Source organism: Humulus lupulus, chromosome 9 (genome assembly GCF_963169125.1).
Source record: "Humulus lupulus chromosome 9, drHumLupu1.1, whole genome shotgun sequence".
Taxonomy (NCBI): Eukaryota; Viridiplantae; Streptophyta; class Magnoliopsida; order Rosales; family Cannabaceae; genus Humulus; species Humulus lupulus.
In genome coordinates, this window is record NC_084801.1 from 24,929,445 (window position 1) to 25,032,771 (window position 103,327).

Genomic DNA, 103,327 nt, shown 5'->3' on the forward strand with positions numbered 1-103,327 from the left:
ACTTGAACATAACCAAGTTTGATAAAATCCATCTTGATCTAAAAGTCGATTCCTGGAATCTCAAATGTATAAGAATCTAAGGATTCATAAGCATGAGAAGTTAATAAAGGAAAGACGAATGGATCAAAAGGTAGATATATATACATTGATATAAGACAAACAAATATATTATCACGTCGAGAAAAAAAAAACCTCGAACTAAGCCTGAAGGTAATTGTTTAATATCAAAAACTTGTTAGACAATTACAAAGAAAACTAAAAAGAGAACATTGGGCTCCATCAGCTCGCCCCATAGAAGTGACCTCTTTGCTGTCTCCCTCTGCCACTCTGGACACCTCACTAGTCTTTGACGGTTCTTGCAAGAGCCGAGCCTTGAATTTAGCAGGGTACGGATCCCATAACTCGGGCTCCATAAAAGAGAAGTTCCCATCCTGGTTGAAGGCGCAACAATGGTATAACATCTCCTCCATGGTTGATGAAGACGCCACCTTTCCTCCTTGGCTTTAGCTTCGGCCTAGAGTAATTTTTCCTTGAGCTCACCAATCTTGACCTGAAGACGTTCAATGAGATGATTCGCCTCAGCAGTTTGAGCTTGGGAGGCAGATAACACGGTCTTCACGGCCTGCTCACTTTCCTGGGAAAAGGTGAGAGTAGCCTGGGCAGCCTGCTCATTCTTCTGAGCATTTGTCAGGGCAGCTTTGGCGGCCTACTCACCTTCCTTGGCATCATCTAGCTCAGCCCGGAGCTCTTCATTTCTGGCCCTAGCACGAGCTATGTTGCGATATTGGGCCAGGACAGACTACAAAACAACTGAACAAGTAAAAAATATAAGGTGAGCACAGTAAAAAAAAACAAACAATTTCACCACCAAGTATGGGAAAGGAAATCACGGTGAGATTCATCCCCATGGCAAACTCAAGGACATTCTCGGAACTGTGCTCTTCAATGGTCCTCAGGTCCCTCGTGCTGGCTTTATAAGTGTGACCCACCATATGAGTCGCGGTCTCATATATGATACCCCGAAAAAGCTTCAGGGATCTTTTCCAGGTTCTGAGGATTGACTGGTATTCTGAGGGTGGGGGCCTCGGTTTGTATTACTTGAGGAGGCATGAATCAAGGTGGGGGAGGGGGAACCTACCCTACAGTTACAAAAGTCACCGGAGCTGAGCCCGTGTCCTTACCCTTGGTGGGGGATTTTGAGGTATTCCCCTTTGAAGGGGTGGCCTTCTTCGCCACCCGAGGCCTCTTCACAATGGGGATCGTGCCAGTTTTCTTGGCTTGAAAGGCAGTCCGCAGGTCGGGAGCTCCTGGTTGTTCCATCTCTTCACCTATAAAGAACAAAGGGAGTTAGTTCACAAAAAATTTGTGTCAAAAACATTTATAAAGAAAGAGAAAACAAAGATCCTACCCTCCGGGCTGGGGGAGGAGTCTATTATCACCAGCTCGGGTGTTTTGATCGGGATAGGCACGACCCCTAGCCCTTGATTTAATGGAGGAGAAAGGGAGTCTAAAGTTAATATTTCTTGGATCCTAGGGGGTTTGGGTCCTTCCTCGGGGCTGGATTCGTCTACGTATTGTCTGAACCCAGGGGCAAATGCACCCTGGAGCAAAGATGGCCAGGTCCTACGGTTTGTCCCATATTCCTAAAAAATGGTGGATCTAAAGTATAAGGTGTTATCAACTACTATTGTGCCCATATGGTAGCTATTATCGTAGCGTACCACTAGGTGGTCTACACACTGGAGAAGGGTTACATTTAGATTCGGGTTGGAAGGATGTCGGCTAACGAGCTGATTCGGGTTATAATGAATTAACCTAAAGTTGGCAACAACCCGATCTAATTCCCTAAAATATGGGATACCTTGGCCGGAAGGGTCGGCTGCTGCCCCAGAAGCAGCTTGGTCAGGATCAGGTCTTTGGTCTGCTTCGGGGGCCTGACTTTTTCGCACGAGAGACACCTCGTCCTCTTCCTCCTCCTCACCCTCAGTGGCTGGCAAGGCCTCATGAGAGGAGGGGAGCCCGAGGATCATCGGAAGAAGGAGCCCGGGTCCTCAAGGCTAGTGTTTGACCCTCGCCGATCAACTTACAGACCAGCATCGTGATGTCATTCACGACCTAACGATAGTCATTTTCACTGGGGGAAGTTTGGACTTCTTCTCATATTGACCCCCGAGGGTCACAGACTTTTCTGTCCTTGCAAATATGGTTGCACGAGAAACAAATTCAATTAAGACATGTACAAAAAAAAAGAAATATTTTAAAGGAACAAAAATTCACGAGCTGGATTTACAGGGATGGACGACTTACGAGGACGGTTGAAGTACCGATGTTCCCAATTCTTGAAGCCATTCGACATAAATAATAGATCTTTATAGTCATTTGGATGATTAGGAAGCTCAATGACGGGGGCGGAGTTGGGAAACCGTATGAGGTAATCAAATTTGTCACCTCGTCCTCTCTGATCAAGGCTAGCCTTGAGGCAGAAGTAGTATGTTTGCCGGGGTGGGGACCTCCTACTCGTGTTTCAAAAACAGATACTTTAGCCCCGCCATAAGCCTATAAGAGTTTGGGGGGAGCTAGAATGGAGCCAGTTTCACGTAGTTCAAGAAGTCCGCGAAGTACTAGTCCAAAGGAAGGAAGGTGCTGACCTTCATATGCTCGTTGCTCCAGGGCGCATAATCATCTTGGAAGGGGGCACAACTCCGTTCCCCCTCAAACGCAGGTCGGGCGAGAAGATTGTTGGATCCTATTTCTATGTTGTGACTCAACAGGATTTTGTTGACCTTCCCTTGAGTCGTGATTTTTGAGACTATACGCTCAGCCTCGAAATAAGCATTGGGGTCAATAACGAGCTCCTTCTCCACCACCGGACCAAAGTGCGGGATGGGAGAATCGGAGGCGACGTGCTTCCCCTTGTTCTTGTGTTGAGAGGATGAGCTTGAGGCATTTTTCTTCAGAGCGTTCTTCTTCGGAGGAGCCATCGGATCACCTCATGACAAAGCGGCCTAGTTAGTAGGCGACCAAAGATGATCTATAACTATGACGTGAGAGTGTGGAGGATGAAACGAGTTTATTTTGGTTAAACGAACTAAAATTAGCCTCAGCCCCATCGTGTGATGCAACGCAATATCCTAAGCTATGCGCCTTGGTTTCCCAATAGTCCCCCGATATTTAGGGATCTGTGTGTCAGAAATGTCAGACCCCTACTTTCCTTGGGAAGTGGTTTAGTGCAAAACAACCCAAGAAAACGTAACCCTTAAGCTATCTGGTTTTAAACCTAAAGACCCTTCAGTTTCTTTACCCCGAATGGGTATTCTTTAAATCAATTCACCATTAGGGTTACCCAGATTTACCAAGAAATTTCCCCAGTTTTATGGGTATTATTTCTAAAACATATTTGGACTCACCCATTGAACCTAAATCGAAACCTATTCTCTATGAACATTTAGAAATAGCCTAATAGTAACTACAATGTGTGTTGTGGATGAACATAGTTAAGAATAGAAACTCCATTGAAAAAAAAGGAAAAACTTTTCAAACCAAGGGATGAGATACTTATAGGAAAATACGTTCGCTGATTAGAGGTAGTAGACTCGGCAATGGGAATCTTTTAGAAAACTTCTGAATGTCTGGGCACGATGAACAGTTTTGGGGATTCTAGGAAATAAGGGAAGCTTGGAAGTTCATAAAAGGGAAATTTTTAAATGCAAAGGTGGTGAGGTTTGAAATTTGGCCATCCCATTTATACGTAAATTATGGAAATTAATTTGGGCCATCCAATTGGGTTATTTAAAAATCCAAGGGCCAAGATTAAATAGACCAAATGGCGGCAAAAAGTTGACAAGATAATTATTGCAGTCCTCGAAACCCGAACAGACGCTAATTGCGGTACACCACGTGTCCAATACTCGAGTAGTATCCAGGCATGCTTTTATGTAACAAAAGTCTAAAAGCCCCTAATGTGTAGGTCAGAAAGTGTCGACATCGTCCACAAGCAGGAGCTTGGGGGGCAAATGTTGTACCCTGATTTTAGCATGAGTTCATTCACTCAGCTCAAGTACAACTGGCAGATAAATACACGGAGAAATAACCAAGGGGAATAATATCTGCTTATTATCCATGTGAGCAACTCGAGATTCATAGTGGTCATACGTGGTGTTAGGCGTCCTGAGTTTATCTCGAACTACGGATACGATGGTTGTGAAGCGTGAGCTCGGAATATTAAATAGCTATCGAAGCACGAGCTTGGAGGAGATATCCAGCTCATGGTAATTCTAGTATATTGCATACTCAGGGATCCCCTTTATACGTTTATTTATGACCAGACTATCGTATTTATTATCAGAGATAACGATCACCTGTTATCTTATTATCAAATCATATCCTAATATAAATGGGAATTATTTGTATTAAATGTAGACATTATGTAAATGTGTGATTGACTCACGCGGTTACCCAAACCTGTCCATGGAATTCCCCTATAAATACTAGGAATATTGGACAGGAAAGGGGACTATTATTCTGTAATACCAAAACTTTGCCAAAATAGAGAGAAAAGCAACAATAATATTGATTCATGGACTAGGTGGATTTTAACCACTGAACCACATAAAAGTTTTGTGTTCTTGAGTGAATTCTGTTTATTTTTCATTACGGTTTACCATTAAGCACTAATCTGCCTTATTATTTCTTAATACACTGTTGGCGAAAAACCGCGTCAACACAACTTAACATGAATGTCACAAGCACAAGAACTCACACCTTTTTATACACTTGGTTATGTAAATTCAACGTAACACGAATGTCATGAGAACAAGAACTCAAAATGTTGTAACCAGTTGGTTCTATAAATTCAACGTAACACAAATGTCATGAGAACAAGAACTCAAATGTTTTAACCAGTTGGTTTTGTAAATTCAACGCAACACAAATGTTACGAGAACAAGAACTCAAATCATTTTACACTTGGTCCCTTGTAGGCTCATAGTCCTAGAAGTAACTTTGACGCAAAATTTACCATTGGTCCATACTCGGCGTCCTATCCCCCTGCAATCCAAAGATTCGGGCTTTTAGGGGTAGTTGCACGTGAAGCTGCCTGCCCCCCGAGTATGTACTACTCGGGAGGTCGGCCAAGGGTTTCAACATCGCTCTCTGAGTGCATATCTCATCACTTTCAAATCATCTCACATTTCCTCAAGAGGTGATGTTAACGAGGTGCCCAAGCATAAATGGCTTGGACATCTGCCCCTATCTCGTAGATTAGGATTTGGTTATTACTCTGCGGGCACGCACTGTCCTCAGGAGCTAACCCGAATTCTTAAGTCTGCGTTATACTGGGTTTTCTAGCTATGAGATATAGTGACATTAGGGGCGCTTCGCTTGTCGACTAACCATGCTCCTCATTGCACAGATTTGCCGATGCCAAGTATGGGGTACTCGGCCTTCCGTTCGCATCTTGAGACCAAGAGACTTGGTCAGAGCTCCTCGGGCTCGATATCTACGAAAGGTGATAATAGTCTATTCTCACGCAACTTGGATTATCTAGCCCCTAGGTGCTAAGCTTAGTTCTGCCTAGAACAAGCTACCTTCTAGGTTAGACCTAACTAGTTTCCTAGGATTTTCTATTCTCGGGATGACGACGCTAGGCTTACTCTTGACAATTGACAAGTTTAGTTTCCTAGGTTGTTCCCTGTGACGTGTAGTGCTGCTCTAACTCCATTCCCCCAAGTGATCGGAGACTAGTCTGCGGTCACTTGTCCAGGCGAGCGGGTGCTCTTACACAACATTAATAGAATATAAAGGAAACCAAAGAATATAAGCGAACAATAAATTTCTTACCGTGTTTTATATACACAGTTTCCATTACATGTGCCCGAAGGCTACAGAGGGTATTACAAAAATAGACAATGTTTGCTGCTCATATTACTGGTAATACCGGTGAAGATGCTCGGCATTCCAGGCTTGAGGAATCAACTCCCCACTAAGTCGGGCTAATTTGTATGTTCCCAGACATACAACACTCTCGACTTGGTATAGGCCCTCCCAGTTGGGTTCCATCACTCCTGCACCGGGGTCTTAGGTGGCTAAGAAGACTCTTCGCAACACCAGATCTCCGACCCCAAATTTTCTATCTTTCACTTTGGAGTTAAAATATCTAGTCACCTTCTGTTGGTAGGACACTACTCGAAGTTGAGAAGCTTCGCGTAGCTACTCCACGAGGTCCATGGACTCCCGAAGCAAAGCATGGTTCGTGGTCGGATCATACGTATCCCACCGGTGTGTGGAGATTGCTGCTTCAACTAGGAGCATAGCCTCATACTCATAGGCCATCGAGAAGGGAGAATGGCCGGTGGAGGTCTGGGCAGTGGTGCAGTAGCTCCACAATGCCTTAGGCAGCTCCTCGGGCCAAGCTCATTTTGCCTGCTCCAGCCTTTTCTTCAAAGTGGACTTGAGTGTTTTGTTAACTGCTTCCACTTGGCCATTGCCCTGCGAATGGGCCATGAAAGAGAAGCTCTTGAGAACACCATGCCGTTGACAGAAGTCCGTGAACACTTCACTGTCGAACTGCAATCTGTTGTCGAAGACTATCTTCCTCAGAAGCCCATACCAGAAAATGATGTTTTTGATGACGAAATCTAAAACCTTTTTAGAGGTGATTGTAGTGAGTGACTTGGCCTCAACCCACTTCATGAAGTAGTCGATGACCACTATGGCATATTTCACCCCCCCCCCCTTTCCCTGTAGGTAGGGACTCGATAAGGTCGATGCCCCAGACAGCAAAAGGCCATGGGCTGGTCATCTACGTAAGCTCATTTGGAGATGCTCGAGGGATATTGGCAAAGCGTTGGCACTTGTTTCATTTCTTGACGTAATCCATCGCGTCTCCATTCACGGTGGGCCAAAAATACCCTTGCCTTAAGATCTTCTTGGAGAGGCTCTGCCCCCCAGCGTGATCTCTGTAGAAACCTTCGTGTACCTCTCGTAATATTAAACCGACTTCTTGCTTGGACATGCACCAAAACAAGGGAAAAGAATAACCTCCCCTGTAAAGCCTATTATCCATGATTATGTACCTCGGTACTTGATACAACAACTTCCGAGCTGCCTTCTTATCTTGGGGCAACTCCTCGGAGACGAGGTATTTAACTATTGGCTCCATCCACCCATCTTGGGGTTGTATAGATTCCACCTCGTCTGGAGCCAAGATGCTTGGAGACTCCAAGTAATCAATGGGGACCACATTGATTAACTCAGCATCTTTGGTCGTGGCCAGCTTGGCCAGGGCATCAACATTGGAATTTTGCTCTCACGGTACCTGCCTAATAGTGAATCCTCAAAAGTTATGCATCATTTCTTGGACCTTTGCCAAGTATGATGCCATCTTTGTTCCTCGGGCCTGATACTCCTTGAGGATTTGGTTCACCATGAGTTGGGAGTTGCAAAAGATCTCGAGTCCTTCGGCCTTGAGCTCCAGTGCCACTCGAAGCCCAGCGATTAAGGCTTCATATTCTGCTTCATTGTTAGAGGCACTAAACCCAAAGTGGAGGGCACTATGCACCCTATGCCCCTCGAGGGAAACCAAAATAAAGGACACCCCGGCACCATTTTCGTTCGAATACCTCTCCACGAACAACTTCCAAGCTAGTCTGTCCACTGGGTTACACTCAGTCCTCTCCTGATTCCCGGTGCACTCGGTAGTGAAATCGGCGAGTGCCTGACCTTTTATGGCAGTCCTCGAATGATAGGTGATGTCAAACTCACTCAGCTCCACTGACCACTTCAAGAGCCTTCCCAACGACTCAGGCTTCTGAAGGACTTGTCTGAGGGGATGGTGTGTGAGGACCTTAATCGGATGCTCCTGGAAGTAGGGTCTTAGCTTTCGAGAGGCAACCATTAAGCAAAATGTTAACTTTTCTATCAGCGGGTACCTAGACTCTGCCCTGATGAGTCTTTTGCTAACATAATAGATGGGGTGTTGAACACGACTTTCTTCCCTTACCAACGCGACACTGATGGCGTTTTCTGAAACAACCATGTAGAGCGGGAGAGTGTAACACCCTAAACTCCAGGGACCGTTACGATGCGCATTATAAATAGTGCTAAACTCGCTAATTGAGTCATTTGGCCATAATCGTGTAACTAAGTGTGATTAGCGATTTAGGGATTAAATTTTTTGGTTAAGATATAACGTTTTACTAAAACATTTACTATATACATTAGGATCCCAAAAATATAATTTAAAGGTCTATTACAAGAAAATATTACAACCAGCCGATCTAAGCGGCAAAACAAGGTTTAACCCTAGTTCCTCTTTCAACCCTCGACCGTGGCGGTCGAGCAGCCACATATGTACACATCGTCACCTAAGCTCTCCAACTCAAGGATGGTCCAGCTTTCTTTTACCTTTACCTGCACCACATAGGACCCGTGAGCCGAAGCCCAGCAAGAAAACTCAATATGCTCATGATAAAAAATAACATGTCATCAAATCATAAGGCGCATGCCTAGCAAATATAGCCCTATTCAAGCAAGCAAATAAGTTCAAACAATGAACGAGTGACTGATCAACAAGTCACTATCATGGGGTTTGTACCTCTAAACGAGTGACTAATTACCAAGTCACTAACAGGGGGTCTGTACCTTTAAATGAGTGACTAGTTATCAAGTCACTAACAGGGGGTCTGTACCTTTAAACGAGTGACTAATTATCAAGTCACTAACAGGGGGTCTGTACCTTTAAACGAGTGACTAATTATCAAGTCACTAACATGGGGATTCTGCTCCCTCAGCCATGTGACAAAACAGTCACCTAGGCCTTTGGCCCTGACTGTTATATTATTTTATAATATAATGTAAAATTATATTATATTATAATATAATGTTTTAGATTAAATAAATGTGACAAAGTGTGTCACATATTGTAACATATAATAGAGAGTTACAATATTTAGATATATGAGATATATCCAAATAATGTAACATATTTGGTGTTACAAATTAGTAACCTCCAAATATTACCCTTTATTGTGTAAATTGTTGTTACACAATATTGAGATGAATTTCATAAAAGCCATATGTGATATGGCTGTTAGAGATATGATTTTAACCCCAATAATGTGTTTTGGGAGTTACAAAATCATTTGAGGGCTTGGAACCGTTTGGAAAAACAGCACAATTTTTGTGCTGAATTTGGTCAGTGGCTGCGGCCTGTGGGTTAGAGACCAGTGGCCGCGGCCACAGGCCAAAAACTGACCAAATTTTCAATTTTTTCAATATTTGTTAAACGGCTCAAAAATCTCAAATAACTCCCAAATCTCTTTTTTAATTCCATATTAATCAAATTAAACATTGGTAACAGCCATGGGGGTTGGTGGAATTTGAAATTCAAAGGGTGTCTCTAAACTCTATAAATAGGAGCCTATAGCTCACTTGTAAGACACAACTTTTCTATCCACTAGAGCACTTGGCTAGAAACACCTTGAGGCTTGATAATTCCAGAAAGCTTTTCCAATATTTGAGAGAGATCCCTTAGTGCTTGAGTTAGGGGGAAATAAGCTTTTGGACAAAGGTTTTATACCTTGTTCAAGTTGGTGATCCCCAATCCTCTTCACTTAGGTTGTGTAAGTGAGAGTTTGCTTTTGTTTCTGTTCTTCTTTCTATTGCATTGTTTTCTACTTATTCCCTTGTTCCTATTACTTGTATTTCTTGTTCAAAGGTTGTAGTCTTCTTTTCTTTATTTCAAACATTTTAGTTTACTTGTAACATTTTGCTTTGAGTTGTATTTCCACCATTCTCTTCTTCATCATCATCTTTTCCTTTTCTTTGGTTTATTTGTATTTTCAGTTATAGAGTTATAACCTTATTTAATCAATCTATATTTACTTGTAATATTATTGCATAGAGTTGTAATATTATAATCATTTCCATTGAGGCAAAACAATATTTTCCTAACACTGACTCTGAGTAACTAGTCATAGACTAGACAAGCGCTTATAATTTTCATCGACCTTCGGGTCAGTCCAGCATTAATGCTCTTTGAGTCATTCAACGCTGATATCGATTAGATCTAATCTTTTATCGGCTTTGCGTTCATGATGCTTATGCCATTTCTGACTCTTAGGTCAGTAATACGTGACCAGTGTCGATCCTGAATAGTCAGTGCCACACACAAGTACGCAATGCTACCAAACATATATCATATGTCAAATATTCGAATACAGGGCATTCAACATGCTTATTTAACAATTGCTAGCATAATTAGGATCATGCATACACACAGAGACTCAAGCTCCGATCAAGCTTATATTCAATATTCATGGCATGCCCTAATCACATGTTTCTCGTGCATCACATTTAAACATCCAACATGCATCAAGAATAACCATGCATGTCATATACACAGGGTGCAGTTTTCTTACCTTTGGTTCGAGCGAGAATTAGAACAAGAACGACCCTTGAGAATGATCGACCTTTTAATCCTTTAGCGGTCACCTAGTCATAACCAAATATAACCTCCATCAATGAAAATCAACAAAAATAGGATCTTGACCCAAACCCCACTCTCGGGACCCCGAAATGTACCCACACAGTGAGTAGATTCGATCTCGGGCCTTAAGGATTGAAACCCCAAGCCAAAAACCACTTAAAAACACACAAAACAGGATTTTGATGAAACAGGGTAGTGCCCCAGCACTACCCACTAGCGCCCCAGTGCTTTTTCCAGAACCAAAACACCCAAAACCACCCTGAGTAGCGCTGTAGCGCCCCCTAGTGGGCACTATAGCGCTACACTCAGCCAGAAAGTGCCTTGAAACTTTCTCCTTTGACTCCTCCATTCCAAACTTGATTATAATGCTTCCAAACATTAAATTAAATGCCAAATGAACCCAAAAACCATCCCCACATGTCCTAGGCATCACAACCCCAAGAACCCTAGCCAAAAACATCCATTGAAATTCAACTTTCCAACTCATAAACCAGCTGAAACTCAAATGGAAAAACATAGCAAACCAGAGATTCTATGGCTAAAAACTCACCTCAATCCCAGCTTAGCCTCCTCTTAAATGGTAGAGCATAACCCAAAACCCTCACAGCTTGGTTCCTTGGCTTGGTTCCTCAACAGGGTGCACAGATGGCACGCCAGTAGGGTGCCCAGCAGGTGTGTTGCCATTAGAGTCCACTCGCAGCCCCTGAGCTGCTAGAGTGGCCTTCATGGCAAGCACCTTCTCCTGTAGGGCAGCAATATTACCCTCTTGAGCATCAATCTTTTGTTGCTGGGTAGCCAACTGCTCACGGAGCACCACCACCTCCGGTGTCTCTTCTGCGTCCATGGGCTGAGGGTATTCTTCCTCATAATACCCCTGGTCGACACCATTATCTTCGCCGTCATACTCGGCGTATTCGTCGTAGTCCTCCATATCTCAGGCACGTCCTGAGGTGGTTGCCGACTAGGTTCTCCTCCTTCAACTCCGATAGGAGGGAGCACATCATCTGTAACATTTCTTCATGTAGTTACAATGGATGTGAGTGTTTCAAATGCTTTCTTCAAGCTCTCAATGAAAGCACAAAAATGTTGACTATCTTTTTCGCAATCAACCTTAAGAATAGAGATTAAAGAAATAAGCGAATATAACACAATGATTTATACGTGGTTTAGGTTATAAAAGAACCCTAGTCCACAAGTCTCTGGTATTAAGAGGATTGGAAGCTTGTGAGGGCAGGCTTCAATGGAGTATTCTCAAGCAGTGTTTAGATTGCTCTGAGTACAAGGTGTTTTCTCCATAAAAAATCGAACCCTTTACAATGAGACTCCCAACCCTATTTATAGAGGCTCGGGTCATTCATACTAATCATAAGTAATTAATACACATTCTTCCCATTATTGGGGGATTAATACCACTTCAATGCATTGGGTTGCAAAGAATAGAGACCAGGACCCAAGCGAGATTTGCGGGGCCCACTACAAAAAGATACCTACTTTATAGGGAACATGCCCCATGTATTGTCAGGGCGTGCTACAAGTACCTCCATGTCAGACGACGTAGTGAGTGTGCGAATTGTCGAGTCGTACACTCGACAACACTATTGATGGATCACCTATAAATGTTTGTCAGGTCTTCCTCTGATGCTGCTAGTCTGCATTAGTTGACACATGGCTTATCCTCTAGATCCCAAGGACAAGGTCCTCGCCCTGGAATATAAATGTTGGCAAGAAACAACCCATGGACTGCCAAGCACCCTCATGACATAGCCCTAAAGAGATGTCGAAGTCCTCTCTCTATCCGAGGGGAATGATCTCCGATTGTAGAGCCAATCTCTTGAGGATTTATCCTCGGGAGGCAACCTCGTCGAAAGAAGCACATGTCTTACTCGGACGATCACGTGTCCCTGAGTGAAAATACAAACAACACATATTTATTAAAATCTCTTATTATAAATTTTTTTTTTGATTTAATTTTATGGGTTCGGGTCTACTGACCCAAGCCCATTAACCTCTTCTGACTCCGTAATGTGTTCATCGGAAGTCCATCCATTCTGACTAAACTTGACTTCTCGCTAAGGCAGTACACAAACCCTGATCCGGGTCGGGTCAACCCGAAAGAAGGATACCATCTGGTAGGGTTTATCACTCTCCTCTCATTGTGTAACGACTGTGAGAACTACAACTGGTTTGTTTGTTTGTTTGTTTTTTTTTAAATACGTACATAAAAGGCGGTTCCAGGTTCGACCCACTACCAGCTCCTTCGTCGTCCATACATATGTCGTGAACCATGGAAGTGCCTTCAATATGAAGCTTTTCTCTTGCTCATAGAAAAGCCCTGGCGATTATGGCACGTGCTGAATCATTCTATATGCATGTTTGGTTTCCGAGAAATTGACTCGGAGATTATTTGTTTTGAACTTCTTTTCTTATTGAGCTATCGTTTTAATAGGATTTGTTTCTTTGTTCTCTGGTGGAACTTTAGCAATGGCGGCCGATGTGCAAGTGAAGCTCGAAACTCCCAATTCTTGCTGTGCATCGGTAAAATATCGATTTGATTTCAATATATATATTTTTAGAATTTATTTTGCGTTTACTTGAGCTGCATTTTCAATCTCATTTTTGTTGTTATTTACAGTTGAAGAACAAGTACTCCAAGCTAGAGGAGAAGCGGAATGCTCTTCGTCAAGCTGTGAAGCTCTTAGAGCAGCAAATTGACAAGATTCAAGCGGAGAGTAGGAAAGGTAATTATCTGTTTGCTGTTTGAGATTTTCTAATTTAAATTTCTGTCAAATTAGGGCTTTCGATGTTAACAGTTGAGAAATGGTTAGCAAGGTGTGAAACTTACAGTTTTGATTTTGATGTTTTTAATGGATTTGTACTTGTAGCATGTGAGAAAGAGCGGGCTAGGGCAGATCTTGAAAAAGAGGGGAAGGAGAAAGAGTCTACTGCTAGGTTGGTTCTGGAGAATGAAGTGGCGACATTGAAGTCTGAGATTGTTTCTCTGAAGCAGGAAGGGGGTAAAGAAATCGGTAATGAGAATGGCGAGGTGAAGCTTCTTCGAGCTCGTGTTTCTGAAGGGGAAAAGGAAATCAATAGACTAAAGGAGGTGGTTGAGAAAGAAAGGAAAGAGGCAGATTCAGTAAGGAAAAATGCTGAAGTGGAGAAGAAAAAAACTTCTGAAGCACAGAAAATTGTGGAAGGTGAAAGAAGGAAGGCTGAAAAGGAAAGGAACATTGCAAAGTTGGAAAAAGAGAAAGCTGAGAAGTATAGGCTTCAGATGGAGGCAATGAGGAAGGAAGCTGATGAAGTGAAGTCGAAGTTGGTTTCGGAGACAGTAAGATTGGAAGTGGTAAACAAAAAGCTTGAAGGAGAAAAACAAAAGGTGACCAAGGAGAGAAAACGGGCTGATTCAGAGAAGGCTAAGGCAGAGGAGCAAAGAAATCTTGTGGAAGCTAGTCAAAACAAGATTTTGGATGGAAAGATTCAAGCTGAAGGTTTGTCTCGACAATTGGAAGAGAGTAAAAGAAAGATTGATGAATTGCAGAAAGAGATACATGAAGTTAAGTCTTCCAGTAATTTATGTAAGGCTTCTGGGGGTCAGCTAGATGCTACTGTATATACTGAAGATAAGGATTTAATGGAAGGATCCCATGAATCAAAGTTTGTGTTGGAGCTTTCTTCAAAGATTGAGGAGGCAAACAAAAGGTTTCAGTTGGAGAAACAGAAGGCATTTAGGGAGAAAGAACGGGCTGATAGGGAGAAGCTGAATTCAGAACAACATAAAAAGCTTGCAGAAATGAATCGCATGAAAGCACTGGAAGAAAAGTCTCGTGCTGATCAGTTATGCAAGCAGGTACAAGAAGAAAAACAAAAGGTCCTTGAATTACAAAAACAGATGCACAAGCTTCGTTCCAGTAGGAAATCAAATGATCCATCTGCTGTTTCAATGGCTGAAAGTAAGGAACTGAAATTTTTGAAGAAGCAACTCAAGTTTCAGAAAATGAAGAAAAAACATGCTAAGCAAGTAGTGGAACTGGAAAGAAGCCGTAATTGTATCCTGCAACAAGAACTAAGGCACATAAAGCTGGATTTTGATCAGTTCTCATGTCGCCTAGACATGCTTCATAAATCTTTCTCAGGTAGAAAAGGTGTACACAGCCTAGAGAAGGTTGGTTTCCTCTCTTTAAATTTTGAGTAATTTCACTTGTTTCCCTCTGTAATTGGATTATTCTTGCTTGTTTTGGTCATTACGTACCTCAACTTGTCCTTGAAACAGAACTATGAGTTATGGGTTTGTTTCTTTGTTTCTGCTTGAAAATTCATAGTTGTCGATGATAAACCTAATTCCTATTATCTGATGGTAAAATAATAATAGCACAATTTTACTTGGAATAATCAATAAGGTTTCATGTTACATTGTTACCAGATGACTGGATTTGTTGATATGTTGTCTAAGGTATCCTGTCTCTCACTGTTTTTATTTTTTATTTTTTATTTTTTTTCTTCCAGAAAATTAAAAGAACAGCAAAACATTTAGAGAAAAGCTTTTTTGCTTCAATCTAATAATTAACTTGTTAATCTTTCAAGTTAGACTACTGGACCATTAATGCAAACAATATAGTATTTCACTCACATTTATATTGTGGAAGCAGTTACTACTCATAATTATCTTTTTCGCAGAAAATTTTCACTTGTTTACTCACCTTTTGCATATTTTGTCTCTAGCAATATATTTTCATCAGTTTTGTTAACATTCACACAACATTTTGATCCTGTTTATTGATTTGATACTTCATTGCACCGTGCAGACTGGAAACATCACAAAGCCACTGAAGTCAGGCTCAGAATCTTTTCAAATGTACCTACAAAATCAAAACGAGCCTCTTAAGACTAGCTTCCCAGCAATGGATCCCTCTGGTACTGTCCAGCAAACCTTACCACTCTGTGCACACTTGTCTACTGTGCCTGGGGCAAATTTTGTTGAACCTATTGCAGGTATTGATTCTAAATTGGAGTCTCTGCTTGGAGGCTCTACAAGAACAATGTTAAAGAGTTCTGCTATAAATTCCAATACAACATCTTTTTCTGATGGACAATTGGTCGGCTCACAGGATAAGAGTGCCTTCTCTGTTACGACGTCAGCAAAATTGGTTGAAGGGCATTCACAACCAATCCTTTCTGACTTGTCAGGTGAAGTTACTAAAATTAAGTCCGGTGAGAATCTTGCTGTTGTGGCTGAAAATAGTGTTAAAAGCTCTGTTAGCAATGGTGATGTTGGAGGAGTTCCTGTGCACGGCAAGAAAAGGAAGAGGATGCTTGAAACGGTTGAAACTATTGAAAACTTATACTTCGAGGAGAAGAAGCTGCATTTACAGTTAGAAGAGAAGTTATCTGTTTTGCATGGTATGATAAAGAAGAAAATGGACAATCCTTCCAGAGGAGGAAAATCACTACTTCCTAGTTTCAATGGCAATTCATATGCTAGGCATGATAAGCAAAACAAGAAGAGAAAAACATCTTTTCAAGATGAAGTGGTAATGCAGCATGCTTGTGATATTGACGAGCGAAAGAAGAGAGATGTTGAAACTGAAGTCCATGGAAATGCAAGTTTTGGCAAACAAACCTCACTAATTGGTATTGATCAGGTGGCAACCTTTGGAACAAAGGGGGAAGGCAAAAGTGATTCTGTTAAACGTGATTTTGAAGCTGTGGTAGGTTTTGAGGACCTAGTTGATGGTAATTACATAAATATACTAAACTTGGACTGTGCTGCTGATGAGGAATGTTATAGATTAGCTATGGAGATGCCTCTATCCCCTACACTTCATGAGATTGATGTAGAGTTTGCTGACACACGTAATTTGGATAACACAATAACGTTAGCTAATGAAACCTTATGTGAAGAATTCTCAAATGAAGAAAAAAAGATGTTACCATCACGTAGACTTGATACTATTGATATGGAAATTGGTTTCAATAAGACAAGTTCTGATGGCTCTACTACTTCAACTAGTTCCTCAGGGCATAACAATGAAAATCATGTTAATACTATTGGCATGGTTAGGAATGATTGGCATGCTAGTGAAGTTGGAAAAGCTTCAGGTTGCTTCAGTAGTGACATTGGTCTGGAGGTGGAAAGTACTAATCCTACTATTTTAGAAGATGAGAAGTCCAAGTCTCAGTTCGGTGGTGAATCGTGGTGTACTAGCAAAAATATTTTAGAACAATGTGCTGTTTTTTCTAAGATAGAGGATCGAAGCAGCTTCTCTAGGATAAAATATGCGATAAAAACTTGTATAGGACAATGCTCTTTGGCTACTCAAACGGAGTGGATGATGGGTGAGATTCTGCTGGCTCTTAAAATTGAAGAAAAACTTTCATCCAAGTAAGTTGATTTTTTATTTTATTTTTGTTGTATACATTTATTTTAACTCTCCCTTTCTCTTTTTCTAATTCACTAGTTAGCTTTTCAAATTCTTTTGTTTCTATCACTGAATAACGTCTCTTCTGTTCTTATGTGTGGAAAATTAGTCTGATTAATTAATTTATTTGTAATGATGGAATCTTGAGTAACTTTTTTTTTCCTGACTTGGTTTAGGGAGAAGGTTTGCGCTCTCTTTTCTCTGTTGATGATTAATTTTTCTGTGACTGCTTCCGGTAAATTTGGAAACTTCTTAAATTGGGCATCAATCTCCTGCTTGGATTCTTTTGCTGGGCATGTACTTTCAGGTTTGATCTTATGCTATATACGTTTTCTTTTTTTTTGTCATTCGTGATTTTTTGCACAACAGTTCTGTCTTCTAACTTTCCACTCTGTTTTTGCAGTGATGTCTGATATGGAAGTTAGAAGGTTGTTTGCAGAACTAGGTTGTTTAGATGAACTGTTTAGTCTGATTGAGAACTTTCTCATGGATGAGTGTGCTAAGGAGGTGTACAAAGATCTCTCATTTGGATTCCCCGTTGAGTGTGATTCAAGAGTTAACATTGGTCTTGATGGCTCAGATAGATCTTTGTTCCTTGTACCAGCATCAGCAGAACTGTTGGTAGCAGGGAGCATTATATTGGCATCCATTTGTGCAGCACTTGATCGCATTGGTTTTATCTGTGAAACATCTTACAGCATTTTACGGGCTCACAGACTCAACAATTCATTGAAACTAAATATTCTTCATATATTTGCATATTTGGGTGGAAACCAGTTTTTCAATTTGAGTGATTACAGCTTGATGATGACTGTATTGAAATCTATAGTTAGGGATCTTGAGGGCCTAAGTTCATCAGATGCTTCTGATTCTTGTAATTCACTCGTGAATGATACTCGATTTGCATTCTGTCCATGTGTCAAATGTCCGTTTTCAGGAGATGCTATGTCTCTGGATTCTGTAACATCTTTCCTTTTAGAAAAGCTCAAGGCTGATGACATGTTGGAAAGTAAGTATAATACATCTAACCTCCAATCAGATCCATTCAGCACTGTGGCTTTATCTAGTCTCAACGATCTTCTAGCATTGGTGGAGCTAGTAGCATACCACACGGTACAGTTTGCTCCTTTTCAACTTTAATGCTGGCAGTATATGATTAAATTCTTTATATAGTATGCTAATTGATATTGGCCATTTTTTGGTGGAATTTGTCAAATGTAGTTAAATTGTTAATCTGTATGTTGTTGTTGCTTTTCTTATTTTGTTTTTTTTTTCCTGAGAATTATTAGTGTTCACATTTCATTTCAACATCGACCTTAATTTATTTTTGTGAATTAGCATTGATATATTGTTTTAACTTTGAGAATATGTTTACTTTCATAAAATTTTATGTAGCATAGTTTTTAATATTGATAAGTTGGTTTTGTGAAGGTATTAATTTTTGGAAAATTTATTGAAAATAACTGATTGAATGGTTCACACATCCTTTGTTCAAGATTAGTAACTAATCCCTCGAGTGGTAGTTTTGATGAGCTTTTAATCTTTACGAGTTATCTTGACAGTAACTTGTAGTAGCAACAACCTCCTTATTCAAGATTAGTATTATAAGAATGTACATTATTATGAACAGGAGTTTGGACCATTTTTTTTATTAATTAATTATTGGAAATTCTGACTTTCAGTGCGTCTCTCTTATTCTGTAGGGCTGGGAGTGGACTTGTCTTAAAATAGTGCCTCAGCTGGTAAAATTGTTGGAATCACGTGCCCATAAGAAATCAACTTCAGTGGTAGTTGTTCTCCTTGGTCAACTTGGGAGGTATATTTGCATTATGTTTTTATTTTACATTGATAAATAATCTCGTCAATATCTGCTATGCTATAGCCTCTACCCTTCAATCTTAGAAAGCTTTTTGTCGTAAACTTCATTACCTATTCAAGTGTTGCATAGTTTTTTTTTTATATATATAACAGGAGCCTTCATCATTATTTCTTTGCTCATCTCACTGGGCTCAATTTATTTTTTTACAAAATACTTTTCAGTTATTTTTCTCAACATCAACTGCCTTATATTTCCATAAGATGATTTGGCTTTTTATATGCTGGGTTCAGCTTTTTAAATTTCTGTCCTTTATTCTTTTCTGTTTTTGCTATTTCTAATTGTTGCTACATGTATATGACTTTAAATATTTTTTTACCCTTTATCAATTATAGAAATAATCATCCTAGACTGAAAGTATTGAAAATATGATTGTGGTCGTACAGTACTACTGCATATTAAGTGTTGCTTTGATTCGTTTTACTCTGAATGTGCATTAAGTTTGTATCAGAAGAAGTATTTTTGTAATTGATAGGCTTTGTTTACGGGCACATTCATTCTCACATGGTAATTTAATGCAAAATTGTTTTTAGTTATTTATTTTATTTTACATCTTTGGTAAATACTAAAACATTTGTCTAATGCAGGCTTGGTGTGGAGGCTTCTGGATATGAAGATAAAGGAGTTGATCAATTAAGGTGTGATTTGTCCTCATTCTTCCGCCATGGCATCAGCATTATGGCAGGTCTACCCATTCAAGTTGCAACAGTTACTGCCTCATTAGGCATTCTCTCGGTAGATTTTAAGACAATCATCGAAACCAAAGAAAAGCTTTCAGGCACTGCAAGTGAGTCTGTCCTGGTTGATATGATCAGGGAATGGTTCTCTTTACTAAGCAGGAGGCAACAAGATTTATCTTTCAGTATTTTACAGACTAGTGGTGTAAATAATTAGTGGTATACATTGTGTTGTGAAAAAGCCATACCTGCTAACACATCGGTCAGAATGATTTGAGTTAATCATGGGAACTTCAGTCAATTTTCACCATTTGGTAGCTCATAGATATTGAAGAACTTGAGAAAATTTTAGACAGCTCTGGGGATTTAATCTTTTTTTTTTAATTTCCCATTTCTCTAGGGATTTGTAAATGTTAGACTCTTAATTACTGAGGATTGCATAAAGTGCAGGCGCAACTTGTTTCCCAATTTTGTAAGTTAGTTCCAGACAGTTTTAATATCAGGGGAACAATTGGTAGATTGTGGATCTCACTGCTTAGTATAGACTAATTCAGTATCTGAATGGTGTGGACATTGTTTGGAACAGAATTTCAATAATTGGATTCTGTTTTGGTTTGTGGCAACCATGAACTCGTCTTTAAAAGAACTCGATTATTGTTGATTCTAGTTTTGTCTTAAACCAGAGTACGGCGCAAGGCAATGAACAGATCGACATCATCAACTCTCGAAAGATGCTTAAATAGATTTCAAAATGATAAGCGCAGATGGGCAATGTTGTATTTACCCTTATCAACAATGGACTGTTAATCTAACCATGAGGACCGTTTTATATCTAGATCTTGTATAGTTTTCCTTTTCGTTTTTATTGCATTTTGAGAATGTTGAAAAGCCGAAAGTAATGCAGATTTGAAGTTCATGGTATAAAAAGTTAAGACTTGTATAAGTGTGTATATACATATATATATATCCCCTTTAATGCACTAGCAAGTAATTCATACATGAAGTTGTGAATCTATAAGCAAACACCACCCCTTGGGATATTGTAATGTCCTGGAATCATTTGCAATTACAGTAACAAAGGTCCAGTACATGACTAAAAGATAATGCTTCTTTCTTTTCTTAGCAAATCATATGAACGCAAGATAGTTCTCCATGAAATTCATACATAAACCTTTTTTCCTTTTCCGGTCAAAGTTTTCTGCGGGTATCACTTCATATTAAATTTGAAAGAGGTGGAATACTCTGTTCATTTTTGAAGAAGTTATTAGGATCGACCTTGTTTTTCACTTGAACCAGTCTCTTGAAGTTGCCCTTGAAGTACTTTGTACCCCAAACACTTGCTTCTTCAAAGCTTGTCTTTTCCAGACTATTTGTCCCCAAATCAAGGTCTCTATAGTTCACATAAGCAGCCCTAGGTGGGTTTGAAACATATGGCCTCATGTACCCATAGAGCACTCTAATCCATCTTACATGTTTGTTTGACACCTTAGTTCCATCCTCATTCCACTTCACTAAGTACTGTATATTGTACATATTCCCCTTCCTGTGAGGGAATGGAGTTTCTGATTCCGGAATCTCATTCATTTTCCCCCCAAGAGGGTCCATTATCATGCATACAAACTGATCTTCTTCTAAAAACCTTTCCCAAATCCCTCTCAATCCAGATTCAGGTATAGGTTGTGTCACAAAGTCGGATTTTCCTTTGAAAGCACTCTTGTAAAGAGTCTTCCTATCAAGTAAAAGCTCTAGTGGTTGATCTTTTTGGTACCCAGCAAAGTACATGACTGACTGAATCCAGTCCATCTCAATACAATCTTGTGCCTGCAAGCCCAATTCTGGAAATCTCTCATTCATCAAATGAATCAATCTATCCATTCTTCCAAGAAACAGTGAGTTGAAAGAAGCTTGGATCGTTTTCTGACTCCCATTCCCTACATTTTGGATAATGATTCTGATGAAAAGATCATCAGGCAATTGATCCACAATGGACTGCCACCTATAGACAAGCCAGGTGGCACCCTGTGAGAGAGTTTTGGAAACTGTAAAGCCAGTCACTACAGGTGGTATTTTAACTAGTTTGATTTTCCAAGAAATAACAATCCCAAAACTCCCTCCCCCACCTCCTCTAATGGCCCAAAAAAAGTCCTCTCCCATGCTTTTCCTATCAAGAAGTTTCCCATTTGAATCAACTAAATAAGCATCCAAGACATTATCAGCTGCCAAACCAAATTTTCTAAGCAATGTACCTAAACCACCTCCACTAAGGTGCCCCCCAATACCTACACTTGGACATAACCCAGCTGGGAATCCATGGATTTTACTTTCCCTGGCAATAGCATAGTAAAGCTCTCCCAAAAGAAGCTCCTGACTGAACCCAAGCTGTCTCATCTTCAAGATTCACATCAATGGATCATAGGTTGATAAGATCAATGATTATGAATGGGGTTTTGGATAGATATGACAATCCTTCATAGTCATGACCACCACTTCTAACTCTGACTTGTAAACCATTTTTTTGGCTGCATACTACAGCTGCTTGAATTTCAGACTCGTGGAAAGGAGTGATAATGAGAAGAGGCTTAAGGGCTGAGGAGTTCAACCATCTTGGGTTTTGTTGAGAAAAATCTAAGAGTGATTGGTATAGAGGAGAGTCTTTAGTGTAGATGATTTGGAAACTTTTGGTAAAAGATCTGAATTGGGTTGACATGCAAAGTACGAAATTTTCATCAACATGATTAGAATATGCCTCTGAGAAAAAGATTATTGATAGAAAAAGCAAAGAAGTCAGTGGAGTGAGACTCATCTTTGCCTGTATATATTTCCGAATGTATGAGAAGGTTATATATCAACTTTGATTAGTAGTATATAGACTAGTTTGTACAAGTTGACAAAATGGAATATTTAACAGGAGATTCTTTAGTCGGCTTGGTTACTTCTATAGTTTTAAGCATTTATGTATATAAACAATTTTATGAAGCGATAATTCCCATGGACAGGAAGATCAAGAGTATCTATCAAGAGAACTTTTTGTCATTTTTATATTTCAGTTGTTTAACTAAGACTTAATCTTTCTTGTTGGGAGCTAGTAATATAGCAATACATATGTCAAGTTCATATCTATTACATAAAGCTCAAATTTTGCTTAAAGTGTCCGTACAGGGAAGCAATTTTTTGAAAGGATAATGGAACACTTTAAGAAAAACCAAAAAGAAAATTAAAATAAATAAAAAATCACAAAACTTCTTCGGTTTGCCTGCCTTTCTGGTTACATTCTTCCTCTCTCACAGCTATTCTTCGTCTTGGTCTGATTGATTGTTTTGTGCTCATCTCCCTGACTCACACCAATATCCACTCCTGATGCCTCATCTTCTTCCTTGGCCCTCATTATAATGCCTTCTTTAATCTCCAATTTTTACCCATTTCATTTCCTCTTTTAAAAGATGTATGGTTATTTGCAATTTTGTTGTTGTTGTGGCTTCCCTGATTGATGCCGATTCACCATTGTTGATCTTGTTTTCTATAATTTTATTCTTAAAGAACTAGCAATGACATCCAAATCCTTTTGATTTTTATCCTATCAGAAAATGGACCTATGACAGTAAATAAGTTGGGAGGATATTGGAATTTATGTGATGCAATTTTAAATCTACCAGGATACATGCTTGAATTTTGAAATTTAAGCGATGTCATTGCTTCTTTGAATTTATGTATATCTGGTCAATGAGATAATCTTTTAGTTTGCTTTGAACATAATTTCATGTGTTTGGGTTATGAGGCAAACCCCTTTAAATTTACATTATTAAAAAAAATAAACACAAATTCTAAATCTCAAATTATCTTTAATGAGATTTTAAAGAAAATAACCCAAAAGTTTAACCAAAAAAATTAAACTAAATTAAAAACTATTGAAGAGTTGCCACGTTTTTATACAGTGGCTGCGACTTGGATCATGTCTGGCCGCGACCTCCTAGTCAGAGAGTAGTGGCTGCGGCCAGGATTGTTAGTGGCCGTTGCCTGTGCCCATGTCTCAACATGCGTTTTGGATGTCTCAACATTTATGGGTTTTATATCAGAAAATTAGTTTTGACGGGATTTGCTGATGTGGCTTGTTCTCTTATTAGAGATATATTTACCCATTTTGTTAAGAAGGTTCAAGATCGAATCAAAGAGCGCTTCTTGTAATAGAGAGAGATTTCTAGATCTCTGTAAATTATATTGGTAGTTGTAATCTCTTCTATTTTTCGTAGTGAATTTCGTCTAGGGTTTTGCCTTGCCTTGGATGTAGGTAGCAAAAACATCTTGCTTTTGTCTACTGAACCAAGTAATCTTGGTGTTGTGTGTTTATGCTTTTATTCTGGTGTATTGTGTTAATCTTTCATCTATTGTCTTTAGGTTTAATCTTAACATACTAGTATCAGATGCAGGTTGGTGTAATCGGCTGGAAGATTGAAGTTCTTGGTTCAAAGGAGACAAGTTCTTGGTGTCAAAAAGTGGGTTCTACTAGAAGAAATTTTTGTTGAAGAATTCCTGGCCAGAAGCTCCTTCAATCATGTCAACCTCTAAATTTGAAGTAGAAAAATTTGATGGCAAGAACAATTTCAATCTATGGCGACAAAAGATTATGGCGCATTTAGGAAATCTCGGGTTGGATGATGCTCTTGATGGTGACTCCAAGATGAGGGATTCAATTAAGAACAAGGCTGAGATTCTCAAGAAGGCAAGGAACACAATTATTCTAAGTTTGAGCGATTCAATTCTAAGAAATGTAATCAAAGAAACTTCTGCTTGTGAAATGTGGGATAAGTTAGAACAATTGTATATGACAAATGCTTTACCAAACAAGATTTATTTGAAGTAAAAGTTTTATGGCTTCAAGATGGATGAGAATAAATCCATTGATGAAAATATAGATGAATTCACTAAGTTAGTTTCAGATTTGGAAAATCTGGAAGTTAAAATAGATGAGGAAGACCAAGCTATTTTTCTTTTGAATTCTCTCCGTCGGCAATATGACCAACTTGAGGACACTATCAAGTACAACAAGGACACTTTGACTTTATAGGAAGTGATAGGAGCTGCTTACTCCAAATAACTAGATTTGAAGGCTAATGGAAAGCAATCCAAACATAATGGAGAAGGTTTGAGTGTTAGAGGAAGGTTGGAGAATAGGAGAAATCATAAGAAAGGAAAAGGAAGGTCTAGGTCACAGTCAAGAAATGGTGCTCAAGGATCAAATGTTTGTTGGATTTGTAAAAATGAGGGTCATTACAAGAAGCAATGTCCTCAGTGGAAGTCTAACAAGGATCAAAAGTCAGGAAAAGAGACTTTTGGAATCACAGTAGCTGTCTCAGATGAATTCGGTACACTTGATGTTTGACAGCCATTTAAGATGTTTTAACAGTCAGTAATGCAGATTCAAAGGACAAGTGGATCTTAGATTCTCGGTGTATTTTCAGGGAAACAAGGTACTCATTTGTGCTGAAAATGGAATAGCTAGACATCGTTCATGTCCTAAAATGCCACAAAAAAATGGCGTGGCTGAGCATATGAATATGACTATAATGGACAAGGTTAGGTGCATGTTGAATGATTCAGGGATGCCAAAATGTTTTAGGGCTGAAGTAGCAGCTAAAACTTGTTATTTAATAAATAGATCACCATCTACAACCATTGATTTCAAAGTTCTTGAAGAACTTTGGTCGGGTTCACCTCCTAGTTACGATCATTTAAAGATATTTGGTTGTTTAGCATATGTGCATGTAAGTCAAGGTAAACTCAATCCTATGGCGAAGAAAGGTTATTTTTTAGGCTATCCTAGTAGGGTTAAGGGTTATAGAATTTGGCTAGCTGAAGATAAAAAGTGCAATATTAGTAGAGATGTAATATTTGATGAAAATGCATATTGTAAGACTAACTTGTAGGTACAAGTTCAGCAAACCACTGAACAAACCGAGGCTCTAAACAAGTGTCAAGTTGAATTAAAAAATCAAAATGCAGGTATGGATGCTAATCAAGGTGGAGCAAGTGATCAAGTTGAAAGTGAACAAGATGGCGATGAAGAAGAAGCTGAAAAAAAAAAGTCGAAGAAGAAATCACGAGTCCTAAAGACCATTTTGAAGATTATGCATTATCAAGAGACAGAGTGAGAATGCAAGTTCATATTCCTATAAGATATGCTCAAGCAGATCTAATAGAATTTGCTCTATATGTAGCGTATATTTTGGAAATGGGAGAGCCAACATCATTTCAAGAAGCCAAAAGTAGATCCGATTGGCCGAATTGGAAACAAGCAATGCAAGGAAAAATAAACTCTTTGGCTAAGAATAAGACTTGGGTGTTAGTTCCTAAGCAAAAGGGACAAAGAGTGATTGGTTCTAAGTGGGTCTTCAAGAAAAAGGCTGGGATACCCAGTGTAGAAGAAGAAAGGTACAAGGCAAGGCTTGTGGTGAAGGGATTTTCTCAAATTGAAGGGATAGATTTTCATGAAGTTTTTTTGCCAGTGGTCAAACATACTTCTATAAGGTTGATCTTAGCCATTTCAACTATTCAAAATCTAGAGTTAGAGCAATTAGATGTCAAGACGGCCTTTCTACATGGTAATTTGGAGGAAAGGATCTTAATGACACAACCAGAAGGTTTTGAGCATAAAGGTGATGAAGAAAAAGTTTGTCTTTTACAAAGATCTTTATATGGCTTGAAGCAATCTCCAAGACAATGGTATAGGAGATTTGATGAGTTTATGGCAAGGAAAGGTTTCGTTTGCAGTAAGTATGACAACTGCATTTATTTTACCAAACTCATTGATGGTTCATTCATTTATCTCCTAATATATGTGGATGACATGCTTATTGTATGTAAGCATAAGCAAGAGGTTCAAAAGCTTAAGGAGATTTTAAATACTGAGTTTGATATGAAAGACCAAGGGCCAGCAAGAAGGATTTTGGGTATGAAGATCTTTAGAGATAAAGACAAGGGCATTCTTACGGTTTCGTAAGTGGGATACATTGAGAAGTTAGTTCAAGTGTTCGGACAACAACAAGCAATACCTATAAGCACTCCAATAGGTGCTCATTTCAAGTTGAGCGCTGTCAAGGATGATGAAGAAGAAGTGACAACAACTGAAATGAAGGATGTCCCATATTCAAATGCAGTGGGTAGTATGATGTATACTATGATAAGTTTTACACCCAGATTTCGAAAATGGGAATCTTGATCTCGAAACTCAGGCGTGTAAGGTGTAAGCTCGAGACTAGCATAGTTTCCATGTGATCAGCAAATCAGAGACAGTCTCGCTAAGCAGTAAGTGACAACGTCGGATTGGTGAGCTCAGGAACTACGTAGCCTCGGAGGTGTTACGAGGCTATAAGTTAGTCTCGTACGCTCAATGGAAATGGTTCAACACTTGTATAAATTTCTTGATTTATTTCCTGTCTTCAGACAAGACGATTCAAGCTTGAGTATTGTAAGCTCGAAAAGGATGGTCTCGTCAACATCATTTGTTGGGAACATAGGAGAACCGAGGTGATGAGCTCGTGATATGTAAACGATCTCGAAGGCGTGTGAATCTATCGTCCAAGCTCGTCAGCTGTGTGTATGTACGTGTTTATTATTGTAAAATCCCTATGTTTAAGGGATTGTTTGTAATTTTTTATTAAATCCCAAATATCATGGGATATTATCGCGTACGAAGTAACTAATGCATTTAATGACATTATTTTAATTGATTTGTAGAATAACTTCTCGAAATCCATGGGAAGAGATTCAGTAAAACACTCTATAAATAGAGTGGGATAATTCATTTGTATGGACCGAGAGATTGATATTTGGAAAACTCTGTACAATTGCTTCCAGAAAGCTATCAGAGAATTCCAAGAAGTTAATAACACAGACTCGTGGACTAGGCAGATTTTAACTGCTGAACCACGTAAAAAATCGTGTCTATACTTTCTGTTTCCTCTGGTATATTTTGTTTATTTGCTCTTCTTCTCTAAGTTGAGGAAAAACAACGTCAACAGTTTGGTGCTTTCATTGAGAGCTATTAAACAAGACGTGAGTCTGTTTAGTCAGAGAGCCTCTCAAATCATCAATGGCCGCTGCAAGTAACCCCTCTACGGGTGAGCGACCAATGCCCAATATACCTGAGGAGTAGATTCCTCATGCTGAAGATTACCCATGACAGCCTGGATAGCAACCTATGGTGGATCCAGATCCTGAAGAAAGGAGCGATTCATCCAACTCTCGAGGGCTGCCCGCCCCCAGGTCTGACGAGGATATGTATTACAATCCTGAAAGGTATGTTCCAATTGTTGAACTCGAAAATCACCAACTGCGCAAACAGTTGGCGGAAGCAACAAAGCGCAACGAAGAGTTAGCCAGACAGGCTGCTGGTGCCCAAGCACCTCCCCGGAGGCCTAGGGGACGTCCTCGTGGGAGCACGACCTCCAGGAGGGCGGAACAGGTGCTGCCACCAGCATCCCAGCCAGTTCATCCAAGGCCCCAGAGGAGTAACCGGGCTGAGGGTACTACCAACCCGACTGCAAAAGCACAAACAGGAGCGGGAAATAACCGAGCCCCCTCAGTGGCTCAGAACCCAAATCCTGATGTTGCGCAAAACAACCCGGAGCCTGACCGGGCGAATTCAGAACCATCTAGGCCACCATCTCCCATAAGACACCCACCATCGCCAATAAGGTACCCCTCGCCAGTCTAGGAAGTTCCACAACCTACACATCGAGATGGAAATCGAAGGGATAGGCATGGATAGGGGAATGAAAGAGAAGCTACTCGATATCGTAGAGCTCCTAAGCCTACGGGAAGCCAAATGTTAAGATCACAAACTGCTGGGACAAGGAGGCTAGCAGGGGACCCACCTCGTAATAACCGAGCTACGAGCTATGTGAGTGAAAGTTTGGATTACACTAGGTCTGTGAGCATTTACAACACAGAACCACGACATGTGGGGAATCAAGGGAATCACCCTGATCTATGGGAAAACTTAAACCACAATCAGGGTCGAGACAATCCCCGAAACCTAGATTTGCGAGACCATCTGAATGGTCGTAAATAGCCAGTGTATAACCCTATACCGAGACAAGGAGCTGGAGTTTTTATTAACGATAACCAGCCCCCTCAGGTCCAGGCTAGACCTCCAGTGGATTTAGTTCAAGAAAGGATTGAACAACTGGAGAGAGCATTCAGGCTCTTACAGAATGAGTGTAGCAGGGACAAGGATGAAGAGTTCGATGAAGAGCTCGAGCATTTTGCCCCACATATCTCCGAAACCTCATTCTCTCAGGGATTCATAATACTTCGTGTCCCACCATTTGACGGAAACTCATATCCATATCGCCATCTGAGCACGTTCAACACTATTATGCGAGCCAGCAATGTGAGTTACGACCTCAAGTGTATGCTGTTCCCAGCCACACTTACAGGACCAGCAAAAAAATGGTTTGAGAAATTCAAAAGGCATTCGATTGCATCTTGAGATCAATTGTCTAAGGAATTTAAAAAACAATTTAAGGCTATGGTTGGCATTAGGCCCGAGGCCTCAGCCTTAACCAACATTCGACAACAACAAAACGAGTCGCTAAAAAGTTACCTCACGAGGTTTAACTTAGAAATGGCCCGAGCTCGAGATGTCGATCATAGTGGTCACCTGATGGCGGTTAGATCAGGTGTAATGCTAGGAAGTCCCCTCTAGGAAGACTTACAACGGAAACTCGTCAGGTCTTTAACCGAGTTCAATTGAATGGCCCAAAGGTTTGTCAATGTAGAAGAGGCGAGGTCAACGCTGAGCATGACCTCTCAGCCCGTAACTACAATGACAAACATGAACTCTGCCTCGACCTCGGCAGACCCCTCAACTTCGAAACCCCCTGGGGATAACTCTTCTAAAAGGAAGAAAAATAAAGGGAATAACCCCGAGGCAGATGGCGGGAAAAAGAAGAAAGGGGACAAATATTTCTCCATATACAAGGTGTATACCGAGCTCAACGAGTCTCAAGAGAATATCTACCTGGCTAATGAGAACCAGGTCCCATTCAGACGACCTGACCCCATGAGGAACCAAAAAGCAAAGAGAGATTCAAATTAATACTGTAGATTTCACTGAGATATCAGACATACAACCGATGAGTGTCGACAGTTAAAAGACGAGATCGAAGGTTTGATCTCGAGGGGTTATTTTGGACAGTTTGTCAGAAACTGAAATCCCAATCAGGCTTCCACAAGCCAAAGGGCAGCGGTTGCACCACCTGCCCAAAACAGTAACTCTTGAGCTCAGGAGGATGAGCGAACCCCTCCGATTGATGGAGAAGATGTAATAACCATCTCAGGGGGACCTCATATCGCAGGATCGGGCAGGAATGCCCAAAAGAGATATGTAAATGAGCTCAAGACAGGCGACGATTCTCCCTACGAACCCGAACCATGAGCTTCGAAACAACAAAGGGTTGAGACTCAAACCATAACCTTTACTAAAGAGGACGCATCACACGTCCAGTTTCCCCATAATGAACCCCTGGTCATAACCCTCCAGCTCGCAAACAAGAGGGTACACCGAGTCCTGATTAATAATGGGAGCTCGGTGAATATCCTCTATAAAGCCACTCTAGAAAAGATGGGACTTGTGCTTCACGACCTAAAAGCATGTGCAACCACACTGTACGGTTTTTCAGGAGAAGGGTGTAATGCCCCAAATTTCCTAATAAGGTTTAGGACCTTGATTAGGAGGCCGGGAGGGCCATAATTGATTTATTACGATATTTAATGATTATAAGCATGTTTATGTGAATTATATTATTATATGATGGTAAATGCATGCATATGGGTTCATTTTTAATTATAAGGGCATTTTGGTAATTTGGCCTATTGAGGGCGTGATTGTGTATTTTTGTGCATGTGGGTGAATTATAAATAATACCACATTATATGTGGATCGGTTCGAGCCATTCGACATGAGACAATCATGGAGTGCAAGTTTTCGGTCTAGTCATAACGGGATTAAGTTCGGGGCTCGGAGTGAGTCTCGGGGTAATTTGGTGATTAGAACGTTGCCGGGAATTAAAGGGTAACAGGATGCGAATTATTGGTATTTGAGAATATTTAGAATAATGGGAATTGGAGGGTGTTAATTATAATTAACGAGATAGGCGGGAAATGACGATTTTACCCTTGGGAGTCTTTAGAAGCCTTTATTTGACCTAGGGGCAAAATAGTCTTTTCACCCCTAAGATATATATCAGCCCTTTGAGTTTAGAAGGCTGTGGAAGTGTAAAAAATAGAGCATCATCACCCTTCTTTCTCTCCCTCACCCGTACACCATTTCTCCTCTTCCATCCTTTGGAATTTTTGAAGCCATCTTGAAGAACCAAGCTAGGAGATCCAAGGTGGGAGCTTAGGAACTTAGTTCAATCATTGAAGGGGGTCTTAATCCAGCTTGAGGTAAGGAAATTCAGTCATGAAAATCTTATACCCTGTTTTTCTATTAAGTTTTCAGTTGGGGATTTTGATGTGTTAGTTGGGAATTAATGAGAGTTTTTGAGTAAGATTGATTGGCTTTTGAAGATGTTGTGACATGTATGAGGTTTAGGGGTTGAGTTAGATGTTAGGGTGATGTTTGAGATTGGTTTGAAGGGTTAGTTTTAAGGAGAAACGCAGAGGAAGAAATCTGGTTCCTTGCTGTTTTGCGTAATGTGCCGCGGCATGGCTATGGTGAGCCGCGGCCCACGCTGGTTGGCAGGGAAGAGCCGCCTCTGTCTAAGGGGCGAGCCGCGGCGCGGCTAGGGAGGGCCACGACCCATAGAGGCATTTTTGGCCATAAATGAGATTTTGGCTTGGGGATTCAAGCCTTAGGCCTCGGGATCGATCCTACTACCCCGTTTAGTAGGACTTGATGTCTCGGAGGCTAGGTTTTGGTTTGGGAACCTTTGTTTTAACTTTCATTGATGAATCCTATATTTTGGTTATGACTAGGTGACCGCTAAAGGATCAAAGAATTGATTGTTCTCAGGAGTTGTTCTTTTACTAATTCTTGCTCGAACCAGAGGTAAGAAAACTGCACCCCATGTGTGACATGCATGGCCATTTATGATGCATGTTGGATGTTTAAATGTAAACATTTATAGTATAATGAATGCTTAGCAATCTTGCTCATTTTCATATGATTATTATTGAGGCATGCTGGATAATTAAGTGTGATGCATGTGATGCACGAGAAACATGTGATTAGGGTATGCCATGAATGATGAATATGAGATTGATCAGAGCTTGAGTCTCTACGTTTGTGCATGATCATTATTATGCTAGCAACTGTTAAGTAAGCATGCTGAATGCCCCATCTTTGGATGTTTGACATATGATATATGTTTGGAAGCAATGCTTACTTGTGCATGGTACTGAATCATTAGTCAGAATTGGCAAATGTGTTAGTATCAACTGTGAAGCTGTGACTCGTTAGTCAGGTTCGGCAGTGGTAATGGGCACTGGTCACACGGTGCTGACTCATAAGTCAGGACGGCCTTAGCGTGTTCAACGCAAGCCAATAAAGATTAGATCTAATAGACAATCTGCATTGGATGACTCAAAGAGCATTAATGCCGGACCGACCTCAAGTTCGATGAATATTATAAGCGCTTGTGTGACTTACCCATCAGTCACTCATCTGTTAAGTTAGAGACTTACTCATCAGTCTCTCATCTGTTTAAGGCTAGTGGCTTACCCAGCAGCCACTCTTTTGTTTAAGCTAGTGACTACCCATCAATCACTCATTTGGTTAGAGCCATTGCAGGAAAGCCCAGGTAACGGTGTCGTTACACGGCTATGGGCACTGAGCCCCCTAGTGACTTGTTTGGCAGTCACTCATTATGGTTTAATAGGACCTCAAAGTGATATTCACTCATCTGATCAGAGCTATGAGCTCTGTATGATCATTTTGATCATCATATGCATGGCTTTGGGTGCTGAGCCCCGTAGTGACTTGCTTGTTGGTCACTCAGTATGGTTTATCAGAACCTCAAGTGTCGAAACACTCATCTGATTAGGTTTTACTTGATAGTCCTCCAATCAGAAGGGCAGGATTTCTTATCCTGGATACCCCAACATTGTTTGAATTCATTTGCATGCTTGAATATAGCTATGTTTGCTAGGCATGCCAGATATGATTTGATATCATGATATGATTGTTTATGAGCATATGAGTTTTTTTGCTGGGCTTCGGCTCATGGGTGCTTTGTGGTGCAGGTAAAGGCAAAAGGAAGCTGGACCATCCTTGAGTTGAAGGGCTTAGGTGATGACGTGTACATATGCAGTTGCTCGACCAATACTTGGAGGAGGTTTGAAAGAGGAACTAGGGTTAAACCCTGTTTTGCCGCTTAGAATGGCTTGTTGTAAATATTTTCTTGTAATAGACTGTGAAATTATATTTTTGGGATCCCAACGTATATAGTAAACGTTCTAATGAAACGTTATATCTTAACCAAAATTTTTAATCCCTAAACCGCTAATCATACTTAGTAACACGTTTATGGCCAAACGACTCAATTAGCGAGTTTAGCATTGTTTGCAAAGTGCACTGTAGCGGTCCCTGGAGTTGGGGCGTTACAAAGGGATTGCCTGTATGGGATCCATTGAACTCCCTGCGACCTTGGGAGACTATCCAGTCTCTATAACCAAGATGATGGAATTTGTCGTGGTGGACCTCCCATTGGTCTACAATGTACTGCTCGAGAGACCCGTTCTAGTTGGGCTAGGGGCAGTGTCATCTGTTAGGCACCTGGCCATCAAGTTCCCGACTTCTAGTGGCATCGAGAGGGTGAAAGGGGACCAGCTGGCGGGGAGGGAATGCTATAGCATCTCCATTAGGGGAAAGAAGCAAACAAGTGCATAGACACTTGTAATTATTCAGAACAAGGATGGGACGGTCTTCGAGATAGATGAAGAGATCGACCCCAGAATAAAAGAAAGGGCTGACCTCGAACCTCTAGAAGAGCTCGAGGAGGTCAAACTCAAAGACCCCACAAAGATAGTAAAGGTGGGTAAGAATCTTTCTAAAGAAGCGAAATAGCAATTAATCTGCTTCTTAAAAGAAAACTAGGATGTATTTGCATGGTCACATTCGGACATGGTGGGAATCAGTCCAAATGTCATGAGTCATGCACTTAACATTGACAAAAGCTTCCCCCTGAAGCAGCAAAAGCGAAGACTCCTGGATGACGATAGAAAGAAGGCCCTCAAAGAAGAAGTCGACAGGTTAAAGGCAAATTGATTCATACGAGATGCCTTCTATCCTGATTGGATTTCCAATCCAGTGTTGGTTCCGAAGCCCAATGGTACGTGGCGAACCTGTATCGACTATTCCGACCTTAACAAGGCATGCCCTAAAGATTGTTTCCCCTTACCTCGGCTTGATCAGCTCGTAGATGCCACACCAGGTCATGGCCTCATGTCGTTCATGGATGCCTATTCTAGATATAACCAGATCACCATGCACGCATCGGACCAAGAGCATACAAGCTTTGTAACCGATAAAGGGCTATACTACTACAATGTCATGCCTTTCGGGCTCAAAAACGCTGGAGCAATGTACCAAAGATTAGTGAACAGAATATTCTCCGAGCAGATAGGTAATAACATGGAAGTTTATGTTGACGACATGCTAGTCAAGTCCAAACATAACGATAACCATGTGGATGATCTCGCAGAATGCTTCACCGTATTACGGAAATATAACATGAAACTCAACCCACAAAAATGCTCTTTTGGAGTATCTTCGGGAAAGTTTATGGGGTTCATAGTGAATGCACAAGGAATAAAGATTAATCCTGACAAGATCAAGGCATTGATTGATATGCCCTCACCTCAAAAGCATAAGGATGTCCAGAGTATAACTGGACGAATGGCGACACTAAGTAGATTTGTTTCAAAATCTACAGACCGCTGTCTTCCTTTCTTCAACCTTTTGAGAGGGGGCAAAAAGTTCGAGTGGTCAGAGCAATACGAGCTTGCATTCCAGGACTTAAAGAAGATCTCGCCGAACCATCGATCTTGTCGAAGCCTATCACAGGAGAGGTATTATACTTGTACCTCGCTACCACCGAGCACGCCATTAGTGCTGTGCTCGTCCGAGAAGACAAGAAGGTACAAAAACCAGTGTACTATGTCAGCAAAAGGTTACTGGGGGCAGAATTGAGATACCCTTTAATGGAAAAACTGGCTCTCAACCTGATCCACTCATCTCGAAAGCTTTGACCTTATTTCCAAGCACACCCTATTCATGTGTTAACTGATCAACCACTGCGACAAGTTCTATCTAAACCAGAAGCCTCTGGAAGATTGTTAAAGTGGGTGGTCGAACTCGGACAATTCAAGATCACATATCACTTGCGAATGACCATAAAGGGACAAGCCTGGAGGATTTCATCGTAGAATGTACTAGAGTGTCTAATGAAGAAGTTATAACCCCAGCCCGCGAGCTATGGAAACTTTATGTCGATGGATCCTCCAACGAAAATGGATCGGGGGCAGGTATCATACTGATCACTCCAGCAGGAAGTTGATTTCATTCCGCTTTAAGGTTCAACTTCGAAGCATCAAATAACAAAGCTGAATACGAAGCATTATTGGCAGGACTTCGAATAGCCATGGAACTCAAAGCAAAGGCTATACACTGCTATAGTGATTCACAGCTGGTGGTCAACCAAATTTTAGGGGAATATCAAGCTCGTGGCATAAAGATGGCTGCATATTTAGAAAAGGCCAAGGCTGCGCTTGGACAATTTGAGTTCTACGCTATAGAGCAAGTTCCCCGAGAACAAAATTCAAATGCAGATGCATTGGCCAAGCTCGCTACGAATAGCGAGGCCAATACATTGAACGTGGTCCCAATAGAGTTTCTATCGACCCCGAGTATCAGCGAGCCTGATGAAAAAGACGTATGCATGATCGACTCTCAACCTACCTGGATGACCCCAATAGTTGATTACCTTGAAACCGACATTCTCCCAGCAGAATGGAACGAGGCTCAGAAATTGATGTATCAGATCTCGAGATACACTATTGTGGAAGGAAGGTTGTATCGAAGAGGGTATTCTATGCCATTACTCTGATGTGTAACCCCACCCGAGGCTAAGAAAATCCTGGAAGAAATTCATGAAGGATTTTGTGGAGATCACACTGGGGGGCATAGTCTGTCCAAAAAGGTGATAAGACAAGGATGTTTCTGGCCCACAGTCAAGGCAGACGCATTCGAATATGTCAAAATATGTGATAAGTGCCAGCGATTTGCTTCAATTCCATGAGCTCCACCTACCGAGCTAACCATGCTACCTCCCCGTGGCCATTTGCGGTGTGGGGAATCGATCTTATAGGCTCACTACCAACATGAAAAGGTGGAGTGAAGTATGCTGTGGTCGCGGTCGATTATTTCACAAAATGGACCGAGGCCGAATCCCTACAATTACCTCGAATTTTTTTTTTATACTTTGTGGTAAAAAAACATCATCTGCTGATATGGAATGCCCAGAAAGATAGTGTCGGACAATGGTACCCAGTTCGATAGTGATTTGTGTACCCATTTCTGTGAAAAAAATGAGATAATAAAAAGCGCCCATCCCCAATCAAATGGCCAGGTCAAAGCAGTCAACAAAACCCTTAAAAGCTCCATAAAGAAAAGGTTGGAGGAGGCTAAAGGAAGGTGGCCCGAGGAGTTACCCCAAGTTTTGTGGGTTTATCGAACCACAACTCGAACTTCAACAGGACACACTCCCTTCTCCCTAGCATATGGATGCGAGGCCATGTTGCCAATTGAAGTCAAAATACCCATAATTCGGAGCCATGCCTACAATCAGGCCTCGAACCAATCCCAGCTCAAAGAAAGTCTAGACCTTATTGAAGAGAGACGAGATGAAGCTCAACTGAAAAATGCCGCATATTAGCAATGAGCTGCCCGATCCTTCAATAAAAAGGATCGAGATAGGAAATTCGGATTGGGAGACTTGATATTAAGACGTATATTCCTGGCTACAAAAGAATCTTCTGCTGGAGTACTCGGACCTAACTGGGAAGGACCTTACCAGATCGAGTCTATTATTCGACCTGGGGTGTATAAATTGGCAAGATTGAACGGAGAATTGGCACTGTGAGCTTAGAATGACGAACATCTACGACCTTACTATCAATAGTGTAGGAATGATGTTTTATTGTAACCAAGCTTGTTTATTTTTTAGACTTTTTGTTAATAAAGTATTCAAATTTGATCAAAAGGTATTTTCTTTACTAAATGTTGTATTTTTTGCAAACTCTTTTAATTTAATAACCTATGGTCACACTCATAGGATATTAAGGGGGCATCAGTTGTATACAACAATACCATAAGTTTGAAAAAATAAATAACATAGAATAAAATTGTCTGGATCGTTAACCCGACATAAAAATGTCAAGTATACACGTAAACTAACAAAAATGTTTGGATTATTAACCCGACATAGAAGTTATAAGTGTATACGCGAGCTAAAGCTGTCTGGATTTGACCAGATACGCGAGCTAAGATGATCTGAACATAACCAGATTATAAAAATTATAAGTGTCTGGATATGACCAGATACGCGAGCTAATATAATATGGACATAACCAGATTACCAAAGTTACAAGTGTATGGATTACAAACTAGACACGAGCTAAATAAGTTTGGAACAAACCAGCTAAAACTAATCGACAAAAAGTTGGAATATAAATAAACCTACTTTGAGTTAAGCCAAGTTTGAGGCTGGAATATTTTGCAAAAAAGATAGTTTCGACCTCACAACCTTGGGGAGCTACTCGAGGAAGAGCAAAAGTGACTAGAAAAGCAAGATATAACTAGACTACCTATCTTACATGCCATATAAGTACTTTCGAGTGCATGGTAAAAGTAAGGTCCGACCTTGACAAATAACAAGATCGGACATGGATACATCGAGTAAACTGTTCATGAATGCATTGAAACTCAAGCTTAAATCCAAATGATGTGTTTGTACGAATAAACAAACATAAAATCAAACCTTTAATATAAGATGCTTGAAATATTTCGACCTAGGAATGAAAAGCAAAAATTATTAAAGTAAAAGCTGAATGTAAAATTAAGGGTACGAAGGTTTTCGAGGAAAGAAAATCATACATTAAAGTTACTATTTGAACAAATATAAAATAGCCATTAAGAAAGCTATCAATTGTCTTTGCCCCCAAGGGCTTAAATAAAAAAAAATTATTACAAAAATATTAATGGGACGCAGCCCATGACGTCGCTTCTATGAAGCGGGTGCATCCCCCTCGGCAGCATCAGGCTTCTTCACCACCTTTTCTGCCTCCTCCTCAACGTCCTCCTCATCAAGTCGAGCTTGCCACCTCGCTAGGAATTCATCTTTGAGAGTGTCTAAGAAGCTTGTGTCGAGGTCAGCGTTGTTGGCCCATATTCGATACATGGCCATATCAACCGCATAATCCTTCTTTTTCTTGATCTCCTCGAGAAGGCGAGCCTTTTCACCCTTGATTATGTCAAAGGTGGCTTTCTTCTCCTCCTCGAGCTTGGCATTCAGCTTTTCAAGCTCCTTGATTCTCGAGTCCCTCTCCTTAATCTCAGAATCTTTAGCCTCCAGCTTTGCCTCGAGCTCAGACTTGGTGGCCTTAAGCTCGTCTGCAAGCTTAATATGGAGGTTCTTCGAATCCTGAGCATAGGACATGCTTGAATGGACTTCATTGTTTAGCTTGTAGTTAACCTGAGAAAACCCAGCAAGGGCCTGTACATAAACAAAAGGGATTAGAACACATACAGAATAAACTCTAACAAGCAGCAAGACAGAGTAAAAAGAATTACCAAAGAGATGAGCTTGCTAACCTTGTCATAAAGGGTGTTGGTGTCTCGGCAGGAGGTTAGGAATTGCCATTGAGGGGCGCCAAGATTGATGAAACTCTGGCCAAATCGGGACAGGACATCCGAGCCCAGAGTGGCTCCGTGTGTCCCCGCGGTGTTGTCAATCACATACTCATGGGAATGAGTCGAAACTGACAACAAGCGTTCTCGAGTGGGAACCAGCTTTTTTGGGACCAGAACAGTCTTTTGAGACGTCTGAACGGTAGGAGGAGGCGGGGGGAGTGTGACCTCGGTAGATACCCTGACCTCGGGGTCTGCAGCAACAACTTGGCTTGGGTCTTGGGAGTCTGGGGCTAGAGGAGTCGCCTCGGTTCTTTTTGGGATTTCAGAAAGGTGTCCCGCCCTCTGCGACACCCTCAAACGTTTTCTTTGCTCTAGAACGGCGATTGAGTACATTGTCGAGTTCAGACTCCATATCATCTTCATACACACAAGTTACACATTAGTTAACAAGCTTAAACTATAAAAAGAAACAAATGTTAAAGTAAAAAGAAACCTAACTGGAACTCTCCCCCGAGCTTGTGCTCGGTGACCATGTAATCCCCCTATCTTTAGAGGAGGCTGGGGGAGTCCCTTCCCTATACGAGGATGACAGCCTCGAAAGGTCTCTATAGTCATTGGTACCGTACTGAACGACGAACCCATCCCAGACTTTATTTAAACTATACATAGTCTGGAATTTTCCTAACCAACTATCGAACCTATGAACCCTTTCATCTACCCAAGACCATACATGGAAGTTATCCCTGGAATTCGGGAATAGGATCAGGGTTTCGAACTTATGCTTTAGCAGAGAGGGGGACCACATAGCTGAGCTAAGAATGATTTTACCTCCACTTCTTGAGCTCGAAGCCTTGTCTTGTGCTTCATTTCCCGAGCACAGGCGTTCAGGACGGCGAGCCACTGGGGAGCGGGCCCGTGAGCTCAATGGCCTCTGTCTTGGAGAAAGCTTCTCAGTGGGAAGAGGCACATGCTCCCAATTCAGGTACTTACGATAAGTGACATTGTCTGTCGACTGGTCTTGCTCCAGGAGGTCGCAGCCTCGAAGCTTTTCTTCATGGAGAAGATAGGTCAGGGAGTGCCTGCCATACAACAGCTGAAATAGAGCCTTCTTATGCTCCACCATTGAGTTCGAGGGTGTGGCACGGTGATAATTGGCTGAAGAAATGGATACATGTCATTAGTTGAGCCTAATCATTAATCGAGCAAGAAAGAAATAAGTATGTATACTTACGAATTCATTGGAACGAATAGAATTTTGAGGGAGCAAGGCCGTCCATCCAGAAGAAGGCCAGCTTGAAGTTTGGAGGATGGTTCGGCATGTCCTCAAACATCTTCTTCTCCTTTGGGTAGCTTGATAGATAGTAGAAGTCATCTTCTCCTCGAGCTCAAGAGGGGTTGCTTTTCAAATAAAAGAGATAAAGAATCTCTTTTGGTGAGGGACTTTCCCACTTTAGCTCATGGTATAGCGACCTTAGGGTAGACAAAACCATGTATGAATTGGTCTGAAGTTGGAAGGGCGTGAGCCCGACAAAGTCCAGAAAATCCTTAAAAAAGGATTTCAAGGGAAGAAGAGCCCCTGCCTTCATATGCTCGCGACTCCAGGTCGCGAGCTTAATCTTATTATCGAGTCGGCCGTCACCTGGGGCATAGCAGCTCTGCTCGTTTGGAGTTACAGCTCGACACATCAGTGTGCCAGATAGTCTCAAGCCATGGCAAGCTAGGATATCGGAAATTTGGCCCGTCGGAGTAACCGAGCTCCAATAATGCTTGGCCTCGAAGAATTCCTCCCTGGAGGTAGGAATGGTAGCAGCTTGCGAGTTAAAATGGCAGTTTGAAGAGTCTTCCATCAAAGAAAAGGATAGTGCACCAGGCTCATAAGCAATGGTGACTTTGAGTTTGGGATCGAGAGGGATAGGTCTGAGCTTGGGGTCTGGATCTGGATAAATTGCGACCCAAAGTTTCTTCCTTTTTCTTTCCTCGACCTCGTCAATCTGACATTGGAAATGGGCTCGTATATCCTCTTGTTCACACCTCGCGTGGTGCTTGCGTATCACTCACTGGTTCCAAGTGAAGGGAGATTCTAGACTGGGAGTTGAGAGAGAATAAGGGATTGCGAGCACTGACTTCCACCGATTCTCAGAATTCTGCAACATCTAGCAAGAAAGAAAAGGGTGAGGGTCGGGCATACAAGAAATCAGAGTATAGTTTTTGTGCTTCGAGCTCGAAGGCTCGAGATCATGGAGTAAGCTCGATCGAGACCGAGGTCTCGAAATGATAGGTTGAATTCGAGGAAGAACCTCGAACTATTGTAAAGTTCGGGCTTCGAGCGTATATTTGACGCGAGAGTGGGAAAGTGTGGGTTCATTTTAAGAATCCTGGATTTTCAGGGGAAAAGTTGATGGTTACCCAAAAAGGTGATAATTTTGGGATTTGTGCAATTAAAAACCCTAATTCAGAACCCCATTTCTTGGCTTACACGATACATTACTCGTAATCTGAAACACCCTATTTTTGCATTTTTTGCACTAAATATGGGTTTTAAATCTATGATTTCGAAAATTTTGAATAAAAAGTTTGTGTAATATCAAATGAACAACTTTGCAAAAGCTAGAAGTAGAAACTAGTAAACACATTCATACAACAGAAAAAACACGTAAATAACAGAGCAAGGGTGAAGAACGGGAACTTACACACAAATTTCTGCGGGTACAGTGAGATCGACGACTAAAGGAGTGGTGTCAAGGACGCTCTCACGGAGTCGAAAAAGCCAGGGGTGTTTTGCCTCTTCGGCTTGGAAAACATGCAAAGATGAAACAAACTTTTTAAGTTCTGGTTTTTTCTCTCTAAAACTCAAAACATGAAGGTAAAAGTAAAATGAGGAAGACGAAGTGGGCATATTTATAGACCCCAAGGAATGTCAAGGGTCGAATTAATCTGGACCATTGGCTGGATTCGGTATCTGATCGAACGGTCGGGTGCAAACATGGCGATGGCGGCAAAAAGTTGGCAGGCGATGGTGAAAAAGTAAGTGAGTAGTCTGATTGAGCAACTCGTGATTGACGCGTGTCCACACTCGAGTGTATTAAGTGGCTCAGTTTTCGAAAGAGGCAGTTCAACAGTTTCCTTCTCATGGGAGTCGAACTAGTACTTTTGAGGAGGCAAAATGTTACACCCAGATTTTGAGAATGGGAATCTTGATCTTGAAACTCAGGCTCGTAAGGTGTAAGCTCGAGACTAGCATAGTTGCCATGTGATCAGCAAATCAGAGACAGTCTCGCTAAGCAGTAAGTGACAACGTCGGATTGGTGAGCTCGGAACTATGTAGCCTTGGAGGTGTTCCGAGGCTATAATTTAGGCTCGCACGCGCAATGGCAATGGTTCAACACGTGTATAAATTTCTTGATTTATTTCCTGTCTTCAGACAAGATGATTCGAGCTCGAGCATTGTAAGCTCGAAAAGGATGGTTTCGTCAACATCATTTTTTGGGAACATAGGCAAACCAAGGTGACGAGCTCGTGATGTGTAAACAATCTCGAAGGCGTGTGAATCTAGCGTCCAAGCTCGTCAGCTGTGTGTGTATGTGTTTATTGTTGTAAAATCCCTAAGTTTAAGGGATTGTATGTAATTTGTTATTAAATCCCAAATATCATGGGATATTACCGCGTATGAAGTAACTAATGCATTTAATGGAATTATTTTAATTGATTTGTAGAAAAACTTCCCGAAATATGTGGGAAGAGATTTGGTAAACCACTCTATAAATAGAGCGGGATAATTCATTTGTATGGATCGAGAGATTGATATTGGGAAAACTCTGTGCAATTGCTTCCAAAAAGCTATCAGAGAATTCCAAGAAGTTAATAACACAGACTCATGGACTAGGCAGATTTTAACTACTGAACCATGTAAAGAATCGTGTCTATACTTTCTGTTTCCTCTGGTATATTTTGTTTAATTTCTTTTCTCTCTAAGTTGAAGAAAAATGGTGTCAACAATAAGCACTAGACAGGATATAGCCTATGGTATTGGGCTAGTAAGTAAGTTCATGAGCAAACCAAGCCCAGAACATTGGAAGGCTACAAAATGGTTGTTGAGGTATTTAAAAACCTCATCACAGCTGAAGATAAAGTATTGCAGAGATGAGACAACAAGTACAGGGGTTGTAGGCTACTGTGATTCAAAATTTTCAGGTGATTTGGACAAGAGAAGGTCCATTTCAGGTTATGCTTTTACATTGGGAGGAAATACCATCAGTTGGAAGTCAAGTCTGCAACATGTGGTGGCTTTGTCAAGCACGGAAGCATGATACATTGCCTTAACTAAAGCTGTAAATGAAGGAATTTGGCTCAAAGGGTTGACTAGTGAACTCAGATTTGAGCAAGGTAAGATTGTTGTATTTTGTGACTCCCAAAGTGCTATTCATTTGTCTAAGAATAGTAGGTTTCATGAGAGGACGAAAAATGTGGATGTCAGACTTCATTTTATAAGAGATATCATCTCCAAGAAGTTGATTGAAGTTGAGAAGATTGATACTGAAATAAAATCCAACAGATATATCTACTAAAGGCATTCCAGTTAGCAAGTTCCAAGAGGCTTAAGACTTGCTAAAACTTAAACCGGATTAGTTTCAGGTGGTAAAAGGGTGCCTTAGTCGGATTCACTGATAAATAGAGGCAAAGGTGGAGAATATTGAATAGCTGCCTCATTTTTATACAGTGGTCGCGCCCTGGATCATGTCTGGCCGCGGTCTCCCAATCAGAGAGTAGTGACTGCAGCCAGGATTGTTAGTGGCAGTGACCTGTGCCCATATCTCAACATGCATTTTGGATGTCTTGACATTTCTGGGTTTTATATCAGAAAATCAGTTTTGACGAGATTTGTTGATGTGGCTGGTTCTCTTATTAGAGATATATTTACCCATTTTGTTTAGAAGGTTCAAGATCGAATCAGAGAGTGCATTTTGTAATAGAGAGAGATTTCTAGAGAGATAGAGATTAGTTCCCCAAGAACTAATCTCCATGGTTTGTAACTTTCTTCTAATTGTTCTTGATACACAATTGGGGTTTGAGAGTGATTCTTTAGATATCTGTAAATTACATTGGTGGCTGTAATCTCTTCTATTTTTCGTAGTGAATTTCGTCTAGGGATTTTCCATGCCTTGGATGTAGGTAACAAAAGCATCTTGCTTTTGTCTATTGAACCAAGTAATCTTGATGTTGTGTGTTTATGCTTTTGTTCTGGTTTATTATGTTCATCTTTCATCTATTGTCTTTAGGTTTAATCCTAACAATTTTTTTTTGTTCCTTCATATTCTTACTCTCCCAATACCTCATCATCATCATCATCATCATCAACATTGATGTTCTTGAAATAATAATGAAGAACACAAACAAAAGCACAAAAACTCAATAAATTCAAATTTGTCAACAATTTAATTCATTGTTCTCAATCCTCAACTAACATCAATGAACATACACACATAAATTTTGTTTTGGGAGAATTTTTTTTTCAAAAAATCAAAATTGACCTGGTCTTGCCACCCGAGCTACGTGCCTCTGCACAGCCCAACCGCTCCTTTACCTGCCATCGACCCTTCAAGCCCATTCCTTGATGCCGTCAACTCCCTCAGATCTAGTCCATCACCTACGAGGAAGAAGAAAAAAAGGAGAATAAAAGAGGGAGCTTGCATCGACGTCCATGGGGTCGGCGACCATGGCAGGCCAAGAGATAGAGATCGAGGAGAAAGATAGTGGGTGAGAGAAGAATAGAGGGAGGAGAGAGAGAGATAGATAGTTTTGATTTTTTTAATAAATTAGATTTTTATTATTTCAAATTTATTTTAATTAATTTTTATAATTTAAAATAAATTAATAAGTTTTTTTAATAAAAATATAACATAGACCAATGAGAACGTGACGCATGGAAACTTAGTTAGCTGAAATGACACTTAACAACCTTGGTTGTAATGGTTGCAATAAAATGGTAACATTTAATATTTTTGCCGCAAAAAAAAAAATTGAGTATACAAGTGTATAAAATCGAAAACATTAAGTATTTATGCTGCAAATACCCATAATGTAAATAAAAAAGTATATGGTCATTATAATGAGGGATAGCGGGTGAGCTAGAATATGATAGTATAATGAGAGTTATATTTACACCCCACAATATTATAATAATAATGTATTTTTATAATATATTTATTCTTAAGTAAAATAAAATTTAAAGTTTTATGAGCACATCCTAATTCTAATTAAGTTAAAATTCTAAATAAAAATTTCCAAAGTTCTTTCCCAATAAATAGAGTGATTCTAATATTTCAAAAAAATTATTTTCTATAAAAAAAAATTTATTATATATTTTTAATTACATTTTCATATATTTATATTTGAAATTGTATTAAAAATTTATATTTTTAATTAGTATATATTTTATTAAAAAATATTCAAATTTGTCGTTTAAAAAAATTTAATAAATGATATAGTTACTTTTTATTATTATTATTTTTATTTTTTTGTAAAATGATGTATAAATCAAGACTTAAAATTAGAAACATATAGGGTGTAGATACCATTTATGGGGGTACATATACCTCCTATTGCATAAATAAGAGATATGATTGGTTCAGATTAATGAAAAGATAATAATAGAAATGAAAATGGTAATGAAATGGAATAGAATAAATTTAATATGAGTAAAGTATTTTTTTGATTATGTTAACTGGAGCTAAATATCTAAACTTTATGTTTTGTTGTACTTAAATACTTAATTTTTTTTTACGGTAAAACAACCCAACACAATCAAAACAATGTGTCATTACTACCCACCCCTAACGTTGTTAAGTTTTCGCTTGGGTTAATTGCGGCCAAACTACTTAAACTTCATGATTTGTTATACTTAAATACCTAATTTTTTTTTACAGAAAAACTACCCAAACAGTTACAAATTTAATATAAATTGATTTTAAATTATGAAAAATAACTCAAAAATATAAAAATAATATATCTAAAACTAAAAAATAATTTTATCTAATAAAAAACATTTTAATAAAAAGTTAATGCAAAAATACTAGCTAAAAAACTTTTAACTAGAAAAAATAATTAAAAAATATTTTTTTAATTTTCAAAAGACTTAAAATAACTATAAAAAAATTACTGGGAAAGAAACGAAAAAAAAATTGTAACAAAAAAACATAAATAAAATTGGTTAGGTTTCATTAATATTATACAAAATTGTAACATGACATTTTCATAAATTGATTATTTTATTTTTTACTGAATATTTATCCTTTGATTTTTGCTTCATGAACTAAAATGAGTGGAAATTAGATTCATATCCATTTTTTGGTGTATAGCTCTCCAAAAAAATTACAAGAAAGCCAATTTTTAGCTTATAACATTCCTATTATATCCTGAACTTGATTTATAGTTTCTTTTTGGTAATGTTTCTAAGTAAAATTTCTTTCTTTTATTTTATTAACCTTCAAATTTTATTTACCCTTATTTTTTAGAAGATGGTGAATTATGAAGAATGTAAAAAGGATAATTTGATAAGTTTATTATATTAAAAAATGGATAAAAGCTTAATTAAAAATATGTATGGTTGAGATTTAATACACATCATGTGTAAATTAAAAGTGTGTGTAGCAATACTCTTATTTAAATTAGATTAATGGATAAATATGATTAATTTGTGTATTTATTAAGTTTTCCTTTACAATTATGTTGCCCTGTTTTCTTTTTAATTTTTCTAAGATGAGAATAATAAAAATAAATATTTCTTTAAGATTATATTAAATGAATAACAAAAATAAATAAATGTCGCGTTTTTTTAAACCCTCATTAAAGTGTTATATATACATATACTCGGTAATAATAATGAGCAATGTATGTTTGCATAGTTTTATATGTGTAAATAAGATATTACGTGTTTTTAGTTAGTAATTTTTAAGTCTAAAACTAAGCATCTAAACAAAATTTAAAATAAATAATTTATTTCATAGCATTAATATTTATGAACTTATTTGTATGTGTGTTTTTTCTATTGTAAATTATATATATTTTAGGTTATTTATGTTTGCTTGAAAAGTAAATTATTTTTCGTTATTTATTAGTTTAAAATTTAGTATTCATAATAATTTAAATATCAATATTTTTTATGTTTTGATTTATATATATTATATATGATGCATTTTAACTTTTAAATTTAATAATTTTTTTCTTCTAATTTTCTTTTAGTAAAATACGTATGAATTTTAATATAATAAAATACTAATTTTTTTAAAATTAAAACTGTTACACCCAGATTTCGAGATGAGAAGTTATGACCCCGAAATCTAGGCTCATTAGGTGTGAGCTCGAAATATACACGGTCATCATATGATCCTTCAGTCGAACTGCTTTGTTGTAAGTATCACTACAAGAAAAAAATACTTTCAATAAGACCGAAAAAGTATTATCAAATATATACAATAACACTTTTTGATGTGTTAAGGAAAGCAGTGTTATAGTAGGTCGGAGCACTTTGCATAACACTTTTCCATAGTTATAGACATGTGTTATGGTATAGCCTACGATAATACTTTTGTTGTGTTATTTTAATAATTAGATAAGTATTTCATTATGCTATTTATAAATAGATTATATAACACTTTTTTGTACTTATAAAGTAGTGTTATGATACACTTTATAATAATAAACTTTCTGCATTATAGAAAATAGTTTGCATAACATAATTTTATGCTTATAAACCATTGTTATTGTAAAAGATACAATAAAACATTTTTTGTATTATTCTAATATTTGGATAAGCTTGAATTATTATTATATAAACCTGTACATTATAATCATTTCTTATTTCAAACCCACTTCATTTAATATACTTAAGACACCCTTAACATTGTACAAATATATTTTTGAGTACCAATTATATGGTTCATAACACAGATAACCAAATAATTGTGTCAAAATACATTCAAGATTATCTTAAAAACAAACCAAGAGTCTTAAGATATTCAACACTGTCTAATTAACATAAACAAAATATTCTCACAATAGTCAACAAAATAGTCTTAAACAGTTGCATATTCAAAAGTAAAGGTGGGAATTCATGATTTTCCAAATGTCAGCACACGAAAGCCTTCCAAATCATATTTTCTTTTGCACTTCACTTGTTGAATCTGGTAAATAAAACATAAAAGAAAAACTAATGAGGTCATGAAATATCATATCATTCATCTAAAATAGTCAATAATATCATGACACATAACCAAATTTACAATAATTGAGTTTGAATAATAAACAAGTTATTATATTACACACATTACTACAACTATCTATACTCAAGTAAACTTAGAACTTTAATTAAATGGTGCATAATATTATTGATTCTAGAACTATTGATGATGTTTCGATTATGATATTATTGAAGTAAGTTTTGTTGTCTGATTAAATGTAAAATATTTTCTATTTTCAATTAAGTTGATAAATTTTGGGTTTGAAAAAGTTAATTTTCTAGTGTTTCTTGAGTGATTAAATGTCAATTATATATGCACTTAATTTGATATTTTTGATCTGCTGACTACATGATAAAACACATAATATATACTGAGTAAATGACATATTTTGGGTATTCAAGCTGATTTTTTTTTCTTCAGTTCAGGTCTACAATAATTTTCCGAATGGGGTATCTCTAGAAGAACTTGAATATGATATATTTTGGGTTTGAAGAAGTTAATTTTTAAGTGTTTTAGTCAGAACCTCTTGTTGTTATAAAACAGGGGAAGAGAATAGATTTTTGGCCTTTGAAGTTAAATGTTGGGAATTCGAATGATGCATATGATAATGCTTTCTTGGTTGCACATAATATGTTTGTTGAATTGAATATTATATTAGATTTGAATTAGTAAATGTTCAATGTTATAATTTTCATAGTTTGCCAAGTATGATTAATTTTACATTTGTTGATTAATTTATATAAAGGTTACCTAACCATCTATCAATACCAAGTAAAAAAATTCAAACAACACACAATAAGTTTTCTTCCTTATATCATTTTCCAGAACCTACTTATCTAAGACACAAGTTTTCAACCTTCCGTTATCACCGCAGCATACAGTTTTAATCTCAAAACCTACTTCTCTACGAATGAATATTTAAGATATTCAAACTCCTCTAACATTTGTATGATATTAATAAAAGAGTTGAGAGAACATATTTTTGTACCTCTTGCAATTAATAATCAAGTTAATTAACTTTGCAATCCTCCTTGCCAATTCGATCCACAACCTAAAGAATATAGTCAATACCTAAAAGATTAATACAAAATTAAAATTAAATGATACAATAAGTAAAAAATTATTTATATATTAAATTTTGGGTATATATGGTCAAGATTGAAGGTGGCAAAATAGGTCAAAAATTCATTTAATTAATTAAGTAAAAATAAATATCATGTTAGTAGTATAGTGTTTGTTTCAATTTTAACTAGAGTTTATTTTGTATGAGAATATAATTATTTTTTATCATGTGTCTTAAAAAAATATAACTCTAATATTTATGTTCCCGATAATAATTCTAGATGCCAATCAAATTATATTTTCCATCAATTTTATACGTACATTAGTTTTATTAATCTCTTGAGTACTTAACCAATGATCTGTGTGAAACTATATATAAAGATTTTTTTTTTTTAATAAAAGATGATCACAATATGATTCCATATTCCTTGTATATTGGTACATTATAGGTGTCTATACATGAGAAGCAGAATCATGTTAATTTCAAGGAGAAACTATACATGACCCTAAAAAGAAAAGAAAATCAGCCAGAGCTACTTGCAATACAACAAAAATGGACTTCGAAATCTATACAAAAAATTATTCCACTCAAAGAGATAGCCTCAATTGAGCCAATAAAATGAAAGCAGAATTACATTCATAACTTTTCCTATGTCTACAAAAAATTAAAAGAAAAATTAAAATAATTAATTTACCAATTATCAAACAAACGTAATTCAATTATAGGATAATCAAAGACAAGTCTACATAAAATCGAACAATATTTTCCCTATACTAGCAACAAACCATTTGCCAATATCAATTCAAACAACACACAAAAGATAGCATTGTGTTAAACCATCAAAAAACACAAAAGAGAAACAATAAGCTAAGAGATGAACGAAGAGAAGCTAATTATTATATGAGCTGAGATCTGGAATTTTACTGCAACAATCTCTTAAAAGTTTTTTATTACCAAGAAGCACTTGGCATCGATAATGAATAGTATCTAAGTCAAATGTAGTCAAACAACAAGACCAACGTGAAAGGCTGTATATAGCCTGGTTTAGATACTAGGAAGAAGAACTAAAAGGGTTTTGAGAATTTTCTATATATTATTATCAATGTCCTGTATAAGGGATATAAATACAAACTAAGGAACGAAATAAAGAGGACCACCAGGACATGTGTCCTTCCTCGTGCAATGAAAGTTGTACAAAGAATAATAAGAGAGGAATATACATTAACTAATTACAATAGAAAAGAATTAATTACAACAAAAAGTATTAATGTGTATTAGCGTGCTTAACACAAAGCAGATGCGAAAGGGCATAGAACAATAGGTATTTAGAAGAGTTGTTAATTTTCCTATCATAGATTTTTTTTTTAAAAAAACTGCATTAGTAAATAAATACCCATTATTAAAATATATCAAGATAAGAGTATGCCATAATCAAGCTTACTAAGAATTTAAACAGAATTCCATGCAACTATGGAATTGAGATATTAAAACTGTTATAACTAACCAAAGCTATCCCAGAGTCTTCTCCTCTTTTGAGTGCAGCTTCTACCTCAGGGTCGCCAGAATGATTACGTGCCCAATCCTGAATAATAAATATGAACATCAATGACATGAAACTGAGAAGAACAAGATCATTATGGAACCAAAGGTAGAAGATTACCCTGATTCGACCAACAAATATCTGAATAATAGACGCACTAGCTTGAGCTGCAACTGTAGCTTGAGCGAAGCTAAGGAAACAAAAGGAAACTATCACCATTAATAAGAAGGTAATAAAATGGAACTAATAAGAAGTAATGGCAGAAGACAAGCAAAGATAATTTATTTCAAAATGATGAGTACCCACGACAAAGCTATGCAAGAGAAAGTAATGTGCTTAACCATTAATTAGAACATATATAAAACATGTATACAAAAGTCAAATGAGTTTGTATGCTCTCAGATTCCAGTAATCTTGAAGCCTCTATTCCCTAAGTGGAGATGCAATAAATTAGAAAAAATAGTTAGATGACAAAAACTATGAGCATTCATGAATATATTCCCTTGAAGAAAAATCTAAAGACAAGGAATAGAGATGTTTTGTCATGAAACTTACTTGCCAAGTTCAAGGGATTTTGAACAACAAACACTCAGAAGGGACATCAATTTCATTGTAAAGCTTCAACATATCATGAACTTGCATTGTTGATAAAGTACTTGTGCTAACCACAACAAAATTAATAGCAAGTAAAGCACTAGCATCAGAGGGATAAGATAGACTACAAGTACAGCTTCAGAAACATGAAGCAGATTCAGAATGCATTCCCTTTCTCATTTTGTGCCCTATGTACAGTTTACAATTCCAATGAGATTTCAAAGTTTGAAAATCATAGTGCATAGTGATGGTTTCATCTCCATAATATCTGTTAAATATCATCATCAAATGAATTAAAAGTAAAATGCCAGATCATAATTTAGAGATGATTATTTTGTTGCAGAATATTCACAACACAGCCACAAAAATTCAAGCAAATTATTTATAAAGAATTGCCAAATACCCCTAAAGTTTTCTTTATTTATTGAAAAGAAAATAGCAACAGGAGCATTGGAATACAACAAATTCACTAAGTAAATGGACAAACAAGGAGATCCATTGATGGAGACATTGTTGTAAACTTGTAATGCACAATTAGGAGCTGAACATATTGAGCAAAATATGAAGAAAACATCCAATATGTGTTAGTACATAAGTGAATCAACATGAAAAAAGGGAGAAAAACAAAATTTTACATCAACAAAAGTATTATTTATATGCACACCTGGCCACATAATCAATCTCATATCCAAGTTCAGCTTCTTCTTGGAAAGGTTCAATCCAAGAGCCTACGAGAGTGCGGTACCTTTTGCTCAAGATCATGGCTTGAATACAACCACATTAACTGGTCTGAGGACATATTTTCTAAAGGATTAGCTTCAATTAGTTGTTCTAAAGCCTGGATGAATACCTGAACACCTGTAAGTTGAAATTTAATTGAAAATTATTTTGGTATGGAATCTAAGTCAACCTAAGAATACTTAAAAGAAAGAATAGAACAAAACCTTCTCTAAGGTTGCTAAGATGTTCCATGTTAAAGCATTGAGCAACTCTAAAGTATGTTTGGATAAAGAGCACAAAGTGTAATATGTTTAGAATTCAGACAACCAAGTGTCACAGTTTATGTCCCTCACAATATGCCTACTACTCGGACGAATCCTTTAGTTAAAATCTCACTGAAATTCAAAGCTTACATAAGCTAATTTACTGACTTGTTGGTTTTATAATTATACAGCTGCCTACCTGTAACAAACCTCTCCTTCCTAAGCTACTCCAACATACACTTAATATTTTTTATTCAGTAAAATTATAACTTTATCAGCATCTTTCCCCTTTATTATATATTCAGAAAACTCTTCTCTAAGAGCAGCAGTAGGATAAGCAGAAAAAGTCCCTCTTATTTGGTTATGTACCATTACCATGTCCAATGCTCAGTCAAAACTCTTGTAATTCCTTATTAAGTGTCTGTAGTTGGCAATCATGACCACATACTTTAGAGATTTCCGGCAGAAAATGACCAAAGAAAATTTCTAGAATCAAATAACACATCTTCTTTAGACAAATTTAATAAAACAAAGTCACTCAATAAGCTTTATTTTTTCCTTATTTCATCCAAGACTCATGAATTTATCTACTCTGTAACAAACAGAGTAAAACACACTAGATGATATATGTGTTCACTAAGGAAGCCAAACAACCTTCAATGTGGAAATGAAGCAAGAAAGAGAAAAATCTGTGAACACTATCAAAAAATTAAGCTACAGATTGTACCTAGTGTCGCCATGATAGCAACAAAAATGATTATGCCAACAGGCTGCACCCTCAATTTTCCAATGGGGTATCTATAAATATTTATACTTTTCATTGAAAAGTGAGTGAACCAAAGTATGCCACCATCCATGAGACCCAGCAAATAATCTAGTGTTGATGCTGCAATGGCTATGGACCCACTCTTTATAGTAACATAGATCTGCAGAATCAAACATAAGATTCAATTTTAGTTTGTAAAGTGGGAATGAATGATCTATAAGGCCATAAAATATTATTTGATGCAAGAACTCAAATACTCTAAAACATGGTCTATATAATCTAATACGTTACAGATACGACTGGAGCTGTAAAAGCTCTTAAGAACTTACTTCAGCCAATATTTCTTATAAAAAATACCCAAATTTTACCTTAAGTACCAAGAGAATTATGTTTGCATAATTAGAGATCTTCATGGATCTTTCATGCTGAGCTTGTTCATCAAGATCATCTTCATCAATGCCTTCTGATTGCACTATAGAGTCAACTTCCTCAAAAGATTTCAGAGTTAAAAGCTGTATTTCATAGTAGTCCTTTTCTCCTATAATTTAAAGAAGAAACAAAAAAAATTATTTGTAAGAACATGTATATATAACAACATAAGAATAACAAAAGAATCAAATCATGCATCGTTGGATTGCTATGGTTGCAGAATCTTTGAACAAGTGAAGAATTCTCCCCCAGTTTCTCAACAGACAAACAATGCCTTAAACCACAAACAATACCTCGGTTTGTTTCCTAAGAAAATTAATAAAAAAACCAAAACAATAATCACTCATTTTGTGGTTCCAAGAAACCAATCAATCCAGGTAAAATGAAGTTTTCTCATTTTCTGATTACTCATTACATATATAACCAAAAACAACAAGAAAAAGAACATAAAAATCTTGAGCGCATTTTCTCAGTAACCAAACAGAGTTTTCTTTAATTGAAGTTGAAAAAAACCTACACTTAAGCCACTGGTCCGAATTAGGTCGATATCGTAGGGACTGGACTCAATGTCAAGACCAGAACGGACCTTGTCGGGGAGCCTAGAGGTGAATTCGGTCCTGAGCGAGTTAACAGAGTATCCTCAACTGAGTCGGCGATTCCGGCGACCATTATCACTCGGTCTCCGACTTCACTTCATCAAAGAGGTTGAAAGTTGGTGACTGAGAGGCTCCTTCCATTCGTTGAGGCTCTTGTAGGAGGTTGCGTTGGAAAGAGGTGGTGGTGTTCAAGGTTCAGTCTTTACCAAATTTTTTCAACTAGGGTTTAAGAAAATTGATTAGAGAGGGTAGGAGGAAAATGAAAGAGAGGAAAAGAAAGTGTACTGCGTATAAGAGAGAAAAAGAATATAACACATTTCATTTATCGCTTTTTCTTTTTTTCAGTTGCCGCGTTTTTAATTTAATTTTACTTTCTTTAGCACATTTATTTTATATATATTATAATACTTTTTCAATAGTCTTACAATGATGTGTTATAGAAAGTAGTCTTTGTTGTGGTGTATCGACCTCGAAAAGCTCAAGGATGTGTAGCCTCGAATATTCTCTGAGCTCGCAATGGCCATGGTTGAACACTTATATATATATTTTTCCCTGATACATCTCTTGCCTTCAGACAAAATGGCTCGAGCTAGAATGAGATGACTCCACCAATAGTTACTTGTTCCGAGTATATGCAAAGTTAGGCAACGAGCTCATGAGCGACTGCTAGTCTCAGAGATTTGGTGAATGTCGTACCTAAGTTAATCAGTTATATGTGAACATATTTATTGTTGTACAATCTCATTGTTTAAGGGATATTATTTAATCTGTTATCCGATCCCACATTTTATGGGACGTTTCCGTGTATGTAGGAAATAATGCAATAAATAACATTATATTAATTGATTTACAGAATATCTTCCCGAGATATGTGGGAACAAATTCTGCAACCTCCTCTATAAATAGAGAAGGAAGCACCATTTGTAAGGGTGAGATAATGATTTTGGAGAGAAAACTCCGGGCAACTATTCTCTTAAAAGTTTTCCAGAAAACTCCCAAGTTCTAATAATAAAGACTCGTGGACTAGGAAAATTTAACTGCTGAACCACGTAAAAACCCTCTTGTGTTCTTCTTTGTTCATTTCCTCCAATATTTTCTTGTTTAATTGCTCTCCTATTCAAGTTGACGAAAAACAGCGTCAACAGTTTGCTGCTTTCATTAAGAGCCATTAAACAGTGCGTGCGTGGGTTTGTTTAATCAGGAAGCCTCTCGAATTAGCAATGGCAGCAAATGATCCCAATATTCCTGAGGAGAAATTTTTAGATGAAGCTGAGTACCCCCGGCGCCCTGGAAAGCAGCCTATGGTGAATTCTGACCCCGATGAGAGGAGTAGTTCATTCGACTCTCAAGGACCACCTACCCCCAGGGACGACGAGGACATGTACTATAATCTTGAACGATACGTCCCAATAGTGGAACTAAAATATCCTCAACTGCGAAAGCAGTTGGCAGAAGCTAAGAAACACAACGAAGAGCTAGCAAGACTAACTACTGAAGCGCAGGCAGCTTAGGCCCCACCTCCGCAAGATGCCCAGGCTCCGCCTCCGTGGGACGTTCACATTCCACCGTGTAGGCCTCGGCGACGGCCGCGCAAAAACGCAGCTACCCGAAGAGCAGAGCAACCTTCGCCACCAGCAGAGCAGCCTGCTCCACCAAGACCCCGAAGAAGTAACCGGGATGAAGGTCCTGCCAACCCAACTGCAGAGGCACCAGCCGGAGTAGGGAATAACCGAGTCCCCTCGGAGGCTCGGACCCTAAATCCTGGTACCGTGCAGAATGTTGCAGAACCTGATCGAGCAAACTCAGGGCCTTCTAGGCCCCATAAAGGATGGCAACCACCATCGCCAATAAGACACCCACCATCACCAATAAGGATTCCCTTGCCAATTCAGAGGGATGCACAACCGACCCATGGTGATAAGGAAAGGCGAGCTGGGAAAAGGTGTGGGAATGGGGAAACTGCTAGGGAGCATAGGGGTCCCAATCCCACGAGAAGCCAAATGTCTTGATCTCAAATTGTTGAGACAAGGCGACCAGCAAGAAACCCAGCTCGAAATAACCATGCAACGAGCCATATTAACGAAGGCTTGGGTGGCACCAGGTCTGTAAGCATATACGACCAGGAACCAAGGAACACTGGAAATCGAGGAAATAACCCAGATTTACGGGAGCATCTGAACCATAATCGGGGGCGTGATAATCCATCGAATACAGATCTGAGAGATCATCTCAATGGGTGTAAGCACCCGGCGCCGAGGCGCGAAACTGGAGTTGTAATCAACGATAACTAGTTCCCGTTGATTCAAGTCAGACCCCCCCATAGATCCAGTCCAAGAAAGGATTGAACAGTTGGAAAGAGCATTTAGGCTCTTGTAAAACGAACGGGGTTGGGAACGGGACGAAGAGTTCGATGAAGAACTCAAGCCCTTCACCCTGCATATTTCTAGCACCCCGTTTCCTCAAGGGTTCAGAATTCCTCATGTCCGACCATTTGATTGGAATTTGGATCCATATAGTCATTTAAGTATGTTCAACACAATCATGCAGCCAGTAATGTGGGCTACGAGCTCAGGTGCATGCTGTTCCCAGCCTCCGCTCACGGGACCAGCAAAGAATTGGTTTGAAAAATATAAGAGACATTCGATTGCTTCTTGGGAGCAATTATCAAGAGATTTTAAGAAGCAATTCAAGGCCATGGTCGGCATTAGGCCCGAGGCATCTGCCTTGACCAATGTCCGACAACAGCCAAATGAGACACTGAAAAGTTATCTCACAAGGTTTAACTTGGAAGTCGCTCGAGCTTGTGACGTCGACGACAGTGGCCATTTAATGGCTGTTCGAGCCAGAGTAATGCCTGGAAGTGCTCTATGGGAAGACATGCAAAGAAAGCCCGTAAGGTCCTTAACCGAGTTCAATTGATGAGCTCAGAGGTTTGTTAATGTAGAAGAGGCGAGGTCACCGTTGAATATGACCTCTCAGCCCATAACTACAACAACAAACACAAACTCTGCCTCGACCTCGGCGGATCCTACGACCTCAAAGCTCCCCAGGGACAACTCTTCTAAAAGAAAGAAAAATGAAGGGAATAATCCCAAGGTGGAAGGAGGAAAAAAGAAGAAAGGGGGAAGATACTTCTCCGTATACAAGATGTATACCGAGCTCAATGAGTCTCGGGAGAATATCTACCTGGCTAATGAAAACCAGGTCCCTTTCAAATGGTCTGACCCCATGAGAAACCAAAAGGCGAAAAGAGACTCCAACAAGTACTGCAGATTCCACAGAGATATCAAACATACAACCGATGAATGCAGACAACTAAAAGATGAGATTGAAGGACTAATCTCGAGAGGATATTTAAGACAGTATGTAAGAAATCAGAACCCCAATCAGGCTTCCACAAGCCAGAGGGTAGCAACTGCCCCACCTGCCCAGAACAGCAACTCCCGAGCAAGGGAGGATGAACGACCCCCTCCGATTGATGGAGAATATGTCATAACCATCTTGGGGGGGCCCCATATTGCAGGATCGGGCAGGAATGCCTAGAAAAGATACGTGAATGAGCTGAAAACTGGTGACGGGTCTCTCTACGAACCCGAACCCAGAGCTCCGAAACTACAAAGGGTTGAATCTCAACCCATAACTTTTACTGAAGATGACACTTCCCATGTACAGTTCCCTCATAATGACCCATTGGTCATCACCCTTCAGTTCGCGAACAAGAGGGTACACCGAGTCCTGATTGATAGTGGGAGCTCGGTAAATATCCTCTACAAAGCTACTTTAGAAAAGATGGGACTCGCGCTTCGTGACCTAAAGGCATGTGGAACGACGTTGTATGGCTTTTCAAGAGAAGGGATTGCCTGCATGGGATCCATCGAACTCCCTGTAACCTTGGGAGACTACCCTGTCTCTATAACCAAGATGATGGAGTTCGTAGTGGTGGATCTCCCATCAGCCTATAACGTACTACTCGGGAGACCCGCCCTAGTAGGGATGGGGCAGTTTCATCCGTAAGGCATCTGGCCATCAAGTTCCTGACTTCTAGTGGTATCGGGACTCTGAAAGGGGACCAACTCGCAGGAAGGGAATGCTACAACATTTCCGTTAGAGGGAAGAAGTAGACAAGTGCACAAACACTTGTTGTAATTCAGAATAAGGATGGGACAATCTTCCAAATAGATGTAGAGATCGATCCAAGAGTAGAAGAAAGGGATGATCTCGAGCCTCTATAAGAGCTCGAAGAAGTTGATCCCCCCAAAACTGTGAAGGTTAAAAAACCTTTCAGATGAAACAAAGTAGCAATTAATTTGCTTCTTGAGGAAGAACCAGGATGTTTTTGCATGGTCACATTCGGACATGGTAGGGATAAGTTCGAATGTGATAAGCCATGCCCTTAACATTGACAAGAGCTTCCCCCCGAAGCAACAAAAATGAAGACTCCTGGACGATGACAGGAAGAAAGCCCTGAAGGAAGAGGTTGACAGGTTAAAGGCGAATCGATTTATATGAGACACCTTCTACCCTGATTGGGTCGCTAACCCAGTACTGGTTCCAAAACCTAATGGAACATGGCAAACTTGTATCGATTACTCTGACCTTAATAAGGCATGCCCTAAGGACTGCTTTCCCCTACCTCGGATCGACCAGTTTGTAGATGCCACAGCCAGGCACGGACTTATGTCATTCATGGACGCTTATTATGGATGTAACCAGATCGCCATGCATGCCCTTGACAAAGAGCATACGAGTTTTGTGACAGATAAAGGGCTGTATTGTTACAATGTCATGCCTTTCGGGCTTAAGAATGCTGGAGCCACGTATCAAAGGCTCGTAAACATGATGTTCTCCGAGCAAATAGGTAATAACATGGAAGTGTATGTTGATGATATGTTGGTCAAATATAAACATAACAATAACCATGTGGACGACCTCAAAGAGTGCTTCGCCGTACTACGAAAGTACAACATGAAGCTCAACCCCCAGAAATGCTCCTTTGGAGTATCGTCGGGGAAGTTTCTGGGCTTCATTGTGAATGTGCGGGGAATAGAGGTTAATCTTGACAAGATCCAGGCATTAATTGACATGCCCTCACCTTGAAAGCATAAAGATGTCCAGAGCTTAACTGGACGGATGGCGGCTTTAAGTAGATTGATCTCTAAATCTATAGATTGATGCCTGCCATTTTCAACCTTTTGAGAAGGGGCAGAAAATTCGAGTGGACAGAGGAATGCGAGCTGGCATTTCAGGAGCTCAAGAAGCACCTTGTGGAACCTCCCATCTTGTCGAAACCTATCACAGGAGAAACCTTGTACCTATATCTCGCTACAACCGAGCACGCCATCAGCACCGTGCTCATCCGAGAAAATCAGAAAGTACAAAAACCAATGTGCTATGTCAGCAAAAGGTTACTGGGGGCAGAATCAAGATACCCGTTAATGGAGAAGTTGGCTCTTAGCCTAATCCACTCATCTCGAAAGCTCCGACCTTACTTCCAGGCACACCCCATCCATGTGCTAACTGACCAACCACTATGGTAAGTCATGTCAAAGCCAGAAGCCTCGGACCGATTATTAAAATGGGCCGTTGAGCTCGGACAATTCGAGATCACCTATCATCCCAGAACGACCATAAAAGGGCAGGCCCTGGCAGACTTCATTGTGGAATGTATGGGAGTATCTGACGACGAAGTTATAACCCCAGCCCATGAGTTGTGGAAACTTTACATTGATAGATCTTCCAACAAAAATGGATCTGGGGCAGGAATCATATTGATCACTCCAATTGGAAGTCGGTTTCACTTCGCCTTAAGGTTTGGCTTTGAAGCATCTAACAACGAGGTTGAATATGAAGCTCTATTGGCCGGACTTTGAATAGCCAAGGAACTCAAGGCTAAGGCGATACATTGCTATAGTGACTTGCAGTTGGTGGTCAACCAAATCTTAGGGGAATACCAAGCTCGTGGAACAAAGATGGCCGCATATTTAGAAAAACCAAAAATAGCACTCGAACATTTTGAGTTCTATACAATAGAGAAGGTTCCCCAAGAACAAAATTTGAATGCAAATGCCCTAGCCAGGCTCGCGACATCCACCGAAGTCGATGCGCTGAATGTTGTGCCAATCGAGCACCTGTTGACGCCCAGTATTGGCGAGCCTAAACAGGAAGATGTCTGCATGATTAACTCCAAACCAACCTGGATGACCCCAATAGTTGATTACCTTGAAACCGGTATTCTTCCAGTAGAACAGAACAAGGCTCGAAAGCTGATGTATCAAATTCCTAGATACACTGTTGTGGAAGGAAGGTTATACCAGAGAGGATACTCTATGCCATTACTCTGATGTGTAACTCCACCCGAGGCTAAGAAAATCCTAGAAGAAATTCATGAATGATTTTGTTGAGACCACACTGGGGGCATAACCTATCTAAGAAAATTATAAGACAAGGATACTTCTGGCCCACTATCAAAGCAGATGCATTTGCGTATGTCAAGAAATGCGATAAATGCCAGCGGTACGCTACAATCCCGCGAGCTCCACCGTCTGAGCTAACTATGATGACCTCCCCATGTCCATTTGCGGTATGGGGAATTGATCTCATAGGCTCGCTGCCGACTGGCAAAGGTGGAGTTAAGTATGCGGTAGTCGCGGTCGATTATTTTACAAAGTGGACCGAGGCCGAACCTCTGGCTACGATTACCTCAAAGAAAGTCTTGGACTTTGTGGTGATAAACATCATCTGCCGATATGGAATGCCAAGGAAAATAGTATCAGATAACGGTACTCAATTCGACAATGAATTATTTACCAATTTTTGTGAGAAAAATGGGATAATGAAAAGATTCTCCTCTGTTGCCCATCCCTAAGCAAACGGCCAAGTCGAGGCTGTGAATAAAACTCTCAAGAGTTCTATGAAAAAGAAATTGGAAAAACCAAAGGGAAAATGGCCCGAGGAGTTACCCCAAATCTTGTGGGCCTATCAAACCACAGCTCACACTTCAACAGGACATGCCCCTTTTTCTCTGGCATATGGATGCAAGGCCATGTTACCAATCAAGGTCAAAATACCCATAATTCATAGCCATGCGTATGATCAAGCCTCGAACCAATCCCAGCTCGAAGAGTGAGACGAAGCTCAACTGAAAAATGCAGCATATCAGCAGCGAGCTACCCGATATTTCAATAAAAAGGTTCGGGTAGGAAATTCGGATTGGGAGACTTAGTGTTAAGGTGTGTGTTCCTAGCTATGCGGGACCTAGCCGCTGGCGTGCTCGGGCCTGATTGGGAAGGACCTTATCAAATCGAGTCAGTTATTCGACCTGGCGTCTACAAATTGGCAAGGTTAAACGGAGAATTGGTACCACGAGCATGGAATGGCAAACATCTGCGACCTTACTATCAATAGTGTAGGAATGATGTTTCTTGTAACCATGCTTGTTTATCTTTACAAAGTTTCTGTTAATAAATTGTTCAATTCCGAGTAAAGTTCATTTTCATGTCAATATGCTGTATTTTTTGCAAACTCTCTTAATTTAATAACCTATGATCACACTCATAGGATATTAAGGGGGCATTAGTGGTATATATACCATAAGTTTGAAAAAATAAATAACTCAAAAATAGCATACACAAAAACAAGCAAATGTCTGAACCGTTAACTAGATTATTAAAAATAAAGTGTTTGGCTATAACCAAATGCGCGAGTTTAAATAATTTGGACATAACCAGATTATTAAAAATAAAGTGCTTGGATATAACCAAATGCGCGAGCTTAGATAATTTGGACATAACCAGATTATTAAAAATAAAGTGTTTGGATATAACCAAATGCGCGAGCTTAGATAATTTGGACATAACCAGATTATTAAAAATCAAGTGTTTGGATATAACAAAATGCGCGAGCTTAGATAGTTTGGACGAAACCAGATTATTAAAATTAAAAGTGTATGGATTACAAACCAATCACGAGCTACAAAATTTTGGAACAAACCAGCTAAAACTAATCGACAGAAACATGGGATAAAAATAAACCCACTTCAGATTAAGTCGAGATCGAGGCTGGAATATCTTGCAAAAAGATAGTTTCGCCCTCATAACTTTGGGGAGCTACCCGAGGATGAGGAAAAGTAACTAGAAAAGTAGAATATAACTAAACTACCTACCTTACACGCCATATAAGTACTTTTGAGTGCATGGTAAAAGTAAGTTCCGTCCTTGACAAATAATGAGATCGGACACTCGCCCGGATGGCGTCTCCTGCACCTTGTGCACTCAGGATAAGTCCTCCATGTATCACTGCCTCCCTGAGTACCCCGACCTCTCCTATCAGGACCAGGAGCGATCGAAGCCTCAGGGGTCTTCCTCTTCAAATCACTGGGGCCTCTGCCCCTTCCAGCACCAGAATATGGAGGCACCGCCCTGCGGCCCTCCCTCTTCACATCACTCTCTCTCCATATCTTATTCTCCGCTTCCTCAGTGGTAAGAGCCTTCTCCACAACCTGGGCATAAATTGTCCCTCCAGGAACTGTGGTAATTCTCACATCTCGGGCTATCATAGCATTCAGCCCTATGATAAATCTATCCTGCCTAGCTACATCAGTAGGCACAAGATCTGGTGCAAACTTCGCAAGTTTGTCAAACTTCAAGGCATATTCTGTAACTGTCATACTGCCCTGAACTAACCCCACAAACTCGTTTATCTTCGTTGCCCTGATGGCAACATTATAATACTTATGACTGAATAGATCCTTAAATCCTTCCCAAGTCAATGCAGTAACATCTCTAGTCTGTGATGCCACCTCCCACCAGATTCGGGCATCCTCCCTCAGCATATAAGTGGCACAGGCCACTCTATCATGTCCTTCTACCCTCATAAAATCAAGAATGGTAGTAATCATGGTCATCCACTGCTCAGCCTTCAGTGGATCAGGTCCTCCCTCAAAGATTGGGGGTTGTTGCTTCCTGAACCACTCATACAACGGTTCCCACTTATTCCCAACTTGAACTGGTTGCACACCAAGTACCATTGCAGGTGGCACAATAGGGGCAACACTCCCAGACGGAGCCTGTTGCCGCAGAATTCGAATCTGTTCATCTTGGCTCTGAAGCCGAGCCTGCATGTCTGCCATCAACTGCTGCCAGTTTTCAAGAACTAGCAGAGGGGTCTGGTCCTGATCATCATCTCTAGCCCCAAACCTGCCGGCTAGTCGGGTAGATTTTCTTGGACGCATAGTTATCCAAGTCAATATGCAATGAACGACTCGGCAATCAGACTATGATGACAAGGTAATAATCCTTTCATGATAATATCAGTACTAATAAGCACGCCTCAATAGCATCATGCAATAGTCAAAGGCCAGGCCCTACCAGTATCTCATGCTCCCTATTAATCAAATAGATATCAATAGTCATATCTCATTCAAATCATTTAAACACATAATCATATATACACAATTACCAAACCCTGAGTTGAGCTTGTCTCTTGTGGCGAATGTACATATCCAGCCAGTCTTCAGGACCCATAAACCTAGAACGCTCTGATACCATGTTGTAACGCCTTGGATAGCCAAGACCGTTACACTGTGTGTTTATAAAAGTGATAGACCTGCTAATCAAGTCATTTAATTAAGAACGTGTTTTAGAAACTATAATGGAACTAGGGTTAAAAGATTTTGGTCTTAAAAGTCACTTTTCTTATAAAGAAACATTTCCTGTTTACACGGGATCCCAAAAAATATTAAGATTAAACCATTTACAAAAGATTCAGGAATTAAATACAGAAGTAGCCATATTAAGGCAAAACAGACAATTAGGCAATCTTTTTCCTGATCCACTCCTCGGCCATAGCGACCAAACAGCTGGCTATGTACATTCAACCCCACAGCTCTCCACCTCAGGATTGGTCCAACTTGCCTTTGCCTTTACCTACACCACGTAGCACCCGTGAGCCAAGGCCCAGCAAGAAAACACATCAATAGAGCATAAGCAATCAACAACCAATTCAATATCTCATATTGCATAAACATGTTCACAACCACATAAACATTCAGAATAACCAAGTATTCAGCATACTAAACATATCAACTCATATCATATATCAATTTACAAATGATAACTAGGGTTAGCGCCCTCAGGCCGCACCCTCCGTTATCCCACTGACTCCGACCCGCTTAAACCGAGCTCAGTGAATAATAAGATGTCCTCGGCTACCTGTGGTCAAGCCGCACCCTGTGCGCAAATATTGAATACGACACCCTTAGGCCGCTATCACATGTCCCATGGCGTAATACCATCATTGACATTATACAAATATTGGGAGCTCTTAGTCCCATCACAAACATATAACCGGGTGCAGTTTTCTTACCTTTAGGTTCGCTAGCTTTGATCACTTGACTCCTTGAGCACAATCCCTCTCGAGCCCTAGCGCTCACCTAATCACAACCATAGGTCAAAGTCATCACCAAACCTCAAGTCCAAAACCTAGCCTCGGGACCAATCCCGAGCCCCCGGGAAGTCCTAATTCCACCAAACAGGGTGGTGGAATCGAACCTCGAACCCTTGGTCAAAAACCCTTGCAAATAACCCTAAAATCCCTTTATGGAAACAGGGCAGCACTACAGCGCTCTAAGGAGGGCGCTACAACGCTACAAGAAGAACCAAAATCCCCTAGAAAGCATGGCCTAGCACTACAACGCCCAAAGGCTAGCGCTATAGCGCTAGTCTCAGACAACCAACACCACATTTTCCCTTCCTGCGATTTCCCCGAGCCAAACTCAACCAAAACTTCTCCAAACCTTCACCAAACTTAAAAACAAGCTTATTAACACACTCCACTCATCCCAAGCATCCCAAATACTCAAACCCCAATCACATGCATCCCTAATCTCAAAATTCACCATTGTTTCTCATAGACTTCAGAAACTCAGCAAAACAGTCAGAACTTCAAAGTTTAAAGCTTAGAATTTTATACCTTTGATGGAAATTTGATTTCAAGTTAACTTCTTGACCTCCTTAGCTTGATCTTCCCCAATTCCTTGGCTTGAATTCCCCTAAATTTCCCATCAACTCAGCTTAGACACCACTGTTTAAACTAACCAAACCAGAAACTGAAAACTCTAAAGGCTTACCTCAAATATTGATGTGTTCTTGCTAATCCCCTTGCCAACCTTTCAAGTTTAGCTCAATACTCTTGTTGCTCAGCCTAATCTAGCTCCCTTCTGAGTCTTTCTCCAAGAAAATTGAAGAGAAATGGTGAGAGAACCACAAACCCACCCTTTGGAAAAACTGCTCTGTTTTCTCCCTTTTCTTTTTCTTTCTTTTCCTTCTTTTCTTTCTTTCCTCAGCCTTCTACATTACTCTACAATTTCCACTAAGTATAAAGCCTCAGCATACTTATCTCTTGTAAGCCAATTGACCAAAATGCCCTCCCTCTTAATTTTAAACCTTTAAGTGCATCTAGGGCATTTTAGTCATTTCACCTCAATTCCCGCTAATTCCTCGAATGTCTCTAATATTTACCGCTTACTTCCCGATACCTAATTAATAACCAATTATATTCCTCATTATCAAAATTAACCTCAATATATTCTCTAAATTCCCATTTATACCCCTAGGCTCGCCCCGAGCCGGGTATAAATCCCCGCCGTGACTTTTTCTCTAATCTGCTCACTAGGATCGTCTCGAGTCACAGATCACAGATATATCCACATAATAATGTGGTCTCAACAATTATCGCATATATATAAAATTATGCCCGCAACGAGCCAAAATTACGATTATGCCCTTCTAACCTAGTTAGGGCCTACATTCATACTAATACACATAGTCATGCATCTCAAGTATTCAAATAGTCATACAACATGCTTTAAATCATTAAATCACATATATTCCAATTATGCCCTCCTGGCACACTAATCAAGGCCCTTAAGTCTTATTAGTAAATTTGGGTCGTGACACTGTACATGGCCAAGTCAACCGCCCGATCCTTCCTCTGCTTAAACTCTTCAAGGAGACGAGCCTTTTCACCTTCTATTATCTCAAAGGTGGCCTTTTTCTCCTCTTTGAGCTTGGCATTTAACTTCTCAAGCTCGTCAATCCTGGAGCTCTTCTCTTTAATCTCAGCTTCCAGCTTTGACCTTGCGGCCATGAACTTGTCAGCGAGCTTGAGCTGGAGATCCTTCGACCCCTGAGCATAGGACATGCTCGCGTGTACCTTGTTGTTCAGCTTGTAATTTAGCTGAGCAACTGCGGTAAGAGACTAGCGCACAAACGAATCAATTTAGAAGATATTCTAGGCAAAATTCCAACAAATAGTAAAGTGAGAGGTTACCGCGGAGGTGAGCTCAACACTCTTGTCATAGAGGACGTTGCAGTCTCGAGCATTGACCAAAAATTGCCACTGAGGAGCCTCAAATTACTGATGCTTTGACCTACCCAAGAGAGGACGTCCGAGCCAAGAGTGGCTCCGTGAGTCCCGGTAGCGTTGTCGACGACATACTCATCAACATGAGTAGAAATCGACAACAGGCGCCCCTTAGAGGTCTCTGGTTTCTTCGGAACTAAGCCGAGTGTTGGAAAGATCCGGATAGCTGGATGCACAAGAGGAGCATCTCCCATAGGAATGTCGACCTGAGGAGTGGGGTCCGTTACTAGGCCCGGAAAAATAGGAGCTGAGGGAGGAGGAGTCGCCTTGGTCCTTTTAGGGACCTTGGTAGGCCGACCAGACCTTTGCGAGGCTCTCGGGCGCTTGCTTTGCTTGGCCCCCACACCACTGGAAAGCGTGTTCTCAAGGTCGGAGTCCATATTACCTGCATGATCAAATCACATTAGAAAACGATCTTAAGATGCTAAAATTAGCATAATGCAGACAATCAAAGAAATTAAGGACAAGTGATGAGGAACCTAACTGGAACTCTCCCCCGAGCTTGTGCTCGGTGAACAAGTCATTCCCTCATCTTCAGAGGAGGCTGGGGGAGTCCCTTCCCTATACGTGGAAGTCAACCTCGAAAGGTCCCTATAATCGTTTGTCCCATATTGGATGGCTATTCCATCCCAAACCTCATTCAGACTATACATTGTGTCGTATTTCCCTAGCCAACTATCAAACCTATGGACCCTATCATCTACCAAAGACCATACATAAAAGTTGTCCTTATCATCTTCACATAAGATCAGGGTGTCAGGTTTATGCTTAAGTAGGGAAGGAGACCACAAGGCCGAGCTAAGAATGACCTTACCTCTGTCATTCGAGCTCGAGGCCTCATCGTTGGCATCGTTCCCCGAGCACGGACTCCTGCGACGACGCACGATCTTTGCCTCGGAGGAAGACTGCCGGTTGGGAGAGGCACAAACTCCCACTCGGTGTACTTCTTGTAGGCCCTATCGTTTGTGGACTGGTCCTTCTCTAAGAGACCACAGGATCGGAGCCTATCTTCATGAAGAAGATAAGACAGGGAGCGCCTGCCATATGGAAGTTGGAGCAAAGTCTCTTTATGCTCCCTCATTACGTCCGTGGGAGTGGGACGGTGATAGTTGGCTGAAAGAATGGAATACATTATGAGATAATTCAAGCCTAAAAGAAAATCGAGCATGAGAGGAAAAGGATCATATGCTTACGAATTCGCCTAAACGAATAATATCTTGAGGGAGCCAGGCCATCCGTCCAAAAGAACGCCAACTTGAAGTTAGGTGGATGGTTGGGCATGTCCTCGAAGATCTTCTTCTCCCTGGGATAGCTCAAAAGGTTGTAGAAGCCATCTCCTCCCTGAACTCGTGAGGGATTGCTTTTCAAGCAAAAGAGATACAAAATCTCTTTTGGCGAAGGTCCTTCCCACTTCAGCTCGTGGTAAGGCGACCTCAAGGCTGACAAGACTCTGTATGAGTTGGTCTGGAGTTGGAAGGGCGCGAGCCCAACAAAATCCAAAAAGTCCTTAAAAAAGGACTTCAAGGGCAGTAAGGCCCTTGCCTTCATATGCTCGTGGCTTCAGGCCGCGAGCTTCAACTTATTGTCAAAATTTCCATCTCCCGGGGCATAACAGCTACATTCGTTGGTGGTCGGAGCTCGACACCTTAGCGAGCCTGACAATCCTAGGCCGTGGCGAGCTAGGATGTTGGTTATCTACCCTAATGAGGAAACTGAGCTCCAATAGTGCTCGGCCTCGAAAAACTCTCCCCTCAAGGTGGGAATGGCGGTCGGCTGTGAGGTGGATGGAAAATTTGTTGATTCTTCCATCAGTGAAAATTTGAGTTCGCCTGGTTTGAAAGAGACTGTTACTTTAAGAGTAGGGTCGAGAGGAATTGGTCTGGGCTCAGGGTTCGGGTCTTGACAGATTGCGACTCTAAGTTTTTTCCTCTTTCTCTCTTCGACCTTGTCAATTTGGCGTCGAAAGTGACCTTGAGTATCCTCTTGCTCACGTCTCAATTCGTGCTCATGAATCAGCTGCTGATTCTGACTATAAGGCGACTCAGGGCTCGGAGTTGTTGGGGAATAAGGAATCGCGAGTACTGACCCCCACTGTTTTTCCAAATTCTGAGGCATCTAGCAAGAAAGAAACAGGGTGAGGGCCAGGCACACAATAAATTAAGGATAAAAATCAATATGGTCTGAGCTCGAATGCTCAAAACCATGGAATAAGCTCGATCAAAGGAACGAGGTTAGGCTCGTACAAAATCTAAGCTATTGAAAGAATCGAGCCCCAAGCGTGTATTTGACGTGAAGGGGGAGAAGTGGATTTATTTTTTAGAATCCCAGATTTTCATGGAAAAATTTGGCGGTTACTCAAAAAGGTGATATTTTTGGGAAACGTGCAATTTAAAAACCCTAATTCCATACCCCATTTCTTGGTCTACACGATATGTTATCTGAAATTTAAATAACACAGTAAAAGAACCATATTTGCATCTTTTACACAAAATCTGGGTTTGGAAACCCATAATATCAGATGAGCCTAAGAACTACACGGTATCGGCAGAAACATTCTAGTACTAAACTAGTAAATGTGCCTATAGTGCAACATCAATATAAACATGCATGGAAAAACAGAACATATAGACGAACATATGGGGTCAAGAACAGATACTTAGACAATGAAGCTGATGGGTGCAGAGAAATTGATGACCGAAGGAGTGGTTGCAATAAAAATCTCACGGAGTCGAACAAGCCAACATTGTTTTGTTTTCTTGGTTTGGAGAACATGCAAGAACTGAACAAATTGGGTTCTGGATTTTTCTTCTCTTTTCTCTGAAAACTCAAAGACGTGAAACTGAAATGAGGAAGACGACTGGCATATTTATAGGCCCCAAAGGATGTCAAACGTCGAATTGATCTAGACCGTTGGCCAAATTCGGTATTTGATCGAACGGTCAGGAACAAATAAAAGGATGGCGCCATAAAGTTGGCAGGCGGAAGAACGTGCGCATGGTGCAAAAGACACTCAAGTACTCTGACCATTCAACGCCCGGCTGACGCCTGTCCACACTCGAGTGCAATTGATGGTAAAATTTCCAAGAGGGGCAGTTCAAAAGTTTCCTTCTCATGGGATTTGAACTAATACTTTTGAGGGGGAAAAATATTACACCCAGATTTTGAGATGAGAAGTTATGACCCCGAAATCTAGGCTTGTCCGGTGTGAGCTCGAAATATACACGGTCTTCATATGATCCTTCAGTCGAACTGCTTTGTTGTTAGTAACGACCTCAAAAAGTGTAGCATCGAATATTCTCTGAGCTTGCAATGGCCATGGTTGAACACTTATATATATTTTTCCCTGATACATCTCTTGCCTTCAGACGAAATGGCTCGAGCTAGAATGAGATGACTCCATCAATAGTTACTTGTTCCGAGCATATGCAAAGTTAGGCAACGAGCTCGTACGCGACTACTAGTCTCGGAGATTTGATGAATCTCGTACCTGAGTTAATCAGTTATATGTGAACATATTTATTGTTGTACAATCCCATTGTTTAAGAGATATTATTTAATCTGTTATCTGACCCCACATTTATGGGACATTTCCGTGTATGTAGGAAATAAGGCAGTAAATATCATTATATTAATTGATTTACAGAATATCTTCCCGAGATATGTAGGAACACATTCTGCAACCTCCTCTATAAATAGAGAAGGAAGCACCATTTGTAAGGGCGAGATACTGATTTTGGAGAGAAAACTCTGGGCAATTATTCTCTTAAAAGTTTTCCAGAAAACTCTCAAGTTATAATAATATAGACTCGTGGACTAGGCAGATTTAATTGCTGAACCACGTAAAAACCCTCTTGTGTTCTTCTTTGTTCATTTCCTCCAATATTTTCTTGTTTAATTGCTCTCCTATTTAAGTTGACGAAAAACGGCGTCAACAAAAACTATAAATTCAAAAAATTTATTTGATCATATTTTTATTATTTAACTTAATTTTTTTAAAGCCAACAAAAATTTATATATAAATATATATTATTTAATTAATGGCTAGAACAATTAAAATAAGTAATTTTTCATTAAAATAACTAAACGACAAAATTACAAAATATGTGTATTCAAATCTTATTTCACTATTATATATATTTGGATAAATAAAATATGTTAAATGACAAAATAATTAATTAATAAAAGAAAGAAAAGAATATATTTATGCACATAAATATATTTTTCAGTTATATTTTAAAAATATAATTGATAGAAGAATTTAAATAGTTTAATATGAAATTTTAAAATATGTGATGATAAATTATTATTGCTAATTTATTATTATTATTTTCAATTTATTTATCTTATTTAGATGACTTTTATTTAACCTAATTTTAACTTGATGACGTGACATTTAAGAAAGAGACACGTGGCATTACTGTTGGAATAAACAATCAGAGTATACAGCGAAATAACATGGTAGGCCCAGTTCGATAACAACAAAAAAATTTCCACCTCTCATATTGTAGATGATATAAATATTTCTCCTTTAAATCTAGCTTGATGTAAAATTGTAGATGACTTTCAAACCCTTAAATGGAAAAATAAGTATTCTTTTACCCCTAACTTTTGACAGTATTTTTTTGCTCCCTATGTGGCAAAATAAGTATTCCTTTACCCCATAAGTTTAATGCCATTTATAAATTATTAGTTACTTAAGGATATAATGGTCTTTTACATAATTTATTAAATATGATATTTTTTTATACCAAAATAATTATGTATATATTTTTTCCAAAAATAATAATAACTATGTTTATACAAGATTTATAATATAAATATATGCATACAATTTTCAACCTATTACAAAAGAGACAATACTTTAAAAAAAATTTAAAAATTAGAAAAATATATGAAAAAAATAATATAAGTTAGTACGCCATCATACTTTAATGATATGAAATATTTTGGTAAAATATATGTAAATTTTTTATATTATAACTCATGTTATTTTGTTAAAAAAATAAAATAAATAACTCATGTTACCATAATAACATAAGTTAAAATATAACAATTTTACATATATTTTAAAATGTTTTGCTAACCAAGTTTTTTTTTTCTTTTAACAAAATATCATAATTTGAAATATAAAAATTATATATATATATTTTACCGAAATATTTACATTAAAATATTGTTATATTTTAACTTATGTTATTATTTTTTTTCATATATTAATTTTTTTAAATTATATCTTGAAAGTATTGTGTTTATTATACTTTAATGATATGAATATTTTGGTAAAATATATGTAATTTTTTTTATATTATAACTCATGTTATTTTGTTAAAAAAATCAAATAAATAACTCATGTTACAAAAATAACATAAGTTAAAATATAACAATTTTACATATGTTTTAAAATGTTTTGCTAACCTAAGTTTTTTTTTTCTTTTAACAAAATATAATGATTTTAAATATAGCAATTATATATATATATATTTTACCAAAATATTTACATTAAAATATTGTTATATTTTAACTTATGATATGTTTTTTTTTTCATATATTAATTTTTTAAAATTATATATTGAAAGTATTGTGTTTATTGTAATAGGGAAATTTTTTTTAAGGATTTCCTTGTTGGCCTCCTCTATGCTAGAATTTTTCAATATGCTCGGGAAGGGCGGAAGAGGAACATAGGTTGTGACAGTTGGTTTGTATGACTTTTTCTGTGATGATGGACCAACTAAAGCGGAAGGTTCAACCTCGTGTGGAGATGATGCTTCTAGGGTTGAGTTGTTGACTTCTTGAGTTAGAATTGAATCAAATGTTGTGTCTGGGCGAGGTGGCGTGTCAATTTGTGTACCACTTTGGAGAGTTAGAGTACTGTCATTCTATATTGGATTACTCTCTAATTCTTTGGGTAATTCTCCAAAATTCTCTACCTCAAGATTATTCAATGATGTAGCAATTTGACCCATTGTGTTCTCCAAATTTTGAAAAGATTTCAGATTACTCTAAAGAATTGTTTGGGTCTATATATTTGAAGCCACCAATGTTTATAGCATATCTGAAATTGATGGTTCCTGATCTTATTGCATTCCTGTAGGAGGTTGTTGAGGATGGGCACGTAAGCCTGTTGTGACATCTGTTGAAGTTGGAGATTGTTGGCATTCAAGGCTCTCATGAGATCTCCAATTGATGGGTCTGAATATTGTAGCACGAACTCATTATATTCTGATGGAGATTATTAATTTGGCTCACCATAGTGATTTCCACCTTTAAAAATATTAGATTACCCCCCATTGTGAGTTTTAATTGAGAGAATATGGGTCACATCTATTCATTTGTGGATCATAGCAGTGTTGATAGTACATCGCCATGCCTCAAACCAAGTTCTATGCAAGCCCTGAAAACATTAACCACCACTAACATACAAAGTTAGTAAAAAGAAAAAAAAATGAATAAAATAGTCCCTGACAATGACGCCAACAATTTGATGCGTGTCGTTAGTTGGTCAACAACTCTTTTTTTCTTAATTTATTTAGATGACTTTAAAACTAGCTTGATGTAAAATTGTAGATGACTTTAAAACCCCTAAATGGAAAAATAAGTATTCTTTTACCCCCTAACTTTTGACACGGTATTTTTTTGCCCCATATATGGAAAAATAAGTATTCGTTTACCCCATAAGTTTAAAGCTATTTATAAGTTATTAGTTACTTAAGGATATAATGGTCTTTTACATGATTTATTAAATATGATTTTTTTATACCAAAATAATTATGTATATAATTTTTCCAAAAATAATAATAACTATGTTTATACATGATTTATAATATAAATATATGCATACAATTATCAACTTATTACAAAAGAGACAATACTTTTAATATATATTAAAAAAATTAATATATGAAAAAATTAATATAAGTTAATATGCCATCATACTTTAATGATACGAAATATTTTGGTAAAATATATGTACATTTTTTATATTATAACTCATGTTATTTTGTTAAAAAAATAAAATAAATATCTCATGTTACCAAAATAACATAAGTTAAAATATAACAATTTTACATATATTTTAAAATGTTTTGCTAACCAAGTTTTTTTTCATAATTTCAAATATAACAATTATATATATATATTTTACCAAAATATTTACATTAAAATATTGTTATATTTTAACTTATGTTTTTTTTTCATATATTAATTTTTTTAAATTATATATTGAAAGTATTGTGTTTATTGTAATAGGGCAATTTTTTTTTAAGGATTTCCTTGTTGGCCTCCTCTATGTTAGAGTTTTTCAATATGCTCGGGAAGGGCGGAAGAGGGACATAGGTTGTGACAGTTGGTTTGTATGGTTTTTTCTGTGATGATGGACCAACTGAAGCGAAAGGTTCAACGTCGTGTGGAGATGATGCTTCTAGGGTTGAGTTGTTGACTTCTTGAGTTGGAATTGGATCAAATGTTGTGTTTGGGTGAGGTGGCGGGTCAATTTGTGTACCACTTTGGAGAGTTAGAGTACCATCATTCTAATTGGATTACTCTCTAATTTTGTGGGTAATTCTCCAAAATTCTCTACCTCAAGATTATTCAATGATGTAGCAATCTGTCCCATTGTGTTCTCCAAATTTTGAAAAGATTTCAGATTACTCTAAAGAATTGCTTGGATCTGTATATTTGAAGCCACCAATGTTTTTAGCATATCTGAAATTGATGGTTCCTGATCTTGTTGCATTCCTGTAGGAGGTTGTTGAGGACGGGCACGTAAGCCTGCTGTGACATCTGTTGAAGTTGGAGATTGTTGGCATTCAAGGCTCTCATGAGATCTCCAATTGATGGGTCTGAATATTATGGCACGAACTCATTATATTCTGATGGAGAGTAGTAATTTGGCTCAACATAGTGATTTACACCTTAAAAAGTATTAGATTATTCCCCCCATTGTGAGTTGTAATTGAGAGAATATGGGTCACATCTATTCATTTGTGGATCATAGCAGTGTTGATAGTACATTGCCATGTCTCAAACTAAGTTCTATGTAAGCCCTAAAAACATTAACCACCACTAACATACAAAGTTAGTAAAAAGAAAAAAAAATGAATAAAATAGTCCCCGACAATGACACCAAAAATTTGATGCATGTCGTTAGCTGGTCAACAACTCTTTTTTTTCTTAATTTATTTACTTTATTTAGATGACTTTAAAACTAGCTTGATGTAAATTTGTAGATGACTTTAAAATCCCTAAATGGCAAAATAAGTATTTTTTTACCCCCCTAACTTTTGACAGAGTATTTTTTTGCCCCATATATGGCGAAAAAAGTATTCGTTTACCTCTTAAGTTTAACGCCATTTATAAATTATTAGTTACTTAAGGATATAATGGTCTTTTACATGAATAATTAAATATAATTTTTTATACCAAAATAATTATGTTTATACAAGAATTATAATATAAATATATGCATACATTTATCAACTTATTACAAAAGAGACAATACTTTTAATATATTAAAAAAATAATATATGAAAAAAATAATATATGTTAATATGCCATCATACTTTAATGATATGAAATATTTTGGTAAAATATATGTAAATTTTTTGTATTATAACTCATGTTATTTTGTTAAAAAAATAAAATAAATAACTCATGTTACCAAAATAACATAAGTTAAAATATAACAATATTTTACATATATTTTAAAATATTTTACTAACCTAAGTTTTTTTTTTTCTTTTAACAATATATCATGATTTCAAATATAACAATTATATATATTTTACCAAAATATTTACATTAAAATATTGTTATATTTAACTTATGTTATTTTTTTTCATATACTAATTTTTTTTAATTATATATTGAAAGTATTGTGTTTATTGTAATAGGTTTATAATTGTATGCAAATAGTCATATAATAAATCTTGTATACATAATTATTTTGATAAAAAAATAGCTATATAATAAATCTTATAAAAGACCATTATATCCCTTAGCAACTAATGATTTATAGATGGTGTTAAACTTTAGAGGTAAAAGAATACTTGCTGTTTTCCATTTAGGGTGCAAAAAAATACTATGTCAAAAGTCAAGGAGTAAAATAATACTTTATTTGCCATTTAGAGTACTCCCAATGAGTGATCTATTCTATACTTCAAATTATTACCTTACTAAAATCCTACTTTTTATGTTTTATCTTAAACATTTACATTACATCATATATCAATTTCTCTATATTTTCTCTCTACATTATTTAAATATTATATTTTTAAATATTTTTTAATTAAAATAATAGAAAAATAAGATAAAGAATAAACAAATAATTAATTTAGAAAAAGATAGAAGAGAAAGAATAAAAAAGACTAAAATAATAATAAATAAAATTTTGAAAGAGAGGTAAGCCTTAGCTACACGTGAAGTTGAAAATATGGTGAGCTAAAATAGATGAGTGGTTTAAGTGTGTTTTTGATAATTTTGAGCTAAATTTTATAATTTTAGTTATTATAACTCACTCATGATCAGGGAAAAAAAAAATACTATACAGATAAGGGATAAAGAATATATGTTGTTATCGACACGACCCACAAATTCTCCTCAAAGCAATCGCCTTGTTATGATTAATTGGAAGATTATTAATGTGGTGTGAGAGATGGAAATGTTTCAAAAGTCAAGTATACACTTTTAATGCTTCATTTGCGCGGTGGGTCTTTATTAGTTATAGGTGTCTATTTTATCAAAGAAACTTCCGGTGGGTCTTTATTAGTTATAGGTGTCTATTTTATCAAAGAAACTTCCTTTGCTCTATCTATCCACCTCTCTCAATTCAATCAAATATTCTCCAACGTATCAACTCGTATGAAGACTTTTTAGAAAAGAAAATTGTAGTATCTTCTACTTAATTTATAGTGATATTAATGTACTGGAAAAAATATTAATCTACTGGTGTGAGAGATGGAAAACAAAGACTTTTTTCTCAAGTATACTCCATATGCATTTTTTGACACTTCATTTGCGTGGAATGTACGTGGGTGGTGGGTCTTTATTAGTTAACTGTGTATTTTGTCAAAGGGATTTTGCTCTATTCACATCAGCGTAATTCTTAATTTTAATATTACTAAGTGATTTAAAATAAAAAATTTAATTAAATGCGGAATAATGATTAAGTTGTTTAGATATATTTCAGTTTTGTTCACACCACTTATGAAACTGTTTAAACAGAAGCAGAAAAACATGTAAAAATTGAACACACGAGAATTTTTACGTGGTTCAGAAATCTTTTCAGATAACCTACATCCATGGGGCCACGCCCAGAGAATAAACCAATTAGTTAGAAATCTACAAGTACACTCAGCACTCTCACAAAGATTAAAGTGAACAAACTTAATCTTTACAAATAAAAATACTCTTCAAAATAATACAATGTTTACAAATATTCAAAATGGAAGAGATGAAATTCCAAAAGCCTTGGTAAGATAATTATAGGCAAGAAAATCGTCCAAGGCCATCATTTTCTGATATCTTTGAAATCAATTTGCAAATTCATTTGATTTAGGAAATCATCAGCCAGATGAATTCTATGTCGACAGAAAAAGAAATTGATGAGTTAGCAATGTAATCAGTTTTATCTGGCAGAACGAACATGGTCATTTCTTTTGACCATGTTCATATTCGACATCTTCTTTATTCCAGAATAAACATAATCCCTGAAAATAATCTCAAGATAATTGAAATACATATTTTTACTAAATATTGATTATTTGAGATAAATAAGGTAAAAAATATATTCACACTTAAAAGATATTTTCACACTAGAAAATTAGTTGAATCAATTTGATATTTAAACCATGAATCAATAAGGATATGCTACTGATTTTCTTTAATAACTTTACAATATTTTGTCTAAATTAAAGTTAGCCAATAAATAATTTTACAGTAATCAACTGGTATCAAGACTTTTTAGAAAACAAAATCTACTTATTATAGTTTAATGGCCAACCTCCATTTTCATATCTAACTCTAGCTTCAGCATATCCTATTCCTACCATTCATTAGCCATGAGACTTAAGATTAGTTATAAACCCTACAATTTTTTAGGTTCATTGACCTATTTTAACTAGTTTGTTTTTTCAAAAAAGAACAATCTGAAAACTCCCTCCCCCACCTCCTCTAATGGCTTAAAAAAGTCCTCTCCCATACTTTTTTTATGAAGAAATTTTTTATTTGAATCAACTAAATAAGCATTTACGGATCCCACTTTTACCACTACAAGAAATTCAGATTTTATCTACCAATTTTAAGGGTAGGTAAAAATGAGCTAATGGTAGGTAAAATCATTTACCTACGTATTTATTCCAATACTTAGTTGGGAAAAGTCCCTTTACTTACAAATAACATATTGGTAGGTAAAATTAACATGGACCCCACAAAAATGAATTGGCGCTTGTCATGATGTGGCATCTTGCATGGCGCATAATGAGGAGGGTGACATGCCAAGCTTCGTGTTAATTTTTTGTTGGTGCACATGGCACTGAATTCATGTACCTGATGCGGGTATAGGGTATGGGTACACTACTTTGATGGGCAGGGTATTACCCGATAAATTAGGGTTTAGGGTAGTGTGAGGGTATGAAAACATGTACTCGACGCGGATATAGGGCACGGGTATAGGTGTACCCAACCCTATTACTCTACCCGATTATATATATTTATTTGTACTTAATTTGCATGTATATTTATATAAATTTATTTGAGTATATTATAATTTAATATATATATTTTTAAAATGATATGATAGATTAAAAGATATATATTTTTGAATATAAATACATGTCATAATATACACTAAAAATAATTAATATATATTTTGAATTATAATTTATATACTAAAAATTAAATACTTGTACAATAATGCAGTGTATAGTATTTAGATCTTTAATATATTATATATATTAGTTAATTTAAACAAGTATAGATGTATAATATATCAAATTAGCATTTAGAATCTCTAATACATTATATTATATTCTTATTAATTTTATAAGTATAAATAAGGTATTCTATGTTATTAGTGTTTACTATCCTTAATATACTTAATACAACTATATCTCATTTAGATTTCTAAGTATAGTTTATTGATTTTTTTTTCAAATATTTTTTATTTTAAAGTTTATTAGGGTAGGGTTACCCCATGGGTACCCTGTATTCGTTATGTTAATACCTATACCCTACTCGCAAAAAATTATAGGGTAAGAGGGTGACTATGGGTAGAGCTTTTATATAGGGTAGGGTCGTGGAATAGGCATACCCTACCCATACCCTACCCGTTGTCATCCCTAAAAGCACCCAAGACATTATCACCTGCCAAACTAACTTTTCTCAACAATGTGCCTAAACCACCTCCACTAAGGTGCCCCCAATACCTACACTTGGACACAACCCAGCTGGGAATCCATGGATGTTACTTTCCTTGGAAATAACATAGTAAAGCTCTCCCAAAGTAGCTTCCTACTAACCCCAAGCTGTCTCATCTTCAAGATTCTCATCAATGGATCTTAGGTTGATAAGATCAATGATAGGTTTTAGATAAATATGATAGTCCTTCATAGTCATGACCACCACTTCGAACTCTGACTTGTAAACCATTTCTTTCGCTACATACTACAGCTGCTTGGATTTTAGACTCGTAGAAATGAGTGATAGTGAGAAGAAGTTTAAGGGCTAAGACTATAAGGGTGATTGGTATAGTTAAGAGATAATTGTGTTTAGATAAGAAATTGTAATTAGTGCAGCTATACGTGTAAGCTTAAGGTTGTACACTCTAGAATATTCTATACCAATTTGTTATAGATTGTTTTTACCTTTTGTAACAACCTCTACCACGTGTCTTCTCCTTAGTGGTAGTGGTCTCTCCTTTGTAACAAAATTTACATAGTATATAAATATACACTGAATGAACAATATTCAATTGAGCTGGTTTTATCAAAATATTGTTTAATTCCTTTGATTCTTTAATTTCTTTTCTTGGTATCAGAGCCTTTAGGCCCACGCCATGGCTGACCTCTCACCAGCTCCTCCAAACACTGCTAGTTCCGAGACAGTAGCCCAAGAGACATCTCGCGATGGTCCTTCAGCTACACCTGTTCTAGCTACTGCACTCATTCCGACACCAGTCACTCGTTCCCCTCCGATCGCTTCCCCTTTTAGTAACACACTGAGCCAACCATTCTCCCTGAAGCTCGATCGCAACAACTATCCACTGTGGAAGACGATGGTGACGACTATTATCTGTGGCCATGGACTCGATGCCTTCATCGATTGTGCGAAACCCTCTCCTCAATGATTTTTAGATGCAGGTAGTTCTGACTCTTTGACTCCTTTGGCTAATCCCGACTACCCCCCCTAAGTAATGAATGATCAACTACTAATGGGTTGGTTGTATGGCTCTATGACCGAGGGTATCACTTCTGAGGTCATGGGTTGTAGGACTGCTGCCAATCTATGGTCGACTCTTGAAATTCTGTACGGTTCTTACTCTAAGGCCCATATGGATGAGCTGCGCACTAAGCTTCAAATGGAGAAGAAGAACTCGATGCTCATGGAGGAGTACCTGAAATAGAAGTGTATGTGGGCGGACACTTTGGCTCTTGCAGGGGAGCCCTATCCCGAAGGTCACCTTGTTTCTAATGTTTTGAATGGCTTAGATGCAGCCTTTTTGCCTCTGATCATATAGGTGGAGGCCAGACCTCATACTTCTTGGCAAAAACTTCAGAGCCTTCTCTTACGTTTTGACATTCATCTTACATGGATGGGTACTGATCTCTCTACCTACCCATCTTCCCTCGGCTCACCATCAACCAATTTTTCTCAGCGTCCACCACCTTCCCCTGCATTTAAGCGTCCCATTCCCGCTGGTCGTGACTTCATTCCACATTATGGTGGTTCACGTGGATACAACTCTGGTCGACCTCGAGGCAGGGGGCAAATCTAGAGCCCCACCTGCCAAGTTTGTGGCCGATATGGTCACTTAGCCGCTTACTGCTATAATCACTATGATGAATCCTATATGGGACACTAACCAAGCCATGGAGCTGATTCAACCCCACAACCTACTGCCCTTGTTACTACACTTGAGATTCTTTAAGATGAAAGTTGGTATGCCGATAGTGGGGCTAGCACGCACATGACTTCCGCAGATGACAAACTGCTGCAAAAAATCGAGTATGGCGGTAAGGAGAAAATCACCATTGGTGATGGTTGTCAATTAGCCATTTCCCATGTTGGCATTGGTAGCTTGAACTCTAATCTCTCTTCTCTGTTGGTTTTGAACAATTTACTCCATGTGCCTCATATTGCTAAGAACTTAATAAGTGTTTCTCAGCTTACTGTCGATAATGATGTTTCTATTGAATTCTTTTCTGATTTCTATTGTGTGAAGGATCGAAAAACTGGCAGTGTGGTTCTGCGAGGAACACTTAAGGAGGGGCTGTATCAGTTGGACACTTCATTGCTTGTGCCTGGGACACTTTCAGCTCTGCCATCACCCCAGCCTTTGTGTCTTACTAGTGTTTCTTCTCAGCCTAGCTGCAATAAACATTCACCTCCATTGAGTCAAGTAGATGTTTGGCACAGACGCCTTGGACACCCATCTAGTATTGTATTGTCTCAAGTGTTTAAGTTGTCTAATGTAAAAACTAAATCCAATGAAAAGTTACTGTTCTGTGATGCATGCTAATTTGGAAAATCCCACTCACTCCCTTTTAATCAGTCCTCTAGCAGAGCATCTCATGTACTTGACTTAATTCATTCTGACCTTTGTGAACTCACACCCACTCCTTCATACACCAACTGCAACTTTTACACCCACTTTGTTGATGATTATAGTAGATACACGTGGTTGTTTCCCCTCAAACATAAATATGATGCTTTGGCAACTTTTATTCAATTCAAGGCCCTAGTTGAAAACCAGTTTAATCGTAAAATTAAGGCCCTTAGAACTGACTGGGGTGATGAGTATCACTCATTCTCTACCTTAGCAGCTGCCAGTGGCATTGATTTTCAACATCCGTGTCCTCATACCTCTGCTAAAAAAGGTAGAGCGAAGCTCAGACATATTGTGGAAATGGGCTTAACACTCTTAGCCCAAGTCGCCATGCCTCAAAAATATTGGACTGATGCTTTTCTCAATGCTGTCAACCTCATTAATCACCTTCCCACCTCATTTCTAGCAGGTTTGTCTCCATTTGAGTACCTATATTCCAAGAAACTCAATTACGAAGCTCTCCAAACTTTTGGCACTGCCTGTTTTCCCTGTCCGTGTCCTTACCAAACACATAAATTTCAGTTTCATTCTGTGAAGTGTGTCAATATTGGTCCTTGTGATCGTCACAAAGGGTTCAAGTGTTTATCTCCTCATGGCCACATCTATATATCTAGGCATGTTGTTTTTAATGAATTCAAATATCCCTTTCACCATGGTTTCTTAAACAATTTTCAATTTGAGAAACTAGTTCCTGCTGACATACCTCACTCTTAGGTTCACTTACCTTTTGTTTCTCCTCTTGCACCTCCTTTGGCTTCTGCTCATCCCACTGATACAACTGCCACCGATTCCTCTGCAGCATCCTCCTCCTCTCATGCCACTCCACAACAGGTATCTCACTTTCATCCTTCTACTTCTTCAATTTTTGTTTCTGCTAATGATGGTTATGAAGATGTTCCGCCAGGCCCCATGTATACTCAGTCTCTAGCCAAGCCATTGTCCTCTTGTGCCCCCTTTATAGTTTCCCAGCCCCTTGTAACGATCCAAAATTACTAATAAGTCTTAAGGGCCTTGATTAGTGTGCCGGGAGAGCATAACTAGTTTATGTGTGATTTAAATGATTAAATGCATGATTATGTGATAAGCATGCTTATATGATTATATTGATATATGAGATGCATGACTATGAGTATTAGTATGCATGTAGGCCCTGTTTAGATTATAAGGGCATATTCATAATTTTAGCCCGTTGAGGGCTTAAATGTAATTATTTGCGATAATTGTTGAGACCACATTATTATGTGGATATATTTACAGCTTGTGGCTTGTGGCTCGAGGCAATCCTAGTGAGCGGTTTAGCGAAATAGTCACAACGAGGGTTTATATCAATCTAGGGGGGAGCCTGGGGGTATTTCTGGGAATTTGGGAAATATATTGGAGACTATTTGACATTGGGAAAAATAATTGGTGATTAGTTAGGTGATGGGATTTAAGCGGTAATTATTAGGGATACTTGAGGAATTAGCGGGAATTGGGAACAAATGACCAAAATTCCCTTAGAATGTTTAAAGGCTTAGGTTTTAAATGGGAGGGCAAAATGGTCATTTGATGGTTAAAAGGGGATAAGGGTCATTTCTGTTTTTAGACTTAGTGGAAATTGTAGAATGTGTTAGAAGCTGAAGGAAAGAAGAAAAAACAGAACACTTGAGTTAGCTCTCTCTTTCTCCCTCACGGTTTGCCTATCCCTCACCATTTCTTGTGGAATTCGAAGCTGTAAACTCAGAGGAGGCTTAGGCTAGAGCTGTGACCTTGGTTCTTGAGGTAATCAAGAGGGTTAGCTGGAGTTAATTCCCAAAATAAGGTAAGGTTTAAAGTTGTTTTGAGATTTATGAGTTTTGGTGAGTTTGAATTCTGAATTTGGATTTTTAAATGGAAGTTAAGGTGTTTGAGCTTGAGGAATTGAGGAGCTACAGGCTGGAAGGGCACTAAGGGAAACCTAGGGTCGGATTCTCCATTAAAGGTAAGGATTTATGAGCTTGATCATTTGAGCATCTGGGATGTTTCTGGTTTTTTGTTGAGTTCTTGAGTTTCAAACTCAATTCTTGTTTTTCTGTGTTTGATGATGCATGTGGCCAAGTTTGAGGTTTTTGGGCCATGTGGGATGAGAAGTAGTGGATGGTAGGCTTAATTTGAAGTGTGGTTGAGGTTTGGAGGGGTTTTAGGAAGTTTTGGCTCGGGGAAAATTTGAAGGATGAACTCAGAGGACTGATGGTGCTATTTGTAGCGCTGTAGCGCTAGCCTTAGTGCGCTATAGTGCTATGCTTGGTTCTGGGGGACATTTTTGCTTCTGTTTGTAGCGCTATAGTGCCCACCTTGTGGCGTTGTAGCGCTACCCTGCCTCCAGAAGAGGGTTTTGGGTATTTTTCTTAGGGTTTTTGCTTGGGGGCTCGTGGGTCGATTCCACCACCCGGTTTGGTGGAATTGGGCTTCCTGAGGGCTCGGGATCGGTCCCGAGGCTAGGTTACGGAATTGAATGTAATGAGGGTTCTATGTTATGTTTGTGACTAGGTGTACACTAGGGCTCGGACGAGATCATGCTCGAGGATCATTTCTTTTAACCCGAGTGCTCGGAATCAAAGGTAAGAAACTGCACCTGGTTATGTGATTATGTTGGGACTAAGAGTTCCCTATATTTGTATGTGATGTCATGAGATGGTATTATGCCATAGGGACATGTAATAAATGGCCTAAGAGTGTCAAAATCAATATTTGCACACAGGGCGCGACTCGGCCACTGGTAGCTGAGGTTAAGTACATAATCACTGAGCTCGACCTAAGCGAGCCGGGGTCAGTGGGATAATCAGAGGGTGTGGCCTAAGGGCGCCAATCCTGGATTTTGGTGTGATATGTTTAATTTTGTTTAAACTGATGATTGTGATGAGTTTGTTATCTGAATAACTGATCATTGGCTTGTAGATTGATATCACTGTTTATGTGAGCAATATGACCTGTTGTATATCTGATTGATGATTTATGAAATATCTTACTGTTGTTTATTGTTTATACTCTGTATTATGACTTTCTTATTGGGCCTCGGCTCACAGGTGCTACGTGGTGTAGGTAAAGGCAAGGGCAAGGTGGACTAGTCTTGAGTTGGAGATCTCTGAGGCTGAATGTACATAGTTAGCTAATTGGCCCCCACGGCCGAGGAGTGGTACAGGACATGAGAACCTTAAATGTCTATTTTGTCCTTAGAGAGGCCAGTAGCTGTATATATATCTTGGATTTTTTGTATACTGTCTTTTAAACTCTATTTATTTTGGGATCCAATGTATGAAATGTTTATTTAAATGAAATGCATCTTTTATGACCAAAATCTTTTAACCCTAATTCAATTATAGCTATAGTAATACGTTTCTAATTAAATGACTTGATTAGCAAGTCTTGCACCTTTATAAACACACAGTGTAACAGCCTTGGCTACCCAGGGCGTTACACCCCTGCTGCTCCCAGTACTACTGTTCCCACCATGGGTCATCCCATGATCACTCATGCTAAGGCTGGGATCTATAAGCCCCGTGTTTACCTTGATCATGCACAATTTGATCTTTCCATGTATGAGTCTCATTCAGTTTCAGATGCCCTTACGCATGAGGGGTGAAAGGTAGCGATGTTTGAAGAGTTTCAAGCACTCCAAAAGAATGATACATGGTCCCTAGTATCGACATCACCATCGTTTAACACTGTAGGCAGCAAGTGGGTATTCAAACTTAAACATAATGCTGATGGTTCTTTTCAACGGTACAAAGCATGTTTGGTAGCTAAGGGATTTCATCAACGACCTAGGGTTGATTTCAGTGAAACGTTCAGTCCTATAATAAAGGCTTCGACGGTTAGAGTTGTTCTCACTATTGTTGCCTGGCGGAATTGGGAAGTTAAATAGTTGGACATCAACAATGCATTCCTAAATGGTGTATTAGAAAAAGATGTATTTATGTCACGGCCTGAAGGATTTGAAGATCCATCAAGAATTGATCATTTGTGCAAATTGAAGAAATCAATTTATGGTTTGCGACAAGCACCAAGATCATGGTATGATCAACTCAAGAAGACACTGTCAGACTGGGAGTTTTTAATTCTAAGGCAGATTGTTCACTGTTCATGCTCAAGAAACTGACCTTTGTTATAATGGTCCTTATTTATGTGGACGATATAATTGTGACTGGTAATGATGCAAAGGAAGTGGATCTTTTTATCAGCAGGTTGAATGAAACTTTTTCACTTAAGCAGCTAGGCCAACTGAGTTACTTTCTGGGAATAGAGGTATTCAGAGATGCTACTGGCTTCTATCTTTCACAAGGCAAGTATATTGGAGAAATGCTACAGAAGGCAAAAATGGCTAATATCAAGCCAAGTCCCACTCCCATGGTGGAAGGAAGACCACTCTCAATCAATGATGGAGACCCATTAGAAAATCCAACTGAGTACAGAAGTATACTTGGAGATTTACAATATCTCAGTCATACTAGACCAGATATCTCCTTTACTGTAAACAAACTAAGCCATTTTCTCAAAAGTCCAATGTCAACGCATTGGAGTGTTGCAAAGCGAATTCTACGGTACTTAAAAGGAACTATGCATCATGGTATTCACATCTCACCTTGTGACCAACTCACACTAGTAGGATACTCAGATGCCGATTGGGCATGTTGCCCAGACAACATGAGATCTGTAGGTGGCTAATGCGTATTCCTTGGAAATTATCTCGTTTCGTTGTCATCTAAGAAACAATATGTGGTGGCTAAGTCGAGTACTGAGTCGGAGTATAGATCATTAGCTCACTTGTCAGCTGAGTTGTCTTGGTTACAATCCTTGCTACAAGAAATGCACATTCAATAGGTTACTGTACCAATTATCTGGTGTGATAATATGAGTGCTAGTGCTCTTGCAGCGAATCCAATTTATCACGCAAGAACAAAGCACATTGAACTTGATGTGCATTTCATTTGAGAAAAAGTCTTACAAAGACAGTTAGAGATTCGCTATGTGCCATCTGAAGAACAAGTCGCAGATTTCCTAACAAAGGGTCTGTCACAGTCAAGATTTCAGTTACTTACATACAAGCTCGGTGTGATGGAGTCACCCTTTCTCTTGAGGGGTGGAGTTAAGAGATAATTGTGTTTAGATAAGAAATTGTAATTAGTACAACTATACGTGTAAGCTTAAGGTTGTACACTCTAGAATATTCTGTACCAATTTGTTATAGATTGTTTTTACCTTTTGTAACAACCTCTACCACATGTCTTCTCCTCAGTGGTAGTCGTCTCTCCTTTGTAACAAAATTTAAGAGTATATACATACACTGAATGACCAGTATTCATATCCATGACCACCACTCCATACTCTGACTTGTAAACCATTTCTTTTGCTACATACTACAACTACTTGGATTTCAGACTCGTAGAAATGAGGGATAATGAGAAAATTTTTAAGGGCTAAGACTATAAGGGTGATTGGTATAGAGAAGAGCCTTTGGTGCATATAATTTGGAAACTTTTTGGTAAAGGATTTGAGTTGGGTTGACATACAAAGAAAGAATTTTTCATTAACATGATTAGAATTTGCCTTGGAGATAATGATTATTGATATAAAAAGTAAAGAAGCTTGTGGTGTGGGACTCATCTTTGATAGTTTATGATTACACATGTACGAGAAGGTTATGTATCAACTTTGAGTATCAAACAAATGGGTTTTGATTATCAAATGTGTTGGAAAAAAAACAAATTTCCCAAGCGCAGCCGAAACAATAAAAAAGCAAATAAATTTACTCGGTTGGTAAAATCACCAAATCCACAATCAGAGATCTATTTCACATCAAACTTCAATATTACATATATTGAAACTCTCTCAATCTTCCCACCCAAAACCCGATACACCATTTGCTTCTCACTCTTCATACTCACTCTCACACTCTCACACTCTCAACACTTCAAACTCACTCTCACTTCTCTTCAAAACTCATCAAAAATTAAAAACATTATAAATAAAAATCATAGTTAGTTTGAGTTAATACTTAAAAATATCCACCTAGACTCAAATACTCTAAATATTATATTTTTATAATTTTTGATGGATTAAATAAGTGTTACAAGAATTGATTATTTACTTTGTGTGGGGGTAATGTTATATTATTTAGATAATATAATGTTAGATTAAATAACGTGACAAATGTGATTTGTTACACTTTGTAACATAATATTGAGAGTTAAGAATTAGACATGTGTCTTTATCTAAATGTAACATATTTTGGAGTTACAAATTTGTAACTTTCAAATATCATTCAATAATGTGTAGATTGAAAGTTACACATTTTTTTATTGAATTCCATAAAGTCATAATGTGATATGACTGTTGAAGATATGTTTTTAACTCCCATTAGGTGTATGGAGGTTACAAAATTATGTGGGAAATGTATTGACACGTTTTGAGAAAAGGAGCAAAATTGGGAAGCAGAGGCTCACGGCCACAACCTGACATGTCCAAGGCCCCGACTTGGGATGTTGGTAGCCAAATTCTATTTTCCCTAACCAAGGGGTTTGTGGAATTTGAAATTCAAAGGGTGTCTCAAAACTTTATTAATAGGAGCCTAATTCTCACTTGTAAGACAACACCATTTTCTATCCACAAAGTACTTGGCTAGAAAATACACCAAAAGACTTGATAATGTTGGGGAGAATGAGATAACACCACCTCAAAATTTAGAATCTACAAAAAAAATGGATTGACAGAGACTAAATAAAGATTGAGAAAGATTATGCAAACCCAAGTTGGTGAATAATCTTCTTCAACTTTGATGAACCTTCAAAACCTTTGTAGAACCATCACTTTGAAAAAAATCCTTAAAACAAAGAAAAATAAAAAATCCAAGGCTTATACATGTTTCTTAACGTTTTCCTAATACTCTATTTCCAAGCCACCATAGATGCTTGAGGCCTTTTCTAGGAGGAAATGAGGATTGAGATTGAACAAGCCTTAAACTCACAAAGTCAAACACTTTCTTTATGAGTTCTTTGAGAAAACTTGAGATTCTTGGAGCTAGAGAGAGAGAGAGGTTAGAGAGAGATTGGAGAGAGTGATCAAGTCTTCTAAAACTCTATTTTGACCCTTATATAGAGTAGACACTGTCATTAGGTCTAACCAATAAGATTAAACTTGTAAAACACGTCATTTAGAGAAATTTACATAACTTGTATGGACTCCAGTAGGAGATGTGCAACTGAAGATGTATGAGGGAAAGATAGCAAGACACTTTAGTTCTAAAGTTAAGAGTCGGAGATTTGGGATTGGTGATCTGGTCCTAAGAAGAGTTTTCCCATCATCTCAAGAACCGGGAGTGGGGGTTCTATGACCTAACTGGGAAGGACCATATGAGATCCAAAACGAAGTATATCTAGGAACGTATCGCCTAAAGTGGCTAGACAAAATAAAGGTTCCAAGGGCCTGGAACGTTGAACACCTCCGCCAGTACTACCAATAGTTGGGAGGATTCAGTCGTATCTTCTTTTTAACATTTTAATTTTCAAGAAATGTACACCCCAGGGGCATTTCCTAGTTAATGAAAATGATGTGAACAAAACACCATAAGAAATGTTTTAAGAAAAGAAAAAAGTCCATGTCCATCTTTAATTTTTACACGAACAAGTGACTTAAGACTACACTCTTTGATCACTTGGGGGTAGGACCATCTACACATTATAGGATAAAAAAAGGATGCAAGGCTCAAAGCTTAGTCCTAATCTGGATTCGTGTGGACTGGGGGTTCAAAACCCAACTCATCCACACCTAACATGGTTCATGATAGTTTAATCCTCATTCATTCTTTCCCTAAAATGGTCTAGGCTGTTGGAACCTAAACCTTAGATTCGGGGTAAACCAATTAAATTATGTCTGGTAAGTCCAAAACGGTCCAGGCCATTGAAACCTGAACCTTGGTTTCATGATAAATTAACTAATTTCAACAATTTTTTTCCAATGGTCTTGGCCATTGGAACCAGGATTCCACATTTAAAAAGTTCATGCATAGTGGTAAAACCGATATAATAACAAGATAATAAGAACAATTGTCTTAAGCGCATCCTAAGTAAAATTACAAAGGCTCAGGCCTGGGTTTCGTTCTGATTCAGAACATCTGGAGCAGCTTTATCCTATGGATCCTCAGCAAGGAGCTTCGCGTCCTCTTTCTCCTTGGCCTCAAATTTAGCCCTCTTTGCAGCCGAGTTTGGATAGACTTGGAGATTCATATTTTTGTCCTGGAGCCAGGCCATGTAAATGGCTTCATCAAAAGTGGGCGCCAACAACTCTTTAGCTTGCTCCTTCTCTTTGCGAGCCTTCTCGCTCTGCTCCAACTCTAGCTAGGTACGGACCTCCAAGGCCTGGACTTGGGCCCCGAAAGACTCCACCTTCTCCCACTCTTGACGAAGCTAGGCCTTAGTTGCCTCCAAGAGTGCCTTGATTGAAGCTTCCGAGCCGTGGGCAGTGGACAGTTCCGCCTGTGACTTCTCCAGCTCCCTGGTCAAGTTGTTCACCACCTTCTTGTGGTCAACATTCTTCCTGAACAAGGCTTCCTCATGCTGAGCTTGAACCCGGGTAGTCTCCTTATTAAATGCCTCTTTAGCAACTTCCCATTGATTAACGACAACCTCCAGCTCCATCTGGGTCATCTCTAGCTTCATGGCCATCTTGGCCACTAGGTCTGCATTCCTATGAGCCAACAATGCATCCTAGAACAAAGCAAAGTTATAAACAACACAAAAAAGATAACAATAATACAAAAACGAGACGAATAAGTGACTTACCGCCGTGGCCTGATGACAGATGGCCTGGGAGATGAAGATGGAATCATTGCTTGCCAGGGTGGCGTAGCATTTGAGCTGGAGAAAGGACATGGAGGTCCTCACTTGGGCTAGCAAGTCTGCAGAGAACGGGGCCAAGTCCTGCTCCAACTTAAGCCAAAATCCAAGCTCGGCTCCCAACCGATCCACGATTTGTTGGGGATCTTTGAAAGCCTCGGGACGCCCAGAGAACTCCACATTCTGGCGAGTAGTCAGGGCCCAGGCCACATCGTCTCGTTTGTCACAACCCTCATCCCAAGCCCGAGACACCATCCTCATCCTCTCCTCCAGGACGACAGACTCCCCTTCCCAGGAAGAGCTGAGTTGATGGGAAGCACGTGAGCACACGGGAGCTCTGATGTAATAATAAGGCCATCTCCAGGGGAGTGTGCCTCAATCATAGTGGAGTCCCCCACTGTCTTGGCCTTCTTGGCTCGCTCCGTTGACGCCATGGCAGTGACGTCCGTCTTCCTTTTATTCACCCCACCTTCTATCGAAGTCTCCTGCTCCAAATTTATGACATGGAGAGGAGCAGGTGGGGGTAGATGTTGCGAATTTTATAGCTACGCAAGTATACGTAATCGCAATTTGTAATAAATCTCGATAAGAACGAGTATCGTCCCATGAAGACTGACTTATCAATTACCAAAGAATTAATTTCTAGTTTCTATTTGGCTAATGAAAACTGGATTTGTGAAATTTGAAAATAAGAAAACAGAAATAAATGAAAGTTGCAGAAATCAAATAATAACAAGAACACAAGGATTAAATTCACTATGAAACAATTAGGAAGCCTAATCTTATCTACTATCCACTATATTAATTTTTAATGCAATTACTACTGAAACTCTTCTCATTGAAATGATAGGCATGCAAAAGTGTTAATTATTCGAGTTAAGAAATAGAAAACTCGACCTAATGTGAATTCCCTATATTTCTATGGCCAATTCAAGCAATAGGAAGCAATGAATACAGCCCTAAATCACATAAACCAATTTGATACTCTCATTCTAAATTGAAATCTATGTCTATTAAATTTTAGCATATTTAAATCTCACTTTTCATATTTTGATCCAAATTCATAAATCGTATGTAAAAGTTGCGCAGTCAATCACATACACAATAAACATAAATTGAATAGATTTCAGATGAAGAAGAAATAGATAAATGCATTAAATCATAATATAGTTTCAAGAGAGTCAATTAGAAAACCTAAATAAAATTTAGTTCATAAACATCACTAAGAAATCCATAAACCTGAAATTAACATAAACTAAAAAATAAAAAGAGAAGAAAAGAAACTCTAAATGATAGATTCACTCCTCAGCCTCCTCTCCCAGTCTAGGTATGCAAAAAGTGCCTCCTTTTCTCTCCTTAATCGTAATTTAAACCTAATTAGCGATTTTTTAAACATGAAAGGACCAACACACCCTTAATAAAAAATCTGCATTTTTCTCATTTGTAGACGTATGATAGCGGTCGCAGGAATGCCCTGGAAATGCCAATTCTCTTTTGGACTTGCGGCCGCAAGACACCCTTCCTACGGTCTGCAGGAAGTGCTTCGAAACACCGTTTTCCATCAATTTTTGTCATTTTGTCGATTTTTCCACCATATTTCCACACCTAAGTCACCTAAGCCCTTCGACACCTGAAAACATACAAAAAAAAGCGTAAAATAGAACAAAGCAAAATGAACACCTAATACTTTACCTGAAAAAACATGGATAAACAAGTCTAAAACTCGTTTATCAAACTTCTCCAAACTTAACATTTGCTCGCCCTTGAGCAAAGAAAACAAAACTTAAGATAAACTAAACAAATAAATACAGACACTAAACAAATTGATCAAGATAACCACAATTTTTAAGCCTCAAAATTTATGAATGACAAGCATATATAATTGTCAAAAAAAATTCTGGCAAAAAATCCAGATTTTCAATCCAACCACTTCTTCAATTCACCCTAACCCATTGATCATTTTTGTCTACTCAATCATGAACAGTAAATAAACCATATTTAAAATAATTTACACATGCTGAACTCTCACCATCAATCCATCAAATCCCAAATTTCCATATGCTTGCTAACTTATTATTCTCTACTAATATAAATCAATGCATGTTCAAGAAGCAAAAGGTCTTTTAAAGCTTGTATTGATAGGCTTAGGTAACGGTAGATAAGATAGTCATTTTGGCTCAAATATACCATAAGCACATAATCCAAACAACCCAAACCTGATATCCACATTGTAATCCAAACAACCCCAAATTTCCCTTTATTTTCCAAGATTGAGAAAAATTTACACTAGATGCATCTTTTTTTTTTTTTTTTCACTACACTTCCCCAAACTTATGTTTTTCAATGTGAACAAACATAAGAAGTGTAGTTTATTTTCAATCTCTTTTTTTTTCTTTGAATTTTCCTCTCAATCTTTCCTTTTATTTTTCTATTGTCACAACCAAATCACACAATAACACTCATTACAAATCAATCCCCATTTATATGTTTATATGCTCATGGTATAAATCAAGGGAATGAAAAAAATAATTAAGTGTTCAATTAGGCTCAAAATAAGTGGTTAACAATAAAAAGTTATACTTTTAGGCTCGAAAAAGGGTAACTAAGGATAAATTAATCAAGGATGGCTTGAAAGGCTCAAACGTTCCAAAAAAAAATCGCCTAAATCATTTTCCTAAACAAGCATTATCTATGATTTCGCCTCAAATAGTAAGCAAGCAAGTTCTAGAATTGTTCATACATTCTTTCCACATTCAAAATTCAGCAAGTGTAAATACATTTAAATGCAAGAATTTACCAATCATGATCAAATATTCAGTTTTACAATGAATTAGAATAGCCCAAAGAAGTGGTCAAACCAAGCACACAGATTGTTGTTTTTTTAAAATCAACTATATTTTTCTCAAATTATATTACAAGTTATTCACGTATTCTCATCGGCTAATCATTGTTATCTTTATTCAACAGACTCTCTAGATACCCTAACACACAACACACAAAACCAAACACAATGTAACAAAACACAAAACACCAAACGAAACAGCAACTTGACTCAACTATCTTAACACAATTAACTAAAAGAAATCCCCCTTCCCCAAACTTACCAAAAACATTGTCCCCAATGTTTAAATAAAAGCTAAGGAAAGGAAACTTACCTGACTCGACTCACGATGAAGGACCCGCCTCGTCATCCCCCTCAGGTGGAGGATACCCAAAGTTAGGTGGTTGTGGATATGGTGGAAATTCACTAGTGTCAATGCCAAAATGAGTGGCGAAAGCTTGGTTGTAGGCGTATTGATTCTGCGTCACATTGACACTCCACAAGTGGTGCTGCTGGAACTGTGACACCAAAGTGTCCAGCTTTTGGTTGACATTCTGAGTTCTTGGCGGTGGACGAGCAGACTGTCTTGAGGTACCTGCACTAGGAGCCGCTGAAAAAGTTTTGGCATTGTTAATCTTGACCAAATCATAAACCAGAGAGGGCAATTTCTCCTCTAATTCATTAATGGGGACCCCTGCTTGCAGACACAAACTAGTGATAAGGCTAGGAAAATAAAGCCCCACATAACTAGTGACACAACACTCATTCAAATTAGCAGCAATAATATTGCCAACATCTATAGATTTCCCGTGTAAGACAGCATACAGCAAGACCACCTTACTAGGGGTGACAATGGTAAAGGCTTCGGTGGGTGTCAAATTTGAACAAATAAAATACAACCACACTCTTTTCTCCCTCGTCAACAAATTTAAGGGAAACCCTACTCGAAGAGTGCCATTGAAGGTCCATTTAGTGCCTGGCGGGGTTAAAGCTTGCAAGATAGTGTCCCAAGTTCTCTCCTCACAGAGTTTGTCCTGTAAGTCCCTATACTAATCAGTTTCTAAGGTAGGCAATTTGAAAATTTTATTGATATCACTTCTGTGAAATTTCACAGTTTTTCCCCTAACAGTTGCTTCCCATGTATAGTCATGGTGAAAAGCATTAGCATAAAATTCTCTAACGACAGGGATGATAGCAGCAATTGGAGGAGCACAGAAAACCTCCCACTTATGGGCTCTAATCATTGATGTATACTCTTCAAGGACAATAAACTCATCTTTCCAATTGGTAGCAAACCCTCTCTCCCTAATAAGGCTACGCCCCTTATCTTGAATGTACCTAAAATTGGCCGTTGGGTTGACAAACCTAGGCACATCCTCAAAATTTAGGTCGTCCTCATTCTCTATGGGTGGGGGAGGTGGTTGATGTTTTTTCATTTTTCCAGTTTTAGTCCGTTTTCTACTTGTGGACATTATGACACAAGAACCAAAACTACTCAAAATAATGCACACCCCACCAACAATTTACTTAAGAGCACCAATTGCAAAAGTGATAGCAATGTTCAATTTATAAGATTCCACAATTAAAACAAGCACAAGAACAATGATCAATTCCTTCAAATTGCAAAATCCCCAAATTTACACCTTAGAATATGAAAATGGCAAAATTCTCCAAATAAATTGAAGACCCAATGAAATTGAACATAAAAATAAGCATCTATAATTCTCAATTTCACCAATGTCAATTCAATTTCACAAAATCATCTAAAAAAAATTCGGACCCAAAATTAGGTCAAAATTTCCCAATTGCAAAATCAAGCAAACTCAATACAAATGAAAATCCACCAACATGCAATACAATTGGTTCAATGATAGCTTAAGAATCCAGAAATAACATATATTTATCAAATACCACACACAAATTTCGGATTCAAGAGCTTAGCATGAAAAATTTCTTAAGAATACAATGTAGAAATTAAAAGGAGAAAGAGGAAGGAGACTTACAATGTAGATGATAATGGAGAGAGAGTTGAGAATGAGTAGAAGAGAACTATACTTACAAAACCTTGGAGTGATATGGCCTCTTGAAAAAAATTGAAAGAATGAATGAGAGAATCAGATTTGGGGATGAAAAGAAGAGGAAAGTGAGAAAATGAAAATGAGAAGAGAGAGAGAGAGTCTGATGCAAATATATATATATTATTTTTTTTTTTTAAGAGAAATATGTGATCCTACGGCCGCAGAAAGTGGTTCCTGCGGTCACAGGAATCGTCCCATTTGGCGTGGATCTCTGGACCTGCGGCCGCAACACACCCTTCCTGCGGTAGCAGGATGGCTCCCATTTCGCCCAGATCTCTGGTCCTGCGGCCACAGAAAGTGATTCCTACGGTCGCAGGATTGCTCTACAAACCACAGTCTCAACAATTTTTATTCTTCTTCTTCTTTCTTTTTTTCACGTATTTCACAATGAAAAAATCCATAATATTTACAATAAAATAATAATAAAATAAACCAAAAAATAATAAATAAAATAAAAATTGTCTCAACTAAAATCGCTTAAAAACTCAAAGAACTTAAATGAATTTGGGATGCCTCCCAATGGCGCTGCCATTAACGTCATTTAGCCGGACGATGAACCCCTCATTAAAGAGGCTTCAACAAAATAATGGAGTTGGCTTGATCAATGAGACTACCCAAGTATGGCTTCACTTGTTGACCGTTCACCTTGAATGTTTCATTATTTCAATTTTTCAACTCCAACGACCCATAAGGAAATACCGTTAGTACTGTGTACGGTCCCGACCATCTCGATTTCAACTTGCTTGGAAACAGTTTAAACCTTGAATTGAACAATAATACCTGCTGACCGGGTTGAAATTCTTTGCGAGACAAGTTCTTGTCATGCCATCTCTTGGTGCGTTCCTTGTAAATTTTTGCATTCTCATAGGCTTCATTCCTAAACTCATCAACTTCATTCAATTGCATTAGCCTATTTTTCCCAACTGCATTCCAATCCATATTCAACCTATGCATTTCCCAATATGCTCGATGTTCTAACTCCACCAATAAATGGCAAGCCTTACCAAAAACCAACCGATAAGGAGACATGCCAATGGGAGTCTTAAATTCCATTCTATATGCCCATAAAGCATCATCAAGATTTTTAGACCAATCCTTCCTTGAGCTATTAACGGTCTTTTCAAGAATGCTCTTGACCTCCCAATTAGAAATTTCCACTTGCCCATTAGACTGTGGATGATAAGGCAAGGCAGTTCTATGTCGTACTCCAGACCGAGCAAGCAAAGCATCACACCATTTATTACAAAAATGACTCCCCTCATCGCTTAAAATAGCTCAGGGAGTTCCAAACCGAGTAAAAATATTCTTGTGCAGAAAATTTAGAACTACTTTACCATCATTTGTAGAAGTTGCCGCTGCTTCCACCCATTTAGACACATAGTCCACAGCGAGAAGTATATACTTGTTATTGTAGGATGATGGAAAAGGGCCCATGAAATCAATCCCCCACACATCGAACAACTCAACTTCAAGAATAACATTCAGCGACATCTCATCTCTTCATGATATGTTACCGGTGCGTTGACATCTATCACAAGACTTAACAAAAGTATTTGCATCTTTATATAAAGTAGGCCAAAAGAAACCACATTGTAATACCTTTGCTGCTGTCCTAGTAGCACCAAAATGACCCCCACAATGAAGAGTGTGACAGTGGGTGAGAATAGAGATCATTTCATCTTCCAGTACACAACGACAAATTATTTGGTTAGCATAATGTTTATAGAGGATGGGCTCCTCCCAATAATAATGTTTGATCTCGGAGTAGAATTTCTTCAACTGTGCTCTAGACATATCAGGAGGCACAACCTTTGCCACTAGGAAATTGACATAATCTGCATACCATGGTGCTTTGGCTTTGTCACTCACCCCGAACAATTGCTCATCAGGAAAATAATCATTGATTTGCACTTTCTTGGTAATTTGATCTTTCTCAAATTCTAGCCTAGACAAATGATTTGCCACAAGATTCTCGGTACCCTTTTTATCTCTGATTTCCATATCAAATTCTTGGAGTAATAAGACCCCCCGAATGAGATAGGGTTTAGCATCTTTCTTTGTCATGAGATATTTAATAGCGGAGTGGTCCGTGTACACAATCACCTTATTTCCAATTAAATACGGACGGAACTTATCGAAAGCATAAACTATAGCTAGAAGTTCTTTTTCTGTTGTTACATAATTTAGTTGAGCATCATTTAAAGTTCAACTAGCATAGTATATTGTTTGAAATACCTTGTCCACTCGCTGCCCAAGAACCGCTCCAACCGCATAATCACTAGTGTTGCACATAAGCTCAAATTGAAGGTCCCAATTAGATGCACACACTATAGGCGCTGAAATGAGCTTCTCCTTGAGAGTCTTGAAAGTAGTCAAACATTCTTCATTAAAATCAAAAGGGACCCCATTCATTAGAAAAGTGGACAGCGGCTTTGACACCTTGGAAAAATCTTCGATAAAACCTCGCGTGGCCCAAGAAACTCCTCACTCCTTTAACTGAAATTGGAGGTGGCAAATTCTCTATAGTAGAAATCTTGGCCCGATCCACTTCAATGCCTTTAATAGAAATTTTGTGTCCCAAGACAATCCCTTATCTCACCATAAAGTGGCACTTCTCCCAATTAAGTACCAAATTCGATTCTTCACAGCGTTTAAGAACCGCTTCTGGGTGATCCAAGCATTCATCAAAATCAGACCCGAACACCGAGAAGTCATCCATAAAAATTTCGATACTTTTCTCTACCATGTCGGAGAAAATAGCCATCATGCACCTTTGAAAAGTTGCTGGTGCATTACAAAGACTGAAAGGCATCCTTCGGAAAGCAAAGGTACCATATGGGCAGGTGAATGTTGTCTTCTCTTGATCCTCTAGGGCAATGGCAATTTAGTGGTAACCTGAATACCCATCTAGGAAACAATAATAACTATGGCCTGCAAGCCTATCAAGCATCTTATCCACGAATGGCAGCGGGAAATGGTCCTTCCTCGTCGCCTTATTCAACTTGTGGTAGTCAATCCAAATCCTCCATCCCGTCACAGTACAAGTAGGGATGAGTTCATTGTTCTCATTTTTTGCCACAGTTATTCCTCCCTTTTTAGGCACCACTTGAACAGGGCTCACCTAAGCACTGTCAGAAATAGGATAGACTACCCCCGCATCCAACCAGTTAAGTATTTGCTTCCGAACAACATCCTTCATAGAGGGATTTAGCCTTCGTTGAGCTTCAATGGAAGGTTTGCTATCTTCTTCCATAAGAATTCTGTGCATAACCGTTGAAGGGCTAATTCCTCGAATATCAGCCAAAGTCCACCCAATAGCACATTTATGAGCCCTCAAAACCCTCAAAAGTTTTTCTACTTCACCTTTTGACAGCAATGAAGATATAATAACAGGCAACGTTTCTTTCTCCCCTAAGTACACATAACAAAGATGCTCAGGTAAAGACTTCAACTTAAGGACTAGAGGCTTCTCAATAGATGGTATGGGGCGCTCAGGCACTTGCCCCAATTCTTCAATTTTCTTCTTGTAATATGGACCATAAGAATTGATCCATTTCACATACTCATGAGTCTCCTAATCCTCCTCTTCATTATCATCACCAAACGCCAAAGCCAATTCAAGAGGATCATTAGTAATCCTCTTTTTCAAAACCACCTCATCAATTACATCAACATTAAAGCAACTATCACTTGCTCTTGGATAAGACATAGCCTTAAATACATTAAAGACCACTTCTTCCCCTTAAACGCTCAACCTCAACTCACCCTTTTGCAGATCAATGAGAGCTTTCCCGGTAGCCAAGAATGGTCTCCCAAGAATAATGGGAACCGTTGTATCCTCCTCCATATCTAGAACAATGAAATCCGCTGGAAAAATAAACTTGTCTACCTTGACTAGCACATCTTCAATAACTCCCCTTGGGTGCTTGATTGATCAATCCGCGAGCTGAAGAGTAATAATAGTAGGCTTTGCCTCACCAAGACCAAGCTTCCGAAAAATAGATAGAGGCATGAGATTGATACTTGCTCCAAGATCACAAAGAGCATGTTTGCATTCAAATTTCCCTATAGTACAAGGGATAGTAAAACTCCTCGGATCTTGAAGCTTTTGTGGAAGCTTCCTTTGGAGAATTGCACTGCACTCCTCAGTAAGTGCCACTGTCTCAGAGTCTTCCAACCTTTGTTTCTTCGATAAAATCTCTTTCATGAATTTCATATAACTCGGCATTTGCTCCAAAGCCTCAGCAAATGGGATGTTAATGTGAAGCTTTTTAAACACCTCAAGAAACTTTGAGAATTGTTTATCAAGAGAATTCTTTCGGAGTCGTTGTGGATACGGGATTTTGACATTAGAATCAACAACTACTGGTTGAATCTTCTCCTTGGTTGCAAGGCCTTCAATAACCTTTTCCTCCACTTGGGGCTCAAATTTTTCACAACTCTCCCCTTCTTCTGCCTTTTTTTCTTGAGTCCCCTTAAGAGAAGGACCCTCAATTTCTTTCCCGCTCCTCAAGGTGATAGCTTGACACTGCTCCGTAGGATTTAACACAGTATTGCTAGTAAAATTCCCTTGAGGCCTAGTATTCAACATATTGGCCAACTGCCCCACTTGCATCTCCAAATTTTTGATGGAGGATCTAGTCTCAGTCATAAACTGAGTTTGAGTGTTGGTGAGAGTCAATAGGGCAGCCTGCAATTCACTAGGCTATTTTGTAGGAGCTTGTGGCCTAGGTTGGTGAGAGGTTGATGCTTATGGTGGAGCTTGAGTCATAGGCCGCTGATACTGTGGTTGAAACGGTTGTTGTTGGTCCTGATTATTTCTCCAAGAAAAGTTAGGATGGTTTCTCCACCCTAGATTATACGAGTTAGAGTAGGGGTTGTTGTAGGGCCTCTGAAAATTACCCACTGCCTGGACTTGAGCTTGATCTAATGGGACATTGTTGGGATCTAAAGCAGCTTGGCACTGGTCAAAAGGATGAGCCCACCCCACACAATTCACACATTACTTGCGCTTGCACAACCTGGGCAGACATGGTATTTTGTTGCAACTCCTTAGTTAGAGACGCGACTTGAGCAGTTAAGGCTGTGATTGCATCTAGTTCATGAACCCCTGCAACCATTTTATTATTGCCCGCTCGTTCACTTGGCCATTGGTAATTATTAGTGGCCATTTCCTCTAAGAGTTCATAAGCTTCATTAGCACTTTTGCTCATAAACGCTCCTCCCACTGCTGCATCAATGATTGTGCGAGCGGTACTGCACAAACCATTGTAAAAGTTGTGGACCAACATCCACTTCTCAATACCGTGGTGGGGACATTTTTTGATCAAGTCCTTGAACCTCTCCCAAGCATCATACATAGATTCTCCCTCAATTTGAGAGAAGTTATTGATCTCCCCTCTCAATTTAGCAGCCTTAGCAAGTGGAAAGAACTTCGCTAAAAGCTTTTGAGCTAGAGCATCCCAAGTGGTGATAGTATTGGACTCAATTGAATTCAGCCAACTTTTCGCTCGCTCTCATAGTGAGAATGGGAACAAGCGCAATCTAATGGCATCATCACACTCCCCATTCATCTTGAAGGTGGCACAAAACTCCAGAAAATTGGCTATGTGCATTGGGGTCTTCAGTGGGGAGGCCACCAAATTGAACGGCAGTTTGGACCATCTGCAAGATAGCAGGCTTGATCTCAAAATTGTTTGCCTCTACTGCTGGTGTAAGGATGCATGAGTGTACCCCTGTGACAGTAGGGAGTACATAGATCCATAGAGCTCTTTGACCAGCAGGATTATGATTTTGTGGTGCTCCCCCGCTCATGTTTTCCATACTGTTGTTATTAATATCTGCTGTAACAACAGTGGAACTTTCAGCCCATTTGTTTCTTCTGTTTCGCTTGCACTCTTTCTCGATCTCAAGATTAATTGGAACTGGAATGTCAACTCCCCTTCTACTGCACATATAAGGAAAGTACCTGAGATAAAGAACAACCGCAGCCAAACAAATTAGAAATTATTTAAAAGACAACCAAATTAGAAATAAAATTAACTATTTAAATATTGATAATTTTTCAGTCCCCGGAAACGGCGCCAAAAACTTGTTGCGAATTTTATAGCTACGCAAGTATACGTAATCGCAATTTGTAATAAATCTCGATAAGAACGAGTATTGTCCCACGAAGACTGATTTATCAATTACCAAATAATCAATTTCTAGTTTCTATTTGGCTAATGAAAACTGGATTTGTGAAATTTGAAAATAAGAAAACAGAAATAAATGAAAATTGCATAAATAAATAAAAATTGCAGAAATCAAATAATAACAAGAATACAAGGATTAATTCACTATGATACAATTAGGAAGCCTAATCTTCTCTACTATCCACTCTATTAATTTTTAATGCAATTACTATTGAAACTCTTCTCACTGAAATGATAGGCATGCAAAAGTGTTAACTATTCGAGTTAAGAAATAGAAAACTCGACCTAATGTGAATTCCCTATATTTCTATGGTCAATTCAAGCAATAGGAAGCAATGAATACAACCTTAAATCACATAAACCAATTTGATACTCTCGTTCTAAATTGAAATCTATGTCTATTCAATTTTAGCATATTTAAATCTCACTTTTCAGATTTTGATCCAAATTCATAAATCGTATGTAAAAGTTGCGCAGTCAATCACATACACAATAAACACAAATTGAATAGATTTCAGATGAAGAAGAAATAGATAAATGCATTAAATCATAATATAGTTTCAAGAGAGTCAATTAGAAAACCTAAATAGAATTTAGTTCATAAACATCACTAAGAAATCCATAAACCTGAAATTAACATAAACTAAAAAATAAAAAGAGAAGAAAAGAAACTCTAAATGATGATTCCACTCCTCAGCCTCCTCTCCCAGTCTAGGTATGCAAAAAGTGCCTCCATTTCTCTCCTTAATCGTAATTTAAACCTAATTAGCGATTTTTTAAACATGAAAGGACCAAAACACCCTTAATAAAAAATCTGCATTTTTCTCATTTGTAGACGTATGATAGCGGTCGCAGGAATGCCCTGGAAATGCCAATTCTCTTTTGGACTTGCGGCGCAAGACACCCTTCCTACGGTCTGCAGGAAGTGCTCTGAAACACCGTTTTCCACCAATTTTTGTCATTTTGTCGATTTTTCCACCATATTTCCACACCTAAGTCACCTAAGCCCTTCGACACCTGAAAACATACAAAAATCAGCGTCAAATAGAACAAAGCAAAAAGAACACCTAATACTTTACCTGAAAAACACATGGATAAATAAGTCTAAAACTCGTTTATCAGTAGACGTTGCTCAATAGATGCCATAATGGCTGGGGCAGCAGCTTGAGCTCCCTCTAGGGTCCCCGTGGCCGGCTTTGTGGCCTTGACCATCAAATTGATGATCTTCGTTCTGGCCAGGCCCTTGTCGATCTTCTTCGCTGACGCCTTGGCCTTGGTAGCCCTCGCCTCAATGATTTCTTTCATCTTGGCCACAGGATCATCCATGTCCGGTTCACCTGAAGTACGAACAAAATACAGATTAGTAACGAAGCGGGAAGGACAAATACAAAAGAAACACGGAAGTCTAAGTCCTTTGGGACAAACCTTTATCTATGGAATGGGCCTGACTCAATTTTCCCAGGGAAAAAGCATGAATCTGATCCCCCATGTCATCCATACCCAAAAAGCTATTGTTGACTATAAATTTAGCCAACGACGTAAGAACGTCAACTACGACAAACCTTCAAGAGAATTATAAACGACAACAGATAGTTTTTATCAATGAAAGTAAATAACACGAGATTTTATAGTGGTTCAGCCCCGATGATTGGTAATAGCCTAATCCACTTAGAGATTTTATTATGTATTCACACTCAAGATCAGATGAACCGTGTCAACTGAGTTTCTTCAGTGTGAAATATTCCAGAATACAAAAAGGGGTTCTCTCAGGGAAAACACTTTCTCTCTCTAGAACACAGGTTCACTCTTAATTTTTGCCAAAAGTCCTTTTACGATCTTCCCAAGTCTCTATTTATAGACCTGGGATTCTCAACTGATATCCCCTTTAGATAGGGATATTCCATTATTTACCTAATATTTATATTACAAAATAAGCATTCAAAATATAACTGATCCCTAAATTCAAGTGAGGATTGAGTGATTCCCGGATGCTTGGACCAATTCTCACTGAAGTAGTTTCGGGCAGTTTGACGTAGTCTGTCATGCATGTGGACTACTCTTCAAGCTTTACGTAGGTCAAAGGTGGTATGTGCATGGTTCTCCTCGGACCAAAGGTCAGGTACATTTGGCTCTCCTCGGACTAAGGTCGTCCGAGGGTACTTACTTTGCTTCTTACCTCGGGCACACTCAAGGTATACTCCTTCATTGTGTCCGATCGGACACAATGGTTGTCTTCTTTGGCTTAAGGTGGTTCAAACCACCCTATTTGACTCCTTCAGTCAAGCTCCGATCAGACCTTGCACTTTCCTCCTCGGACAAGGTGGTCCGAGCCATCTTTCTTGCCATCTCCTTGGAGCAAGATGGTTCAAGGAACCCCTTCAGGCGTCTTGTTCGATCGGGCACAATGCCCCTCTCCTCAGACCTAAATGGTCCGAGCCTTCTTCGTTCAACCAAGGTCCGATCGGACCTTGGTCCTTTCTCTTCGGACCAAGGTGGTCCGAGCCACCACTTACATTTCCTTGGACCAAAATGGTCCAAGGTACTCCACAGCACCATGTCCGATCGGAGACAT

General features: G+C 38.6%; 3 protein-coding genes, 2 long non-coding RNA genes, 1 other non-coding gene and 1 pseudogene across 9 annotated transcripts; 4 read left to right on the forward strand and 3 right to left on the reverse strand.

The window, feature by feature from the left end:
• The first annotated feature begins 12,670 nt into the window (after positions 1–12,670).
• LOC133801988 (uncharacterized) lies at positions 12,671–19,977 on the forward strand. 3 transcript variants are annotated; one of them, XM_062240229.1, is made up of 9 exons: positions 12,671–12,830; positions 12,933–13,021; positions 13,119–13,224; positions 13,369–14,651; positions 15,292–16,868; positions 17,082–17,212; positions 17,309–18,018; positions 18,609–18,721; positions 19,369–19,977. In XM_062240229.1, the coding sequence occupies exons 2-9, from the start codon at positions 12,968–12,970 to the stop codon at positions 19,673–19,675; spliced, it is 4,281 nt and encodes a 1,426-aa protein (XP_062096213.1). In that variant the 5' UTR covers positions 12,671–12,830; positions 12,933–12,967; the 3' UTR covers positions 19,676–19,977. The 3 variants fall into 3 exon arrangements, with proteins under 3 accessions (XP_062096213.1, XP_062096214.1, XP_062096212.1); XM_062240230.1 differs by having other exon boundaries at positions 12,966–13,021; XM_062240228.1 differs by having other exon boundaries at positions 12,671–13,021.
• Positions 19,978–20,670: 693 nt separating this feature from the next.
• On the reverse strand, positions 20,671–22,261 carry LOC133799528 (berberine bridge enzyme-like 22; annotated as a pseudogene).
• Positions 22,262–27,652: 5,391 nt separating this feature from the next.
• LOC133799529 (pollen-specific leucine-rich repeat extensin-like protein 2) lies at positions 27,653–28,168 on the forward strand. Its single transcript, XM_062237538.1, has one exon. The coding sequence runs from the start codon at positions 27,653–27,655 to the stop codon at positions 28,166–28,168; it is 516 nt and encodes a 171-aa protein (XP_062093522.1).
• Positions 28,169–51,111: 22,943 nt separating this feature from the next.
• On the reverse strand, positions 51,112–52,033 carry LOC133800943 (uncharacterized). Its single transcript, XR_009876662.1, has 2 exons — positions 51,466–52,033; positions 51,112–51,342 (listed from the first exon to the last, which is right to left on the reverse strand). It is a non-coding gene; the product is annotated as an uncharacterized LOC133800943 (long non-coding RNA).
• A 338-nt stretch (positions 52,034–52,371) lies between these two features.
• On the reverse strand, positions 52,372–65,719 carry LOC133799530 (metal tolerance protein 4-like). Its single transcript, XM_062237539.1, has 4 exons — positions 65,599–65,719; positions 52,919–53,088; positions 52,512–52,710; positions 52,372–52,376 (listed from the first exon to the last, which is right to left on the reverse strand). Exons 1-4 carry the CDS (start codon positions 65,717–65,719, stop codon positions 52,372–52,374), a joined length of 495 nt encoding a protein of 164 aa, XP_062093523.1.
• Positions 65,720–81,650: 15,931 nt separating this feature from the next.
• LOC133800814 (uncharacterized) lies at positions 81,651–83,878 on the forward strand. Of its 2 annotated transcripts, XR_009876625.1 has the most exons (4): positions 81,651–82,614; positions 82,695–82,773; positions 83,322–83,392; positions 83,533–83,878. It is a non-coding gene; the product is annotated as an uncharacterized LOC133800814 (long non-coding RNA). The 2 variants fall into 2 exon arrangements; XR_009876624.1 differs by having other exon boundaries at positions 81,651–82,773.
• A 15,984-nt stretch (positions 83,879–99,862) lies between these two features.
• Positions 99,863–99,969, forward strand: LOC133802805 (small nucleolar RNA R71). Its single transcript, XR_009877552.1, has one exon. It is a non-coding gene; the product is annotated as a small nucleolar RNA R71 (small nucleolar RNA).
• The last annotated feature ends 3,358 nt before the right edge of the window (positions 99,970–103,327 follow it).

Excerpts from the sequence above, each read along its gene's own strand:
- LOC133799530 (XM_062237539.1), bottom strand. The coding sequence starts at position 65,719 with ATGGCCGCAAGGTCAAAGCTGGAAGCTGAGATTAAAGAGAAGAGCTCC. Across the intron at positions 53,089-65,598 it reads CACCTTTGAGATAATAGAAG|GAGAAAAGGACTACTATGAA; the intron begins GTGAAAAGGCTC and ends TTTAAATTATAG. Across the intron at positions 52,711-52,918 it reads TAATTCTCTTGGTACTTAAG|ATCTATGTTACTATAAAGAG; the intron begins GTAAAATTTGGG and ends TTGATTCTGCAG.
- LOC133799529 (XM_062237538.1), top strand. The coding sequence starts at position 27,653 with ATGGTGGATCCAGATCCTGAAGAAAGGAGCGATTCATCCAACTCTCGA.
- LOC133801988 (XM_062240228.1), top strand. The coding sequence starts at position 12,968 with ATGGCGGCCGATGTGCAAGTGAAGCTCGAAACTCCCAATTCTTGCTGT. Across the intron at positions 16,869-17,081 it reads GAAGAAAAACTTTCATCCAA|GGAGAAGGTTTGCGCTCTCT; the intron begins GTAAGTTGATTT and ends GACTTGGTTTAG. Across the intron at positions 17,213-17,308 it reads TGCTGGGCATGTACTTTCAG|TGATGTCTGATATGGAAGTT; the intron begins GTTTGATCTTAT and ends CTGTTTTTGCAG.